The 113,398-nt window shown below is 33.6% G+C and overlaps 9 protein-coding genes across 10 annotated transcripts; 4 read left to right on the top strand and 5 right to left on the bottom strand.

Moving 5' to 3' along the window:
- The first annotated feature begins 21,661 nt into the window (after positions 1 to 21,661).
- Positions 21,662 to 24,844, top strand: LOC133286018 (protein ALTERED PHOSPHATE STARVATION RESPONSE 1). Its single transcript, XM_061483351.1, has 4 exons — positions 21,662 to 22,595; positions 22,743 to 22,918; positions 23,158 to 23,381; positions 24,052 to 24,844. The coding sequence occupies exons 1-4, from the start codon at positions 21,662 to 21,664 to the stop codon at positions 24,842 to 24,844; spliced, it is 2,127 nt and encodes a 708-aa protein (XP_061339335.1).
- Positions 24,845 to 34,224: 9,380 nt separating this feature from the next.
- Positions 34,225 to 40,516, bottom strand: LOC133286038 (two-on-two hemoglobin-3-like). The gene is made up of 4 exons (XM_061483378.1): positions 40,369 to 40,516; positions 40,087 to 40,217; positions 39,299 to 39,443; positions 34,225 to 34,485 (listed from the first exon to the last, which is right to left on the bottom strand). The coding sequence occupies exons 1-4, from the start codon at positions 40,503 to 40,505 to the stop codon at positions 34,389 to 34,391; spliced, it is 510 nt and encodes a 169-aa protein (XP_061339362.1). The 5' UTR covers positions 40,506 to 40,516; the 3' UTR covers positions 34,225 to 34,388.
- Positions 40,517 to 52,118: 11,602 nt separating this feature from the next.
- Positions 52,119 to 53,261, bottom strand: LOC133286017 (glycine-rich protein 5-like). The gene is made up of 3 exons (XM_061483350.1): positions 52,955 to 53,261; positions 52,757 to 52,900; positions 52,119 to 52,354 (listed from the first exon to the last, which is right to left on the bottom strand). The coding sequence occupies exons 1-3, from the start codon at positions 53,259 to 53,261 to the stop codon at positions 52,119 to 52,121; spliced, it is 687 nt and encodes a 228-aa protein (XP_061339334.1).
- An 11,255-nt stretch (positions 53,262 to 64,516) lies between these two features.
- Positions 64,517 to 68,645, top strand: LOC133286046 (serine/threonine-protein kinase AFC3). 2 transcript variants are annotated; one of them, XM_061483385.1, is made up of 12 exons: positions 64,517 to 64,765; positions 64,874 to 65,000; positions 65,526 to 65,552; positions 65,640 to 65,793; positions 65,893 to 65,941; positions 66,335 to 66,449; positions 66,619 to 66,710; positions 66,808 to 66,955; positions 67,573 to 67,637; positions 67,728 to 67,825; positions 68,027 to 68,132; positions 68,223 to 68,645. In XM_061483385.1, the coding sequence occupies exons 1-12, from the start codon at positions 64,673 to 64,675 to the stop codon at positions 68,358 to 68,360; spliced, it is 1,212 nt and encodes a 403-aa protein (XP_061339369.1). In that variant the 5' UTR covers positions 64,517 to 64,672; the 3' UTR covers positions 68,361 to 68,645. The 2 variants fall into 2 exon arrangements, with proteins under 2 accessions (XP_061339369.1, XP_061339370.1); XM_061483386.1 differs by lacking the exons at positions 66,619 to 66,710; positions 66,808 to 66,955.
- Positions 68,646 to 70,712: 2,067 nt separating this feature from the next.
- Positions 70,713 to 72,779, bottom strand: LOC133286036 (putative pentatricopeptide repeat-containing protein At3g15130). The gene is given in 3 exon segments (XM_061483375.1): positions 70,713 to 70,817; positions 70,819 to 71,124; positions 71,127 to 72,779. Coding segments are annotated over 3 exon segments (2,064 nt in total).
- Positions 72,780 to 72,781: 2 nt separating this feature from the next.
- Positions 72,782 to 74,404, top strand: LOC133286016 (pentatricopeptide repeat-containing protein At2g20540). Its single transcript, XM_061483349.1, has one exon. The coding sequence runs from the start codon at positions 72,782 to 72,784 to the stop codon at positions 74,402 to 74,404; it is 1,623 nt and encodes a 540-aa protein (XP_061339333.1).
- Positions 74,405 to 74,553: 149 nt separating this feature from the next.
- On the bottom strand, positions 74,554 to 77,459 carry LOC133286035 (tRNA (guanine-N(7)-)-methyltransferase). Its single transcript, XM_061483374.1, has 2 exons — positions 77,345 to 77,459; positions 74,554 to 75,581 (listed from the first exon to the last, which is right to left on the bottom strand). The coding sequence occupies exon 2, from the start codon at positions 75,564 to 75,566 to the stop codon at positions 74,799 to 74,801; it is 768 nt and encodes a 255-aa protein (XP_061339358.1). The 5' UTR covers positions 75,567 to 75,581; positions 77,345 to 77,459; the 3' UTR covers positions 74,554 to 74,798.
- Positions 77,460 to 92,519: 15,060 nt separating this feature from the next.
- On the top strand, positions 92,520 to 94,750 carry LOC133286040 (protein CUP-SHAPED COTYLEDON 1-like). Its single transcript, XM_061483380.1, has 3 exons — positions 92,520 to 92,736; positions 93,401 to 93,672; positions 94,181 to 94,750. Exons 1-3 carry the CDS (start codon positions 92,565 to 92,567, stop codon positions 94,748 to 94,750), a joined length of 1,014 nt encoding a protein of 337 aa, XP_061339364.1. The 5' UTR covers positions 92,520 to 92,564.
- Positions 94,751 to 99,962: 5,212 nt separating this feature from the next.
- LOC133286000 (uncharacterized) lies at positions 99,963 to 111,521 on the bottom strand. The gene is made up of 15 exons (XM_061483332.1): positions 111,262 to 111,521; positions 110,634 to 110,761; positions 110,300 to 110,371; positions 110,111 to 110,224; positions 106,894 to 106,962; positions 106,741 to 106,797; positions 105,086 to 105,139; positions 104,947 to 105,009; positions 104,731 to 104,793; positions 104,300 to 104,464; positions 104,070 to 104,225; positions 101,799 to 101,879; positions 101,637 to 101,698; positions 101,374 to 101,504; positions 99,963 to 100,312 (listed from the first exon to the last, which is right to left on the bottom strand). The coding sequence occupies exons 1-14, from the start codon at positions 111,422 to 111,424 to the stop codon at positions 101,423 to 101,425; spliced, it is 1,329 nt and encodes a 442-aa protein (XP_061339316.1). The 5' UTR covers positions 111,425 to 111,521; the 3' UTR covers positions 99,963 to 100,312; positions 101,374 to 101,422.
- Between the last annotated feature and the right edge of the window lie 1,877 nt (positions 111,522 to 113,398).

The following is a 113,398-nucleotide window of genomic DNA, read 5'->3' as shown; positions in this document are numbered from 1 at the left end:
AGATTCGATGTACTCCATCTACTTTGCATGTTGCTTGTTGAGCTTCTACTTGCCTTTTAGGTGCTTTAGTGTCTCCTGATCGGTGTGAATAATGAACTCCTTGGCAATGTTAACAATGGGGCATTAGTTAAGTCTTTGAAGGCCCGAACTTGTGCCCCCTACCTGATTCCCATGCTTTTATTTATAATCACTGGCACTGGCGTGGCGATGCAATTATGAAGTCTTTGATGAACCGTTTATGGAAATTGGCTAAGCTGTGAAAGCTATGCACCTCTCTTAACATTCGTATTGCATTCACAATTTTTGCATCCGCCTATACGTCATTCGCACCGATAACAAAGCCTAGAAACACAGGCTAATATATTCTTTTAGGTCTTGGCTATAAATGAGAATATCATTGAAATAAAATATCACAAACCTACTAATGATAGCACGTGACCCATGATTCATTGATTGAATAAAGATGCTCGGTGCATTTATAAGATGTAATGATATAGCCTCGCATACAACCCTTGTTTGGTCTTAAAATTTGTTTTTCATTCATCACTCCATCATAATCTAATGGTAAAGTGATTGGTCTGAACAACGAACTCCTTGGCAATGTTAGCAATGGGGCATTATTTAAGTCATTGAATGCCCGTTTTGACGCCCCCTCCGGCAATGGCATGTGGATGCTATTGTGAAGTCTTTGATGAACCATATGTGGAAATTGGGCAAGTTATGAAAGCTATGCACCTTTCCAACATTCGTAGGTGTTGGCCATTCTCGAATTGTATTCACCGTTTCTTTGCATCCACCTATATGTTATGGGGATTAGTGTTTATTCTTTTGAAAGGCATAGAATTGTGTCATTTTAGTCAAAATTATTTTGTTTTATAATGAAAGAATCAGTTATATAATAGAAATTATGGTGGGAGAAAATGAGAGATTTTTTAATTTAAATATTAAATAAAAAATAGGTTATATTTATCTTATGTTGCATAAGATAAACAAGCTTTTCACACACACAGTGGATGTGGACTACTTTTTTTTATCTCCTTTTACATATGGATCCCACTTATAATTTTATTTCTATAACATGAGATCACCATTTTCCTGCGACGTAAGATAAATATAACTCATAAAAAATAGCAGTTTTATCTAAAATGATTGTTATTTAAAAGGATAAATATTTTTTCCTATGTTATTTGCACTAATTATAAAGTCTAGAAACACATTCTAATTTATTTTTAGGTCTTGGCTATAAATGAGAATATAATTAGAATTAGGGGTGTTCGTGGTCTGGATTGGATCGGTTTTGCAAGCAAAAATCATTCGATCTAATTCATTTGGTTTGATCATGTAATCATCCATTCAGTTTTGATTTTTTTTAAATCTGATTCGATCCAATCCAATTTTTTTCGGTTAGGATTGGATCGGTTTTCGGTGTTTTGAAAATCCTAAAATTTGTTTCACGATTATTGTGCAAATAACATCTTTTGTGTATATTGGCTTTGTAATTTTTTTTAAATACAAAAGCATCAGATAATATAGTTTTTTTTGGACATATGAGATATGGAGCTTTACATAGATGAAATTTTGTTGATGAGATGTGACTAGGTTTTTTCTTGAGTTTAGTTGATGAGTTAATAGGTCTTGGGTTTAGAAATTTTTGGGCTATGATTGAGGAAAGACCCAAGTAGGTAGAGGAAAATTAATATATTGGATCGATTTTCATCTACCAATTCAAAAATCGATCCAATCCAATTAAAATATGTGATTTTTATTCGATTTTTGATTTATTCGGTTATCGATTTTTTGGTTCGGTCATCGCGGTTTGGATTGGTTGATGAACACTCCTAATTGGAATAAATTGTCACAAACTTACCAATGAAAGCACGCAACCCATGATTCGTTAAGTGAATAAAGATGCTCGGTACATTTGGAAGATCTAATGACATAACCTCTCATGCAACCTTTGTTTGGTCTTAAAAATTATTTTTCATTCATCATCCTCCATCATCCTAATCCAATGGTAACATGATCAGTGTGAATAACGAACTCCTTGGCAATGTTAACAAATAAGTATTAATCTCTACTTGAATCCCATGTTTTTATTCATAACCTCCATTGATGGCATGGCGATGCTAATATGAAGTCTTTGATGAACCATACATGAAAATTGTCCAAGCAGTGAAATCTACACACTTTTCCAACGTATGTGGGTGTTAGCCATTCTCAAATTGCATTCACCTCTGCACTAATAACAAAGTATAGAAACATAAGCTAATCTATTCTTTTAGGTCTTGGCTATAAATGAGAATATCATTGAAATAAAATGTCAAAAACCTACTAATGATAGCATGTTACCCATGATTCATAATTAATAAACATGCTCGATGCATTTATAAGACGAAATGATATAGCCTCGCATACAACTCTTGTTTGGTCTTAAATTTTGTTTTCCATTCATCACTCTCCATCCTAATCTAATGGTAAAGTGATCGATCTTAACAATGAACTCCTTCACAATGTTAGCTATAAGGCATTAGTTAAGTCATTGAATTCTCGTTCTTATGCCCCTTCCAACAAAGGCACGACGATGCTATTGTGAAGTTTTGATGAGCCGTTTGTGGAAATTGGGCAAGTTGTGAAAGTTACGCACCTCTTCAGCATTCCTAGGTGTTGGCCATTCCTGAATTATATTCACCTTTTTTTTTTGCATCCACCTATATGTTATAGGTATTAGTGTTAATCTTTTTAAAGGACATATAATTGTGTCATTTTAGTCAAAATTATTTTGTTTTATGGTGAGAGAATCAGTTATACAATAGAAATCGTAGTGGGAGAAAGTCATAGGTTTTTTTAATTAAATATTAAATAAAAAAGAGTAGTTTTAACTAAAATGACTACCATTTAAAAGGACAAACATTTTTTCCTATGTTATTTGCACTAATAATAAAGTCTAGAAACACATGCTAATCTATTCTTTATGTCTTGGCTATAAATAAGAATATCATTGATATAAATTACCACAAAGCTACCAATGAAAGCACGCAACCCTTGATTCGTTAAGTGAATAAAGATGCTCGGTGCATTAGTAAGATCTAATGATATAGTCTCTCATATAACCCTTGGTTGGTCTTAAAAGTTATTTTCCATTCATCATCCTAATCCAATGTAAGGTGATCAGTGTGAATAACGAACTTCTTGGTATTGTTAACAATAAGGCATTAGTTAAGTCATTGAATGCCTGTCCTTGTGCCCCTACTTGAATCCTATGTTTTTATTATAACCTCCGTAAATGGCATGACGATGCTACTGTGAAGTCTTTGACGAATCATACGTGGAATTTGTCCAAGCAATGAAATCTACACATTTCTCCAACATACGTAGGTGTTAAAAATTGCATTCACATATATGTCATCCACATTAATAACAAAGCCTAGAAACACAGGCTAATATATTTTTTTAGGTCTTGGCTATAAACAAGAATATCATTGAAATAAAATATCACAAACCTACTAATGATAGCACGCGACCCATGATTTATTGATTGAATAAAAAAATGCTCAATGCATTTATAAGACGTAATGATATAGCCTCGCATACAACCCTTGTTTGGTCTTAAAATTTGTTTTCCATTCTTCACTCTCCATCATAATCTAATGGTAAAGTGATTCGTGTGAACAACAAACTCCTTGGCAATGTTAGCAATAGGACATTAGTTAAGTCATTGAATGCCCGTTCTTACGCCCCCTCCGGCAATGGCATGTGGATGTTATTGTGAAGTCTTTGATGAACCATCTGTGGAAATTGGGCAAGTTGTGAAAGCTACCCTCTTCGTTCCCGAATTGCATCCGTCTATATGTTATAAGATTAGTGTTTGTCATTTTAAAAAACATAAAATTGTGTCATTTTAGTCAAAATTGATTTGTTTTTTTGGTGAGAGAATCAGTCATACAATAGAAATCACGGTAGGAGAAAGTGAGAGGGTTTTTTAATTTAAATATTAAATAAAAAAGAATAGTTTTAACTAAAATGTCTATCATTAATAAGAACAAACATTTTTTCCTATGTTATTTGCACTAATAATAAGGTCTAGAAACACATGCTAATATATTCATTTATGTCGTGGCTATAAATAAGAATATCATTGATATAAATTACCACAAACCTACCAATGAAAGCACGCAACTCATGATTTGTTAAGTGAATAAAGATGCTCGTTGCATTAGTAAGATATAATGATATAGCCTTTCATATAACCCTTGTTTGGTCTTAGAAATTATTTTCCTTTCATTACCCTCCATCATCCTAATCCAATGGACGAGATCGGTGTGAATACAGGCAAAGGAAATGGGCACTTACACTATAACTATAGATAGACAACTAGAACAATTTCAAGACTTGGCAATGATACCACAGGAAATGGTAGGATAGAAGTTTATAGAGCAAAGCAAGTAGGGGCTGGGTGGATTACCTTTGGGAGCTAAGTCGAAGATCTTGGTGGTCTTGTGAGATAAACTGCAAGCTAAAGAGCGTGGAGGTTCGAGTCCTCTTCAAGGCATAATATTGAGATCTCTTATTGAATTGGAATAAGTTCGGCAGCGGATCACGAAATCCTTCTTGGTAATGTTAACAATAAGGCATTAGTTAAGTCATTGAATGCCCGTTCTTGCCCCCTAATTGAGTCCCATATTTTTATTTATAATCTTCGTAAATAGCATGATGATGCTAATGTGAAGTCTTTGACGAACCATACATGGAAATTGTCCAAGCGATGAAATCTACACACTTCTCCAACATACGTAAGTGTTAGCCATTCTCAAATTGCATTCACCTCTTCACTAATAACAAATTCTAGAAACATAAGCTAATCTATTCTTTTAGGTCTTGGCTATAAATGAGAATATCTTTGAAATAAAATGATGCACTTATAGTTGGCCCATTGTACATGGCATAACCATTAATTCAAGAAACTCATAGTCAACTAGAATTGAGGTGTAATAAGTATAGCCCAATTATTGAAAGAGGCAATGATTTAAAATATAACAAATTACAATCGAATTCAAGTCCCAGAAAAACAGCATATGTGATTGTGATTTGTTTGGGAAGAAGAGGAAAGAACCACATTTGACGTGATTTAAAATCAAAGATTTGGAATGTATTTTGAATTTTTTATTTGTAATTATTTATTTATTTTTAAAAGTTAATTACTGTTATATTTATTGTAGGAAGTTTTATTATTTTTAGGATTTTGATTTTTAAATTTTGAAACAATTTGTAATTAGTCTATAAAAAGGTGCTTATGAACCTTATTCTGGGAGTTGAATATTATTATTTTGTTAATTGAAATTGAGAACCATAGGGTTACTCTTTTGTGAAAATCTCAACTTTCTGTTTAGCCATTTTTCTATGCGCTTTTGGCATCATTTGGTATCAGAGCACTAGGTTGCCTTCAACCAATGGCTGAATAGAATCATAGAGGTCATCGATGGCGGAGTTGTGAAGATAAGAGACGTAGGTTCGTTCATAAAGAAGACAGACAACCGTATCAGATAGACCCGCATGACATAGATAATAACGAGCTCGGAAGGCGGATCCAGGAGTTGAAGCAACAACTTGAGCAAGTGTTAGACAAGAAAATCCAAGTTTTGGAGAGACTATGTATGCGGGCACAGAGAAAGAGAATTCAATATTTGGAACGACAACTCGTGCTGGTATGCATGGAAATTCAAATTTTGAAGCGAACTCTTGTAGAGGTGTAGAGCATGGAAATCCAATATTTGGAACGACGACTTGCGTGGACAAAGTTGGGCATTCAATCCGAAGAAGGAATGAAATTAGATGACGCATCTGATGACGAAGAAGAGGACGTCAATCCCTTGGGGATTCTAAACCAGGGACAGAATTGGTAAGCATGACCTGAAAATCAGTCCACTTTTCAAGATATCGAGATACAAATCAGCATTCCTGACTTTGAAGTCTATGAATATTATCCAGTTTGTGATGATGATCCGATCTATGATAATAATCCAATTTATGATGATTATCCGATTGTTGATAATTATCCCATTTATGATGATTATCCATCTTATGATGAAAATTCAGTTTATGATGATAATCTAGTCTGTAATAAATCTGATGGTGAATCAGATTATGAAGATCTAATAGAGGAAGATTTATCATTTGAATTTTTGTCTAAAGAAATTGAGATCGGTGGGGATAAACAAGATTCGAGGACGAATCTTTTCTCAGCAGGGGAGAATGATGCACTTATAGTTGGCCCATGTACATGGCTCAACCATTGATTCAAGAAACTCATAGTCAACTAGAGTTGTGACCCTATAAGTATGGCCCAATTGTTGAAAGAGACAGTGATTTGAAATATAACAAATTACAGTTGAATTCAAGTTCCAATAAAGCAGCAGATGTGATTGTGATTTGTTTGGGAAGAAAAGGAAAGCAACACATTTGGCGTGATTTAGATCTAAGATTTGGGATGTGTTTTGAATGATTTAATTATAATTATTTATTTATTTTAAAAGCTAATTACTGTTATATTTATTTTAGGAAGTTTTATTATTTTTAAGTTTTTTGAATTTTGAATTTTGGATCAATTTGTAATTAGTCTATAAAAGGGCGCTTATGACCCTTTTTGTTATGGCTAAACAGAAAGTTGAGTTTTTCATAAAAGAGTAACCCTCATGTTCTCAATTTCTAATTATCAAATAACAAAATTCAACTCCTAGAATAAGGGTCATAAGCGCCATTTTATAGACTAATTACAAATTGATCCAAAATTTAAAAATGCTAAAAATAATAAAACTTCCTAAAATAAATATAACAGTAATTAACTTTTAAAAATAAATAAATAATTATAATTAAATCTTTCAAAACACATCCCAAATCTTAGATCTCAAATCATGCCAAATGTGTGGCTTTCCTTTTCTTCCAAAACAAATCACAATCACTTCTGCTGCTTTATTGGAACTTGGATTCAATTGTAATTTGTTATATTTCAAATCATTGCCTCTTTCAACAATTGGGCCATATTTATTGGGCCACAACTCTAGTTGACTATGAGTTTCTTGAATCAATGGTTGAGCCATTACAATGGGCCAACTATAAGTGCATCATAAAATATCAAAAACCAACAAATAATAACATGCTACCCATGATTCATTGATTGAATAAAGATGCTTGGTGCATTTATAAAACATAATGATATAGCCTCACATACAACCCTTTGTTTGGTCTAAAAATTTGTTTTCCATTCATCACTCTCCATCATAATCTAATGGTAAGGTGATTGGTCTGAACAACGAACTCCTTGGCAATTTTAGCAATGAGGCATTAGTTAAGTCATTGAATGCCCGTTCTTATGCCCCCTCCGGCAATGGCATAGCGATGCGATTGTGAAATCTTTGATGAATCGTTTCTGGAAATTGGGCAAGTTGTGAAACCTCTGCACTTCTCCAACATTTGTAGGTGTTGGCCATTCTCGAATTGCTTTCACTTTTTTTGTGCATCTGCCTATATATTATAAGGATTAGTGTTTGTCCTTTTAAAGGTCATAGAATTATGTTATTTTAGTCAAAACTACTATGTTTTATGGTGAGAGAATCAGTTATACAATAGAAACCATGGTGGGAGACAGTGAGTTTTTTAATTTAAATATTAAATAAAAAAGTAGTTTTAATTAAAATGACTGTCATTTAAAAGAATAAATATTTTTTTCCTATGTTATTTGCACTAATAATAAAGTATAGAAACACATGTTAATCTATTCTTTTATGTCTTGGCTATAAATAAGAATATCATTGATATAAATTACCACAAACTTACCAATGAAAGCATGCAACCTATGATTCATTAAGTGAATAAAGATGCTCGGCACACTTGTAAGACCAAATTATTTAGCCTTTGTACAACCTTTGTTTGGTCTTAAGAATTGTTTTCCATTGATCACCTTCTATAATCATAATCTAATGGTGATATGATTGGTGTAAATAACGAAATCCTTGGCGATGTTAACAATGGGGTATTAATTAAGTCATTGAATGCCTGTTCTTGCGCCCCTTACTTTAATCCCTTGTTTTCATTTATAACCACTAATATTAGCTTGGTGATGCTATTGTGAAGTCTTTAACGAATCGTCTATGGAAATTGGACAAGTTTTGAAAGCTACACGCTTCTCCAACATTCGTAGATGTGGCCATTCTCGAATTGCATTCATTTATTTTTTTGCGTACACCTATATGTTATGGAGCTCTTAAGCAAATTCTGGTTAAGGTTGTTAGGAGAAAAATAATAATCTTAATATAGAAGTGTTGGGTCCATGGCCCATGTTGGACCCGACCCAAATCAATGGATGCCCTAATCTATTGTTTATAAGAGATGTTTAGATGCTGAGCTCTAAGAAAAGGGAGAGAGAAGAAGAAAAGAAAAGAAAAATGCACAGGAGAAAAATGCAAGTCAGAGACGAAGTTTCTCTAAGGAAGAAACCTAGCACTATCGCTGAAGAAGAAGACTATCCTGTAGAGTAGGATTCCCTATGCCCTTTACAGATAGAAACTCTTGTGTGAGGCACTTGTTAGTAGATCTATCATTTAGAGGGTGAAGTTCTCTGGTTATTGAGCCAGAGATAATCTTTTGTAATCCCATTATTCACAGTGGATGTTTTCTGAATTTGGTCCCTTGATTTTTACTCTTTACATCGAAGAGGTTTTTCACGTTAAATTTCTTGGTATTCTCTTCCTCATTACCTTTATTTTTGATTTGATTTATTGTTGCTTTTTACTATCACTTCTGCAGGCCGACCTGAATAAGGCCAAGCTAATTGAATCCGAGGTTGGGCTAAGAATTATCGGGCCCCGAGACAAAAGAGTGGTGTCGGAGCTCTTAGATCAAAGGCTCTGAGAGGTCAGAGATAGAGGGTGTCATAGCGTATGATGATGACATGTTCAAACTCACCGCAGAGAACTACTCATATTGGAAACCCATGGTGGATGATCATCTTTATTGCAAGGATTTAAATAAAGAGTGAGATCTCCTTAATCGGAAGGCGGTTGCTATAATTCGCAAGTACATTGACAAGCGCTTGTTCGAGCACGTGTCGACCTACACAAACGCTCACGAGCTGTGGACAAAGGTAGAATCCTTAATCTAAAAAAAGATGCCACGCAACAAAGCATACTTGATGCTCCAACTTGTGAACCTGGACTAAAAGGACAGACAAAACATGATTGAGCACCTGAATACATACAAGGGGATCGTTAATCAGCTGATAAAGATTAACATGAAGATTGATGATGAGTTGCAAGCTCTCTTGCTGCTCAGCTCGTTACTTGAGAGCTGGGATACTTTGGTGGTGACGCTCAACAACTCGGCCCTAGAAGGAAAGATGTCAATGGACTCGGTTGCAGACATCCTGCTGAGTAAAGAGGCTAGGAGGAAAGAACGAGGTATAACCCAACAGAATGAAGCAAATGTTGAAAATAGTGGAAGAACGACATGTCGAGGTCGAAGTGAAAGTTGAGGTCTTGACAAGTCTAGAGGTCGGTCAAAACCAAGGTCAGATACTTTCACATGCTTCTACTGTGGAAAACTAGGTCACTGGAAGTCAGAATGTCGGACTCTCAAGAAAGATCAGAGGATGAGAAATGTCAAGCAAGATGCGATAGATCCGAAGAAAAAACAAGAGTAGAGCACCACAGCTGTAGCAGAGACAAGGTCGAGGTCGATGTCTTCCAGATTAGTGAAGACAACTACTTGAATGTAGCTTATGACAACTGTTCATGGATTGTGGACTCAGGAGCATCCTTTCATGTCACACCCCACAAGGAGTTCTTCTTACCATGTCAAGATGATGACTTTGGTATCATGAAGATGGGTAATCAAGTTACCAGCAAGATAGTAGGAGTTTTAGAAGTCACGATGATGACCCACATGGGTTTTTGATTAGTCTGAAAGGATGTCAAACATGTTCCTGACATACTCAATCTCGTCTCGGTAGGATAGCTCGATGAAGCCGGGTTGGTAAACTACTTTGGTGGAGGAAGATGGAAACTCGCCAAGGTAGCTTGGTGGTAGCCCGAGGTAAAAAAGAAGGACCTCTCTGTGTTATACAAGGGAATGTTGGCAAGGACCGATGCGTTGCAAGATGAATTAAGTTTGGAGCTCTAGCACAGTCGACTCAGACACACGAGTGAGAAGGGTATGCAAATCCTTGCTAAGAAGGAATTGTTACCAAGCTTGAGAGGTCAACTCCTGGAGACAGGCACACACTGTCTAGCCGGCAAGCAATGCTGAGTTTCATTCATGAGGCTGAACCAACCTTGAAGAAGGAGGTATGCTCTTGATCTTGTTCATACTGACGTGTGTTCTATGTCAGAGAAATCTCTAGGTAGTACGCACTCGTTCATTGATGATCACACTAGAAGAGGGTGGATGTTCTTGCTGAACACGAAAGATCAGGTACTCCAAGCATTCAAGGAGTTTCATGCAAGGGTTGAAAAAGAGACCGACATAAAGCTGAAGGTCGTTCAAGTTGACAACGGTGGAGAATATCGAGGACCATTTGTGATGTATTGTAGGGTGACAGTTATAAAGCTGGATAAGACACCTCCAAAGACACCTAAGCTGAGTGGTGTAGCTGAAAGAATGACCCGGGCCATTGAAAAATGAGTCTGAAGTATGTTGTACATGTCTAGCTTCCCAAGACATTTTGGGAAGAAGCATCAAGACTGCAGTTGACCTAATCAACTTATCACCCTCAAGTCCTTTGGAAGTTCCTAAAGAAGTCTGGACGAGCAGAAAAGCAGAGTAAGAGCATCTGAAGGTATTCAGATGTTGGTCATTTGTGCACATTACAAAGGATGAACAAACAAAGCTGGATGTCAAGACCAAGGAGTGTGTTTATCTCGGCTCACCAAAGGACGAGTTTGGATATCGTCTTTATGACCTCGTCAATAGGAAGGTGTGAGAAGTCGAGATGTAATGTTCTTGGAAAGTCAGACTACTGAGGACATATAGAAGCCTAAGGTCCGAAATGTTGTTCATCATGAAGACCATGTCTCCCTTATCCGAGCTGAAGCAGGGGAAGAATCAAATCAGCATAACACTAAGGAGGGCGAATAACAGGAAGAGCCACCAACTGAAAGTAAGACAGAATCAAAACATATGGAAGTTCGAGATGAAATACAAGAACCGAGTTCTAAGGAGCAACCACAAACTCGGTAATCCGTCCGAGTTAGACGTTTTTCCCCAGATATCCTGTAGACGAGTACACAGTCGTACAACAGAAGGAGAGCCTCAGAATTATGAAGAGGCAGTGACCAGAGTTGAAAAGGAAGCGTAGGAGAAAACCATGCAATACGAGGTGAAATCCTTGTATGAGAATCACACTTTTGACCTAGTCGAGTTACCAAAGGGTAGACGAGCTTTGAAGAACAAATGGGTATACAAACTCAAGCTGGAGGCTAACAACCTGGAGTCGAGGTATAAAGCCCGGATTGTGGTGAAAGGGATGCCTAGATTTGAGGAGATATTCTCACCAGGGGTGAAAATGATGTCAATCTGAATTGTTCTAAGCATAGCAGCCACTCAAGACTTGGAGGTCGAATAGCTGGATGTGAAGACAACTTTTCTTCATGAAGACTTGGAAGAAGAGATATACATGGAGCAACCTGAAGTTTTTGAAGTTTCAGGTAAAGAACATCTGACATGCTGACTTAATAAGAGCTTGTACGGCCTAAAGCAAGCACCCCAATAGTGGTACAGAAAATTTGAGTCCTTCATGACTTAACACGACTTTGAGAAGACTCTAGCAGATCATTATGTTTTTATCAAGAGGTATGAGTCGAGGTATAAAGCCCGGATTGTGGTGAAAGGGATGCCTAGATTTGAGGAGATATTCTCACCAGGGGTGAAAATGATGTCAATCTGAATTGTTCTAAGCATAGCAGCCACTCAAGACTTGGAGGTCGAATAGCTGGATGTGAAGACAACTTTTCTTCATGAAGACTTGGAAGAAGAGATATACATGGAGCAACCTGAAGTTTTTGAAGTTTCAGGTAAAGAACATCTGACATGCTGACTTAATAAGAGCTTGTACGGCCTAAAGCAAGCACCCCAATAGTGGTACAGAAAATTTGAGTCCTTCATGACTTAACACGACTTTGAGAAGACTCTAGCAGATCATTATGTTTTTATCAAGAGGTATGATGCCGACTTGATCATTCTCTTGCTTTACATATATGACATGCTAATAGTGGAAAAAGACACGAGGAAGATTAATGTCCTCAAGAAAGCCTTGAGCAAGTCGTTCGCTATGAAAGATCTCTTCCCAGTAAGACAGATACTCGGGATGAAGATTGTCCGGGATCGCTCAAAGAAGCTGTTGTTGCTATCTCAAGAGAAGTACATAGAGAAATCTTGAAGAGGTTCAATATGGACCAATCCAAGACGGTCAATACTCCTCTGGTTGGACATTTCAAGTTAACTCAGAAGCAGGGTCCAACCGGTGATGAAGAAAGAGACGAGATGTCAAGGGTCCCATATCATTTAGTTGTAGGCAGTCTTATATATGCTATGATATGCATAAAGCCCGACCTTGTTTATGCAATCAGGGTTGTAAGCCGATTTCTGTCGAACCTGGGCAAGGAACATTAAGAAATTTTATTTGAGGTGAAAGTTAAAAAAGTAGTAGCTTTATCCCATGAAGAAATGCACACATGAGGGTGAAATACAAAAAACTTCTTGCTTTCATTTTGAAAAAATGTAACTTTTATGTTCCTCATGTGAGGATCTACTTATTATAAACATGTAAGGGTTTAAGATTTTTACCTTTATAAACATTTGAAAGAACCAAAGCATATAATGCCTCTAACAATGATCTATATTATTGACCTTCAACGGTGTGTGAGAACTCCTTCTCCGTGATCCTTTCTTCCTTGGTAGTTTATTAGGCGCAAACAATGATGGAGACTATCAAGTGTTTGGTTTAATTTTCACAAGACTATGAGTTTGTCTTAAGATTAAGTGAGGTATATCAATGCAGGAAACAAGGTGGTGATTTGAGCGGCTAAGGCTTGCACAAGGAGCATGGAGGTGATGCATGAATTGTGTGTTTTAAAATTAGGATTAGCTCCTAATTTAAAAGCTTCTTAGTGCCTTAATCTAAAAGGATAATGCTCCAAGTTGCTTTATAAAGCTTTATCCAATCTTATTGGATAATGCCTTGTTTTTACTATTAGATAAATAAGAAGATAATTCTTATTTCCATCTAATCTTAATAAATAATTAGAATTATCTATTCAATTAACCTCTTAACTTGAATTTAAACATAAGTTTAAATTCATCCTTATCATAGCTCTTAATTTAAATTTTGAATTCAAAATTAAGAATGTGGCAAAACATAAATTTGACCAAGTCATCTCCTTGATTTTCTAGGACTCGTGGCCCAAGACCCTATTTGGCATTATGGCGCATTGGCGCCCATTGGTGGAAAGACCAATTTCACCACTAATGGCCTAAACGGGGCGCATGCATATGGGCTTAGAATTTCACTCCTACCCAATTCATTCCTAATCTCATTTAAGCCTGATAGCTTATTTTTGGCCCAAACATGCTGTAACACTGCATCAAGATCAATATCGGTGTGTTGACCCATTAGTTCCAATTAGTTACTAACAAATAAATATGGACTAATTACACTCTACAACCTAATTTATCCAATGGCACATAAGACACTAACAATGCTTTGCAGTTCCAGAACTATTTGGGTTGATCAAGTAATCTACCTTTTGTAATTTGTATATCGTGCTGACATCATCTCTCATATCATTGTTCACATTTAGTTGATAACAATGATAGAATATCATCACTTTTGTGTGACTAAATGAAGCTTTTTCACAAAACTACGAGTCTTGTTCTATAAACTCTAAGACGGTTTCATGACTCCCCATGATTCTTTACTGTGCACAGTTTCTCGAGCTTAAGCTTTACCGGTCTTATGAACAATTAATCCCTTGTAGGGAATTATGAGTCTTGTCGGCATATTTATCTATAATCATATATTCGAGTCATATCCAAGAGTACATTATTCTCCCCATTTTTAGGCGGATAGAGTCATACAATCAAAGTATAACCCTAAGACATAGTATTTGATGACATTCTCAAGTCTGTGACGATCCACATTACCAAATGATGATATATATTACAAACCTAATGATACTTAGATGTTCTGTAATAGATTCACGCAAGGCATCTTCATGTCTGCATTCTATAAGGTCCCCTACCTTGATATCCATATAAGTAAATGACGTCATGCTAATCTTATTGAGGTCACCAATGCCCTGTGTTGGTGATTCAAGATTAGGAACAAGCTTCAGATGATATACATGTAATGCACTTGAGTCCTTATGATGATAATGCTATTATAGATCCTCAAGTTAACGCTCATTCTATCCCTAGGGCTTTATCTTTAAACGTATATTAACCATAAATATAAGACGAGACAAAATATGATAAAGTATGCTCAAAATAAATTGACATGAAATACTAAATAGTAAAAGATGTACATCTGACTAAATAAACTGATGCCGAAAGTGCATAGAAAAAGGTGGTTAAACAAAAAGTTAGGATTTCATAAAAAAATAATCATCTGATTCGTAATTTCTAATTAACAAATAACAAAATTCAACTCCTAGAATAAAGGTCTTAATGACCCTTTTATACACCAATTACAAATTGATCCAAAATTCAAAATCCTAAAAATAAGAAAACTTCCTAAACTAAATATTACAATAATTAACTTCTAAAAATAAATAAATAATTGTAATTAAATTATTCAAAACACGTCCCAAATCTTAGATCTCAAATTATGTCAAATGTGTTGCTTTCTTTTTTCTGCCAAATAGATCACAATCATATATGTTGCTTCATTTGGACTTGGATTTGATCGTAATTTGTTATATTTTAAATTATTGTCTCTTTCAACAATTAGGTCATACTTATAGGACCACAATTCTGGTTGACTACGAGCTTCTTGAATTAATGGTTGGGCCATATGTAGTGGGTCAACTGTAAGTGTATCATTATTCTCTACTAGAAAAAGATTCGTCCTCGAATCTTCTTCATCTTCATTGATATCAATATCTTTAGGTAAAAACTCAATAGAGAATTCTTTCTCTATTAGATTTTCATCATCAGATTCTCCATCAGATTTGGATTATCATTATAATATGGATAATCTTCATAAATGGGATCATCATCATAAACTGTGTTATGATCATAGACATCAAAGTTAAGAATGTTGATTTGCATATCGATATCTTAAAAAATTAACTAATGCCGTGCTTCCAAGTCTATCCTTGGTTTAGAATTCTCAAGGGATTAACGTCCTACTCTTCGTCATCAGATGCGTCCTCTAATTCCATTCCTTCTTTGAATTGAATGCTCAAGTTTATCCATGTAAGTCGCCGCTCCAAATGTTGGATTTTCTCCACAAGAGTTCGCTTCAAAATTTGGATTTTCATGCATACCCACACGAGTCATCTTCCCAAATCTTGAATTTTCTCTTTCTCTGCGCCCGCACAAGTAGTCGTTCTAAAACATGGATTTTCTTGTCCAAGGCCTGCTCAAGTTGTCGCTTCAAATTCTGGATTTGCCTTCCGAGCTCTTCATTTTTCATTTCACGCGGGTTTATTTGACGCGATTGTCTGTCTTGTTTAGGAACGAATCCACGTCCTTTGCCTTCACGACTTCGCCATCGGCAACCTTTACAATTTTGTTCAGCCATTGGTAGAAGGCAACCTAATGCTCTGATACCAAATGATACTGAAAGCACATAGAAAAATATAGCTAAACAGAATGTTATATTTCATAAAAGAGTAACCCTCCGGTTCTCAGTTTATAATTAACAAATAACAAAAATCAACTATTAGAATAAGACTCTTAAGCATCCTTTTATAAACTAATTACAAATTGATCCAAAATTCAAAATCTAAAATGTTAAAAATAAGAAAACTTCCTAAAGTAAATATAATAGTAATTAACTTCTAAAAATAAATAAATAATTATAATTAAATTATTTAAAACACGTCCCAAATCTTAGATCTCAAATTATGACAAATGTGTTGCTTTCCTTTTTCTACAAAATAAATCACAATCATATCTATTGTTTTATTTGGACTTGGATTTAATCGTAATTTGTTATATTTTAAATTACTGTTTCTTTCAACAATTGAGTCATACTTATAAGGCCACAATTCTGGTTGACTATGAGTTTCTTGAATCAATGGTTGAACTATGTGTAATGAGTCAACTGTAAGTGCATTACGAATTATCTTTAGGACACCTACATACTACCACGAGGTTCAAATTTTTAGAATATATTCAATGTATTATGAACATGTTTAATTTTGTAACACTTGTATTACTGTTTTACATAGACCTTTGACCCAAATTAGTGTGTTAATTATGGACTTGGAAGGAAAAAAGCCTTAGGAGGGATTAGTACAAAAAAAAAACATAGGAAGTAAGTAATTGAAAAGGAAATCCTTGGGGATTTTTGAACCTTTCCCTTAAAAAAATACAAGGAAAGAACTAACTCTTTCAATTTTGTGTCTAAATCTAATTAACGAAACGAATGATATGAAGTCTAAATCAACGATTTAGATGTAATTAGTATGGGTTTGTTTTTTCTGCAGTTACTGCAGATAAGTTATCTACAGTAAGCCCAATATGACGTCGTTTTGGAGCGGAAATCATGATGTTTTTGTAATTTTAATTTATTTCAGGGTTATAATAGTCTTTATATTTATAATTTTTTAAGATTTCAATACCAAAACGACGTCGTTTTGGAAATAAATGCAAATAACTTATCTGCAGTAACTGCAGAAACATTTTTCTCAATTAATTTATAAATATACTTTATCTCATTAATTTGAACTATGGTTATTGCTTGTGCGGAATGTCCCTCCTTTCCAATGATTTGAACCATGCTAGAATACTAGCATTTTATAAATCAATAATGTTATTATTATAACATTTTTATCTTAAATTAGTTGGGCTTGGAGGTCTATGTATCCAATTTCTTTCTTGATCCAATCCTGTTAAAAAAAAAAAAAAATGGTGGAAAAAAAAATTAAGAGTACAGAATAAAAATAGATAAGAAAAAATAAATAGAAAAACAAGAGAAGAAATTAAAAATGGAAGGATAGGGTCTATGTCTATCTGGATCTAGTTTTGGAAATCCTGCCAATTATTTCTAGTTCGTTCAATTTTTGAATTTTGAGGAGAACTAGTGTTTTAATCAAAACCTTGCTCCATGGTAGGTTTCTAACAGATTTTGAAACTTTCCAATCTTTTCGTCGCAGGGACTGGGGGTAACTTTGTTCATTGATGCAGAGACACGAGTCCTTCAATTTTGTGGTTCAGCAGTTGTATATAGTGTTTCCTTGGGGTTCGAAGACAGGAATGAACGTATGTACCGTACTTACTGCAACTCCCAAGCAAGATGTTGAACATTTTTTCGCCAAATACAAGTTATGCTGTTGTTAATATACTAATACAGTGTCTGATCTTCATGAGGAAATGGGCGAAGTTCCCTTATATTCTAAATTTGCCTCACTTTCTCATCTCTCCATATTTTCCATTAGTAAATCTTTTTTTTTAATAAATTATTCTGACTTAAATTAGTTTTTAAAAGAAATACTTTATTAATTATTTTATAAGTGGAAGTTTTATATAACCTGTGGGAACGTAAATTTTTTGACTCACTTAATAGGGGATTTATAAACACACTTTAGCTATAATAGGGTGACAAACTGGGTCATGAACCTAAATTAATTGGGGTTAGTGGTTCATGAACCCAAATAAAAGTAATAAAAGATGAGAAAAATATTTCTGTTTTTGTTATATAATTTTTTTCCGTTTTGTTCACAATAAAAGTGAATGGTTCTTACAAATGTTTTATCTATCTTCTTATTATAGTGAAATTCATTTATTTTTACGTGAGTATGGTGGAAAAAAATTTAATGGATTAAGAAATTAAAAATATTAAACTCATAAAAGTTTGAGGGAAAAAGATATAAATAAATGAAATTTAAAAAAAAAAGATAGATAAGGAAAAATAGAGATTTTAATGTTTCTATAAGTTATCTATATTCTCTTCTAAAAATAATGTTGTTTTGAGTATAGCGGAAAAAAATTTAATGGACTAAAAACAAAAATATTAAACTCATAAAAGTTTGAGGGAAAAAATGGGGAAAATTAAACAAATAAATAAAAAGATATAAATAAATGAAATTTAAAAAAAAAGATAGATAAGGAAAAATAGAACAGAAAATAATTAAATAAATAATTAAATAAACATAGGGAAAAGGGACTGAACATGTATCGCAATAATGAAAAGACTTTAATGTTTCTACCGTAAATGTAGATAAGTTATTTATATTCTTTCTAAAAAATGATATTATTTTGGGTTGAAAATTTTTAAAAATTATAATTGAACTACTATTATAATTTTGAAATAAATTATAATTACAAAAATACTTTGATTTCTGCTCCAAAACGATATCGTTTTGGGTTCAATGTAGATAACTTATCTACATTGACTATAGAACACATAAAAAAATGTCAATAAATTTCCTTTAACTCAAACTAAAACACACCATCTATCGATACATCAACTTTAGTATTATCATTTTTATTACTCTCATTTTATACTTATATATATAAGGATAAGTTATTCTATCTAGGATTAGCGAAACGGACCAACCCGGCCCGACCTGGCCCAAGCCAACAAAACAAGTCGGGTTATGGTTGATTCGAAAAAAAAATGAGCCAGAAAACCCAACCCAACCCGATCCGAGTTGGGTTAGGGTTAACTCAAAAATATGGCTCGTAGGTTGGCTTGAAAAAATAGCTCGCGAGTTGGCTCGAAAATTACTCGCGAGTTAGCTTGTTTTCAGCCTATTTAAATGACCCTGTAGTATTAATGCATTAGTCACGTGGCTTCCATCAGCTTAAACAAGGGGCTACGAAATGAGAAATATAAACAAAATATTTTAGTTTCGAATTTTTTTACAAAATTACATCAACGTCAAGAAACAATCAGAACCATTTGCTACCAAGTGGGTAAGATATTTGAACCAAAGAGAATATAAAAATGGCAGGGATGTGAGAAGATTATGGACTTATGTTTAGAGAAGGAAGAAAAATGATGACAACAGGTGTAGATTTTTTTCATTTTTGTATATTATATTTTGTATTTTTTTATATAAAAAAAAACTAAATCCTCGAGCTGGCTTGTTTGACCCGTAGGTTGGCTCGTTTTTTCACGAACTGGCTCGGATCGGGTTGGCAGCTCATTTTTAACAGATTACGAGGCAACCGATTGCAGTGTTTGAATTTTGTTTGGAATTTGGGCGTAATATTCATTATTCATCGTGGATCTCACTAATGGATTTGCTGGTGCTTTTGAAGGTTAAAAAACAAGGAGAAGCCCAAAGAAGCAAGAAAATCAAGTTAAAATTCATAATGACGTTGCTGCAGACTGCAGTGTTTATTTGATGTATTGGGATGATTTGTTTTTAAGTTAATTCAACCTAATTATTTTTTTGACAAGTTGGCTTATCCTAATATTTTGATAAATTTTATGAAACTAATTTAGAGTGCAGAGCGAGCATATCAGCAATAAAAATATTCAAATCCTTTTGAAAATGACATGTATGAATCAAATCGAACTTTCCTTTTCAGTTGCTCCCGCTACCAATTTGGTTGTATTGGGATGATTTTAGATAAGTTAAAAAAGTTAAAGATAAAAACCTACCGCTTCGGTGAAGACGATAAAGTCCAACTCATTATTCTTATATTTAGGAGGTGAAAACTTGTGTTGAACTCTAAAACTTGAAGGTGACTATAGGAAATACCGCCTGAGACCAGCAAGCAAGCGCTAGATAATGACAACAGAAACATATTTTTTGATTTTTAGTTTTAGGCAATTTTGTACTTGGAGGATTAAAGATCTATAAGCAACAACCCTAGTTTTCATCTTTCTTTTTCTTATTCGCTTTTTATTTGTTAATTTGTTATGTATGGGACGAAGAACTAGTTTTGTCTCTGCCTCTTTAATTATTATTTTTTTGTTTCTTTGTTATGCATTTTATTGGATGGATCTGCTTAATTTATAAATAAAATATTTTTTCTAAAAAAATATTTTGGTTTATTAAAGTCGTTAAAATCTTTTTCTACCACAACCCAAGCATAATAATGTAATTTTGAATTAAACTACTTTTAGGATTTAAAAAGATTTTTTAAAATATTCTAAGACAACTATTTTAAATGATATGTATGATTACTTTAATTTAACAATGTATTTAATATTTCTTATATTATATGAATAATTTTATCTCCTATAAAAACATATAAAACTCATTTTTTTTTCTATTTTTTCTTTACATGATTTCATATAGGTCTCACATAATTTTATATGTATATAAAAGATAATTTTATTTATTATAACATGAAAAACATCAAATCCTTTAAGAAAATGTATAATTATGTGATATCATGTAAGGAAAAATATTTCTGCAGTTAATGCAGATAAATTATCTGCATTTATTTCCAAAACGACGTCGTTTTGGTATTGAAATCTTAAAAAATTATAAGTACAAAAATTATTATAATCCTAAAATAAATTCAAATTACAAAAACACCATGATTTCCGCCCCAAAACGACGTCGTATTGGGCTTACTGCAGATAACTTATCTGCAGAAAAAGCGAACCCTATCATGTATTACATTTCTTCGAAAATAGTTTACTACATTTTTTAAAAAATTATGTGATGATTGGTTATAAGGTACCAATTTAACAGTGTTTGTCCTTCATATTTTTCGGCTTTTTTCCCAATGATATTATTGCTCTGTTGAATCGGGATCCCATAGATGCAGTACAGCACATATAGATGCGAATTATATAACCCAGCACTATTCTTTTTACTATAAAGGGAACAATAATGCAAGTTATATAGTTTTATGCATACACCCTTTTTTATATATATTCGCACTATACTTATTTTACCGTATATTTAAATTTTAATATTCTACCATCTACCTTAAAGCAAGAAATGTGAAAATAATAATAAGTATTTTTTTAAAAGGAAAATAACGTAATAATAATAAAATATACTTTTTAATAAGTAAACCTATTGTTTTATTTTATTTTATTTTATTTTAATAATAAGGAATTTTTGTTGTTGAAAAAACATATGACCGTTATTTTAAAATTGTGTTGATAGGGACACATTGGGAGCGAGAACGATTGCATTTCTCACTCTCAGCAGCGAGTAGACGAATCTGTGTACTCTCACTCTGCTCCGTGAGACTCTGTGCACTCTGTACTCTGACATTCATCACTCTCTGTGTCCTCTGTGCTGTACTACCTTGTCACCATTCTTCTTCTTTTTCTCTCTCTACACTTAATATTATCTTTCATTTCGATTCGACGCCGTTTTGCTTCCAAACTCACATTTTTGTTTTTTGTTTTAATTTTTTTGGGTTTGCAAACTCACATCTTCTTCATGACTCATGAGTGATACACTCATAATAATACTCATTCCCTTTTTGCCTTAAACGAAGAAGAAGTTCTGAAAAACTTACAGTTACGGAAATGGGTTGCGCACAATCGAAAATAGACAACGAGGAATCGGTGGCTCGATGCAAGGACCGCAAGAACTTGATGAAGGAAGCGGTGGTTGCTCGCAACGCCTTCGCCGCCGGCCATTCCGGCTACGCCATGGCTCTTAAGAACACCGGTTCCGCCCTCAGTGACTACGGCCACGGCGAAACCCACCACGACCTCGAACTCCACCCGCCACCTCTCGACACATCTTCCAACCCGCCGCCTCCACCTCCTCCGCCCATGGATGACAGCCTCCCGCCGCCGCCGCCGCTTCCGAATTTCTCCCCCAGTCCCAGTCCGCTCAAGCGCGCCGTCACCATGCCCACCGTCGCCATGCAGCACCAGAAGCCCGGAACGGTCGCCATTGCCGAAGAGGAAGAAGAAGAAGAAGAAGGTCTGAAGACAGATGAAGGGAAGACGCTGAAGAAGGGTGCCGGAGAAGTCGGATCGAGAGGTGCGGCGCCTTCTCCGCCGCGAACGCCGGAGATGAAGTCGGTGCCGCCTATGCCGGAATCGAAAGGCATGGCTTGGGATTATTTCTTCATGGTGGAGAACATGCCAGGACCTTCTTTGAGTGAGGAAGATGAGATTGAGGGTGGGAATGAGAATGAGGAAGGTGAAGGTGATAATGTTGACGGTGATGGAGGTCATGATGAGGTGGAGGAGCCTAAAACACCTGAGAAGGTTATGGAAAATGTGCAAGAGCTAGATGAGATAACGGAGGCAAAGCATATTGAACATTCAAAGACAGCACCTGCTGAGTTTAGAAGAGCAATTAAGGTTGTTCCGAGTGTTACTCTGATGCAGATTCTCACTTTCCTTGATGATCATTTTTTGAAGGCTTCAGAGAGTGCACAAGAAGTTACCAAGATGCTTGAGGCCACTAGGTTGCATTATCATTCCAATTTCGCTGATAATCGGGGTAATTTATTCCTTGTGTTGTGTTGTGTGTGTGTGTGTGTGTGTGTGTGTATCATTTTAGTTGATATTGTAGCTGCACTTGAAGTTTAAACTCTTTAGTTGCTTGTTGGACATGAATGGTTGAGCTAATTTGCAGTGACATGAGCAGGTCACATTGATCATTCTGCTAGGGTTATGCGCGTGATAACGTGGAATAGGTCCTTCAGAGGTGTGTCCAATGGGGATGGGGCAAAAGATGATTTTGATTCTGAAGAATATGAAACCCATGCCACTGTTTTGGACAAGTTGTTAGCGTGGGAAAAGAAACTTTATGAAGAGGTGAAGGTGGGTGTCATCTTCCATTTTTGACATTTTTACATTCATTGATCGCGTTAGCTTTGTCTTGATCTTCCATTGAACTTTATTTGTTTATTTTTTGTTCAAGAATGTTTCTGTTCATGTCTTGTTGATGCATGCTTCTCTGAATCACTTTAATTGTTTAAAGCTGATTATTTATGCTATTAACTTGTAGCTCTTAATAAATGGCTTCAGCTTATCAATTAAACTTCACTCCTTGTCAACAGCAAGGTGAGCTTATGAAGTTTGAATATCAGAGAAAAGTTGCAATTCTGAACAAACAGAAGAAGCGTGGTGCCAGTGCTGAATCATTAGAAAAAACTAAAGCAGCCGTAAGTCATTTACATACAAGATATATTGTCGATATGCAGTCGATGGATTCAACAGTTTCAGAAGTGAACCATATTCGTGATGACCAGTTGTATCCTAAACTTGTTGCTCTTGTTAATGAGTAAGTATTGCCAATAAGAAATTAAAGAGATATAATGGTATTGCTATTGCCTCATTTGATTGTTCCATATTATTTGATATCTTAGTGGTGGTGCGTAAATAGCTATGCTTCAATGAAGTTTCGTGGAAGAAACCCGTATGGATGTTAGGTGCTATTAAGGTTGTGAGTTGATTGGAAAGTGGATCATTGTAAACTTTTTTTCATGGTCTACAGCATCCTGAAATCTTAGAGCAAAATTGAATCCAGCGTCCTAGTAATTAATGTTTCAAAATATTCACTAGAATAACAGGATATTCTGATCTAAAAAAGCATTTTATTCTGCAGTTTAGTTCTTGGAATTGCAATTTATATGTGTCGTTTAAGTTCTGAGCCTGGACACCAAAGTGCACTTTGACATTATTTTAGAAAAAGATCAATTAATTATTATAAGAATCATATTACTTTACATATGTATGTACTTTCCTAGTTTTCAATTTGCTCTGATACTGACTAGATACAAAATGTTGAATGTATGCTGTTTGATTGTTATATCTTGCTGCTGCCATATCAACAGTGTCTAGATTTTCATTCTATAAAAGGGGTGTAACTTGTAAGGGAGAGAACATTAGTTTAAAAGAGCTGTTTGCATCATGAATGTATCTGAATATGAGCCTGCTTGATTTCTCTTCAGGATGGCCAGTATGTGGGAAAATATGAGCATACATCATGACAGCCAGCTGAAAATCGTTACGGACCTCAAATCTCTTGATATTTCTCAAGCTCCTAAGGAAACAACCAAGCATCATTATGAACGCACTGTGCAACTTTGGAATGTTGTCCAAGAATGGCATTCACAATTTGAGAAGCTTGTGACTCAACAGAAACAGTACATCAAAGCTCTTAATAGCTGGCTAAAGTTAAATCTCATACCTATTGAAAGCAGCCTAAAAGAGAAAATCTCATCCCCACCAAAAGCCCAGAATCCACCAATCCAAACACTTCTCCATGGTTGGCATGATTATGTTGACAAGCTTCCTGATGAGCTTGCAAAATCTGCTATTTCCTCGTTTGCTGCTGTGATAAAGACGATCATACTTCAGCAAGAGGAAGAAATGAAGTTAAAGGAGAAATGTGAGGAAACAGGAAAGGAATACTTGAGGAAAAAACAAGCATTTGAGGAATGGTACCAGAAGCATTTACTACGGAGGGGCCCTGATGAAGCAGATCATGAAAGAGGAGAGGAAGTAAATACAAACAATCCTGTCGCTGAGAAGCAGTTTGTTGTTGAGAGCTTGAAGAAGAGACTGGACGAGGAACGCGAATCTCACGAAAAACTTTGCATTCAGGTGCGAGAGAAGTCACTGCAGAGTCTCAGAACTCGCCTGCCTGAGCTCTTCCGTACATTAACAGACTATGCTCATGCCTGTGCTGATGCTTATGAAAAACTGAAGTCTATCACACAGTCCAGAGGTGGTGCGGCATGACAACGTAAAAGCTTTTGTTCTCTTTTGAGAGTTTATGTATTAAAAACCTAAGTTCTGCTGTCATCCTCACACAAGAAGTTATAGGTATTCTAACTTGACATGCAGTTTTATCAATCTTGTGTGAAAATTTTGCCAAAGCTTTTGAGTTTTAACCATCCTTGATGATGGAAGCATATTGCTCAAGTGTGTTGTATCATGTAACTCAAGATAGTTGCGCGGTGAAATATTGATTTAGTGGCACCGCAAGTATATTCAAGTCATGTAGTTCAAAATACAAAATATTATCATCTTTCCCATAGTCGTATCCCATGACTCATTATGCTACTGATGTTTATCTGAAATTCTGGATTTCAAAGTGCATAATAGTCAGATAAGTCTGCACATTACCCTTGACTTGTGAAAATAAAGATGGAAACGGAATCTCAACTTCAGGGGCCGTATTTGGTTTTGCAATGTATATAGTGGTTGAATATCTCAAAATCCCCAATGACCTACCTTCAGCAAATATCTGAAATTTAATAAAAGGAAAATATTTGACATGACATCATTTGGAATTACATGGTAGAATTAGAAAACGTGGTGAATGATAAAAATTCTACAAACGTAAGCTTTGTGTAATTAGCAGTTTAGCACTACTCTTGATAAAATTAATATTGTTAAGCTTCCATTTCAAAGGATCCGAGTGAGAACAGAGGGAGAAAGAGGTAGGCAGCTAGCAAACAACGACTCTTTCACCGGTTTTACTCTGACCCTTCAAACTTTTTTTTTTGTTTGTTTGTGTGTGCACCCAATTGTTGTTTCATCACTTTCATGGGTCCCTTCTAGAATTCAAAGTGTCTAATAAATTTTAGGCGCCTGCTTGCTGACATGGTGCAGGCTTAATTTCATCCCCTACATATTATATTGGGAATAAGATTAAGGGCACTTGACTTCAAAAACTGGGTAGTTAGGCATTGGTAAAGCCTCTTAAGAAAGGGCCAAAAGGGTATTGAACACTCCACATCTTCTGGTCCCCAATAATATACAGAAACTGCATTACTTCGGCATGTGCTTGATGCCCATATAAAGATCCCCCACCTTGCTTTAAAGGCTTTAGGTGTGAAGGAAAACTTGGTACTCTTAGCATATGGATATCAGGAAGTACTGGTTCAGTTCAAGAAGTCCAACAACACAAAACATCCGGTTAGGTCGGAGTTACACAAAACCCCACTATCAGAGCTATTCGCCGCACAGCTATGATGGCACAAAATCAGTGTGGCAGATGCTTTGGAGAAAAATGAAAAGAGAAAAGAAGAAAATCTTCAATTCTCCTACTACAGTGGAGGGTGTGTATGATCCAGAAACTTACTTAATGAACTTTGATCATGGAAAGGGATGGATGGAGCCAGACAACCTTCCTCGTTCCTTCTCTGCTCGGTTTGCTGACCCATCTAAGATTTTACCACCAAAACATTTATTAGGTTGATGGTCAGAAATGTAAAAAAAAAACATGTCTTTTTCTCTTCTTGATTTCAGAGTCCATTTTATAATTTTGTTACACATGACTAAATGCTCCTCTCCCTCTCCCCTTGTGTTTCACTTGAGGTGTTTGTTTTTTATGCTGTTTTGGATAAAAATTTGAATCAACTCATGATGTGTGCCACTTATGACATCTAACTAATAGACAAATGATATGTATACATAGAGCATTAAACGTCCATTTATCACTTGAATGATTATCTTTACTAGTTTCAAAGTTCAAACAGTGGATCCAATGGCACTGATACCCTTATTTCCTTTCATTTTGAACTATAAAAATAGAATTGGATTATGGATCCTCTGTCTTTTTGTTTATCACAACTTGTGACATTGTGTTTTTGAGTTTTGATCATAACTTTAGGTTTCTATGTTTGTTATTTCTGGCAATTCAATAATGTTTTTGCTGTTGCAAGTTGACCTCATTATGGTAGTGAAAGGGAAACCACAGCACACCATAATTAAAAAAATGAATAAAGCTTGAATTGAATGTTTCAAAATATTGTAGCTTACTTTAGCCGTAAGTAAATGAAGATGCTGACGGAACTCAAGAGGCTCTTACTTTAATATATTCGCTAGAGGAACTGGAACACGCGGATAAACATGAAAGAATCTTACAGTACTAGTGCCTGATTATTTTTTTGGTTTTTAACTATAATGTTCTCTATACGCAGTGTCATAGTGCTGCTGACATGTGGCAAATCGAATTCCGGTGTCTCCAATTCGAGCGCTTGGTATATAACTATGTTAAAATATTTGGCACGAAAATTTTTGGCCCCTTATAATATTTTCCGACTTGAATTCCGAATAATCTAACACCTGTTGATGGATGATTTATATAAAAATAAATAAATTAGAGTAATGTTATTTTCTTAGAAGAGATAGAGAGATAGAGTGAAGTCATGTCAATATGTTTTGTTTATGTCTCATCAGTTGGTGCAATAACTGATGTTAATTTCATAATATCTGACGTTTCCGGGCAAAAAAGAAAATATGTTCTATTTCTTTTGGTACTCGCTCCTTAATAAGTTGATTAGTCCAAAAGGAGTTGTGTATGACCATACAGAGTTGAGCTCAGCCCAAGTAATGATTGAAGGATAATTGCAATAGAATCCATTGTTTTACTATGTGGGACGGTATCTACAGGATGATGATTGGAGAAATTTGTTTATCTGGAACAAATGAAGGGGGTACATGTGACTGCAAGGCATATAAGTATTTTAGTGATGAATTTAAATAAATTGGAAAGAGATGATCATTAGTGCTTCTCTTTTATAGTAATGGTATGATCTGTTTATCTCATCTTAGTATAATGGCATGCTTTCTTGTTGGTGAATTGTAAAGACTTTGTCAATCTATTTTATCTATGGGATGTCTTTGGTAAGCTACAATATATAGATTTGATTGGAATCTCGTGCAAGTTGCTTAACAATTAACTATTAAAGAGAGATAAACTGTAAAATTTAGTTAACATTATGATCTATCGATATTAGAGATGATTAAGTAAGATAGGCATTAAAAAATAAATAAATAGAATATCCTATCATTTATATATATTTATATGGAGTTCATTTTTCCTACGTCAATGAAGATAACTTATTTATATTGAGTCCAAAACGACGTCGTTTTGAGGTCAAAATCAAAATATTTTTAGGATTTATTTTTTCTGCAGTTAATGCAGATAAGTTATCTGCAGTGAAGCCAAAACGACGTCGTTTTGGGACGAAAATTAAAGTGTTTTTGTAATTTTAATTTATTTCAGAGTTATAATAGTCTTTATAATTAAATTTTTTAATATTTCAACATCAAAACGACGTTATTTTGGGAGTAAACGCAGATAACTTATCTGTAGTAACTGCCTAAACATTTTTCTGTATAATTTCTTTCAGAGTTATAATAGTCTTTTTTATTATTTTTTTAATTTTTCAACCCAAAATAACATCATTTTGGGAGCGAATGTAGATAACTCGGTAGAAACGTTAAAGCCATTTAATATTATAAATTGATTATATTTTATTTTAAAACTCAATAGGTTAATGACATGGATGATACGGTTCAATCTCTTTTTCTACTTTTTTTTTTATTTCTCATTTTTAAAATTAAAATTTAATTTTTTAAATTAATTATATGTCTTCCTAATAATTAATAATTAATTAATGAGTGTAATTTACGAAAATAATAACCGTTAATTAGTAGAAATCAATGGTTACAATTTGTAAGAGGTTGTAAAGAAAAATATGTTGTAAAGAAAAATATGTTGTAAGTATAACCTTCCTCATAATAAATTAAACTACTTTTAAAAAACATATTCTGATTTAATATACAAAAATATGAGGAAGGTTATACTTACAACCTATTTTCGTATACAACCTCTTACAATTATATTTCAATCGTTGATTGGCAAAAATCAACGGTTAAGATATGGTTGTAAACGAAAATAGATTATAGGTATAACCTTCCTCATTTATTATTATACTCTCCCTTAAAGCACATACATATGGTTCTTGAGTTTTTTATTTTAAATTTAAAAAAAAAATACATTTTTTATAATTTTAAATAATTTTAATTTATATTTTAAAAAATTTACTTGAATTTAAACGTATTCGAATAACTGACTCAGAATATTTGGTAGATTTGATTGAATTCTTGACAACAAAGCCTTCCCCCAACTAGGGTTGGCAAAACGGGCCAACCCGGCTCGACCCGGCCCAACCCGAAAAAATCGGGTCGGGTTAGGGTTGACCCGAAAAGAGAAACGAATCAGAAAATCTAACCCAGCCTGACCCGAGTCAGGTTAGGGTTGGTTCGCGGGTTGACTCGATAATTAGCTCGCGGGTTAGCTCGAAATAATGCCAACGGGTTGGCTCGCGGGTTGGTTAGCTCGAAATATTGTCAATGGGTTGGCTTGCGGGTTGGCTCAAAAAAATTGGTTGCTGTGGAGCTAATCTTATTTGTTCTTCGACACTGTACAATATTATTAACACTGCCAATAAATGAAGAGATCCCAACATTGCAATAGACAAACACATTACAAAATACAAATTGTTCTATGAGTTCCATGGCCAATACGGTACAAATTATACGTATGATAACAAGATCTCCGATAAGGTGAATGAATTCAAGAAATGATCAATTATGATCACTGCATAGTGAATAAACTAGCTTCCTTCCCAGTAGTTTAATTGATTGAAATTACAAAAAAGAAAAAGGTACCAATAAAACAACTACCGAAACAAAAAAAGAAAAGTGTAAACAAAAAGGTTTAGAAAAACTCTTCGATTGAACAAGGGTTCTTTATAGTTTAGAAAATAATTTAGAAAACAAAAAGGTAAACTAAATAAAAAGCAAAGTGAGAAGACCTTATTGTGAACAAGGGTTCTTCGATTGCAAATGGTACTTCTTGGGTTCGACCGTTCGAGGGTTGTCCGAGGAAATGGTGATGGTCGGCTGGTCGCAGCTTTTGCCAAGACTCTTCTTCCCCAAACTTATCTTCCCTTCTCTGTACTAACCCCAACTTATTCAACACTATGCGCCACTTTTGTAACTTCTTGAAACACCATTGGCAACACCAGAAGCAACCTTGGAAGAGAAGTGAATGAGCGACTGAGACGAAATGAAAAAATTTGACAAAAAAATTCGGCTGAGATGAAATGAGCGACTGAGATGCGTAGTGAGATGAAATGATAAAGGGGGCTGAGATGAAATGAGCAACTGAGATGCGTATGGAAATTTTGTAGTTTTGATATTTTTTTTAATTAAAAAAAAAATACCCAACCCGCGAACTAGCCCGTTTGACCCGCGGGTTAGCTCGTTTTGGTCCGGGTTGTATCGAGTCGGGTTGAATCGGGTTGGCAGCTCATTTAGGCCAACTCAACCCGATTCATTTACGACGGGTTGCGAGCCAACCCGACGGGTTGACTCGTTTTTGCCAACCCTACCCCCAACGTTGATAACAACAATTAGAAAAAATTACTTTATGCTAATATTATGTCATGAGCTATAATCATTGTTGTTAAAAAATAGTGTAAAAACGTAAAAACGCTTTTACGTTTTTACTAAGGTGATACATCTTAAAATTCAGTAAAAACTCTTCTTAGTAAAAATTGGTAAAAATTATGTGTAAAAATGGTAGAAACAAAGTTTTTACATTTTTACTTAAACCAAAAAATCAAATCAGATCAACTTTTAACTCATGATTGGTTTTATTTTTATATTTTTAATAAAATAAAATAAATAAATCCTATTTTCATTTTCCCAAATCAAATGTACAGTATCTTCTTCTAGCTATTTGAAAAAAAAAAAAAAAAGTCCTCACGCAAGGCCGCTGTGTTTCCATTTAAGAGTTGTTAAACTTTATTCTTTTGATATTGTGAAACTTGGTTATAGGCGTTGTTAAACTCTTTTTGTGTTTTTAGACTTATGTTTTATATAGTTATGTAACTTATATTTTTTAAATATGAAGTTATTCATTAAATTTTGAGTAGTGACTTATGTGATATTTTTTTTACATGCATATATATATAATTTTGTATCTTGATATTAAGTAGTAAAAACTTTACGTTTCATGTCATTTCTACGATTTACGTTTCATGTCATTTCTACGATTTACGTTTCTACCATTCCCTTCTGTTTATACGTAGAAACTCAATTTTGACAACATTAGTTATAATTAATAATAGAAATTGTGTTTATTTATTTATTTTCAAAATAAAGAGTGATTAGAGAATTTAAAATTACTCTTAAAAAAATATGAAAGTTCTGACAATAAAACGGTTGCAAGTTCTTGTGAGCTAGAATGGCAATTTCCAGTTTATGGCTTTATGCCTTTACAGGTTGTATAGTACTATCATGGAGAGAGAGAGAGAGAAGTATTTTTATATTTTTATATTATTTAATGGAAAAGAAAAAATCTTTATTTATTTAATTTAATCAAGAAAAAGCATAAAAATATATATAAATATTCAGTAAATTAATCAAGAAAAAGCATAAAAATATATATAAATATAACTGATTATTTTATATATATATATATATATATATATATATATATATATATATAGTCATTTAACTTAAGTTATTTTTTATGTTTTATTTAATAAATTATTTTACGTAAAAGGGATAAAGTAGGAAAAAAATAATGAAGCCCAAAAATATATTATTTTTGTTTCCTTTTTTTTCTTTTTATGCAATAAAAGTGGAATATTAAAAATATGAAATCTGTGAACAAAAAAAATTGTCTAGCTCTCTTCCTCTCTTCACATCACACAAGGAATTTATGTTAATTTTTTCTCTCTTTTCTTTCCAATTAAATTAAGACTTTTAAAGTCAGTAAATTGCATCTTCGGATTCCGTGCCATGTTGTCACATGTTGTTAAAGCTAAACATTAGCCGAAAGGTTTAAAACTTTGGTACTGCGCGTGAACTAGATCATCATATTCAATAAACGTTATAATTAGCAAGCTAAAAGCACTTATAGCTGGTTGTGGTTCTTGAATGCAAACTTAAAAAGTGTATTCAGACAGAACAAAGTTTAAACGCTTTTTATTTCCAAACAAAAATTGAAACGCTTTAACTTGAATTGGACAGCATTTTGACGAGCAAAACTTGCGTGCGGCGTACCTACATGGTACTCCTTTTTTCCAATTTTGAAAAGTTGTTTTTTTTCATATTACTCCTTTCTTGCATTTCTATTTTCATATATGTCCAAAAAAAATTCTTCTTTTGGGCAACATGTATCGTATGCACATAATTTTTTTTCCCATGTTGACAGCAGAAGTTACAAATAGAAGAACAAAGTGTGATGCACAACTTCATCCAAACAAATAAGCCTTAAACAGGACTCTTTTCTCGAACCTTCTTCAATTGCATTAAAACCTGGCTCCTAGATATTAATATGTCAGAGTTTCAATTATTTTTTTGTTGTTCGTGAATTCCAATTTTTTTTGGCAGCCAAAGAGTGATGCACAACTTCATCCAAAATTCCAGCAACACCCTCAAATTTTATTTACGATGATCTTTTTATAAATTTGTTTATAAAATACACTATTATTTTCTTATGATTTGTTTTCTTTGAAAAAGAATTATTCATTTGTATTTCTCGGTTTTCCTATATATTCAATTATTCATTATGTATTTTATGTCTTTTTTTTTTTTGTTTTAAATCAAATTCTCCGGTGGTTAGATTTGTTCATTCCATTCCCTCCTCCCCCCACCCACACACACATATTTGTAATATTGGAGGGCTCAAGAAGCCAAAAAAAATTGATCTAACCCCAAAAATTATACTATAAGATTCTGCAAATCACTAATAACCTGATCTAACAGAATATTCATAATATAAACATTCCAACTTGGGATAAAATCACCAGGAGGATCATTATAAGTCCGGAAGCTCTGAGGGGAAGCATAAAGACCGAATTTGGCAAGCATATCAACAAATAAATTGTTCTCGTGGGCACGAAATTTCAAGTGCACAAAGTGAAGCTTATGAATGACAAATCTTATGCGGCTAATAAGGATGAGAAACCATCAATTTTCACATCCTCAGATTGGCAAAGTAAAGCATCATTCGAGTCACAGCAAAGCGCCAGATGGGAGCACTTCAGCCTTGCAGCAAGGAGGAGCCCATGTAAACAACCCCATAATTCAACTTCTAAAGCAGAACATTCTCCTTGTGGCCCATGAATAGTTGTTATGATTTTTCTAATGTTGTTTATATTCTCTTTGTAAATTGACTTGTAACGAGTGGTGATGAGGTTAATATAGTACAAACAAACTGGACGTAGCTTACATTGAGTAAATCATGGTAAATCACCATGTCAATTTTATCTCTTTCTCTTTTCATTTGCAATTTGAATGCCGTAAATTGTCGGTTTCCAACATAATTATAAATATATTTTAATTTTTTTTATAATTTTTGTTGCAACAGCTAGGGAAAATCCAATTAGAAGAGAGTATCATTCACACATCAAATGATACTAAATAACAAACCCACAATAAAAAGCTCTGACACCATATCTTAACTCAAAACCTCAAAATATTAAGTTTATGGGTCATTTCACTTATATGTGCTATGTTTAACCCATTCCTTTGAGACTTTTTATCACTCACTTGAATTCTCAATAGTTTTCATATGTTCCAGAAAATTTGAAATTTTAAACAAAGATATGCCTAATCTTACCACAAATTTATTTTGAATATAGATATGTATGTGTACAGATTGGCAGCCTAACCCAATAACAGGGTTCAAACCCTTAGTATTCACATATATTATTACTCAGAGCACCTCCCCTCATCTTACAGCCAGTAAGGGTCTTAACCCTTTTCAGCGACGTTTATGATTTGTTGATTAAATTGAGCTCTTCCCCTCACCACCAATAAATAAGACAACTATGATGAGTTATATCAGGATGGTTGTTCCTTAATGAAAATTATGATTTGTTAGAAGCCGAATGCGAGTGTTCTAAATCTGCACCAAGTCACCAACAATTCCATTAGCAGAGGCAATACAAGGCCGGGCCCCACTCTATCCGGGCTTTGTCGGAGCTTTTTCATTGTGTAAATCAAGGTAATTTAAGTTGATGGAGCAGCCCATATAATGTGTTCAACAAGAACACAAAACTGAAGCAGCCCATATGGTTTTTTATTACCATTATGGAAGAGCATGTATCGTTGTCTATAGTTATACTAGAGTTATCGGTTTAATTATAGGGAGTTATTAATCTCATGTTGCTTGATGTGAGATAAATGTGTGGAGTCCATAATTTAAAACAAAAGAAAAAAAGAAAGGAAAAAGTTGACACAAAATTCGATGAAGGTATGATATAAGATAGCTATCTTTAACGACATGAGAAAAATATTTCCCTTAATTATAAATATGTATGTGCTTGTGTTGTAGGAGTTTATGTCTAGGATGCGTTAAAATACAAACAACAACAGGAGCATCAAGAGTTATTGATAGATTTGACAAAGTATAAACATTGAAAAACATACATCTCATTTTTCTCTCTGTCTTACAAAGAGAAAAATGCTAAAAGTTTTTACATGGGTGATTTCCGGCTGCATCCTTGCATGGCATGTTTTGATTCTTTAGTTCAACTCCAGCCACAAGAAAATATGCAGTGTGCCTGAAAAAGTAAGGTTGTTATGAACGTTTATATTCAGTAATCGTTTTCCATGAATTGATACTTCCGGGGAGAAAATAAAATAAGAGATATGTTATATTTATAAAAATTTTATTTACAAATTCTTATTTTCAAGAATACTGTTGTAAATAATATTGATTTAGTTATTATTTAGTTTTTATTTAGTCATTTATTGTTGTATTGGGCCAAGCCCTTTGTTGTATTGAGCCAAGCCCATTAGGTTAAAAGTAGGTCAAATATTCTCTATAAATAGAGAACCCTTTGTACAGATTATTTACAATCCTATAATATATTAGAATACCCTTTTCAAGTTGGTATCAGAGCTCTCGATCTGAGGGCTTTGCTTCCGCACATATTATCTTCTTTTTTAACAAAACCCTAATTTCTTTGCCTCTTGCCGCCATTAGCCGCCATCGGAAAATTTTTCCGGGGACCTTTTGGACCAAGGGGACCATTGTTGACCTTATTTTTCCTCCGATCTATCATTCTACGCAGTGTTGCTCCGCCACAAACGACCGAAACACCTCCGACCGCCTCCAATCAGATCTGTCTTCACCGTTTGGACCACTTTCCGGCGACTTTTCAATCGCGACCACCCACAGACAGGTGCGCGCTCACCGGACGACCACACCAGAAAAATCTCAGCCGGCGAAGCCCATCCACGCGCTCTCACGCGCCGCCCCTTTCCCGGCGAGTGAATCCCACGCGCAGCTCCTTTCTCCGGCGCGTGGAGGCGCGTGCGGCTGTGTTTTTGGACCGGACCACCACCATTCTTCTCGTCTTCTTGTCTTCTGTCTGGATCTGTAATTATTTTTCTGATCAGAGATCATTTGATATTCTGTTTGGTTGATTTTATCGCTGGTTGTTAACTTTTTTTTGTTAAAGAATGGCCGAGCATGATAGTTCTTCGATCTTATCTGGTAAGAGCACATGTTCTATATCTCTTCTTGCTTCTTGCACTGATTTTAAAACCTCATGGATTTTGGATTCTGGTGCAACTGATCATATAGCTTGTCGTACTGAGTTGTTTTGTTCTTATCATCCTACTATTGGTAGTCATACTATATCCGTAGCTGATGGATCCCATAAATCAGTTATTGGTTCTGGTAACATTCAAATTCAACCTTCCTTGTTTCTTAAAAATGTTCTTTATGTTCCTCAGCTTTCTACTAATCTTATCTCCACTCAAAAACTTACAACTGATTTGAATTGTTCTATCACATTTTTTCCTTCTCATTGTCTTATTCAGGATCTTACCACGAAGAAGACAATTGGAGTTGCTAATGAACAGGATGGGTTGTATCATCTCCTTCCAGACCATGCTAGCAAAAATCAGTTATTAATGACACGTCATCCTTCTACTGCAGAGTCTATGATTTGGCTCCATCACAAGCGTCTCGGGCATCCACCATTTAGTCTTTTGAAGTCTATGTTCCCCTCTCTGTTTCTCAATAAGTCGGTTGAGACCTTTCATTGTGATGTTTGTGAATTTGCAAAACACCATCGAGTGTCATTTCCTTCTAGCACTATTAAAAGCAGGGAACCTTTTTCTCTTATCCATTCTGATGTTTGGGGGCCTTCTAAAGTGCACAGTGTTTCAGGTGCTAGGTGGTTTGTTTCTTTTATTGACGATTGTACTCGGATAACATGGATATACTTGATGAAAGACAAGTCTGAAGTACCAGAGATATTTATTCGGTTTCATCACATGGTTGAGACTCAGTTTGGTAAGGGTATTAAAAGACTCAGATCTGATAATGGTACTGAGTACGTCAATCAACGCATGTCACAATTCATTTCAGACAGAGGTATGATTCATGAGCTCACATGTGTTGATACCCCTCAACAAAACGGGGTTGCTGAAAGGAAAAATCGTCACCTTCTTGAAGTTGCTAGAGCATTACTTTTTCAGACATCTGTTCCTAGTTCTTATTGGGGAGAAGCAGTATTAGCTGCAACTTTTTTGATCAACCGTTTACCTTCACGGGTCCTTAACAATATCCGTCCTATTCATTCCATGACTTCCTTCTTTCCTTCTGTTCCCATATTGCAGAGCCTTCCACCAAGAGTGTTTGGATGTGTTGCCTTTGTCCATGTTCATAAACAAAATCGGAGTAAGTTGGATCCTAGGGCTCTTAAGTGTGTCTTCCTTGGTTATAACCCTTATAAAAAAGGGTACAAGTGTTATCATCCACCAAGTCGGAAATTTTTTGTTTCTATGGATGTCACCTTTCAAGAATCTGAATCTTATTTCCTGGGTCCTCATCGTCAGGGGGAGAATAGTTCTTCAGAAGACTCGTCCCCTTCCTTCTTTGAGTCTGGATCAATCTTCTCTCTTCCTAGTGTGTCTGCTCCTGGTGTGTCAGAACCTTCAAATACACCTGAGATACAACCCATACTGTCTCACCAGCAACCTCAATCGTCTGAACCACTGGTAAGTCCTGAATCTCCTATTTCTTCTGAGTCTCCTGAATCTCCTGTTTCTGATTCTAATATTATTTCCTCTCATGATTTGTCTATCTCTTCTGATATCTCTAATGACTTACCCATTGCTTCTACTTCTGATGACTTACTTATTGCTCTTAGAAAAGGAAAAAGATCTTGTCACAAGAAAACTTGTTCTTCCTGTCCCTCTTGTACTCAATACCCTATCTCCCACTTTGTTTCCTCTGCTAATCTTTCTGTGCAGCACAAAAGCTTTGTTTCAGCACTAGATTCTATTGCAATCCCAAAATCAGTACATGAAGCCTTGAAAGATAGGAATTGGGCTCAAGCCATGCAAGAGGAGATGAATGCTTTGGAGAAAAATAAAACATGGGAGGTTATTGATAGACCCAACGGAAAGAAAGCAGTAGGGTGCAGATGGGTTTATGCCCTGAAATATAATTCTGATGGCACTCTTGAGAGATATAAGGCTCGATTAGTGGCCAAAGGTTACACTCAAACCTATAGCATTGATTATGAAGAAACCTTTGCTCCAGTTGCAAAGATGAATACAGTGAGAATCTTGTTATCCCTTGCTGCCCATTACAATTGGGATATAAATCAATTTGATGTGAAAAATGCTTTCCTCAATGGTGAGTTAGAAGAAGAAGTCTACGTGGAAATCCCGCCTGGTTTTGATTCTGTGAAGGGGGAAAATAAAGTTTGTAGATTAAAAAAGGCCTTGTATGGATTGAAGCAGTCACCTCGTGCTTGGTTTGGAAGATTTACTAAGGTTATGATGACCTTAGGATACAGACAGAGCCAAGGAGATCACACTCTTTTCTTCAAGCACTCCCAAAATGGGAAGCTTACTGTGCTCCTTGTATATGTTGATGATATTATTATCACAGGTGATGATTTTGTGGAGAGACAGATTCTGCAAACACGACTTGCCTCTGAGTTTGAAATCAAAGACCTTGGGAAACTGAGATATTTCCTAGGGATAGAAGTAGCTCATTCAAGCAAAGGAATTTTTATCAGCCAGAGGAAATATGTTCTTGATCTTCTCAAAGAAGCAGGAAAGCTCGGGTGTAAACCCTCTAATACTCCTATTGAGCAGAATCACAAGATGGGCTATGAAGAAGAGAGTCCTCTAGTTGATAAAGGACAATATCAACGGCTAGTTGGGAAATTGATATATCTGGCCCATACTAGACCAGACCTAGCTTATGTTGTTAGTGTTGTCAGTCAGTTTATGCACGATCCAAAAGAAAAACACATGCAGGCAGTAGAGAGAATTCTTCAGTATCTTAAAGGTACTCCTGGTAAAGGATTGTTATTCCGACGTGATGGCAATCTATCTTTAGAAGTCTACACAGATGCTGATTATGCTGGATCCGTGACTGACCGTCGTTCTACCACTGGTTATTGCATGTTTCTTTGTGGTAACTTGGTGACATGGAGAAGTAAGAAACAAGATGTGGTTGCCAGATCAAGTGCAAAAGCTGAATTTCGAGGTATGGCTCAAGGCATTAGTGAGTTACTGTGGCTGAAAATTGTTCTTGATGATCTCAAAATAAAATGTGAGGGACCTATGAAGCTGCTATGTGATAATAAGTCCGCTATTTGTATAGCTCATAATCCAGTTCAACATGATCGGACTAAACATATTGAGGTTGACCGCCATTTCATCAAAGAGAAACTTGATAGCGGGTTGATTACCACTCCATACATTCCCACTGGGCGTCAATTGGCTGATCTATTAACAAAGGGGCTTCCTTCAGACAAATTTCAAGAACTTACTAGCAAGCTGGGAATGATAAATATCTATTCCTCAGCTTGAGGGGGAGTGTTGTAAATAATATTGATTTAGTTATTATTTAGTTTTTATTTAGTCATTTATTGTTGTATTGGGCCAAGCCCTTTGTTGTATTGAGCCAAGCCCATTAGGTTAAAAGTAGGTCAAATATTCTCTATAAATAGAGAACCCTTTGTACAGATTATTTACAATCCTATAATATATTAGAATACCCTTTTCAAGTAATACATTTCTAGCCGAATCTATTTTTGAAAATACATAATTAAGTTTATAAATGAAAAAGGAAAAAATATTTCTGCAGTTATTGCAAATAGGTTATCTACATTTATTTCCAAAACAGCGTCGTTTTAATATTGAAAATTTAAAAATTATAAATATAAAAACTATTATAACCTTGAAGTAAATTAAAATTATAAAAACACCATGATTTTCGTCCCAAAACAACGTCATATTGAATTTACTGTAGATAATTTATCAATAACTGCAAAAAAAAAAAAAAAAAAAGCAAACCCATGAAAAAAATTTAAATATAACATTTCTCATAAAATAAACCTGAAAAAGTTCATCAGTTTGGTCTTTGAGTCATCATCTATATCCGAAGTACTGTCCAAGGCTTGTTGCATGTGATGTATCCACCTCTCTGCAGCTTGATGTGTGACAGGAAATGGTCGATGTCGAGCAATTAGAGCAGGATGCCCTGCCACGTAGAGAGATTATAAAGTTTTAAACTTGCAAGTTGCTTGCTTATTAGAAGCCAGTTCTCCTTTTCCTATATTTTCAATTTTAATCGTTTATTTTCTTTATATTTAACTGTTTTAATTTATTAAATATTTTAGCTATGATCAAAATTGTAAGAATAATTTTCCTGTACATCAGTCTTTACCCAAATTTCGTGATCCTTTTTGTCTTTTTTGTATAGATCTAATTTTAATTTCCTTCAATCTATTTCCTTTTAAAAAATAAAAAGAGTAAAGCATATGCCAATTATGTCATTAAATGAAGGACAGACAGAGGAGACTCGATCACTTGATAGAGCTGGTAGGTGCAAAATAGCTTTATAACTAATATAATACGGAAAAGGATCGTTGCCCTCAATATCAATGGTTTATAAGAATTTGTAAATAAAAAAGTTTCTAAATATAACCTACCACCGTGATACCTATTAGTATAGGTAGTTGCCCTCAATATCAATTGTTTTCAAATGGTAAAATAGAATGAAGTTAATTACCCTTCACCATTTGGATTAATTGTTAAGTGATGTGGAACGTTAACACCCACCCATGACCCACCATTGAAGCAAAGAGAGCAATGAATTCAAATATTAGAGTTAGGAAGTTCACCTCTTCTCTGAGAATAGAGAGGAGGACCTCCCATTCTTTGAACGAAGAACTCGTACTGGTTTTGAATTGCGTTTTCTTTCTCAGAATTAGCAAATATTGAACGAAACCACTCTTCCTCATCATCATACACCCTGGACCACAACCCCAGAAACCAAAATACTCAACTCAAATTATTAGGAATCAAGAAAACAAAAGTTAGTACGTTTAGTATCTAAGATACAGGGCGTACACTAATAAAGGCAAAAAGGTAACACTTTTGATGATAAACAAATTGAATAGGACCTGTTATAGAAATTGGTAGAGAGGTTAACGAAGGTTTGAAGGCCGAGCTTGTGAAACAAATTGTTGTCGTCTATGGCGAAAGCATGGGCCGTTTGAACTCCACTCCATTCAGAAGCCTTCTCTTGCAGACTCTGCATCTCTCTTTTTCTCTCCCTTAATTAAAGGTATCGTGTAGAGCGAGCACTCACATATATATATATATATAAAATGCTCGTGGGGTTTGCGTGGATTGCACGGTGTTGGTGGAAATGATGGAGTAACTGTAGACAACATCATGTCCACAACATCATTCTTTGACTCTCTCACTAGAGACAGTAAGAAAAACGGGGGGCGCCTCTTGTTACTTGTTACGCTATGATAGGTTATTTAATTTATAATAAAATAAAATATACTAGTGTCAATTGCAATGAAATAAAATAATTATATGTTTATTTAAGGATTGGTTGTTTATCATTTTAAATGACATAAGTTATGTCATTTTAGGAGAGAGATAGACACAGAAAAACGGAAATCACGGAAGAGAGCAAGTGGATGGTTTTTTTAATTTAAAATTCAAATTTTCTGTGTCTGTATCTCTCTTAAAATAACATAACTTTCTGTCATTTAAAATGGCAAAAACTTTTCCCTTTATTTAAATACTTTACGATAAAAGAGAATAAAATTAACTGTTTATTTTATTCTTTGATTGAAGATTATTAAATAATAAAAGATCAATAAGTAATAGACTAATTATATCTTATTTTAGATCATATTTTTAAATTAAAAAATAAAATATTAAATAAAATTTATTTCGTATCAATCTACTTTGAAATTTTACATAAATTAAATAATAATAAAAATAATAATAAATATTATTTATATTTATTCCGCTGCTCACTAATATTTTGGGCTTCGTTGGAAATTTTTTTCCTTTAGATAAATTTGTACATTTGTTCTTCCTCTAAATACAGACAAATAAGATATATGAAGTATGGGAAAAAAATTATATTTGTGCCTATTTACAAAAAACATAGGAGATATTCAGAATAGTTCTAACTATAGAGATATTAAACTTATGAGTCATACTATGAAGTTGTGAGAAATATCACTTGCGGAAGGAGACCAAGGTCTTCATAAATCAATTTGGATTTATCGTATGATGGTCAATTACAAGTGTGAAAGCTTGTAATAGAATCTCAAGTTATTTTCCTATCAGAATAGGTGTACACCAAGGCTTTGCTACGAGTCTTTGTCTCTTTGCTCTAGTTATGGATAAACTGACACAAGATATTGAGGAATTGACATGGTGTATACTTTTTGTATATGATATTATGCTTATTAATGAGACCAAAACAAATGTTAACAAAAAACTAGAATTGTGGAGAAGCACGTTGGAGTATAAAGATTTTACGCTAAGCTTAAGCAAGACTCAATATATGAAGTATGAGTTTGCTCAGGCAAGAGATGAAATTCAAGACTCCGTGTATTCGAGATCGATTTTGCAAAATGGTGAAGATATTAATAATGATGTAAATCATAGAATCAAAGCACGATGGATGAAATAACATAGTGCATCAGGATTTTTGTGCTACCGCAAGATTTCTCTTAGGCTAAAAGGATTTTTTTTTTTATAAAACTACAATAAGGCATACAATGTATATGGAGCTAAATGTTGGCTAACTCACAGGCAACATTAGCATAAAATATGAGTAACTGAAATGAAGATGTTAAAGTGGATGTGTGATCATATAAGGATGGATAAGATAAGAAATAAAGGTATTCGGTGGTTCAAAAGATGAGAGAGCATAGATTGAAGTGGTTTGAGCATATAATGCGAAGACCCCTAGATACTCCCCTAAAAACAAAAATGTGTTATCAATAACTCTACATAAAGAGAGGAAGAGGTCGGCCGAAACTTTCTTGGAGGAAGGTAGTAAAGTGAGACTTAATTGAGTGTGATATAGATTAACGGTCATTGTGTCTTACAATGAATTGGAGAAAAATTATTAGCATTGTGGATGACTAGACCCGTTTTTCTTCCTATCTTTTATATGGTCATTTTTTTTAGCTTTTCCCCCTATATCTCTCCCTTTACTTATTTCTTTACCTCTTTTTTTCTTCTTTTTTTTCACTTCTTATCTCTTTATTTTCTTCTATTATTAATTTATTTATTTTCTTTCTTTTCTTTATTTTTATCTCTCTATTTCTTTTTCTTTTTTTGGCAATAATCTCTCTATTTCTTTAATTTGTTTTTTCTCTGTATTTTTTTTTTACTTTCTTATTTTTTTTTATATCTTTATTTTCATTTCATTTTCTTGTCTTTTTCTTTTGAAATGTTTATTGTTATGTTTCATTTGTATTGTTATTCATATTTCTTTTAAGTTTTTTTATTTTTTTTTTTTACTTTTCATTTTAGTTTATCTGTCATCAACCTCAACTGGTTTGGTTTAGGATAAAGATAACATTTATATTAGTGTTCTTCCTCTAAAGTCTAAATTCTACAAATAGAAGGATTTTTGTTTGGGTAACTAAATAGAAGTATTTTTTTTACTTATGCGCCTATCCGCATGCTCAAATCATTTGATGAATTTGACTTAAAAAAGTTGTGAAGTTATATTTTTTGAATAAAAAATCAGTAATTTCATAATTTATTATATATATATATATATCATAATATCTGAAATTAATTTTTTAATCAATAATTAATTATATATATTTATTTATTTTGATAAGTAGGATAATTTTATATTTTTTAAAAGTATATATTCCTCACTTTTAAAAGTTGTCAAATTCATTAATTATATACACGATACTCGCAATGATTGTTCCATTGAGGATGCAGTCCACCTTTTTTCAAAAGTAGAAAAAAATTAAAATAATAAGGATAAAAGTGTCATAAAAAATTTCATATTTAGAAAAATGGAACACTGAATGGAGGTGCACCCGGTCCATATTAACTTTTCTCGCCTATGAGATGGCGTAGCAAAGTTTTTTTTTTTTTGAAAGCAGCTGACAAAATTGACGAAGAGGTTAGCTGCTGCCGCATGCGGCAGTGGTTATGGCGAGAGAGGGCCGTAGACGATTGGAAAGGAAACTTATGATCACATGGTTCCGTCAAGTCCGTCCCAATCATGTCAAAAAAATAAATGTAAATGGATTTATTCTTTTTCATGTTATTACACATAAAAATATGGAAAATTATATTCTCTTTTTTTCTCTTCTATGCATACGGACTTCGCATGTTTTTATGTATGGGTGTTCGCGGTCTGAATTGGATCGGTTTTGGAAGCAAAAATATCTGATCCAATTCCTTCGGTTTGAGCATGTAATCATCCATTCGGTTTGATTTTTTTTTCAAATATGATCCGATCCAATCCAATTTTTTTCGATTTGGATTGAATCGATTTTTCGGTTTTTTTAAAATCCTAAAATTTATTTGATGATATTGTGCAATTAACATCTTTTGTATATATTGGCTTTGTAATTATTTTTTTGAAATACAAAAGAATCATTAAACGATATTATAGTTTTTTTTTGGGCAATGAGATATGAAGCTCTACTCACATGAAATTTTGTTGATGAGATGTGACTAGGTTTTTTTCTTGGATTTAGTTGATAGGATAATGGGTCTTGAGTTTAGAAATTTTTGGGCTATGATTGAAAAAATGCCCAAGTAAGTAGAGGAGAATTAAGAGATTTGATCGGTTTGGATTGGATCGATTTTTATCAACTCATGCGAAAATCGATCCAATCCAATTAAAATATGCGTTTTTTTTCAGTTTTCGATTTTTTCGTTTTTCGATTTATTCAATTATCAGTTTTTCTGTTCGGTCACCGCAGTTTGAATCGGTTGAAGAACACTCTTATTTTTATGTATGTATAAAAGATAAAATTTATATAAAAATATTAAATCTAATATAAATTACCCTAATTGGTCATTGTAGCGTTTCCATTTCATAACATACAGTTGAGGTCAAGGTTGGCAATTGGCATGGACATTAGGCCTTGAATGTTTGTATGGAGCGAATTAAGATTGTAAAAATTTATGGACTAAACCATAACAAAATATGTTTTTTTTTATTAACAAAATATATTTTTATCTCCTACAATATCATAAACATTAAATTCAATATATCTTAATCGCCTCGGCAATTGTAGCGTTTCCATTTAATAACATACAGTTGAGGTCAAGGTTGGCAATTGGCAAGGACATTAGGCCTTGAATGTTTGTATGGAGCAAATTAAGATTGTAAAAATTTTGTGGACTAGATCACAATAAAACATATTTTTATCTATTACACAAACATTAAATTCAATATAAATTACCCTAATCAGCAATTGTAGCGTTTCCATTCAATAACATACAGTTGAGGTCAAGGTTGGCAATTGGCAAGGACATTAGGCCTTGAATGTTTGTATGGAGCGAATTAAGATTGTCATAATTTATGGACTAAAAAACACAACAAAACATGTTTGGTTATCTCTTTTTTATTCCACGAAAATATTTTCTATATTGTATGTTTTATAATAAAAAAATAAGAATACGTTTTAGTTGAATTGAAATATTTCTATTATAGCATTTAATAATTTTTTACTAGATAATTTTATTCTCAAAATCTATCATCAGATTAAAGATTCTTATTATTTAAGTCATATTTATATAATATTATATTAATATAAAATCTTTTAACACGTCATCAATATATGCATCATATTGGATGTAATATATTCTCTTGAAATATATAAAGTAAGAATGATTTGATTATATTTTTATAAAATAGTAAAACAATTACAAATTAACAATTCGATTGATAAATATTTTTATATAAAATTATGAAATGACACAAAATAATAAATTTTACATCGATTTATAAATCGAATCTTGTTATGAAATGAAGAGGGAGAGATATATGAAAGATATGTTACAAGACAAAGCCAGAGAAAAAGAAGATAAAATAAACAAAGAAGTAGGGTAAAATTTATCATTCAACAACCATTTCCAATACAAGCAATTTCAATATATAAGATTACAACCATGAATGAGGGAGTAATGCTCCATTAGTGTGGTGGTTACGAAATCATGAATGGGGGATAATTGTTGCACCATTAGTGCCATCGATTATATAATTCAAAATTCAAGTCATCCATATTTTACAACACCCTCTTTTGATTACTATACATTTTGATATGCCTCATTAAAATCTTGCTAATAAAAACTCAATGGGATAAAAAAATTTACGAAAGAAAAAGAGTACAATATTCATAGTTAACACACCTTGTATATGTTAATATAGACTACCTCATTAAAAATCTTTACAAGAAAAATCTAGTTGGATAAAAACTTGGTAAAAGAAGCCCCCCAATTAAGTTGTAAAGCTACTCCTTGAGCTATGGAAGTGGAGCAACAATTACAATTTTCCATTATAGTTATCTTGTAATCTTCTATCATAATAAATTGAAGTGATGTTCATTCAATAGGATTAATAGTTTCCATTTACAATAAATCCCCTTGGACATCATTGCGCTAAGCTCATGACTCATTAAAACCTTGCTAGAAAATCCAATGGAAAAATACTAGCTAAGTAAAAAGAGTACATGACATACACTATCAAAAGTAAAACATTGCACAAATTGCCTCATTAAAAACTTTTGCCCAAGAAAAACCCTTTGGGAAAAAAATTTTGGCAAAGGGAAAAAGAATATAGTGATTAACCTTCAAGGCTCTATCATTTGGGGATGGTCATAATTAATTTTCTCCCCCTAATGAAAGTAATTTATTAAGTTTATGTATACTTAATTTATATTATAATTTCTCAAATTTGGAAGTAGGAAAGGGATTTAATGAATATTTTTATTAGAGTAAACTTTATGGATATTAATTACACCTCTATCTCGGAGCACATGTGTGTAAAAGAATTTTTGTGTAAAATGTAGTCTTGTCACTCTTAATATATCCATCATTCATTTGTGTGATGTAAGATGCATTATCCTCAAAGGGGAAGGTGAGGATATTATCAATTGTGGATAAATCACATGAAACATTAAAACACATTATTGAGATATAGTGCAACGGTCTCACAGTGATCTAAGAAAGTAGCAACTAAGCTTTGCTTTTATAGCCTTCCATTATATTGCAGTACTTCCACAACGAGATACATATCTAATTTGTGATTAGTAGACATATAGTGAATATCAAAATATTCTGCCAAACGTAAAATCTCCATACATGGATAGATCCTTGAAGATAACCAAAATATGATTAACATCATTCCGATGTCATAAGGGACAACATTTGTCTAGCTAGAACTTTTACTGCAAATGCATTATCAGGCTTGTTGCAATTTGCAAAATATAATAGTGCTCGTATGACGCTTAAGATTATGAGCTTTAGTCCCTAATCCTTTCTCGTTAGCTTTTTTAGGTCTAAATGGATCTTTATTCACTTCTAGTGATCAGACCATAATTGAGGAACTTATACAGTTATATCACTGAAATAAAATAACCTTTTCAGAAGTTGCTCGATTTGCAGACTGAGACAATAATATGCCTGAGACCAAACAATGATCTTTATAGCTTAATGCTAAACATGTTGCGTTTTTTTATTTTTTCCTATATAGTATAGAGGGAATCCTTCAGGGATTTTCATATAAATTTCATCGTCAAGTGACGGTACAGTCACTACATCCATTAAATGCATCTCATGATGCATCTTAATCACCAACAAATCAAGTAATGGAACGTAATATAATCTACAACGGGGAGAAAAGAAACATCATAATTGATTTGGGGTCTCTGCGAAAACCTTTATTCTTCCTTAATTGCTTCCTTCCATTCATTATAGTTTGAATGCTTTTGGCATTCTTGAATGATTTGGGGTTCTAGATCCAAATTATCTCTTGAGACAACAAGAGCTACTGAGAAGGCAAATGAGTTTTCAACGACAACTATAATTTTATCATATTTTTCTCCCGTATCTACATAGTTTATTGCACATGTCAACATCAATCAAATCTTGATCGTATCTCGTGACATCCAGATTTGGTCGTTCCGCACTCACGAGATTATTGTAATTAGCAGATGCATTTATTTCACCGGGTTCGATTTCTTCAGGATTAACCTCTCCGGGAGGTACGATGAATGTCTTATTTTTCTTTTTTTGCGAATTTATGTCTTTAGCCCCTACAAATCATTCACGCTTCTGACATTGACTTGACACAAACATATTTTATCCCATTGAAGTCTCCACCATATATAGTGCATTATCTGTAGTAATATGAGACTTAGTCTCTCACTTGTGATCAGTAAATACATATGGCATTTGACTTGCTAAAGTTTGCAAGTGAATGATATTTTGAACTTCAAGTTCAATTATACTTGTATGTGAAGAAAGATAATTCATTTGGTTTTTTCTTCAAAATAATTTTTCGAGATTCAATAAGCTTTTGGCTTGCTCCCCTTAATGACGGGAAATGTTCTTCACTAAATATATGATATATAGATCATACAGTAATCAAGTTTCCCATTAGAGGCTCTAAATACTTGATTCTATATGGAGTCTCAAAAGCTCATGTAAATGCCCAACCATCTTTAAGGCCACATTTTAGGATGTTATGGAGGTGGTATAAGGACATATATAAGACAACCAAAAAAGATACGCATATGGGAAACATATGGTTCACATCTACGTACAAGTTGGTGGGATATGCTTAAAACCATATGGGCTAGTGACCTTCAGGTTCATAGTCATTTTTAGAAGTAATGACATGTACTAAATCATTACTTTATATCTCCCCTTTATATTTTTAAAGTTTAATGATGTCTCATAATTTTCCAATACCATGACCATAATTTTTATCAAGTCTAAAATTATAGTTTGAAACATTCACTTCAGAGAATAGAGTTTAACTTATTGGTCAAACTTTATAAGTCTTTTTTTCTTAATATGACTACTTCTGGAGCATATTCGAGAGACCAAAAATATAAATAATGTTTTCTCTCAATATTTTATTTCAAATTATTTCACAGATCTATTGGTTCTTTTCAATCATGGTCTAAGTTATAGTTCTTCAGGAACTATACCACAATTATTCATAAAGAAAATGAGCAAGAAAATAATTATTTTTTGTACAATCCTTATGTGGTGCATAAAATATAACTTCTTCAAAAGTTAACAAAATTGTTAAACTTGAGACAAAAATATACTAGCCAATAAAATAATAAAAAATATTTATACTTGAAACAACATGAAGAAAAAACCATAAAGTAATTAAGCAATTAATTAAATTAATATAAAACAAAATAATTAGAAACATTAATCTAAATATGTATTTGCTACTTCAAGAGCAATGACCAACACTTGTCGTTTTCGTGGAGTGACATTTATCAACTAAGATATTATTTGACAATATATTAACCAATGTTTCAAAATATTAATGCCACTTCAGGAGTAATAATCAATAAAAATATTATGTGACTTAGCAGGAGCGGTTATGACAATAAAAGTAATTTTCATGGGTGAGATTCACCACGCATATCCTTTTTTTATTTATTTAGCCACCTATGTTTGGTTTCTTTTCTTTTCATGAATTGACCTAAGGTTGGATTTTCTACCATCCGTTCAAGATTTATATTATTGCATGTGCTCATAGCCCTCAAAATGGATAAAGTCTTTTATAGAGTTTGTATTTGCTTCAACATTGCTTTTAAAATAGCAGGTTTAAAAAATAATATTTTGACAGTGGTTCATTGATTTGCTTTTGGACAAATGAGTTTAAAATTATAATTATTTTCACTCACTTCGAGGATGTAAAATTTTGGTTTTTCAATATATTTCCATAACATAATGAAAATTCCTGAAATTCTTAAATTAATAATAAAGAATACCAATCGTTCACTATTACTTAAAGAACAGGACAAATACCCAATAAGAATTTAGAAATATGAGCAAGATTATATATGTTGTCATACCCACTATCATTTCATCACTCCTACTTTAGGAACAAGATGATATACGTTATCAAATACCCTATAGTACTTCATGTGCATAAACAAAAATTAAAAAATGAATTGGTAGAAGAAGAATTAGAAATCGATAAAACAACACAAAAATAAATACCTACCTTGTAGACAAAATATACTTCCGTGGAAACCTCTTAACCATAGATGGTAGATGCATTAGTGGCAAAGTGTTGTTTCTTTTCTTTTTTTTCTCTCAAGAAGTTTTTCAAAAAGTAACTCAAGAGTTTTTCTTTTTTAGGTAGAAAGTTACGGTTTTGAACACTATATTGTTGCAGATTTTCATATAGAGTTATTAGTGCTGATAACATATTATGAAATGAAGGAGAAGAGACGAAGGAAAGGTGTGTTACAAGACAAATTAAGTTAGAGATAAAGAAGAGAAAAGAAGCAAAGGAGTAGGGTAATATTTTTCATTTAGCAACCATTTCCAATACAAGTAATGTCAATATATAGGATTACAACCATGAATCTGAGAATAATGCTCCATTAGTATGATGATTATGGAATCATGAATGAGGGATAATTGCACTTTTAGTTCCAACTTTTACATAATTCAAATCATCCATATTTTATAACAAATCTCTTTATTTTAATATTTCAAGAATGTTGTGACATGTGCCCTGTACTTACATGGTATTTAATAGAATATTAACTGCAGGCAGTGAACGTAGGTGATTATTGAGCACACATTGTAACCAAGGAGAAATTTTTGAATTTCAACCGATGTTAATACTTTTAACAGCTGATGTTTAATTTATAATTAGTAGTTATTAAGTTTTAAATTTAATTCGATAATCAGTACAATTATACAATTCACATATTATAATTTAGGGATTAATGTTTTTCATGTTGTAGAAGATAAAATTATCTCCTACACACATAAAAGTGTGTGGAACTCATGTGGGGCCATATAAAGGAAAAAGAGAGGGAAAAAAAAGGTCTCACACACTTTTATATATACACTTTTATATATAAGTAAGAGATAAAATTATCTCATATAATATGAGAAACACTAATCCCTATATTTTAATTATGTTGAGTATAAAAAACAAATTTTTGTACCTAATTAAGGTCTTCAAGATTAACCAAGTTTTTTTTGATTAACCAAGATTAACCAATAAAACAAGTAGTGGATTCAAATTACTTAACCTAGCAGAAGTCAGAAACAATTCGACCAGCAGCTTTCAATCCCTTTGATATATAGGTGATATAGTCGTATATCATTAAGAGCTATCAACAAATCATGCTGACAGCAAGAGACAGCTCAGTCTCACATCTTTATTGGGGCTTCAATAATTCAAACAATTGTCTGATGCTTGAGTGGCACCACCAAAGTCCTCTTCTCATTTATTTTCACTTTGAATTTTTCTAATAACTTATTAAAGTACGAATACATTCAAAAGGATAATGTCATATGGCAACTCAGTTTTACAGTTAAAATTATATCATTTATATTTAATAGAAAACTATTTTATAATTAGTTGAATAAACTGAATCAACTAATTAAATTATAATCACATAGAAAATAAGAAAAATGTACACATAGTTTTGGTTAAAGCATAAAATTATGGGTTTTCGTTTTATCCTTTAACATAACACAACAAAATTTCCTACACTCACAACATTTTGTGGGGCCCACACTTTTTAAAACAAAAAAATAAATAAAAAATTAAGGCACGCAAAACGAATCTCTAGCTATAACATTACACAATTACTTTTCCTACAACATAACTCTTATAAAACCCTAAAATTATATACAACCAGTAGTCTCCCATTAGTGTCTGCTAGCCACCATGTTGCCCCACAAAATATGAGTTTGAAAACTATTACATTTCATACAAAATGTGAATTGACCATTGGTTATAGACAAAGATTAACACACAAGGAATTTTACCCTAACAAAAGTCACATCTGCGACTTCAGCTTATAGCATTTTGGCTAATTTTGCTATCCGATTTCGATGGCATCGCATTTCTGAAAGTTCACTCTATATATATATATATATATATGTATGATGATGATGCCCCTTCGATTCACCACAGATTCCAACTAAGGTCAATCCAGTTGTCCAATTAATCAAAATACATACTATACAAGTCAACAAACCATATTATGCCTTGGTATATATAACTGAGTAAAGGTCTCTTTTTATTTCTTCACCCTTTTTATTGATGTTAATTTGGTCTTGCAACATAAATGCGCGGTATATTAATTAGCAGTTGGTATGCAATAAATGAGAGAGCATAATTATAGAACCCTCATATACTGTCGCTCATAAGCCATGCATGATGCATTAAATTTTGGTAATGTCATGTGAGCAAGCTTGCACTTATTAGGTGTAACTAATGCACATCCAAACATGCAGTTAGTTGGCTTGTTGAACCAGAGTACTCTGTTTAATTCTGTTTAATACTTCTAAAACTAGAATAACTCGATCGATCATGTTTAATTCTGTTTATATCCACAGAAGTTTCTAGATCATATCACATTTGGAAATGTAAATTGTCTGAAAGAAAAACAGAAGAGCAAGCTACTGATTCTTAAAAAATTAGTAGTATACGAAGACATCGATTCACATTTATAAAACTTTGTTTCTCATGCATAATACTAACACAAACACCTATAAAACATAACATCTGATACAAGAGAAGCAACCTTTATGGTTAAGTAAAAACCATAGGCGCAGACAGTTTGTCAACATAATTATAGAAAGTAAAACAATTTGAATGACTCTTAATTAATATCCACATTGCCTACTGGCCGCCACCAGCTCCACCACCAAATCCAGCACCAGCGCCAACACCAAAGCCGCCACCTCCACCAAATCCACCCCCTCCACCTCCGCCTACTCCACCACCAACGCCTCCCCCTTTTCCAAACCCACCGCCAGCTCCAAACCCTCCTCCAGCACCTGCACCACCTCCAACCCCGCCGCCGCCGCCAAACCCTCCTCCTCCGCCTGCACCACCGCCTCCACCAAGTCCACCCCCTCCACCTGCTCCACCGCCAATTCCACCCCCTGCTCCTGCACCACCACCAAGTCCACCGCCACCTCCTGCACCACCACCTAATCCTCCGCCACCTCCTGCCCCTCCGCCAATGCCACCACCAACACCATGACCTAGGCCACCACCAGCTCCTGCACCACCACCAAGTCCACCTCCCCCGCCTAGACCACCACCACCACCTGCACCCCCGCCAATGCCACCACCAACACCATGTCCCAATCCTCCTCCATGACCTAGACCACCACCCGCTCCTGCACCACCACCAAGTCCACCTCCACCTCCTAAACCACCACCACCACCTGCACCCCCGCCAATACCACCACCAGCTCCCCCGCCCCCACCGATTCCACCCCCAACACCATGACCTAAGCCTCCTCCATGACCAAGTCCGCCACCTGCACCGCCCCCAAGACCTCCACCAGCACCTCCACCTAAGCCACCGCCACCTCCCAGTCCACCACCTGCACCGCCTCCCAAACCTCCACCAGCTCCTCCACCTAAGCCACCGCCACCACCCAATCCACCACCTGCACCGCCTCCCAAACCTCCACCAGCACCTCCTCCTAACCCACCCCCACCACCACCACCAAGGCCACCTCCTCCTCCTAAACCTCCCCCAGCACCTCCACCAAAGCCACCACCTAGACCACCTCCTCCTCCCAAACCTCCACCACCACCAAAGCCACCCCCACCGCCAATCCCACCACCTCCAAACCTTCCATGCCTAAACCCTCTCTTGAACCCTAATCCACCCCCTAACAAGTGCGGTGGATGAATCAAATGCTTGTCATCCTCAACTTTGCTAACATCAGCCACTACCAAGGAACCAGTGGCAAGTAGAATGCAGAACGCAAACACAACCACAATGCCATTCAAAAGAACTTTCATCGTAAGATCAGATAAAGAGACGAAAGAAGAAGAAGAAAGTTCAGTGAGCTTGTAACTGAATGCGTATTGGTGCAAAGAAGGAGTGAGAGTGAGGTAATATATACTGAAAGAGCAGTAGGAAGTTTCGCTCAAATCACTCAACTGTCACCCTTGAGGGAGTAAATGAGGCTCAGCTGTCATTGGCTGAGTGATTTAATTCTTCAACTGTCCTCCTCTCCTACACACGCACACTGAAATGAAGTCACTGTTTCGTTATTACATAACAGAGTTTTGACCACTGGGGCTGGGGTGCTGCTTTTTATTCTCCTTATTTCTTGGTATTGATCTTCATACCTTATCAGCATTATCTAATATTCTTGTCGACAATCGTTCATAAAAGGTGTGCGTGCGGATCTTAAAAATTGTGTTAGATTGTTCATTCCCCATATTAATCTTATTATGCATTGGGGTTTAGTGAGCCTCTGTGATCTTTATTAATGGCTTGCTCTGATACGCATTAATGTTTCAACCAAACAGCGTCCTCTCAATATTGGAAACCTCTGTACGCAACTCTCTCTCTCTCTCTCTAAGGACAGATACAACGCGTCCATAATAACAAGCAGAAAGAGGGGGTAGATTTGCATTATGATAGTTAACGAGGTTTTGATTTACGTGTTTAAATTCTCTTATAATTTTTTAGTTAGAAACTACTTATAAGTTAAAGTTAAAAAAAAACTTAAAAAAAAAAAGTTAAAAGCTGTTTAGAAATTACATAAAAATTTAGCTTAAAAATTACTAAAAAGCACATATTTCAAAAAAATTATTTCTCTCTATCTTTATCACTCTTCATTAAAAAAACACACAATTCAAGAAAAATAGATAAGAACTAGAAAAAACTCTTATTTTCAGTGCCTGTTTGGATCCTCTTTTTTTTAAGCTACAAGCTACTTATAAGCATAAGCTAGGCCAAACAGGTTTTGGGAAAAGCTCTTATAACAAAAAGCTCTTTTTTTTATAATGAAGAAAAAAGCTGAAAATTAAAAGCTCCTAGGAGGAGCTTTTTTTTAAGCTCTTATCTGTTTTTCTTGAATTGTGTGCTTTTTTTTTAAAATAAAGAGTGATAAAGATAGAAAGAGATAATTTTCTTGAAATATGTGTTTTTAAGTAATTTTTAAGTTAAAACTTTTATGTAATTTCCAAACAGCTTTTAGCTTATTTTTTTAAGCTCTTTTTTTTAGCTTTAGCTTATAAGTAGCTTCTAGCTTAAAAATAAGAGGATCCAAACAGGCTCTCATTATAAAAAAAGAACTTTTCGTTATAAGAGTTTTTTCCAAAACCTGTTTGACCTAGCTTATGCTGATAAGTAGCTTAAAAAAGAGAGGAATCAAACAGACACGTACATATCCGAATAAGCAATATAGTAAATTTAACTCCAAATGCTTTCATTGTTACTTTGTAAATTTAACTAAGAAAAGGCGTTCCATATACTAATTTTTCGATTGAGTATGAGTAGTGCTTAGATGTAATGATTTGTTCACAGTGTTTTTTCCATTTTCTTAACTTATCAACTCGTTGATTACTTGGTTACTAATTTAGGACAACCTCACCCCAAGGTAGGAGAGTCCAAACTCATGTTTCTAATGTAAGATTCCAAGTCTCCTACCTTATATTGAATTGTAACATCCCATCACAATTTGCAGCCTCGTGCCCACACGACTACACGAGTTGGTTTGCGCTAATTTTTTACTAGTCCTGGCGAACACTTCAAAGTCAACGTCACCAACCGCATCATTCAATTGCAACAGGGAGATATAGTGAAATACTCTAATATCAATTGATACGAACCTTGGAAGTCAACGTCACCTCCCATTTTGCCTACCTTTGCCTACCCCTCTCATTGTCGTTCGATTACGATCTAATTCAACGGTCTGTATTTGCGAAATAAAATAAACATTTTTTCCCTTTCTTTCTTCTCACTTTCTCCCAGACCCTTTCTCTCGTCCTCTAGGTCATACCTATTTTTTTTCCTTCATCCATGGTGTCTACCGCCGATATTTTAATTGTCATATTAGGTGACAATTAGATTTCCCTTAAAATAGAGAGCAAAATAAAAGTGAATGATGCACAAAAGCATTTTTAATTATTTTCTCATGGAAGAAACGAAGCTTTAGGTTTTTGTTATTCACCGCAGGCTACACGTTTGCTGGTTCCCGTAACATCATCCAATTCTAAACATGCACACAATAATAAAACCAAGAAAAACTAAAGGTGAAATATTGTTTAATGGTAGAACTAAATTCATGTTGCATACTCGCACGCCTTGAGCGCGAAAACAAAGCTCTTGCATTCCATTTCAACGTGCTCTCTAAGCATTCGAACAAAATTGGGCTTTACAATAGCCTCTGATCATGGTGTTCCACATGTAAGTATTGGGTTCCTCGATTTGGTCAAAAAGAATTTGGGCATATCGAATGTCTCTGGTATAGCGCAGAGGAGAGGAAGAGAGAAAAGGTGTGAGAGGAAATGAAGAGAAAGAAAGGGGGAAATGGTTTATTTTATTTCGCAAATATAAATCGTTGGGTTAGATCGTAATCGAACGATAATGAAAGGGGTAGGCAAATTGGGAGTAGGCAGAATAACTTATCCCTAATGTGATGTCATCTTTTTTTATACATAATGTGATATAATCTAATAGAAAAGACAAAACCTTAATTCTTATTTATATTAAATAGGAAATTAAATTTATAAATAGATTTTGAAATATAATAAAATATATAAATTAATATTATGATATAACCTAAATGCATTAAACTATTTGTAAATTATTATATATAAGATATTGAGTGAGGTTATACTTACAACAATTTTTTCCTTACAACCACTTACCACCACTTTTATTACCATCCTATCAAAATTAAATCAATGACTCTCATTTTGATTTTAGAGTTATTGATTTGATTTTGATCGAACGGTAATAAAAATGGTTGTAAGAAAAAAATAGTTATAAATATAACATCTTCCTAAGATATTTTATAGATGTTCTAACATATTAATAACATTTTCAAAAGAATTTAATGTCTCTCATGTTGTAGGAGATAAAATTATCTCATACACACACATAAAAATATGTAAGACCTATATTTTTTTTTCTCTCTTTTCTAGACACAACCTCACATAGGCCCCACACTTTAATAAATATATGAAATGATTTTATGTCCTACGTTATGAAAAATATCAAACCCTTCTCATAAAAAAGTTTAACTAAAACCTTTTGGGAGGAACACCAATATCATCCAATACGTATTCTCGAAAGATATTCTAATCGGTCAATCGGTGAGATTTTTTCCTATTTTAATAATGTATAATTTTGGATTTGAGTAAATTTTTTAATTTTATTGTAATTGATAATTTTATCGTTATTATTTTAATTAATAATTTATAGGAAAATAAAAGTAATGATTCTTTTGTTGAGTAGATAAGATCAACGATTTTTTCTTTCAATGGTGTATAATATTGGATTTGAGCAAACTTTAATTTTTATTGTTGAAATTGACAATTTTATCTATTGTTTTAATAAGATATTAAACAAATGTACTCTAAGAAATTCATATTAATAAAATTATTAATACGAATTCAATTTTATTATCATTTTAATTTTTTCTAAACATGAAAATTATTTATTTATAAATCAGTTCATATCCCATTTTTTGTAATAAGTATCAAACATGAGAACGATATTTTGAATCAAATCAAGTTAAACAATTTTCATTTCAATGATTACAAACAAAATGAGGGAAATTCCTGAGATTTCTTTTCTTTTCTTCCTTTCTTTATTTTTTCTTTTTCAAGTTAAAAGTATCTCCCATAAAAATTACTAAATATTGCAGCACAGTAACATATTAGAAAATCGTACTACCATATGTAATTATAAAATATACCTAAATTCCATGGATCCCAAATATTTTTTCGAACTGCCATGTCGTTGAGTAATCTAGCTACTACGAACGAACATGTGGCGCACTTTCAGTGGCTTGAAAAGCCTGACTGGACCAAAGTCACTACATGGTGTAGCGACTTTGGTATGAATGTGACATGTCGGCACTGATTTAGCCAGAGTCGCTACAACATTTAGCGAATTAGGCTTCCTTGCACCAAAGTCGCTAAGCAAGCGACTTTCGCCCACTAATCTGCTCCTCCCAGCCATGGCAAGCCTATAGGGGGCAGGTGCATCTAGAAATTGCCAAGAAATGGGCCAAAGTTGCTATAATTGGTAGCTACTTTGGTCTTCTGGTAGTAATACAAATCTGCTTGCATACATACCAAAATATTTTAGTGTTGTCGGTGTTATATTCATTTGAGATCAAAAAGTTTTTCATATCTGGTATTATCTTCATTTATCAGTGGTAGCTACTTTGGTCCTCTGGTTGTAATATAAAGCCACTTGAATACAAACCAAAATATTTCAGTGTTCTTGGCGTTATTTTCATTTGTGATCATAAAGTTTTCCATCTCCGATATTTATCTTCATTTGTTAGTGGTAGCTACTTTGGTCCTTTGGTTTGTAATATAAAGCCACTTGCTTACATACAAAAATATTTTAATGTTCTCGGTGTTATTTTCATTTGTGATTAGAAAGTTTTCTATCTCCAGTATTTTCTTCATTTGTCAATGGTTACATACTGAAATTTCAACTTATTTTGTATTATTTCCTTTTTCCTCTGGTTTCATATTATAATTTTTTGTTTCTCCCATGTTATTTTTCTTTCTACATCCTAAATTTTTTAGTTCTCTCATATTACTTTCCTTTCTTGTTTGGGTACATATTTAATTTTTTCTCCGTGTTATTTTCCTGGCTCTATTATTTTTCTCTTAAATATTTGTTTGAATTTTTTCAAAATGAGTGACGAAAATAATTCAATAATAGCTATTATATATTATAATGGGAGGAGATATTTTAGACCTACGGGTCAAGTATTTTAAGGAGACACAAAAATGTTTAGTATGAACTGTCGATGTAGTTTTCATGATCTGAAAAAGATAATATACAAGAAGTTAAGATTACAATGGGGCCAATCTATGTCTCGGTTGACAATGACATGCGCCTCCCGTAACGAGAGTTGGGTTGCTGTGGAGATTGTTCAGGATGAAGATGTCACACTAGTAGTAGATGCATTTCAAAATGATCGAGACTTGACATTTATTGAACTGTATATGGAAGTAGACTTTGGTTGACAGTCTAGCAGTCAACATTCCCTCCCTTCCATTAACTCCATCGACATTAAAAGAGAACCGTTTGTGAATCCTGAAAATAGGTATGTGTCACCCCCACCACCACCACTGCCACCAATGCCATTTGAAATGCTTCCAACCCAAGATAAATATGTTACGACGTGACGTACAGACAGCTCCAACGAAGAAATGGATGAAGGTTTAATTCCAAATAGTGACTCATCCAACATTGACGCCTAGGGCGATTTTGATTCATGTCCGTCTATCGAAGTGTGTCATCCGATTCCTTCGCCAGGCATTATTGGAATGCACGATCCGCCAGTAGCAAGTTAGTTATTATCCTTAAGAATGACATTCTTTAGCATTTATTGTTTGTTACACATGGTGATTCATTGCTAAATGTGTGAGTGTGTGTGTGCGTATGCAAAAGATGAGAGTGTTCCATTTTGGTATGGAATAAATCATTATACGCATATTAATTGGGCACACTCGGATTAGGAGTTGCTTGCAATAGAGGGAGCGCAAGTACCTAACTGGCAGATGAGTCAATAGCTATATAAGGACCAAGTGTTGTAGAATAAGCACAATGTGCAAATGGCAATAAAGCAATTTTGTATGGCGGAGTAACATACAGTCATTGTGTCAAAAAGTGATACTAAAAGATTAATCATGGTATGTGAAAATCACGACGACAGTTGTCCATGGAGGATGAGGGCACACGTAAAAAAGGAAAGCACTGGATGGGTTATCGACAAATAAGTTAACGAACATAATTGTGTTAACCTAACTCTTTCTCAAGATTACAAGCAGTTGGACTCTAATTTCATTTGTTCGATTATCCTAGGTATGTAAAATATTCGAAATTTTTTGTGTAGATTTTTTGAAAGTGTCTAACACGTAATTGTTTGACGACATGCAGAAATGATTAGAGAGGAACCGAATATTAAAATTGCTCTAATTCAAGAAAGGATAACAACAAATCATGGGTTTCATATATCATACAGGAAGGCGTGGAAGGCAAAACAAAAGGCAATTGTCAAAATATACGGGGATTGGGATAGTCTTACGCATTTCTACCAAAATGGTTGGATTACATGTTGCTATTTTCGCAAGTGATTGTTTATAACTTGTATTTTGAACGACCTTTTTATCGATAATCGACTGGATCCATCTCGAAAGGTGTTCCATAGGGTGTTTTGGACTTTCAAACAGTGTGCCGACGCCTCCAATTATTGCAAACCGGTTATTGAAATATATGTTACCCACTTATATGGGAAATATCGGGGACCCTATTAATTGCTACAACTATAGATGACAATAATTACGTTCTACCAATCACTTTCATGGTGGTTTTCGGAGAGAATTTTGATAACTGGTCATGGTTTTTAGCATTGATATAGATGCATATGATAGAAAAATAATGCATCTGTCTTATTTCTGATCGACATGCGGCCATATTGTCTGCAATCAATAATGCAACGCTAGGCTGAAACCACTGAAGCATACCATGTCTACTTTATTCGACATCTTGCCAGCAATTTCAACCACAACTTCAAGAATGCGATGTTGAAGAAGCAACTGAAGAAGTTAGGCATAATTATAGACTTATTCATCTCTTGGTTGACCACATGTGCGAAATATATCATCGAAATATGACTTTCTTGTTGTATGCAAGTTATACACCTCCCCGATTGAATTTTGATGCCGGATTATAAAAAATTAAAGAAGCTAGTCCTCAAATAGTCGCATGGATATATCACATACCAAAGGAGAAATGAAGCATCACATACGATGCAAAGGGCATAGGTTTAGTCACATGAACACTAACTTGTCAAAGTATGTTAATAAGGTCCACAAGGGTGCTAGAAACCTTCCCGTCACGTCTTGGTGCGGCTCACATATGCTCGATTGGCCCAATATTTTTTGGAGCATGTCCAAGAGGCCCGTGAAGAGATGGACGGGGGTAACCGATTCACCAAAGTACTTTGGCAAGCATATGTTACAAATCAACAAAAAGTCGCAACACATTTGAGCTCAAAAAGGCGCGATTTGAGGTGCGAGAATTGTACAACCAACGTACTTATTAGGGCAGTAAAAAGTGGTCAGTTTCATTAACTGATAAGACATGTCAATGTGGTGAATTCATTACTTTTAGGTACCCATGCAGTCATGTGATAACAGCTTGCATAGCCACAAACCATGACCCATTTCAATACATTAATCCTTCTTACAGTGTCGCGTATCAACGTCGGGTATACTCACGGCAATGGTACCTGATTGGCAATGAGGATTTCATACCACAAAGTAAGGGATCAAGTGTCATCCCAGATGTATTGATGAGACATCATAAAGCTCGGCGTAAATGTACCTGTATACAGAATGGAATGGATATCCAAGAAGGGACCATTACTCGCATGCAATGCAGTTATTGTATAGTAGTTAGCACAATAGATGTAACTATCCTTCACGCCAGCCTATGGATCGTTGAGCATTATTGTTTATGGCAATGTTAATTTTAAATTCCTTCAATTACAAAATCTTGATGTCAATGTTTGTATGTATGTTAATGAAAAGTATTGTCCTTCATGCCACCTCACATAGTGACTAATATGTTAATCATCTTGCTTTAATGATTAAAATAAACAACATAAACAGAATAAATAGTAGAACACAGTCCATAGTACATAACCAGACATCACACCATGGTATCAAAATGAAATAAATAAAGATAACAATCCATAGTACATCACCAGACATCACACCATGGTATCAAAATGAAATAAATAAAGATAACAATCCATAGTACATCACCAAACATAAACCATGGTATCAAAAAGAAATAAATAAAGATAACAGTCCATAGTACGTCACTAGCCATGCATCCATGATATCAAACATACATAAATAAAGAAAATAGTCAATGGGGTCCATGATCACCCTGGCAGAGTCTCGTGTCATGCTCATATAGTGAGAGGAGGCATCGATATCTGGCCCCTATAATAGGGTTCCTTTGTATGCCCGCATCATCGTCCACATATTGTGCAACATCGGGCAAAACCACATCATTAATGTCTCGGTCTCAACAAAGTCCGCATAGTCGTTGATTTTCTCGCAACAAAAAACTAGGTTCAACCAACCTTCTTTCAACTCTCAATTTATAGATGGCTCAATTCCTATATATTGGTTAATCACCTGGGGTGAATTTTGCTGACTACTACGACCGAAGACAACTTCACCATCCGTGGGCAAAACCCAAGATATGGTGTATGGCCTCCAAGGTGATTGTCATCTCACCCCATGGCATGTGAAATGTCTGTGTCTCAGGCCGCCAACGTTGTCGATCTGAAATAATAAGATAGCTAATGATATCGAATTATTACAATTAAACCCTATGAACTTTAACAACCAATAAGTGTACATTCACCTCGTGGTTGTGCAACCGCGCAGCCTCAAAGAAGCAACCTGTCTCATATACGACACGATCTATTCATGTATATTTTAGGGATCATATGTGCTTGCATGTCTAACATTCCATTTACGACGCTCCACGCCGTTCCACACATATGTGGATATATGTTTCTCCTACAAAGTCAGAAGAGAGTGGTCAACAAGTCCCGGGGTAATCTAGGAACGAGGAGATCCCAGAGAACCAGGATGTGTGGGGTCATTACCCTCACGAGGCGGTGAACCAGTCGGAGACTCCATCAATCTATTAAAAAAATAATTAAAAATTAATAATGCTATTTATAAGCATTATTTTACATGAAAAACAAATATGTCAACTATCTTAAATTAGAATTAAATAAAATATATACAGCAATAATATTCAATAAAATATTAATATTCCATTTATAATTTTAATTTAAAATATAAAATTAAATATTAAGTATCCTATAATTTACCTAAACTAATTCATACAAGGAAAATAATACATATCAACTAACATATGGTTTAATCCCTATACTAAGAGAAAAAAATAAATATTAAAATATCATTTATCCTACTATTTCAAGTCCCGTAATAAATTAGAATTAAATAAAATATATACAACAATAACATTCAATGAAATATTAAAATTCCATTTATAATTTTAATTTAAAATATAAAATTATAATATTAAGTATCCTATAATTTAGTTAAACTAATTCATATAAGAAAAATAATACATATCAACTTTAATTTCGTACTTCTTTTTGACATTGTTTGTCAAAAATAAATAAATAATACATATCAACTAACCCATGGTTTAATCTTATACTAAGAGAAAAAATAAAAATTGAAATATTATTTATCCTACTATTTCAAGTATCGAAATAAATCAGAATTAAATAAAACATATACAATAATAATATTCAATAAAATATTCAAATTTCATAACATTTTAATTTAAAAGATAAAATTATAATATTCCATTTCCTATAATTTACCAAACACAAGATGTGCGTGAAAGGTATTTGGCCAATAAAAACTTTTAGCATCACTATCACTGTCTACCGGAGCTTGTTTGGTGTGACGTATAAGACAAGATAGTATAAGTTTACACTATACGTTATAACATTGTCAGTTGTTTGGTGTGACTATCGTATAGTATAAGTTTATACAACAGAATCCTTTGATACATCAAAGTGATGTATAACTTAATCCGGCCTAAGGGGGAGAGATAAGGTCTGATAAGAAGTTAGTGTATTAACATCGTTGACCAGTGCAATTCTAAAAAATTAATATTGAAAATATTGAATATTTTTATTTTTATAATTTTTATGTTTTGGATACATTGATCAATAATTTTTTATAAAAATTAATATCATATGACATTTTTTGAAGAATTATATAAATTTTTTATTAAAGGATATTTTTATTAAAAATATTTATTTTTGTCCTATATAGCATTATACAGTGCATTACCAAATACTATATGATATTATCATATACAATATATTATTTTATACAATACCGTGCCAAACACTGGATAGTATTAAAATTTAATCAAGTCTTATACTCTCAGAACTTATAATATTAGACCTTATCTTATACTATACACCAAATATGCTCCTGGGAAAAGTGCTTATTAAGTTAAAAATTCGTACCCAAATTTGTTACTGCTCAATTTTATAAAAACTTGTAAGGAGCTAATCGGACTGCAAGTAGCAATAATCGAATGAATTAATGTTTAGTAATATACGAATCACACATTTTATCAAACACAAGATATGCATGAATCGTATTCGGCCAAGGCTAATTCAAATCCAGCTTTCAACAACATAATTGGCCAAAGCTAAAGCATAACAAGCTCCAACAAGATATGCATTTGGATTATAATTAACACATCTCTAACTACACCTTCATGACCGAATAAAATTAAGGAAGGAGTTGTGATGGAGGAAGGACCAAAACAGCCTGAGTACTTGAGTTAGGGAAGACACCTAAGTCGCTTGCTTATGGAGTGAAGTTGGTGCCCAGAAACCTAAGTCGCTAAATGTTGTAGCGACTCTGGTTAAATCAGTGCCCACATGTCATATTCATACCAAAGTCGTTACACTTTGATCCAATCAGGTTTTATAGGCTTTTTAAATCACTGAAAATGTGCCAGTGTTCGTTTGTAGTCGCTTCATTACTCAACGACTTCAGCATTATGACAGTTTGAAAAAATATGTGGGATATGTGATATTCAGGTATATTTTATGATAAAAGATGACATTACGGTCAATGTCCCTGAAAATACACTGACAAACATTGTCGTGTGACCTTGGCACCGGCCAAAGCGCAAAATACGTAATTAAAATAAATAAATCAATGTATTTTTTTAAAGACATAAAATTATGTCATTTTAAAGACATAAAATTGTGTTATTTTTAAATAAGAGAAAAAAGTACACAATAAAAATTATGGGAAAAAAATTGGAGTTTTTTTAATTTAAAATTTAAATAAAAAATCCTAATTTTAACTAAAACACATGCTTTGTTACGAGGTCAAACATTTTCTCCTAAAAATGAAAGTATAAAATAAACTGAACCCTAACGCATGTTTGCTTAACATTCGCACCTCAACGAAAATCCTGTCTCCCTGCGATCGCAATATTCACCTTCGCCACGATAATCTTCTGCGGTTCTCTTCACCATTATAGAGCTGCGATTTCAGAGTTCAATACTAAGAGATTTAACGTTCTTGTTTTTACCTAGAAAATTGTCCTCGCAGATTTGTCAATGGTATCTGTCGAAACAAAAGATATGGAACGGAAGCGGAATAGGAAACGGCCTCGTCTCGCGTGGGATGTACCTCCTCCACCACTGCCAGAGGTTACTTCAATTTCTTAATTATTTTTAGGGTTTCTTTCTTTGCTCTATTTTTTCTTATTATAGCCTTACACGGTTGTGCTGTGCGTGCTTCATAACCATTTATTATAGGCGCAAAGGGCTCTGGTGGTGGCTGGTGAAGAAGGAATCGAAAAAAGGCATGCCTCGCCTCCAAAAAGGGATGACGATCGCGAAGGACATTATGTCTTCAATCTTGGCGAAAATCTCACACCTAGATGTAACTTCATTGATTTTTGCTTCTAATTTATTGTTTGTTTCGATGGCTTTGGAAAATTAAACAATTTATATGCGATTGTTTTTCTTGTTTTTAATGCATGCTTCGAACAAGCCATCACCGGTTTCTGTTACTCTTTTTTGCATGCTGTGTTACTGCAATTTTTAATTGTTGCTTTGTTAATGTCTTCTATATACACTCACACATGCAAACATATTGCTTGTAAAAGTCCCTTTCTTTTTTAGCGCTCTATATTAATCTGTTGAAGGTCTCTTTTTTTATTGGTTGTGTTTACTAGTTATTAAGTTTTGCTTACCATCAAACTTTTTGGTTATGTCGTTCGGTTTCTCTTTAGTTCTTGTATTTCAGCATTTGGTCATACTTGATACCATTCACTCACTTCTAATACGATGTTTAATCTGTGATATTCTGTTATCACTCATCCAAGTTGCATTGTTTTTTTTGTTTTTTCCTTTTCTCTTTATCTTTTTAAAGCAGTGGTTTTAATATTTTTCGTACTTTTAACAGATAAAATCCTCAGCAAGATGGGTGAAGGTTAGCGGTCAAGTGCCCTCTGAATACGAGATTTTAATTTTTTTTGTGACTCTGCTTGTGTCATTCAGCATATTGCTAGTGCTGTAGGCACATTTGGTCGAGTTTTGGAATGTTGGGACCGCCAAACCAGAGAATACGTGGCTATCAAAGTAATTAGAAGCATACGGAAATATCGTGATGCAGCGATGCTTGAGGTTGATGTGCTTCAAAATCTAGCACAGAATGATAGAGGAAGCTCAGGGTACAGATCTTACAGAGTAAAATGGCTGCTAGAATTTGGTCATTGCTTATTATATTAAGGGATGACTAACATTCACTGTATCACAATTATTCTTTGCAGCTGTGTGCAGATCCGAAATTGGTTTGATTACCGAAATCACATATGCATTGTAAGTAAGCTTATAATATTTCTTTCAACAAAATGTTTTCCTTGATTTACTATATCCAAGAAGTTTCTTTTGAGAAAATTTGATAGAGTTCAAGATGTATTTACTATTTTTTTGGGGGGGTTTAATTTTTGTATTATGAAATTGGATGTAATGATTGGATTTTGAATAATTTTTCATTTCGTATTTTCTCCGTTGATGCCTTTATGTTGTTTTGCTCTGCTTCTTTCTGTTCAGGAAGGATAGGTGATTAATCCCCATTCATGTTGCTAGTGAATAGAGTTGTTAAGTTTAGCTATAGTGAATTGCTTTTATATTTGTCCATGTGGGCTTTATTCATAGATATGGGAACTAAGCGGAAACATTCCTTTCAATGCATTTTAATGGTGTTGTCAGGTCTTTGAGAAGCTTGGACCAAGCTTATTTGATTTTCTAAAGAGAAATAAATACTGCCCATTCCCTGTGGATCTTGTTCGGGAATTTGGACGACAGCTTTTGGAATCTGTAGCATGTCTGTGGATTTTTCTTGGCCTTCAGTTTATCTCATGTTTTATTCTTATATCTCCTTACCATATCCAACCACCTCCTTTTCATTGGCGTGCTTTGTTTGTCCAGGGATACATTGTGTCTTGGTTGTGTCTACTTACTTTAACTTGCTTCTTGTGCTTTATCATATTCAGATATGCATGAACTACGCTTAATCCACACTGATCTGAAGCCAGAAAATATACTTCTTGTTTCTTCTGAATATGTAAAGCTCCCTAGCTGTAAGGTATTTAGCATTTTTGGATGCAAACATAATGACGGTTTTGGATTTGGGTGTAGACTCAATTATAATATATTTAAATAAAATGATTGGATTGGTACAGAGGGTTTCCTCAGATGAAACGCAATTCAGGTGCTTGCCCAAGTCTAGTGCTATTAAGCTGATTGATTTTGGTAGTACTGCATTTGATAATCACAACCATAGCTCCATTGTTTCTACAAGGCATTACAGAGCCCCTGAGATTATCCTAGGTAACTAAATATGGTTTTGGCTGGTGAGAATGTGTTTTACTTGTTTGTCTATTGCCCTGTCTGAGTGCAAGTGTGTAACATAGAAGACATGTGGTGCTCGGGGAAGAAAATTCTGGATGATGATAAGGAGAAGTGTTTTTACCCATTGAAAATGTTATCAACAGCTTACATCACAGCATCTCTGGTTAAATTGTCCAGGATCACTTCCCGTTTGATTTTAGCTTTGTACTGGAATCTGTAATGACTAATGAATGCCATTTTTCTTATTTAGATCGTATTTGTTCCATGATGATTACATTGTTATTTATTTTCTTCTCTTTTATCATTTATTACCTATTCTTTAAGGATTGATGTTTATATGAGGCTAGAAGATAAAAAATAATAGAATTTCCAATTCTGTGTCATGTTGATGTAATGGTGCCATTTAGGACTCGTTATCTGGGTTATTTACTTGATTGAGGCTTTTTTTGACTAAAATGAAATTAACGATGGGTTATTTACTTGATTGAGGCTTTTTTTGATTAAAATGAAATTAACGAGACTTCTGGGTCTAGCATATAATGTGCACTTATTCTTGTTAAATGTATTCTAACCTGCATCTGAATTTATAAATGTAGGTCTAGGGTGGTCATACCCATGCGATTTGTGGAGTGTTGGATGTATTCTCGTCGAACTATGCTCGGTTGGTGTTTCCATCTATCAAGATATATTAGGGCATGGTTTGAATCTGGAACAGCTGGTCTTAGTGTTCTAAATGTGGAACTTTTGTCAGGGTGGAGCATTGTTTCAGACTCATGAAAATTTGGAGCACCTAGCAATGATGGAGAGAGTTCTTGGACCTCTTCCCGAGCACATGGTTCGAAGGTCCAAGTAAGTAACGAATTTATTGAGTGTGCTCTAATTTTTCCCATCCAATATGCTAACTGGTTTGAGTTACATCCAGAGTGACAGTCTTCCAAGTAATGAATAATTATCTGGGAATAGCTTAAAGGCCAAAGCCGATTAATAATAGTTGAGTATGCTAAGTTTATGTAGTAACATCTTTTTTATCCGTTTACTTGACATATGTAGCCGAGGAGCAGAAAAATATTTCAGGAATGGATCGCGACTAAATTGGCCCGAGGGAGCTGTTTCAAGGGAGAGCATTCATGCAGTGAAGAAGCTTGCTCAACTTAAGGTTTGTTGTGTTTCCTCTTTCCCATAAAAAAATTTCCCTATTCTTTTTTTAATTTTTTTTTGTAATGACCAATTATTATGCTTTATGCAGGATATTGTATCACGTCATGTGGATTCGTCTAGGTCCTCTTTTACTGATTTGTTACATGGCTTATTGACGTATGATACGACTAAACGTCTAACGGCTCGTCAAGCCCTTGATCATCCCTTCTTTAGAAATCCAACTTAAGAAGCCAAATGCTTTTTGTTTTAGAATGATGACTCCCAACTTAAAAATTGTCAGCTGCAGAGGGTCCATCTTAGTTTAAATGTATCTATTATTTATTCATTTTTGTGCTTCAGTCGCGTTAAAATTAGGGTGTGTTTGGTACAAGAGAAATTTTTTAGTATCCAGGAATCACGATTACTGAGAATACATTAGAAATTGAGTTTACTTGGAATGTTACGAAAAATGTGTTTGGTTCGTTAAAATATTACTGGGAATATTGGGTAAAGATTACTGATCTCATGTTTGGTTTAGAACGAAATATGACTTGGAATATGAGGTTATTTTACAAAAATAACTTCATACTATTTTTACTTTTGTAATTGATAGATTGGGTCTATTTTTTGATGTGTGTTGGGGTATTTTTGTCTTAAAAATTGTTGTGTTTTTTCTTTACTTGGAATTCTGAATTATTATATTATTTTTGGTAATCTGAATAGTGATTTTTCTCTGTAAATCAAATTACCGGTAAACTTTGGATATCTGGGAATTGGTTTTTATTATTTTTATCAAACATGGTCTTTGACGTTTACCAAAGAAGGTTTACCAGTAGTTTTTTTTGATACTTTTGTACCAAACACACCTTTATACTTTATCACTTTTCGGTCTTTGCTTTCATTTTGCTCACTCTTTAAAATTCCAGGATTCAACCTCACCTGCGTTATCTTTAAACCCACCGCTGTTTGCGTTTGAACGGGCTGTATGAGAACTAAATTAAATTGAACATAGTTTATTACTGCATAGGAATTATGGTGTGCTCGGGAAGGTTACAAATAGAAAACAACTCGTGAAACTCCAACTTGGAAGGGGGTTGCATTTTTACGAAGTTATTTATTTTCATTTATTTAAATCCGTGATCAGAGCAGTTTTATTATTACTTGGGGTTCGCCCCCTTCGAAATGTGATAAATGTTAAAAACTATATTTACCGAGGACCGGGTTTGTGGTAAGTTCATTTTAAGTATTTTGCTTATTGTTTTATTTTGAAAATGGAAAGTCTGACCTAATTTTTTTTATTTTTTGTGAAAAAAAGAGAGAATACTGTCGTGCTTAAGCTGAGGATCTTACATAGATAACATGCATATTGTTTACTCACCTGATATCTACTTACTCTTTCTTATGGATGTTTTAGGAGCTTCTTTGTCTTACCAGAGTGTATGGTTTGTTTGAAATCAGTTTTAAAAAATAATTTTTTGATTTTCAGAAAAAAAATAAATCCTTTTGGTAACGTTTGTTTTGTGAAAAATATTAATTTTTTTTTAAATTAAATTTAGAGAACATGTTTGTATTGTTTTTGTTTTTAACTTTCTAAACAAAAAAAGTATAGAAAATATTTGTTTCCATAACTATTTTACAAAACAGTTTTAAGACAAAAAAAATCAGAACATAATGAAACCAACCCCTCTTTGATTGTTGTTTTTAAAAACAGTTTTTTAGTTTTCAGAACAAAAAAACTCGTTTGGTAAGGTTTGTTTCGTAAAAAATGTTTTGAAAACTATAACTGTTTTTTTGTTTTTAGAATCAAATTTAGAGAACATGTCTGAGTTCTTTTTGTTTTTTGTTTTGGTTTTTAACTTTCAAAAATTAAAAAATATAGAAAACAACTGTTTCCATAACTATTTTATAAATCAGTTTTAAGAACAAAAAAATTAGAACACAATCAAATAGACCCTAAATTTTTTTGTTTTTGTTTTGGCCCTTCAGTGTACTAACAAAAATATGCATCTTAATACGAAGTAACATGCAAGTATATTTAATTTATAATTTTCATAATCATATATTATAGTGATATAAGTCATCGTATGATAATAAGTTGAGTGAAAGCAAGAAATGATCTATTTTCTTTAAATTTTTTCTTGACTTACTTTGATGTTTTAAAGACATACATAATTATTTTTAATTATAATTAATATTATCAGTTTCACCTTTTAATATCTAATTCAATTTCATTTTAAGAATCAATTTAATGAAGAAAATGTGGAAGTGAATAACCAATTGACATATTTATAAATGAGAGATTGATGTGGTATAATGTATTTCAGGACTAAAATAAACATTCACTCTTGTTTCTATTTATTTAATTAATTACAGCAGAGTGTAAATTTTCGTTACTATTTGTTCTATCAGCTTAATTGTAATCTGTCAAAATGATAGTAATTTTCATCTTCAGTAAAATTTCCTATCTCCGCTCTGATTATATCATAAAATAAGTGCAAGAAATGTCATTTGGTTATAATCTATGACACTAGACATTGATTCAAGAAATGATACTATGATAGTATGCCACCCATCAAGAGAGGGTGTTAATTATTCGGCTTCACCAGTAATCTCCACACGAACACAAGCCGTTCTCAAATCTGTGAAACCTATTTGCATCTCTCACCATAAATACAATCTTCAAAACCTGTGATAAACCCTTTTAATGAATGTGTATGGCAATCACCACAAACCCTCAAGTTCTTGAAAATCCGAATCATCTTTTCTCCTTTTAGCCCACCACCAGCCAAAACCAACCCAATAGCTAATTTCTCGCTATGAACCCTCAAACTGTCCACATTTGACTCTTCCTCAACATCATACAAAGCAAAATTTACGTTATGAACATAGCCTATTTCTTCTTTCATCCTCTTCTCCATTTCTTTCAACACTTCGTGAACTTTCTCTATAAGTGGATGTGTTCCATCTCCATTGTAGAAAATGTGGATTTCCTTGTCTATCTCTAATTCTGTGCCCAACTACGTCCTGCCTCTTTCTTCAATCCCTTTCTCTTCATAGCATCTCTTATTTTTTCACTCTCTTTCCAATATCCTGCATCAGCATATATGTTTGACATCATGACATGGTAGACTGGATTATTACCATCCAAACTCAAAAGTATCTCTCCCACTTGTTTCCCCATCTCAACATCTCCATGCATTCTACAAACACTTAGCAATGTCTGCCATATACCAACGTTTGGCTTCAGGGGCATTTTCACAATGAGATCTTTTGCTTCCTTTAAGCGTCCAGCTCTTCCAAGGAGATCAACCATGCAAGCATAATGCTCTACTTGTGGTTTTCTCTGCTGATTGTTACAGAAACTAGAGAAGTATTGTTGACCTTCTTTGATGAGTCCAGAATGGCTGCAAGCTGAGAGCACTGCTAAGTAAGTTACACTGTCAGGTTCGATTCCATCCACTTGCATTTCAGTGAAAAGTTCAACTGCTTTATTCCCAATACCATGTTTTCCATAACCAGTGATCATAACTGTCCAGGAAACCACATTTCTTGCCGGCATTTCTCTGAAAAGTGCATCTGCTTGATCTGTTAACCCGCATTTCATGTACATATCTAGAACTGAGTTTGCCACAGATATTTCTAAACCATACGGGACTTTGATGGTATAAGCATGCATTTGCATCCCCTGCTCCACAAGGGCAAAATCAGCAAATACACCTATGAGACTCGATAGTACAAACCCGTCCACTTTATGTCTGCTCTCTCTCAATTGCTGAAACAAGTCCATGGCTTCTGGCAAATTGTCTTCTTGTGCATACCCAAGAATTAGTGTGCTCCAAGATATCACATTCTTCTGTTCAATTTGACTGAACACCATCCTAGCTTCAGCTATGCGCCTGCTTTTGACATATAGATCAACCAGAGCAGCTGCAACTGCTGATTGAGCCAAATAAGGAAATCCTTGTCTGATTAATGCAGCATGGATTTGCGTTCCTTCTCTTATTGCACCAAGACAACTACATGCCTTTAACGTGCTTGAGTATGTGTATTCATCAGGAACTTCCCCCTTCTCTTGCATTTTTCGAAAGAGATTTAAAGCCTCTTCACCATTTTTTCCGTGGGTGTATCCAGCAATCATTGCATTCCAACTTATAAGATTTCTTAATGGCAGAGTGTTAAATACTCGGGCAGCCTCACTAACCCTACCACACTTACAGTACATGTCAATTATAGAATTTCCCACAGCAGGTACCCAATCAAAATTAGATTTTGCACAAACCCCATGAATTTGAGTTCCATTCTCAGGGATGCCCAAAACCCCTGATGCTTTTAGACTCGTAGAAAGTGTGAACTCATTCGGCCTAACAGCTGAACGACCCATTTTAGAGAATAAAAGCAACGAGCTTTTGGCATCACCATTTTGTAAATGGCCACATATAAGAGCTGTCCAAGAGACTACATTTCTTTGGGGCATTCGATCAAACACCGAACAAGCAAGGTTCACATTGCCACACTTAGCGTACATAACAATGAGATCATTGTTTAAAGCCAAAACATGCCCAAATCCTAGTTTCTCCACAACCCCATGTACTTGCTTTCCCTGATCAAGCAAACGATGCTTCGAGCACTTGTTCAGGATCTCAGTGAATAGGTAACGCTCATTCATCGATGCAAACGAGAACTACCCAACTTGCTGTTAGAGAATTCGAAAACCGCTTCGTCACCGCCTTGAGAAACTGCGTGAAAATAGCGGAACTGAGGAAGATTCATGCCCACATTGTCAAGCTCTCACTGTCACAGAGCAACTTCTTGGCCACAAAAATGGTGGATTTATGCGACAACTTGGGCGACGTAGATTACGCGACCTTGCTCTTCGAACAACTAGTTGAGCCAAACGTGTTCTCCTACAACGCAATCATCAGAACCTACACACACAATCACCAGCATTCCCTAGCAATCACTCTTTTCAACCAAATGCTGAGACATCCAACGAAATCAGCTTTGCCTGACAAATTTACATTCCCGTTCGTGATAAAGTCGTGTGCGAGGCTTCAGTGCCATCGTCTTGGCCAGCAAGTTCATGCGCAAGTTTGCAAATTTGGGCCCAAATCACATTCTATAACAGAGAACGCGCTGATTGATATGTACGCGAAATTTGATGATTTGACCAATGCATACCAAGTGTTTGATCAAATGACTGAACGAGACGCAGTTTCTTGGAATAGCCTAATCTTTGGGCACGCGAGATTGGGGCAGTTGAAGAGTGCAAGGTCGCTGTTTGACGAAATGCCTTGTAGGACAATCGTGTCTTGGACAAGTATGATAACCGGGTACGCTAGAACAGGGTGCTATGTTGATGCATTGGACATTTTCCGCAAGATGCAAATGGTGGGTATTGAACCTGATGTGATTAGTATTATATCTGTTCTGCCGTGTTGTGCACAGCTTGGAGCTCTTGAGGTTGGGAAATGGATTCACATGTACTCGGATAAAAATGGTTTTTTGCAGCAGACTGGTATATGTAATGCACTAGTTGAAATGTATGCAAAGTGTGGTTGCATTGATGAAGCTTGGAGCTTGTTTGAGAAGTTGATTGAGAAGGATGTGGTTTCTTGGAGTACCATGATTGGAGGACTAGCTAATCATGGACAAGGTTATGCTGCAATTCAACTCTTTCAAGACATGCAGAAGACACTAGTCATTCCTAATGGGATAACTTTTCTTGCTATTTTGTCAGCTTGTGTTCATGCAGGCTTATGGAATGAGGGATTGAGATATTTTGATGTTATGAGGTTGGATTATCATATAGTGCCAGAAATTGAGCACTATGGTTGCCTAGTTGATCTTCTGGGACGCTCGGGATGCGTTGATCAGGCTCTGGACACAATATTGAAGATGCCAATAAAGCCAGATTCAAGGATATGGAACTCTTTGTTAAGCTCTTGCAGGATTCATCGCAATCTTGAGATTGCTATTATTGCAATGGAACAGATTTCAGAGCTTGAGCCAGAGGAATCTGGGAACTATGTTTTGCTTGCTAACATATATGCGGAACTTGGCAAGTGGGAAGGTGTATCAAATATTAGGAAACTAATAAGAAGCAAGAGGATAAAGAAAACGCCGGGGTGTAGCTTGATTGAGGTCAACGATGTGGTTGAAGAATTTGTATCAGGTGACGATTCAAAGACCTTTTCACAAGATGTCTTTTGGATCCTACAAGGACTGGCTTTACACCAAACTAGAGCCAATGATTTCATGGAATTTGAAGAAGATGCGGGTCAAGTTTTATAGTAAAATTATCTAGTTTGACGCTTGTTTTTTAGTTTAGCGAGTTTGCATGATTAAATCTAATTGCCTTGACCATAGAATTTCGCTACGCGTTCACTTCAGAAGGGATGAATCATATTGAAGGCAAATATTTACGAACCAAAACTGTTACTAGTGACGACAAATCGAACTGGTTGAATCGGGAACTACACTCTCCATGATACATTTTGCTTTCAATATCGAAATGGTTTAGTTCAACACGAAAATAAGCACATATAAAGGAAATAAAAGATGGCAAAGACCATATAATCTTTGTAAAGCTTACTGTCCACCAAAAAAGTAGCGAGATCAATCCAATGCCTAGCAAATAGCAACCATGTATTGTGATTTGCACCACATTATATTAAGCAGACGAAGTCTAGGATGTTTGATCAGATGGCACAATGCGTCTGTATACAGCCTGGAAAGTTTGTCCCCCATTTCTAGCAACCTTTTGGCCTTCTTCAGTTGCAGAACATAATAGCTTCACAACTGGATCGGCTTCAAGTTCTATATCAGTCAAGGCTTCGAACATAGGGTGATTCTCCATACAAGACTTCATCCAGTCCCCAAGTTCTTCTACGTCTGTTATTGTGTATATAATTCCACCAACCTCAAGAACATAAGCATACTCATCTAGCAAGAATGGACTAATAACCCGACGGCGATGATTCTTCTCTTTAAAATGAGGATCAGGAAACAAGAAAAACATCTTTGATAGTTGTCCTTTCTCAAAGTAATTGGGGATGTACTTCATGGAGTTAGTCCGCACCACGGAAACATTTTGGTATTGACCTGGATTTGCAACCCTTAAAGATGAAATCCGTTCCTTGACATATTCACTCACTTTATCTCTAAGTTCCATTCCAATCATCAGTGTTTCTGGGAACAGAGTGGAAAGACTGATAAGCAGACCTCCAAAACCACAGCCAATATCAGCAAACTGGATCTTTCTGGAAGTATCTGCTTGACCAGACGGTGGAAAGAACTGAGGGTAATGGAGGGAATAGTCAACGTGACAGGGGGATATTGGCACAGGGAAGTGAGAGTCACTCAGTGGATTGCTGTGTGCTCGTGCTCGATAGAAGCGCTTTCGAGGCAATCCAGTTGACTTGCTGATAGTTGGATTTACCACAGTCTCTGGCATGTCTATTTATTCAAACTGCAGTATAGTAAAAGCCAGAATTTTCAGAATCAAGACGATATACACTGATAGTAGATAAAGAAACATATTGTCTATTATAATACCGAAGTACATAATACAGGCGAAAAACTTTGAGCAAATAACAAGGTTCCATCACTTTTCAAGTTATTGATTTTCAATCAGGCATCTTAGTTTACACTTCGCACATCAACAGAAAAATGAAGAATACGCTAAGATCAGACCTTAATATGAAGCAGGTCGAAGATTAAAATTTAGAAACGAGTTTCATCTAACCTACTAAACTGAGATACCTGTACATATTAAAGTACACCACAAAATTTATGGTCAGTTTTCGTTGTCTTCATATTCAATCCGTTATTTTAAATATTATCAGCGAGGTTTCTTGGAACAGAAAAACAAAGTAAATAAATATAGGAGGACTCAATATAAAAGAGCAAATTAAATAAGAAATGCAGGTTCAACCACAACTGGAATGATTTGGTAAACACATTACAAACTAAACTCGGTCTTGTCTTATTAGCAACCAAGAAAGCAAGATTAGGGGGAAAAAAATGCATATTTCTAAATGAATGAATGATCATCAAGTTAAGATGAAACAAAGGCCATGGATCCCTTCGTGCTGCAACTTATAAAGTACTAAAATTTATTTAGCAGGTAGCATAAATTGAAATCGTATCAGCCAAGGAATATCCCCATTATTACGAGTAGATTGTCTGCGTATGCATATTTCAAAGCATACATACATGCGTCGACAGATTCGTTAATTTCTAATTGAAGTATAAATCGAAAAATCTGAATAGCTTAGCCATAGTCTTCCAAAAACAATATTGTCTTCCAAAAAGAATGCAGTAAGATATAAACTTGCTTTAAGGAGGCTTGAATAGTCATAGTCAAGACCCAAAATTCACAATGATTAGTTGTAGATAGTTAAACATAACTAATTCTATGACTCAAGAATACCTCAACAACACAAATTACAAAGAAACCAACTCGGTTCCAATGCTTTTCTTATTATGTTATAATTATTGATAAAAAATTGGACGACTATTTCAATAAACTTTGAAGAATCGAAATGTATTTCGGTATTTCCTACCTATGGAGTAGCACAGGTACATAGAAAATCATATAAAGAGCGTGATTAGAAGATACGAGAAAAGATTGAGAACTAGAGAAGGTTGTGAAAATGATGAAAAGGACAAGAAAAAACACTTTTTTTTTTTGTCACAAAATGTTTGGATAAAATAAAGAGCGTTTGAAAAGAATTAAAAAATAAATTATATCCAGGAGTTGTTCATTGTAACTTTTGTTTTTGTTTTAGGCCTTTGGGCCCTTTCCATAGCCAAAAAAAAAAAAAAAACTACAAAATTACAATGTAATATTGCTCGATAAAAAGTATATAAATTTATCAAATAATAAATAAAGGACCCAAGTAAAATGCTATGTATTTGATGTAAATAATTAAAAACTGACTGACAGTAATTTGAAGATAAAGGTAATTGAACCTTGTTATGTTTGTGGTGTAGGAATTACGGCGAGCACCTGGTGTGCATATTAACATGCATGACATTCCACACAAATGACATAGTGAGCATCATACAATACTTGACACGAAAAACAAAACTCAATTTTACTCAATAGCGAAGTCAAGGGACGAGGAACAAGAACCGTAACCAATTTGCTACAGAGAATAACTGATCGCAATCACAAAAAAACATTAAAATCAAAAAAACAAAAAGGACATTTGGGATTGATTAGGTTACCTAACAAAAAAATTTGGAGTCACTTTGCTGATATTGAATGCAGTCACTTTGCTGAGCTTCCTGCGATATCGGTTTTTGCAGTAACGAAACGAAGAGGGTGAAATGGAAACACAATGAAGCAGAGTGGGGAGAGAGGGAACAATGTGTTTGGGCTCGCATGTTATTGGATCTTCATCCTCACCTGCCCAAAATGTGGGCCTGTTATATTTGGTATTGGCCCTATGTTTTTTTGTTGTACTTAGTATAGTTGGAAAAAAAAACAGGAAAAAGCATTTAAGAGAAGGAGAGATTATACATACTATTGAAAATTTTTATAACTTTTACTATTAAATTAATTATTGTTGATTTCTGCCAATTTAGTTATAATTTATTTGGAATTAAAAATTAATTAATAAGCGTACCCAATCAATTATAACTGTTAGATTGACATAAATCAACGGTGATTAGTTCAGTAGTAAGAGTTGTAAAATTTTTCAGTAGTAATTGTACCGTCCCCTTTAAAATATTTAATCATCACAAAATACCGCCCACCAAAAACCAAAAAGTGGATGCCACAAAGAAATATAATAGCTCATTTTCCCTTTCGTCAGCTTGCTTGATAAACGAGTTCTTTGATACTGATTTAGATGCTTGACTTTCCTTGAATATTCAAAATGTATCTATTTTGTGCTTTGATGCCTCCTGGTCGTTGGTTTTTGCTGTTACTGTTTGGTTAGCTTGGCAGTGGAGAAGCGGGAATAGTCGCCATGTTAGCTACTAGCTACTATTCGGTAGAGCCCTTACTCCATTCCCTAATAGGAATGGCGGGCTCGTGTTCTCTTATTAATTGCTATGCATTCATAATCAAGAAGTAGGGTTAGCTACCCTATCGCTCCCTCTCCTCACCGTATGACGGTGCAGTCCGTAGAGAATCTGATTCGTGAGTATACACAAGCCTGGATAACTTCTAAAGGGACAAAGCTGACCAAAAATTATATTTCTGTTTCTATTAGATGGTTACCTCCGGACACAGGTTGGGTGAAATTAAACACGGATGGTGTAGCCAGGAGTGATGGCAGGGGTGCTGCTTGTGGAGGAATTATAAGAGATAAAAATGGTTATTTGATAGATGAGTTTGCTTACTATATTGGCCATTGTTCAGCTTTTGTTGCAGAATTATAGGGCGTCCTCAAGGGTCTTGAATTTGCTTAGGCTAGAGGTTGGAGACGCTGCATCCTAGAAAGTGATTCAAGCTCAGTTATCACTTTGCTCTCCAGCAGTGGAAGAGCAGCTTGAGAGTCTCGCTTAGTGACTCGAATTCGAGTATGGTTACAAAAGAATTGGGAAGTTCACCTGGCTCATGTTTTTAGAGAAGGAAATAGTTGTGTAGGTTGACTTTCTAAATATCCTTTACACTATCCTGTTGTGAATAATTTTTGTGTTTTTTCAAATCCTCCCCCTGGTAATTGGCCTTTGTATTGGGTTGATTTGTCTTTGTCTTGTAATTTCAGAACGATTTTATTGAATTGATCTCTTTGGGGTGTTGTTGTTAACCCCCTTAGATTACCCAAAAAATAAAAAATTCTCATGTGCATTCTTTTTTTTATTTTATAAACTACATGTATCTTTTATGAGAGACAATTTTATTCAGGGAGGGTCTAGGATTAAGGCTTAAAATCTCTTCCAAAGATGATATTGGAGAGGATCAAATACATGCTCTCATCCCATCTACTCAGTTCTTTTGCGCCAATTGAACTACCACCATTTGGTGCATACTTTTCTTCCTTTTCTTTTAGTTCGTAATAATATCATAAATGGATAGAAGCCAATGTAATGGTTGGATTGTTAAGCTAACATCTATTTATTTATTTATCTTGAGGGGAAATAGAGAAAGAAGATGGCCTCAAAGAGAGAAAACATATATGATATGAGGAGAGAAGTTTGGATAGAAAGAGACATGACTATTTCTTCTTTTTTTAATAGGTTTCATATCTTATAAAAAAAATTGGAGAAGTGAATTTATAATTTTATTCTAAAATCAATTTAGTCTTTATAGTTAAAAACTTTAACTAATTATAATCTAAAAAAACTTAATTATCTAACTCTACCAAAAAAAAAAAAAACTGTCCTTTTCTAATCCATTAAATGTAGAATATTATGATTTTTCTTTTTAATCCATCATTGTACGAGTAAGGTTGATTAAAGAATAAGTCAACAAAGCATACCAAAAAAAAAAAAAAAAGAATAAGTCACAATAAAAATAATGTTATTAAGGGATTGGAATTACGGATAGTAAACCCAAGAACCAATATTGTTGCAGCAAAATATTATGTGGCGCTCAAACTTATTGTAGATAAGCTAAAACCTTCAATTGTATCATTAATCGAATTTCCAATCTAGGAATGCTCGTCGTGTTCATCCTAATTTTCGTAGAGGCGCGGTGTTTGGCATTATGAATGTTTTAAGATTTATAACAAAGAGAAGTAATAATTTTTTGGTTTCACAGTTTGATGATTAACTTGTAAATGTACGTAATTGTGTTATTTTTTTATTTTATATATTTAATAAGTTTTTTTTTAAAAAAATATTAATTATACGTATTCTTAAAAATAATTTACTTAAATTAGACATGAAAATAAAATTTTATTAAATAAAAATATATTATTCCTAGCTGAGTAAAGTAGTTATTAAATGTTTATAAAAAAAAAAGTAGTTATTAAATAAGTTTCGATAACTTGTCTATCAATCTTATATTTAAGAATGACATTTTCAAAAATATAGTTGATAATTAAACATTTTCATGTACAAGGGTATGTATGGCAAACAAATTGTACGTTCTCCGTATGCAATTGCAAGTTTTCGTAAGATTTATGTCCTTCATCGATGCATCACTCACTCTCGCTATGTTCTCTAAAACCAGTGCCCAAAACGTGTCATTCAGATCACTCTACGAGATGCGTAACAGCGTGAGTACAAAGTCTAAGTACATGGGGAAGGGGTTTGTAATCTTTTTCCAACCTAACACACTGATCATAATTTTGATAATTTGTACAAGAAAAGGCACACCAGCAGATTAAATACAACAAAATTATATATACTGAATTGGTTGGCTTCATTGAATGGGAAGTTCGTTTGATTTACTTAAAAAGTAAGAGACGCTGTAGTATAAAAAATTAATTTTATTTAATTTGTAAATAATGTAAGTATCAGATAATTTTTTTGCAAAAATATATATATAATTTAAATTATTGTATAAATGAAATTAGTTATAAAATTTTATCCACTGCAACAAAAAGACCAATAACCTTTGTCACTTTATTATTTCAGTTTTAAAGAAAATAATGCACAACATAAAAGATATTATAATAAATGAGGAAACTATTTCTCCTGTCACTCACTCGAGAATAAAGATATATCTCCAAAACTATGTTAATTTGGAAATTGAGAGAATTTATGAAGGATATCTTAAGAAGTTTATTTTTTTTTTATATATAAATTTTATCAAAACACCGTTCATTAATTTACTCAACTTTCAAACTAACGTTAATTTTGAAGTTGGTAGAGATAACTTTAACGATAAACCCATAATAAATCTTGTATTGTTTTATTATTATTTGTTTAAATAATTTTATTTATATTATTTCTTTTTATGTATCAAATCGCAAAATATTATCCACACGATATATCTATACAAAAAAAATAAGGAAACGTGTAGATCACACCAATAGGTTAAAATAATGGGAAAAATATTTCTACTTTTATATGACACAACTTGTGTTATTTCACTCTCACAAAAAGATAGAACCCACATTTTTATTTTTTTTATCTACTTTTTCTCCCATGATTTATCTTTTTCTCTCACTTCAAATGACACAATTTTATATCCTTTAAAATGACACATATTTTTTACAAAACAATAGAGAGTTAATATAGCGCAGTTCTCTTAAAGTTTCGCCGTTTCTTTTATGCATGGGAATATGTTTCTGTCCAAACAACCACCCTTTTGAATATATTGTGTCCTCTTTGGAAACAAATATTTATGTTGCGCCAATATCGTTATTTCACTTTTCTTTCATCTTGTAACTATTAATTACAACAACTTAATTAAATTATGCATTTCTGATAAAAGTTAGCTTAATCACTATGTTAATTATGAAATGACCTATTGGTAAGTTGCACCTCTTGTTTTTTGTTTTTTATTTTGAAGTGCTTAACAAGTAAGATAACATGCATAGCCTGTCACACATTTAGAGTTAGGGCTCTTCTTTACGTCTTCGCTTCCTCCATTTTCGTGACATATGCACGTCAATTACTTCACCATTAACATTGACAAAGTCGTTGCAAGATATATAAACTAAATTAAAACGATCTTGATGGAGAAAAATAATACGAGATATATCTATTGTTTCCATTACGTACGTAATTAAAGTATGATATTTAATTGAGTAAGTAAACAGTGAAAAAGATGGATAGAATTCTGCTAAAATTAATTTGTCACAGTTCAAGGTAGAAAGTTGAATAAATCAAAATGACGGCTAGTACTAATTTATTTAATTAAGACTTAATAATAAAAATTCTAACTTACTTTAGCAGAAATTCTGACAAAAAAATTCTGATTTCATAATATTTTTCTTATTAAATTTTGTTTTTGAACAAATGGATAAGAAAACTTAAATTTTTTATTAGCTAAATTACACTTTTATCCTTTAAGAAATCAATGCTTAAATTATATTGTCTTACCTTTTTTAGATATTAATGTATATTATATTTTAATTCATTTTAATATAAATAAATCTCTTACCGATCATTTTTCTCTCTTGTGACTATCAGCATTATGCTGTTGGGCTACTTTTGAACCACCATTGTTGATGTTGGGAGTTGAAAAGAGGAAAATAAAGATTTTATGTAAAATCTCAAAGTTAATAATAGGCGGCGATTTTCAAAATTTCATTTAATTATCCAAAGTTCCAAAATTGATAATAGGAATATTGTTTAAAAGGGCAGGATCAACTTACACCAATAATAAATCTTATATCAAATTTTAACAATTAATTTTTGTATATATTTAACAATTGTGATTTAGTGGATTACATTTAATTATTAATAAATTATGCACAAAAATTAATATATAAGACTTATTATTATCATACCAGTGTAAGTTGATGTTATCCATATTTAAAATAGCTTTAGAAAACACTTACAAAATGAGAAAAAAATGCCCATAACTCCATAAGAAACTCATACAGTCATACTATTAGAAAATGCTAAAATTAAAAAATCATCCATAATTGTCTCGGGCCATTAAAATATTTACTTATATTAAAATAGACTAAAATATATCTTTCAAGGGAAAAATGGTATATTTTTTTGGATAAACCATAAGTATCTTTAACGGAAGGTAATTCTGTTCGGGGTGGTTCCAATATACTTTTTTAAAATAAATAAAAAATTAATAATTTAGAATTTTTTAGGAATTTAGAGCGTAATTTATGCTTCTCCTCTTTTTCTTTTTTTTTTGAAAAACAATTGTTGTTAGAGAGCAATATGATTCATTGAATATGGTAACCCAATTCATAGCAGGGGGTGGGGCTGGCCATTGCCTCCGAATCTCAAAACAATGCCTTTTTTTTTAATCTGTTAAAACATTTTAATAGTTTTTATATAATATTATATGCTTGACACCTTAAAAATAAAACTTAACATTAATATTGTCCTATTACAAATTGACAGAGTAGGCAAAACAAAGTCTGGATATATATATGCATGCTTCTGCGTGAGAAGATTCTAACATGATCATATCAAAAGGCCGTAAACCACCTTGTGTTATTCGAGAAATTAACTTACAAAAAGTAATACGAATTAACTCAAATTGAATTAGTAACTTAAATTGAATTAGTAACTTTATAATAAAATCTTCTAAAACCGACATGATGTAGGGCATATGGACAAAAAGTACAAGACAACGCTCAATGTTACATATGGGATCAGATTGTTTGATAGTGCTGGCATAAAACCATGATAGCTAGCATTTTCATTAGAGTAGAGTACACTTGAAGCTGAAAGATTTTGACATGCTTGTCTTTATTTACCTAAGCACATAAGTATCAAAAAATAAAATAAAAATGTATGTACATTAGCTTAAAGTGAAGAACAAGTAGGCTACACCCAGTCTATCCGTTATCGTTCTTGTCTACCTCTACTTCTAGAATCTTGATAATCTGATATAAATCAACAACAACTACTCCTGTCATGATTAATCAATGTTGACGACAACAATAAAATAATTAGAAATGGCTAGCACATTCATGGGAAGCGCGATTGTAGCCATGTAAACAGTAGTTTATTCACTTACAAGAAATAATTTATTTAGTTTTTTGTTTTACTTTCAGATCTTAAACCTTGGTCAGCTTCAGCAATGTGAATTATATATAATAATGATATACCAATATGTCTCACTAAGTGAGAATCGAAGCAAATTAGGAATTCTTAACAATCTTGCAAAAACCCACCCCAAAAACTGAAATATTAAAAGTTGAATTTCATGTTTAAAAAAAAAAAAAAACTCCCCATTCTTAATTTCGACGATGTGGATCAAAATTTATTAATCTTTTTTTGAATAAACTCATTCAATAATAGTATCTTTGAAGATCATGTTATCAATTTATTATATGACACTTTCAAGTGGCAAGAATTTGTTCTCCTTAATTAGATATTTCGAGTTCAAACTTCTGAGATTTAAAATCTAGATCATCATGCATGTGGCAATATAGTCTATACTAACAAAGAATGAATAATGATGATTATCAAACAAATTATATTGTTATAGTACTAAACCTTCTTTTGCTCCCAAAATAAATCTGTTATACTATGTCACTCTTGAAAAATCCTCACGATCAGTTTATCTTGGACATTAGCTGCTTTTATGTTTGATTAGACCTGTGAATCTGTCATACATAAAGATTAGCAAGGTGGCCTATCCAGAACAGATAGAGAACAAAGTGATTAAGACACTTCAAAAATTTGCTTAGTTGAAGACTTGGAGTGTATGATAAAGAGTAAGTACTCTTGAGGAAATGTGAATTTGATCATTGTATCACAACTATACAAAATCCAGCATTTATGTGCGTATATATGAATTTATCGGTAGTAGAAAGGCCACTTCAGATAATTTTATGGGAGAGGATTACAGAGGACAACATGCTTTAGGAATATGTCTCTCAACATCCCCAATAAAAAAAAAAAGTCAAAATCATTTTAGATGTGGAATTGTCGCTGCCTCCTGCGTGTAACTAACCCTAAAAGTGTTTACATTTATATAGATTATATTTTTTTCTTTCTCAACATAAAGACTTTAAGGGAGAGCGGAGATTGTTCCATTTCAAAGTAAACACATGTTACAAGCTTCTGTAAAAAAGTTATATATAGTATTATATAAGTATATTATTTGAAGCTATAAGAATTTTGCCTAAAACATATTTTTTTTTGTATTAAAAAAAAACATATTTTTTTTTGGTACAACAACTAAACACACATTTTTATCATATGACTAGTTTTTATAGAAACAGTAGTCTTGCACCATCCGTCTAAGCCGGGATGTTCTCGTCATAGTCTCTATTTCTTAAATCTTGGTACTCTTCTTTCAAGGCTACTTAATGCGCAAGCAAGTTGGGGTGTTAAATTGAAAGAATAATGGAACAAATTATCAAATGGAGTCATTAGCTAATTATAAAGTGTGTATGCACGTAATCTCTTAACGGAGATCAGCAACTTAAAAGTTTTGTTTGTGTGCAGAAGCAGAACTGCATTTTGTTCTGCTTCAGCAGACTGGACTGACATGCAATGACAGATAAGTAAGCCTCTTCTAGAGTGTCTGTGTGTCTCTCTCTCTCTCTATATAGGGTAAAATCATTTTTATAGCTGTTTTAGCTACAACAATGACAGATGTATAGTTATGATTCTTCACATTTAATGTTTTCACGTATATATATAACAAGTATTTGACTGCTGCACCTACATTATAGAAATATAAATCCATATATATATATACGAGGTAGGATCATTTGACACCAGTGTCAAATTTAAAATTTGACATCTCATTTGAAAGTCCTTAGATAAAAAAAGATCAATGATGTCACATGCTTACAAATCAGATTCGTTGATATTTTTTGATCTAAGAACTATCAAATAAGATGTCAAATTTAAAATTTGACACTAATATCAGTATCAAATGATCCTGCTGATCGTATTATAATAGTTTCATTCAAATATTCAATATCCATTCCCCGTAACCCCGATGCCACCCCAACCAGAAATTTGTACTTACGTTACAAATTTTCTCAACATAAACTGATCTTGTGATCTAATCATCATGAATTCTGACAATGTGCACTTAATTGTACAATTTTTAAATGGACTAAAAAACACTGTTATTTTTACCCATATCTGTAATTGGGCAGCACAGTGTTAGTTCTATCTAAGGGGTATATATTCAAACTTATTACACGTAGATAGTTTTCCTTTGGTCAATTCCAATCCTTTCAATTTTATGAATTCAACCAAATCAATATTTTTAACATAAATTTTTTTTCACGCTATCATTAAATTATGTTATTAATATCACTAAAAGAGTTTGATCGTAAATAAGATAAATACTAGTAGTAAAACTTTGATGTGGCAACACATGAATCAAAATTAAACTCATTAGTTAAATCCCCACATTCGCCTGTCACCCACAAATTCCAATTATTTTCTGAATTTGCAGCTTCAATGAAAAGATTAGTTGATCTTTTCAGAACAGGTAAACATGATGGAGACAGTTCAATTAGATTATTTGAAGTGAATGATAAGTAAGCAGCGGATTGTGATGGATGGATATTAGAACATTTGTCTAAGCACTGAAGCACAGTTATTGCTCGATAATTCAATGCTAAAGCCATGAATCTTTCCAATATCATAACTACCTACCTTTGAAAAAGTATCGACAAAATCAAAGGACTGCAAATAATTCACTATCCTCCGATCCCGACAATTTAAACTACGTATGAAACACGTAATGCAGCTTTCACATTCGAAGACAAGATTAGTTATAACTCACAAAACCTTAGCCTTGTTTAATGAAATCTCTCTGCTTGGCCTTTGTATCACACGTATATGTACAAAACCCTGCAGAACTGAAGTGTGTCTGTCTGACTGAGCACTTAATAAATGACAAATTCACAAGAGGCCAATTAACTAGATTTAGATGTTAAAAGAAAGAAAACTCTGAGCCCTTCATGAGCATCAGCAAGTTAATCCTAATTAATGGAATCTGCTAGTTTTGGTGCTATTAATATCAAGAAGCTCATCATTCTGATATGATTAAGGGAGAAAAGGCCCTGCCATTAAAGGACTACTTGGAGGGCAACCTGTGCATATATAGCTAAGGTGAGTAACAAATTCAATCCAAAAACTTAAACGGTTAATTAAGTGACGTCGAATTTTATATTAAATTTCTTTAGCATATACTCTCACACAAAGTTCATTGGACTTGAAAGTGAATAATACTCATGATCACTCGGTTACAAGTTTATGATATTATGTAAAGAATCAATTTTACTAAAAAAACTTAATTTTGTAATTCAGGTAAAAATTGTTATCAATTTAATTAAAAAACTTAAGTTCGTAATTCAGGTAGAAATTGTTAAAACTTTATAGTAGGATTTACATAAAAAAAGGAAAACCTGAAATAAGTTTGCAATGAGAAAACAATTAAGGTACATGACACAAAAGAGGCCTAGAAAATTTTGAAGTTCCACCTATGTACAAGATATATAATAGGATAGTTTTAATTCAAATTATTTTGCTAAACCGAATTAAAACCAAAATAAATATAGAATTAATATAATATTGACAATTTGAAATTTGACATCAGAATGTAAGAAATTAAATTGGAGGGAGAAATTCACGGCTAATAGTATATACACACATGTAGTTATGCCACTCAATAGTTTCCCCCTCCGGACCCCAGATCATTATCAGCATATCCTTCAATAATGGGCTCTGAACTCACCTTTCTTCTAATAATGGTGATGTATGTAATTTAATTAAGTATAATTTCTCAAGGCTTTCAGTTGATCACTTGTTGGCTGCTACGAAGCCAGATTATTGTTTCATGGATGATGTCACAAAGAAGATTGATCCATTCAGGTTTGTCAATGAAGATTGAAAAACAATATATATGGGCCCCTTCTATTTAATGATTACGGATATTTGGGATTTGAATTAAACTTAAAGAAAATACAAACTAGTTATAATTACGGGAAAAATATTTCTGCAGTTACTGCAGAAAAGTTATCTGCATTTATTTTTAAAACGATGTCGTTTTGCTATTGAAATATTAAAAAATTATAGATATAAAAACAATTATAATCCTGAAATAAATTAAAATTACAAAAATACCATGATTTCCGCCCAAAATGACGTGTATTGACTTACTGCAGATAACTTATCTGCAGTAACTGCAGAAAAAGCGAACCCTATAATTACACAGCATATACACTGCACAACTATAATTTGCACCGACATCAACACAAGATATAATACGATATGACATTTTAATATGTTAGTTTTAGAAAATATTAAATTTTGATACGTTAGGACATGTTTTGATATTAAATACTATTTTTAATTTATGTAATGTATATTGTATTTAATATTCAATAAATTAACAAAAAAATGAAACTAAACTTATAATATCCATCAATTGTACAAAGAAACATAAGATGTAAATATGTATAAAAAAAAAAACATAAGATGTAAATATTTACTATTATATTTTCAAATTGAAAATCTCTTATACACTTCAGCAAGATTAATTCGGTATTCATTTTTAATTTCTATTATATCAGTTTGATAAAATATCAATTAATTTTTTTATGATATGTAATAAAATTTCAAATATTATAGATGTTAAAGCGTGTCAAAGTGCCAAAAAGTGTCGAAGTGTCACAGAATATCAGACATGACACTTTAAATTTTTTGAAGTGTCGGTGCAAGATAGTTACATTATACATAATCCTATTTGTCTTCATAGAAACAAATCGTTTTGGAAAATATCTTTAGCAATCCGTAATATCAAACCATTTAGTGCATTTATTCTACACACTCTTTTATGATTAATACCATCCGAGTCCCAATTTTTGTTTTTTACTATTGCAGCCAAACAAAGACGATTCAAAGCACCCTGCAGTTGAGGGCGAGGCTGAAATATTATAGACATTACTAATTTAACAATAAGATACAGGTACAGCAGCAGTGAAAAAAAGTGCATTAGTCATTCACTTGGCTCTTCAGTATTCCGCCGTAAAATACCTACCAAGACCCACAGGCTCATTCTATTCTATGACATGTATTTTACCCACAAGTCTATCCCAACTCTACATTTCCAAATTGGTTGCAACTTCCTCAAATCAAATTTGTCAAACAAATCAATTGCACGTACCTTAAGAACGAAGGAAAAAAACTTTACGGACGGTTAACAGTCAAAACACGGATCTTTATGACACCTGGTAAGTTCATATACGTACGAGCTTTGGCCTTAGAAGAACGAAGGAAAAGAAATCAATGCCATTAGATAGCTTTACTTAAAGATTTTCGCATATAATATACAATAAAAATCAGGATATGGACCTAGCTAGGCTACATTTCGGGTCATCCATTTTATTTATTATTTATTATTATTGTTTACTTTGTCACGAGTCGACCCTGCATTTCCAAGTCTTTGAGTTCATTAAAAGATTTGATGTTTTTCATACCGTAGGAAATATGTGAAATCCATGTGAAGTTATATTAAGAGAAAAGAGAAATAAAAAATATGAGTCTTATACACTTTTATATGTATATAAAAGATAAAATTATCTCATAGAGAAATATTAATTCCTTCGTTTAATTGTATAAAAGAAGAGTACAGCTCAAGTTCAAGCATGTTTCACAGTTTAATAAGGACAAAAGCCCGCATGCATATATGGTGCGTACCCCTAACTAGAGTTAAAGAATACCCTCATTCCTTGTTTGATCATGAAATTCCACTCTCTCTCGCGCTCGCCCCCACACAGTGACAAGAGGAAACAATTTAAAAGGATAAATTAATTCTATATTTAAGGGCTAGATTATAATTTTGCTTAAATAACAAAAATAACAAAAGTGGGTTTGTCTCGGCATTATGGGGGAGATGGAGACCTTAGTCAACTCCTACAACGGGACAAGATATGCGCTAGAGATATATATCTTGCTTTAATTTGTAACCTAATGTTTGCAAATAAATACATAAGGATAAAAGAATTTGAAAATATTATGAAATATAGCATAGTGTGTTTTACATAGAGTACAGACAGGAACTACATAGTATATTACAAATGCCAAAAATTTCCCCTGGACGCTGGCGACTATGTTGCCTATCAGGTTGCCATGCTTTTCGCTTCCGCTTTCTCTCTATCTTTCAACACAAGCAAATTCCATGACTAAGGTCATGTTTTCCTGCCACAACAATACCAAAACAACATCGATTTGTGGTTTAAAAAAAAGGGCAATGCTTTTCTCATGCTATTGGAGAGGAGGAAATCTCCTACACACTCAAATTCATGATGAGACCCACACATAAAAAATAAAGAAAACAAAAAAAATTATTGTACGCAAAACGAACTCTCACTAACATGAGAAGAGAGCTCTCCTACAACATAAGAATTCTTTTTCCCTTAAAAAATACATGTAAAAGCATTTTGAGAATTTCATATTACAATAGACAAGCAAAATATTAAAAAGCTCCATGCATGTATTTTTCCCCTAAACCCCATTTCGATGTTATTTTGGACTACACGATATAATCCTAATAAATAATACCGAAACATGAAAAACACTAAACCCTTCGTTATATATATAGAGTTTTATAAGAGTTATGTTGTAGGAAAAGTGATTGTGTAATGTTATAGAGATTCGTTTTGCGTGCCGAAATTTTCTTTTTTCCTTTTTTCTTTAAAAAGTGTGGGCCCCACAAAATGTTGTATGTGTAGGAAAGTTTGTTGTGTCATGTTAAATGACAAATGCAAACCCCATATATAGATAGGGTTTGTTTCTTCTGATGTTACTTTAGATAACTTTATGTAATGTTCATCAAAACGACGTCGTTTTGGGACAGAATTCATGGTATTTTTGTAATTTTAATTTATTTTAGGGTTATAATAGCTTTTATCACTCTAATTTTTTAATTTTTCAACCCCAAAACGACGTCGTTTGGATGAACATTAGATAAAGTTATCTAAAGTAACATCGGAAACTTTTTTCCCATATATATATATACACTTTGTTGGAAGTAATGAGTTTGAGAGAAAAAAATTTAGAAGTGCTTGAAGTATTACACCAAGAGACATTAAGTTTGGAATGCTCAACAATATTACCTCCCGCTTAAGAAACTCTAGAGATAATGCAAGCTATTGCGCTCCAATCCATATGGACCCAAATAATCATGCTTTCACCTATTGAGTTTGTATGTGAACATAATATTGAATTATATTATTAATATATCCAACACACTTTTTACCAAGTAAATTAATATGTGTTCATGTTCTTTATCAACTTCTTATACTCATCACATTAAGCAGTTAGCACTTAACAATATGAACTTTATATTGTGAGTATTTGCAGATCATTAATTGAGTTCGTCAATTGCATATATATGTACTTGTGTGTGCATGTAAAATATTTAACTCTGGTTTTTAGTTACTGAAATGTATAGTTGATCATGGTAATGATGTAGATACCCAAGCAATTATTTAATGTGGAAATCATAGCCAATAAGAAAGGAGGAAAAAAAGAAGAAGGAAGAATTCAAGGACAGGGATTTGTGGAAATTGGTCAGGGAGAAGAGGAACGGTCTTCCTTGAAATAATCCATTTTTATAATTCAGTGGTTGGCGCCCTAGGGAGCCCCATCTTCATGTGTTCTTTGTTCTTTCCTCATATATTCCTATTCCTCGTGCATTTTGACTTTTTGGTTGCCCTCACTTCTACACAACGGGGTCCACAATATATATATATTACGTGGCTGATCCTCATTTGTTATTTTATAAATCATATTACGTAGAAAAAAGGGCCCACTACATCACGTGTGCATGATTGACTCCCTTGAATGTTACTTCTTGTGTTGGCTCTGAAATCCATACGAGTTCTATGTTATATGCGCCTACCAAGAAAATAATAAATGCAAAAAAATATGACTATATATGTGACTGATTTATTAAGGGAAGAGTAAATAATCACCGTTCAATAACTTTACACATTTATTATCTTTCTTTATCTTTTTTAGGTATTTCTCTTTAAGCAGTTGTTTTTCTTAGGTTAGATAAGATAAAACAGTTTTTCTACACAAATAAATCTTATGTGGAATTTATTTTAATTTTTTTTCCTATTCTCTCTCCTCTCTCTCTTTCTTTTGTGAGTGTAGGAACATTGTTCTTATCTTATGCAAAACAAGAAAAATAAATCCCTTCTCTTTGTATCATCATCTTTGTACAGCAGTCAGCAAAGAATATTATTCATTTATTACCAAACATAAAATGGTAATAATATTGCTGATGACATATATATATATATATATATATATATATATATATATATAGTGGCGAGGTCAAGATCGTCATTCTAATTCAAGTTGCTAGCTATCTTTCTTGGTAAGTACAGCTTGCTCTGGTCTATGCAACTTGAAGGTGAAGACCCACATTTGGTGGAAGCTTCAGAAACACACTCTTCGTTTTTCTTCGTTACCTTTGTACTTAAATTCCCTAACTTGTCATGCATGGTGTGATTAGTAGTAATTAGAAAGCTCCCTCCCTACCTTTAATATATCTTTTTTATCCGTTCATATTTTGCAGTATCCCTCAAGTCAGTGTTTCGTTTCAAAGTGAATGATATAACTCATATAAAGCATCAAAACCTAAATTGAAAGAAGAGTTTTGTCTCTTGTCTCTCCATGCAAGTAAGCAACTGCTTAACTAATTTGTATCTTTACGTACAGATCATAATTGTCAAGGAATTTTCTTCCTCTATTAGAAGAAGAAAGTCTTTTGTAATTAGAAAAAGAAGAGAGATGAAATATTGAACTTTCTTCAACGTTTTGTATAGCTTTTATCTAAGAAGTCTATCATGTCACTTTTTGTGTGCTACAGAAGGAAAAGGAAGCAATTACCAAGGAGGGAACAACGGATATAGAGATGGAAGGAACTCGTGGAAAGGAGGAAACCTTACCACCGGGTTTTCGATTTCATCCTACAGATGAAGAACTCATCACTTGCTATCTCATAAATAAGATATCGGATTCTAGTTTTACAGGCAAAGCAATAACTGATGTAGATCTCAACAAATGTGAGCCATGGGAGCTGCCAGGTACATATAGTTTTTATCTAAGACCTTCTCTTCTGTTTTAATTAAGATCGGTTCGTTTATGCATGCGTACTTTATGGTTGCAAATATTGTTCATTAATTTGATTTTGCGATTTTCTTTACTCATACATAGTCATATTTAACATTTAGAATTAGGTCCATCACATTATATATGTTATTTGTCTAGTATATCATTTATATGTTTTTAATTTCTTATTTTCATCATGTTTACTTTAGATAATTTTCACTTCAAAAGCATTTTGTTGAAGGAAACAAAAATTTCTTTTTATTTTCAACGCCCGTTAGCGTTTGATAAACTTAAAACAAGCATGGTGTTAGTCTTTAGATACATGCTATTTTTAAGATATAGTCAGCAACTATCTAGGGTTTCTTCATAATATATATACACACACGGTTATATTATCCTTTATTTTGGGGGGGCAATTGATTGTTGATGCAATTATTCCAATTAATTCCATTATATTGTATATATACAACACACTAATATAATAAGGTAGACCTTTGTCTTTTTTATGATATGGATAAGATTTACGCGCTATATATAATTTGATGCATCCTTCATTATTTTCTAACAAAATACAGCAAAAGTATCTCACCCAATACATTATTGATGTTTGTTTTTTTCCAATAATTTTTTATGAAATAGGGAAGGCGAAGATGGGAGAAAAAGAATGGTACTTCTTCAGTCTCAGAGATCGTAAATACCCCACTGGTGTGAGAACTAATCGAGCAACGAACACCGGGTACTGGAAGACCACAGGGAAAGACAAGGAGATCCTCAATAGTGTTACATCGGAGTTGGTAGGTATGAAAAAGACTTTGGTTTTCTACAAAGGAAGAGCTCCAAGAGGAGAGAAAAGTAACTGGGTCATGCATGAATACCGCATTCACTCAAAATCCAGCTTCAGAACTAGCAAGGTATATAGACATATACGTCAATATATATAATAAAATCCCTTTTAGCTTCTTCAACTAATTATAATTAACCTAGGAACAATTAATATCCTCATAATATGTAGCCAAAAAATAAATAAAAACATAAGAATTGGGTAACCATTTTAAATGGAGTTATAAATTCTTACTCAACATTAAAAAAAAAAAAAAAAAAAAACTAACTAATATAACACCATCCACTAGGGTTAGCCCAGTGGTGTGGTGTGTGTGTTAGGTGTGTGTAGTATAATGTGTGTAGTGTTTGATTTCCATTGTTAGAGAATATATAAATCATTAAAAAGACCCTCACCCAACACCTTAAGATTTTAGGTTGAATTGGTTCTTAACATGTCTGATATCATGTTAAGAACCAATTCAATCCAAAACCTTAAGGTGTTGGGTAATGACTTTTTTTACGATTTATCTATTCTCTAACACCCATTGTAATCCAAAAAAAAAAAAACTAATATAACAACCATTGTGATATATACAGCAGGATGAATGGGTGGTTTGCAGGGTATTCCAGAAGAGTGCTGGAGCAAAAAAGTACCCTTCTTCCAACCATACAAGAGCAGTGAATCCTTATAGCTTGGAAATAGGTCCTAATATTGTGCCACCTCCAATGATGCAATTAGGAGATCATGCTGCTCATTTCCTTTATGGAAGGAATTACATGAGCAATGCAGAGGTAGCCGAAGTTGCTAGGGTTTTGAGAGGAGGTGGATCCACCAGTAATGTCAACCTACCAATGCTATCCCACTTGAACTACCCTGCATCTGCAGCAGGAGGAGGATTCACCATTTCAGGGCTTAATTTGAATCTTGGAGGAGGAGGAGGAGGAGCAACATCACAACCCATTTTGCGGCCAATGCAACCTTTGTCACATCATGCTCAGACAATGGCTCATGTACATGATGTCAGTTCCAACATGATGACAGCTAGTTCTCTTGGTGCAGAGAATGTAGGTTATGTTACAGAAATGAGCAATGCAAATCCTCATGGTAATAGGTATATGGGCATGGACCATTGCATGGATCTAGATAATTACTGGCCTTCCTACTAAATTAGGAGGACCTTCATACTTAGTATATTAGACTTAATCTAGTACTATAACTTTAGTTGGATAAGCTACCATAAAAGTTCTTCTTTTTCTTGTGTTTTCTTAGTTTGATGCGGGTAAATAACCTGCAGTATCCAAGTTATCTTGAGCCCTTTGCACCTATTGTTTGTCGATTGCGTACTATCTTTTCTTGATTGAGAATCACGATATATCATGGTCATGATTGCATTTTCCTTGTCCCTGATTATTTGCATGTTATTGCGTTTCATTGTTTTCTTTCTTAATGCTAATTGGGACTTGCTAACGTTGATTAGATTAAAAGAGATTTGATTAATTATTTGTGTGTTCTTTGTACTATTTTCACACCATTTTATTTTTTGTTGAGAATTGGTTGAATAACGATACGATATATACAGTAGACCCACAAGCGATGAAAATGCAAAATAATGTAAAAAAAAAAAAAAAAAGTTGCTCTTTCAGTTAGAATAAGCTCACCCATTGTTTTCTGATATCGTTTTTTTATTTTTGGTGGATTGATATCGTTTTAAGATGGTAAGAGACTGTCTAAACATATATATTTATAAAAACATCGAAATTATTATCATTTTAATAAATATATATATTTTAAAGGGAAAGGCATGAAAAAATATAGGCATAATATCCTATTCCTATTTTAAAATAAATTATTGTCAATTTAAAATTAAAAATTATTTTATGAATATGTATAATATCGGTAAGTTATATATATTTTAATCATGACATTTTAAATTGATAAATAAATTATAGGTAAGTGAAGAATTAGTGCAACTCTTTAATATTATTAATAAAAGTTTATCATATTAAATATTTATTATATATTCAAAAATAAAAAATGTATATAACATGAATAATTCACACATATTGTAGAGATCTATTATTCTACGTAATTAGCTAGACTTGTGTTTAGTGATTGTACACGAGCAACTATAGCCCCGAGTATTGAGTACTGGATACCATCGAATAAGTAGGGAATGAATTGTTAAAATATCATATATGTGATGTGAAATTTTTGTATATATATTTTTCTTCGTTAATGATATAATTAACCCTCTCTATTTAATACGTGTAAAGAGAAAATTAAATACAAAAATTTCAAATAATTAGATCATGTAAAATTTTACCCTGAGAAGATTCATTCCCATTTTTCCATCTATTGTTTTACACACGAAAACTAATGAAATAGTGGTGAAAAGCTGTCACTTAAAGAACTTAATTTCAAGACCATTTTTAAGAAATAAACACTGACCGACATCAATTACACTGTAGCCAGTGCGATGCGCGCAGCTGGTTCAACGGTTCAAAAATCAGGTTTTAAATTGCTGATGTAATATGTTTGATTGGATTGGCCAATTAACCAATTTACACTTAAACTAGCTCCAGGGACAGTGACCAAAATGTCACGCTTTAGCAAAAAAATTACTAGAATACCATGCGAACAATAAAATTTTCCAAACTGACACGCGTCATAATTCGCTACACAGTGTAGCGAATTATGTATGCAAGTAATTCGCTACGTGGCAGAATGCACAGAACCAAAAAGTGTCATGTGTCATAATGTTAAAATTCGCTACATAGGATAGCGAATTTCAACAATTTTGACACATGACAATTTTTGGTTCTGACGTGACATATTTCGCTACACAGTATAGCGAATTATGCCGCGTGGCAGTTTGGAAAATTTTACTGTTCACGTAGTATTCTGATAATTTTTTTGTCAAAACGTGACAAAATGATCACTCTCCCACCAACTAGTCCCTATTTCAGGACTACTAAATTATTTGGTTGCTTGTACCCTCTGGCTTGCTGGTGAAATTTTTATCATCTTTAAGGATGCTCGCTCCTCTTGGTCTGGGTGCTTTGTTGGCCCATGACTCTTGGGGCCTTGCCCCTCCATTGCACTATAAAAAATAAAAAATAAGAAGATTATTTTGTTGCTCTTAAACCGCCACCAATTCTTATGGTGGAACTCTTTTATTAGATAATATAAAATCTGACTTGTTACTCATACAATTTTTTTTTTTAAATTCTATCATGATCGTAATTATTCTTTTGGGGAAAGTCAGATTTTCTAATATCCCTACAATTTAAATAAGGAAAAAGGTCGGGGCGAGGGATTAGTCTCATGGCTGTGAGAATATCAGAATGTAATCCAAAAAAAAAATTAAGAAAAAAGGTGTGGTGTAAATCTAGAGAAAAAGATTTGTCCTTTAGAAAGATATTACTTTTAAATTTTAATACTATGTATTATAAGTAGTATGTAGTTATAATATGAAAAAAAAAAAAAAAATCTCTTCTCAGTCATTTCAACTGACATGTAAAGTGTAAAAAAGTAAATTTTTATATTATAACTATGTACTACTCATAATATATAGTATTAAAAATTAAAAGAATATAATTAAGTCCTTTTAAACTACACACAGTAAACCCATAAACTCAAACCCCTACTCTTTGGCAGTTTATTCATATGGGATTTATATGGCTAGTTGAGCCAACCCTCGGATTGTTACTCATACAAAATTGTTGCTTTAAGATATTTTTACTTTCCGCGGAAGTTATAAGGGAAAAAATAACGTACTCATGGACAAATTTTGTTTGTTTTTTGTTTTTAGAAACTTTAGTTTTAGCGTCGTGGACATAGCTCGTTCTAGAGACATTCTTGGTAATAGGCAGTATTATGCAGCAATTAAATGACCTTCCGGGCGATATTAGGAACAGGCAGCCATAAGTCGAAAAGGTTCTAAGGTACACATGGCCCACCAAGGTGTCATAGATTCTGTCAATACGGTAACAATCACATGGAGAAGGAGAACCCTATCTATGCTCAATCCGAAATTTTTTAATATGTTCCAAGATTATTGTGATTCTTTCATTCAAAATTTGATAAGTATATTAAATTTTTTCTTTCTTTTTTCTCTCTCTTCAATCTTTTCTCTCTTTCTCTCACCTCAGTCTCATTCAATTTATTTTGCTCGCAAACCCCAGTAACTTCACTCGCTCAATCCAAGTCTTGTGCATAGTGTAAATAGTTGAGACGTAGGACCACAGTACCAACCTACTGGCATAATATATTTAATAAAATAGAAAACCTTATAAAAAGTCTATTTAGAACCCATATAATTTTATAGTAGTCATATATTATATTATTTATTTTAATTATATATTAAATAAATATTTAAAAATTATAATTAATAAAATAATATTATTTTATTTATTTTTTCTAATTCCTGATAGGTATTGAAAATTTGATAAGCTTAAATAGATGAGAGATTTAGGCCAATCTTTATTTTTTTTTAACATAGATCAGACCACACCTATAATCCTATATTTTAGTTTACATTAGGTTAACTCAAAATATTTTACATATATTTAATTTATTTATACCAAAACTGACCCAAACTATTTACACTCAGTGAAAAAAAAATTACTCATGTTCTAGTACTGAATCAGTAATGACCTTTGAAGTTTCTTTCCAAACTGTCTAATATTGAAAGATGAACATTAAAAGGTAAGTTTCATGAGGTGACGTGCACGAGCGGGTTTGCCCAAACCAGTCTTTCAACGCGCCTGCTAAGCAACTAACCTCATGGTAGAATTGAAGAAAGGAGAGGTGAATGGATAATCTAGAGTAAATATCTTTTTGAGTCTCCAACAAAAAATACAGTTCCCATTTTAATTCTTTACAAAAATAAATTAGTCAGTTAGTCTCTAATAAATTTAAAGTGGATCCATATTATTCTTTTTGAGGGACTAATATGGTTCCTTTTTGAATTTGGGAGGGACTACAATTTCAACTAAATAGGTCCACTTTGAATTTGTTAGGAACTAACTGACTAGTTTATTTTTGTAAGAGACTAAAATGAAGACCGTGTTTTTTGTTAAGGACCAAAAAGAATATTTACTCCGTAATCTAATTATCAAAGGAAAGCGCATCAACATGTTCAGCTGACCATAGCCAATATTTCTATGTTCGCCCACACAAAATGGTTGCTTATCTTTTCCCCCCTAGATATCAGCAAACAAATTAGGACCACCAAAATAAATAAATAAAGTTGTAAGTTGTTGGTCAAATAAAATATATTACAGTTTGATCACCAAAATATATATATATAGAGAGAGAGAAAATACTTTCTTATGTTGATGGAGAAAGTATTTCTCATGTCACTCATACATCGATATGTGTGCATTGTTTTTTTATTTTTATTTTTATTTTTATTTCTTAATGGTGGAACCTACCTTAAACATGTGTGTGTAGGAAAATTTCTTTTCTCATGTGAAAGGAGAAAAACAAAGCCCATATATATATTACAGTTTACCGAAGGGTAGCTCAAGAAAGGTTCTCTTTTCTTTATTTTTTTGGTAACAAAAAGTTTAAAAAAAGTTAGACACCAATATTCCACGGACCCAGAGTTTTTTCCTTTTTTTTTTTGATAAATATTACCAACCAATTTTCAATCTTCTTCAGAGACCGATTTAGTATGAGACATTCAGTAAAATGGTAAAATCAATAAGATTGAAGGATGAACTTTAAAAGATAAGAGAGATAAGTCATTTACTCAAATTTTGTGAAATCATTCTGCAGTTAAATGAGGAAACATGTAAAAAAACAAAGATAGATGTGCACTTATTTTCTGTTTATATATTATTCCAAAAGAATTCGCTCAAGGAAAAAAAATTTGAAAAATGAAAACAGAGGATACAACATACAGTTATTTTATTTAAATTAACCCAACCTAATTTTTGAACTGAACCATACTACTGATCTTCATTTTTTCCTCACTAAAATCAAATTGAATCATATAATTAAGAAACGAAACTAAACCAGCGGTTTATCGTTTTTCTAAAGGGAAATACTACTCTCATTTTACATGAGATAGTTATCTCATGTTGTCTCACATCAAAAATATCACCCACTTTTTTTCTTTTTTCTTTTTTATCTTTTAATGATGGGTCCCACATGATTTCTCTCTGTGCTCTCTCATGTAAAATGAGAGTAGCATTCCTCATTTCTAAAACATCGGAAAATCAGTAAAGACATCCCTCACGTAACAATAAGTCACCAAATTAGTTTTGCTATATTATGGATAAACATATACGAACAGAACTATAACGCGATTTTCAAAGCATAGTTCAAGAAACCCAAACAGAACAGAAAAACGTGAAACAATTATTTCCCTCGAAGAATAACCCATGAATTGATTTCTTTTAATAATATAACTTGTAGTTCCACAGACACCAGCAATGGGCAGAACTAGCTCTGATTCTAATAAACATACATGAAGTGGAAACATTTTTACTATGTCAAGAATTTAAAAGGGAAAAAAAAAACCACATAAAAGAGGGAGTCCGAGGTCTAATAACAAATATAACACAGCCATAATACATGAATACCTAAACATATGGTGCCCCCAACCCTACAGTGAAACATCCTTAAGTAACCTCACCCAAAAAAGAGAAGCAAAATATACAAACCCCACAGGAAGGGAAAGATATAGCTTCCAATATACCCATGCGAACAGGAAAAACCATCTGCAAAACACAAACAGTGTGTTTTCAGCATTATATTGAACTATAATTAGCGAACAAAGAGACGTACAAAGCTCAACTGCATAATAAAACAGTAAACCTGTTAACTACATAAGCTCTATTGCAGCATTATTTTGGAAACTGTTTGATACTGGGATTGAACCACCACTTTAACCTACCCTCCCTCTCGCCACAATAGGTCTTAGAACTCCTTTGTAACCCCAAAATAAAAATAAAAATAAAAAACTAATATCCTAAGGAAGGCAGTCTTCTCTTCTACAATGATGTATCCACTAATGTGAAACAAAAAAAACGATAGTCATACATAAATTGGTTTTACTCTTCCAAATGTAATCACATAAATTGACAAAAACCTAGGTATATTCACTACAATAAATTACGCATGCTATGGCACTTAATGTTCTACCCTTATCTTCAAGAACAATAGTATTATACGCCAGCGACTTTTTAAAACTTCACAAAATATAACAGAACAAAATTGGGGAGGAAAAGGTGATACTCATGTTCTTAATGTTAAGAGCCAGGAGAAATATAAACCCCTGCAGACCATAGGGCCGCAATGGGGTGGTATACTCGACTACCGTTAAGATTGCAAGGGGCACCAGGTTTTCGGCTTAAAAGAAGCTTCTTTCCAAACTCATTATTTAGTGAATTACAGGTCCAATTTTTGTTTTCCTCTGAGAAACATGTTTCATTCAAAAATGGGGTTTGTTGCATTTAAGAACAAACAAGGCATTTTGAGGATGTTCAGCTCAACACCAAATTTTTTTTCTCCTTTAGCTCTCTCTCTCTCTCTACATGGTGTAAATGATGTAAATCAAATTTTTCTCACTGAAACGAAAACCAAGGAGTTTATTATATTAACATTTAAAAAGTAAATCCTACCAGAGAAGCACAATAAGTGACACGAGGTTATACTTTAAAGATATCAAATCATGCTTTGCATCATGTATGCCACATATAATAATATAAGATGAAACCAAGCTTCAGTCTTCATATCCATAATAATAAAGGCATCCTGATTCAATAATAGAACAGCATACCTAAATTTCTCTCCCAAAAGACACAAAACAGGAACCAACTTCAAGTTATCTACTTGTCTGGATGCCCCCGTTTAGCTTTTCGACGAGCATGGTGGGTGTTTCCATTTCGAACAGGTTTATTCACCTTTTTGCTGCAGCGGACAATAAAAATGTCTGTAACTAGAAGTTCTATTTAAAAAAAATATAAAAATCTAAATATCCAAGACGACATACAGATTAACAAAAAGAAAATCAGCATATGGATTAAGACATTTAAGACTAACCAGAAAACGGCAGAAAAAGTTCTAGCCAGTAAAATAATAGGTAAGGCCAAAATGGCAGACGCCTGTAAAAGTGAAAATGGACAAAATATTTGTCAAATCACCTAATCACTATGTCAATTTCAGTGATAATAGTCAGGATATAGAAAATCATTTGATGCATACCACAAACCATTCAAACTCTTTAATAGCAAGAGGCCTAGTGAGCTCGTGCTTTCTCAGTGTCTCCTGGACAGTAGCTTGGACCTTGACGACAAAAGAAAATTCAACACTCAAAACAAATTTATTTCCTTCTAATATCAATACCATGCCCTAACTTTCAGCATTTCTTGATTAAACAATAACGAAAATATTTGATAAAAGTCTCTTTAATAGTGTAGCATCAAAGGAAAAAGTGATTCCCGAACCTGGAACTAACATGAATTTCAGTGAATCAGCAGTCCCAAAAATAAAATCCTAGTTTCACATATAACAATATGATAAACAAAGTGGAACTTAAGACGCACTTTTATTAAAATATCTAGGAGATATCGTATAATTTCTTAAAATAAGTTTAGAGTATCTTACATGATCTCTTTGCATTGGTTTCAATATATCTTTATATTTCATGATTTGTATTCTAGTGTTATTTAGTCTCTATTAACTCCTATACTTACAAGGGCGAGTCTTGAGGCAGCAATAAGGTTACTCCTTGAGACTGCCAGGTCATGGGTTTGAGTCTAAGTAACAGCTTCTCTGTAAAAAATGCAATGGTAAAACTGCGCATACAATTAACCCTTACCCCTACCCTGGCAAGTTGGGGAGCCTTATGCATCGGGATTTGCCTTTTATCTCCTTTACTTCCTCCCCTCCATACTTAAATCCCTATAATTCCAACATGGTGTCATAGCAGTAAGTACCATTCTCCACAAACTGTTCGTCACTAATCCGCTACCGAGTTCCCTCTAAAGTTAGAAACTCTACTTCATTTTCATGACTATCAGTTAACTTTTCTGGTGTCGTGTGTCCTTCTAGCAGTCTCACAAATCTTCTCCAGCCAATGCCGCCGCCAGTCGTTGTTCTCTATTTGACGGGTCGTCTTTCCAACAACTTCTCTCACTTGTCCCCAACTGCCCAATATTGTGTGATCCTATCTATCTCCCAGGTCTCCTCAAGCCATTGTCTCTATCACCTGCTGTCGTTGAAAAATTTTCCAACAAACTTTCCGGCATGATCCGAAAATCTTGAGCAACCATCCCCGGCAGCCCATAGTGAGCCACCATCTGACGTGCCGACACACGCCAACTCTATCCTTTGTGACGATTTGCTTCTTCCACTGCCGCACATGGTGACGCATGCAGCTCTGTTTCTAGCCGCGCACTGTCGATCTAGTTCCATCATCTAGCCCTATCGCCGACACACGCCAACTCTATCCTTTGTGACGCTTTGCTTCTTCCACTGCTCACGTCTCTATCCTACATTATTCATTGCACTGTTTGTGGTGGTCATTCACTAGTGTTTTGCTGCTTGGTGTTTGTTCCTTGCCACCTTACATTGGTTTGCAACTACTGATTTGTCCCAATTGCATAATGGCCCCATCGATCCTTGTCCCGGATGCAACTTAGCCTCGCCGGATTATGCCCAAATGCAGTCTGGCAATGTCCACATTGTAGTCTAGCCTCGTCGCTCTTTGTCCCAAATATAGCATTGACAGACGTAGCATTGCCCCGTTTGTCTATATCCCAAATATGCAATCTGACTCGATCTTTCTCCCAAATTATATTGTTTGGTTTTTCGTTTTTAAAGGGTTCATTTGTAACAAGCTTAAAGCTCAAGGAGGAATGTTAGAATATCTAGAAGATACCGTATAATATCTTAAAATAAGTTTAGAGTATCTTAGATGACCTCTTGGGATTAGTTTCCATATTTCCTTATATTTCATGATTTGTTTCATTATTTTAGGAGTCTATTATTAGTAGTTTAGTATTTTGTAGTATAGATATCTATTATCGCCTTTTCTTCCTTCCCTCTATACCTATATTCCTATAATTTCAATAATTTTTAACCAATTCTACCTTCACCAACATCAAATTATGGTCTCCAAACTCCAAAGTAAGAAGTTCTACCATGTAGCAGTCAATAAAACAGCATATCATGAGCAGAAGCCCAGAATGCTCCCCAAAATGAATAAATACATAAATATGGTGTGCAACAATATCAACTTGGCTTTGACTATATTTCTTTTTTCTTTGGACTAATTGTAGTGATGGCCAGCTTTAACTTTCAAAAGACAGACTGAAAACCAAAGTTTATATTTCAATTATCTGATATACAGATACAGTATGCAATAGGCAATACATGTAAAGTTTGATACAAGTATTGATTTCAGCAAAAAATAATGGCAATACAAAAGGATTTGCAGAATTTTTCCATAGCTTTACAAAAGAAGCATGAAACCTGGCCATGATATGTAGTGGCTGATTCCAAGAACTTCCCATAAGCATGAACAGCCTTCTTTGTGTAGGGCTTCAAAACCACTTGTACTTTATCAACATGTGGTTTAGCTGCAATAGCAACCTGATCAATGTATGGCTTGCTAAATTTTCTAGCTTCCTGCCAACCATAGACAATACTTTAAGAAACACATCAGCAGGGCAAACACACCATAAGGATGACGTAGCATATACCTGATAATAAGGATCTACAAATTCTTTGGCCTTGCTTAAGTGGGGAGCAATTGCATTCTTGGATGCCTCGTAAACTTCAACAGTCTTCGTAGACAATAATTGCATGTGAGGTTCAGCATTTGTTTTCACCGTAGACCACTGTTCTTTCACAGCTGGGATCAATTTCTTCGAGTGAAAACCAAGAAAGAGTGAGAAAGAATGTAATTTAATTTGCCTGGGTATTTAACAAACCAAGAGATTCTTACAAACAAGGAAACCCACAAATGGATACCAAATTATCAGGATTAGGCTAAATCAAACATTACGTAGTAAATCCATATAGGGCATGGCACTTTAAAATTGCATGCCTTTAGGTCATCATTCCCACATCAAAAGAAGCATCTCCAAATATAACAGATCAAAAATCCGAAAGATATAAATGGAGGGCTTACAGTTTTAATTGTTTCCACATGAGGTTCAGCCCACTTCCCCGCTTGTGCCGTTTTCTCTACGGCCTACAAGAATAAATAGGAAAGACATTAAAAGAAAAGTAGGACTTGTTGTAGAGATGAAGAAAAATATTAAACCTGGGATCTATAAATAATTAAAATGTTAGAAAAATAACAGATCAAAAAGACTGATAGCCAAAATAAAAACCTAAATAGTACCTTCTGAGTAATCCCTTCCCAAGCAGGTTTCCCATGTTTATTCCAATGAGTCTCAACAAAAGACTACCAAATAAAATTATCAGAACTTGTGAAGAAAGCTATTCTAACAAACATCACTAGGGATACAATATAAACTCACCTTACTACGACTATAGTGTACATCAAGCCAACATGGAAGCCAAGCAGAATGAGCCTGATCATTAACAACAGAATGATCAATTAAATACACAAGATTATAATTGTTCATATAATCACAATTTCATAAGAGAATGAAATAATTTTAGAAATCTTTCATTAGTATTGTAGCTATAGGTAGCTGCTGCTTACAAATACCGTGTTTCAGATTAGGTTTAATCAGTAAGTAGTAACCACTTGATCGATTAGAAATAGTTTTACCAATCATTCCTTTCTGGTAATTTTCCTCACAATATAACCACTTGATCAAGAGCCCAAACATATGATTCTCATTATCTCCATACATTAGTAATCAATCATTAAATTTTCAAGTTGATATTATACTCCCTTCTCAATAACCACCACAAAAATCACCTAAACTCTTCAGGCTCTTAAATACCGCACTTAATCCTTCATCACTTTCTAATCCCATATTCCTAATATTAAATACTTCGTACAAGTTAAATTTCCCCCAAAATAAATCCAGAAATTACTACAACAGACAAGAATGGTTCAAGCAGTAAGTAGTCATCTGTCATCTATGTCACTGCCATGGTTGTTAAAATCTCATTTCAAAACCTAAAATTCTACAACTTTACAATTTGAAAACTAAAAAACTTGTTAGGTGAAACATAAAAAATAAATCTGGTAAAATCATTCCAGAATGTATTTCAAAACATTAAATTGCAAAAACCCAATTTCACTAACGATTTTACATTTCCACATTTACAGGAACTTGGGCTGCGTTTTTCTAAGTTATGAATCTTAAACTGGATTTGAAAAGGCCCAAACTGGTTTGGCAATTCTTTAAAGCAACATCAAAATCTGTGATACAAGTTCAAGTCTTCTTACAATCTCTCACCCTTGCTGTCAATGTGTCTGACTCTGAAATTTTAAGGTTGTGTTGAGTTCCAAGCTAGTTTGAGTTTGAGGGTCTCACATTAATTTGAGCTTTGTTTGGTCCCTTGCTAGCATTTGCTGTGTTTTGGATTAAAATTTTGGGATGTCAAGTGGTACTGGTATTAGTAGTTCTCTCCAATCTACCCAAAATCAAAAGATCAAATGGAGTATGAGTTATTATAGCTTTCAGTTACTATATTATGAAATATGAACTTATGGACTCTTTGTTAATTAAGTACTTAAATTAAGTTGGAATTATATATATTTTTAAAAATAATATTTCATATAGTATGTATCATGTACACTTTTACATTTTGCTGTCACTTGACCCTCCAGTGTTTTTTTGGTGAAAGAAAACTCATTTTTGCGAACCTTGACCACTGCCACCATGTTTATCACAGACTGGGCCTAAAAGCACCACACTAAGGACTGAGTGATGCCATCCGATAAGTAATGATTTATTTTCTTGCAATTTTTGTCATGATGTTGACATTTCCAAAAACAACCGACATTAGAGCTACCTAGGTGAACTATTCACACTCATGCAAGGTTTCCAGCATCTATCTATATGAACAAAAATATGACAGGAGTTTCAGATTGAAGGCACACAGCTGGTAATTAAGCTGGACTACTTTGGATTTGGAGGATTTCAACTGGCCATCAAAATTTACATACATGTAAGAAATACAACATGGTTTAGGTAGTCAACTTAATTATTACCTCCGTCAGCTCTCTTGCTTTGGAAGTCGCCTCAAACTTCGCCTTCATCATTTCTTCCTAAACAAGAACATTAAGCGAAAAACATGAGACTTCCATCAAAATCATCACCAAGCATCCTACACAACAGACAAGAAAATCTATGCACTCACATACCTCAGCAACTTTAAGAGCACGTTCAGTTTTACGAATTTTTTTCTTCTGTTCCTCATTTATCTTTTGAATCTGTGGAGAATGCACTACTCAAGTCACCATATCATCCTCAAAGAGATTATGTTTTTAAAATCAGAAATTTAAATTGGCATTAGTAAAGGACTCCAGGTAACTACTTTTGAAAAATAAACAATAACATCTTGATTTTAATTTTAATTTTGTAAGTAATTGGGCTCAATAGCAGTAATGATATATTTTCATTGATCTATAATGAAAGTAGGATCATCCTAAAGACAACAGAAATAGATATTGTACCTACCAACGAAACAATAACAGCTAATGATAATGCTGTAGTAATATGCAATACAGAAGAAGAGGGTGGCATGTAAAGCCATTTCTAACCCGAAAACATGCACCAGTCATAAAAAGAATAGTAAATTCAAGATATGCACCAATAAAAAACTCCAAGGTGCTACTGAGTTATGAAGTATTCTAAGCATAGTTGTCAGCAGCAGTTAGCGGCCGGTAGCGGCCGACCCCGAAAATGGTATAGCGGTGTAGCGGGTAGCGGTATTGCCGCTACGGTGAAGTATTAATTCCACATATATTATACTAACAGTCAAGAAACAAGGCAATACCGCTTTTTGTATTAATTCTCAAACATAAGAAGTCACACAAAATCAAACACATAATTCTACAATCAATGTCAAATACAAGGAACACAAAGGAAGGATCCAAAACTAAACACAAATGAACAATAAAATTGTCAAATAGTCAAGTACAAGAAGTGAACTAATGAAGAAAATCATCATCATCTCCGGATTCTCCATCAAATTCCAACATGGGAATGGTGTAGCGGTGCAGCGGGTAGCGATATTGCCGCTACGGCCAATGTCGCGTAGCGTCGCGATTTGTAGCGGCCGACCGCCACTACCCGCTACGGTAGCTGTTTAGCGGCGCTACGGGACGCTATTGACAACCTAGATTCTAAGACCTACAGAAGAATGCAACAAAAGCAAATCCATGGAAGAAATCTTTATTTTTATATGCCACCAATGTATGTCCATAATTCACCTAAAATGTGGTTGCAATAGCCATTGTTAGAGAAATATAAAAACCATTAATGCAATCTCACCCAATAGCTTAAAAACATTTGGGTTGAATTGGTTCTTTATATGGTATAAGAGCCAACATGACTAAGTGGTCATGAGTTCAATTCTCACCACCCCTATTCTATTAATAAAAATAATTAAATATTATGGAGTATCATAGCATAGGTAGGCTGAGCCTGATGCATCATCCACTCTTCAAGCCCAATGGGCTCTCGTGTGAATGGACGTATTAAAGAAATATAAAAACCATTAATGTAGCTTCATCCAATAGCTTAAACATTTAGGTTGAATTGGTTCTTTGCAGCCATAAACTCACACAAACCATAATACCATATTACAATGCAGCAAGGACATAAACCCAAGAATGACCAGACCAACTAGAGTGGACCTCCACTCAGTGTTTTAAAACTCCGACCAGTCATCGACTCGGTCGAGGTACTGAGTTACCAGGTCATTGGTTCAACCGGATTTACTGTTCACATATTAAAAAAATATAAATATATTACTTATACTACAAATTCACATAAGAAAATTATCGATGAGCTTCAAAAAATAAATTGGTTCTCAATGATAGCAAATATTATATACTTCTAGGCTTCTAGCTCTAGACCATATCCTAACATTGGATTAAAATTGCAATGTAAGCTAAATGCACCTTTTGTGCCTTGACATCACACAGATAAATTAAATTATGATAACAAAAGGTAGCATAAATATACACTAAGGAGAAAGTGTCCAACGTTGAAAAGAGACCATCGGTGTTTATCTCCACTTAACTTCGTGTAATCATTATAAGATGCAACTAAATTACACAAAAGAACTGCATTAATCCAAAATATCTTCTTATTTTCACCTTACTTTTTAATCATATTTACCACAAAATATGAGCATGATTTAGTTCAAGAGTTCTCAACAACCCAAAAAAAAAAGATTTACCAAAAAAAGGTCAACCGAGTCACCAAGTCGCCGAGTCTCGACCGGATCAACTGGTCCAAACCGAACTGACTGCAGAACCGGTCCAAATAGACGCTCGGATTGGGGAGCCCACCGGGCCACCGAGAAGAGCAATAATACAGAATGCACAATAATACAGAATACACCGGGCCACCAAATAGACTGCAGAACTGGTTTTTAAAACACTGCCACCACTACAACCTAGAAGAGCAACTATATAGAACAACTGTAGTTTTACTCATGTCTCATGATTCTTTACATAATCCATAATACTATGCTACAGAATGCACAATAAACTTCTGAATCACTAGATTCGATGATTCATTAAGACCATCAGCATGCCATCATGCCCTGTCATAGCCCGAATTAGTCATCATCAACTCGGCAATAATACCAATAGTTTATTACTATCACTAAACCATGTGGTGCCACCTATGTAAAAAACCCTTTTTTCCCGTCTTACAAGGTTTCCCAACACCGTTAGCATGTGAGACTAATCCTTGCTCGGGATACTAAGGCTGCCCCTCCATACAAGAGATCTCCCACAGGCTCAAATCCTAGTTTTGCATAAGTCCCTCAATTATCGAACTCAAGCTTGTTCCCCACTTGAGTCCTACTCTAAGTGAAAAACCCTAGCTACTTCAATGACGTTTTTAAGGAATAAATTTAACATATATGAAGTGGTAGTTCGAGTAGATAAGTAAAGGTGGACAGGACTACACATACAAAAAGTTAGTAACGAAGGATCTTTTGAGCATGGTGAATATTTCAGCAGATACCACCAAGAAAGGAGGGGAAAAGAGAGTAAGATGTTGAAAGCAAATAATAAATATTGAAAAAAAAAAGAGAAAGAAAGAAGAGGAAATGCCCTTCCATCATGAACATTGAACATGCCAAGATGCAGAGAGTATTCTTATAACAGAACAATTTTATCACTAGGCATGCCATTTTACAAAAATAAGTGAAATTAAAAGGAAAATATAAGTCGGCACAAGTATTTTTGAAAAAGAACAAATACACATAAAATTAATATTTTTGCAACAATGACTGTATGTATATATGTATGTGCGCATGTAAGTACTACTTCCAAAGACAACATACTTGGGATGTAATTAAAGCAGGATTTAAACAATCTAGCCAAATGTAAAACTTACATCCTCTAATTTTAAGTTCAAGTCTTGAATCTTTTTCTCTAACTCGGCTGTCCGTGTTTCCCAGTTCACTTTCTCTTTGTTTTGTGTTTCTAGTTCCCTTTTAAGCTTGTCCACCTGCATAAAGAACTTCAGAGTATGCACGAAAGAATTTTTATTATTTACATGATACATCCACTATTCATACATAACCTGATTTTGTAGTTCACCAGCATGTGCATGAGCCTTTACAACCTGCTCCTCGGCATCCAAAGACCCTTTTTTCTGAGAAGGAAAAATTATTTTCAAAGGTTATTAAAAATACAATCTAAAAGAAATAACAAATGACACTGAGTACATGATTCCAACTCTCTTAAATTTTCAGAAAGCTCCAAGAACAATAAAAGTATAGAAATGACATTTACTATCCTTAATCAAATTATATGAAGAAAAACAACAACCAATATTTCCTATGGAAAAAAAAAATGAAAACCAATAACATAATGAGGAAATTTTGTCAAACAGGTCTAGTCCCGTGTCACCTCACCTGGAGAGAAGCAACCTCATTCTGCAAGGACTGAACGGTACTCAATCTCTCTTGAATGATTTTTTCCTTTTCTGCTATTAATTCGTCCTTCTTCTTCACTTCTTGGGACTTTTCACTGATTTGAGATTCTTCAAAACAAAATTAAGCACGGCATGTATTAGACTTAAAAAGAAATCATCAAAAACCACCACAAGTCCAGATAAAAAGTAAATAAATAAACCAAAAAAGGAAATAAGAAAAAGAAGAAAAAAATGTGACTTGTATGAGTACATCGGTCCCTCCAATTACAAATGATTAGCCAATATGCGAAAAGGTGACTTGTATGGAGATCAATCAACAAATATCCACGTCTGACTCTGTCGCCGACAACATAACTAAACTCCACGAAATGATTTTTAAACACAACATTTTCCTCAGTAATTACAACTAATTGCAAATGCAAACACGACAAATACAACAACTCATAATTACAGCACGGTATTAAATAAAAAAAATATCAATCGTAAACTTGGTCATTTTACGTAACTGAACAGTGTAACTACTAAAATTAAAATCTAAGGAATCGAAAGGAAACAAACAAAATAACAAATAATAAGGACTTTGTTTTGCATAGAATAGGAAAACAAACCAAGAATTTGGATCTTAGAGTTGAGTTGATCTAATTGGATCTTGATAGCGGAGGAATCAGGTTGTTGAGCGTGTGCTTCGATGGAAACATCGGCTTCGGCACCAACGAGGGAGAAAATTAGGGTTACAAAAAGCGCAAAGACGAAAAGCTTCGGAGGCGCCATCGCAACGCAGATTTGCTTTGCCGCCAACAAAGCTTCGGAGAAAGAAAAGACGTTCGTTCTCCCCTATTCTCATATTTATAATACCATCGTCGTGTAAGCGAAGGGTACAAGGAAGGAAGATCTTTTTCTTTTCTTTTTTCCTTATCTTATTAATTTTTAAAATTGATCAATGACATTATGGATTTGCTTTAAAATCAGTGACTTTTTTCAAATGGAAAAAATGTTTATCGTTTTAAATAACACAACTTATATCATTTTACTCTTATAAAGAGGTGTGACTCACACTTTTATTTTATTTTTTGTCCATTCTCTCTTTCTCTTTATCTATCTCTTTCTTTCACTTAAAATGACATAATTTATATTCTTTAAAATGACACAAACTTTATCATTTTTTTAATCACCTATACTTATATACTTTATAAAAATTAAAAAATCATAGAAGTATATGTTATAAAAAATATATTCTTTTGCACAAAGATATAGATGATTCTAAAATAAATCAAGGGAGCGTTAGGTACATGAGAAAAAAAATTTAATCGGGAATCTCAATTTTCAAAAATATGAATTTTATACACAATTTATGATAATATTCACAAATTTAAAATTTAGAAAAATTCAATTTCCGAGATTCTGGAAGAATTCCGACCAAATGCCCCCAAGTGTATTTCGGCTTTTCCTAAAAGAAATACAATTAAAAAATAGAAACAGAACGTGGCAGTTTTATGTGCGTGCTAAAGAGAATCTAATCTAAAAATAAAGTGTGATCTAAACATGTGGCAAGCGAGGGCCAATCAATGCTAATCAATTATTAATAATCGAAAAAATGAAGGATTACTAATAAAAGAAAATAATCTCAATAATATTGATGGAAGAAAGTTAAATGGCTTTTGATGTTTGTCCTTTAGACGATATGGAATGAAAATTATTGGAGAGAAACTGAGTGATTTTTTTATTTAAATTTAAAAAAATATTATTTTGTGTCTATTTTTTTCTAAAAATAACATAATTTCATATTATTTAAAATAACAAATAATTTTTTCTAATTAAATACTATTAAATCTTTTTCAAATAGTTAAAACAATTTATATTTATCTTTATAAAATAGAAAATATTATATGTTTTAATAAAATAAACACTTTTTTGTACCTATTTGAAGAAAAGAAAAGAGTGAAAATGAGAGATGTGGTTGAGTAGCTGTGTTGGGGGTAGGTGACTGATGACCATGGGTGCCACCGAGGAAGATTTGTAATAAATTGACAGCGACCAGAAAAAGTAGTTGAGGATTTGAAATTATGATATGAAAAAGGGAAAAAAAAAATAAACAAAAATGCTTTGAAAAAAAAAATAACCAGGTTGCCAATGTTCATGTTAGTGGATTAATTTATTGAATTTTATTAATCTCATGTTAAAGGAGATAAGATATTTTATATTATAGAGATAAATTTGTGAGTTTCATCACCTAAAAAAAAAGATGGTACAATTATTGAATGATGTGTAGGAAAAAAATTTATCACATATAACGCAAGAGTAGTTTTTCCTAATTGAGGTCAATTAACGTTGTTGATTAATGTTTATTTATTAAACAGAAGACATTTCGCGGCAGAAATGGTAGGTGTCATCGTGTAAGTGTAAAGAAAGAAAAAGTGAAAACGGAAAATTCAATGGGTGTTCGTGTGAGCTTCTTCGTATTTATTCTATAATTAATCACGAATGATGAGTTAACAAATGTCTAAAACAAATCAACTGAAAAATAAATAGATTGACAGCGTCCTTTAAGGGGAAAATTCATATAGGGAATTGAGAAAAATACTGTCCAAAACAATGTTCATAGAAAAATACACCACAAAACGTGAAAACGAAAAAAAAGAAAACTTTCTTGAGTAGATTAAAAATCAATCAATAATGAATATATTATTTTATATTAATTATTTTATAAGGTGAATTACATTATTTTTTCTGAGATTTCTTAATTAT

The sequence above is a fragment of the Gastrolobium bilobum genome, unplaced genomic scaffold, assembly GCF_033153095.1.
Source record: "Gastrolobium bilobum isolate Gb01-03AN ecotype WA unplaced genomic scaffold, APGP_CSIRO_Gbil_v1 utg1863, whole genome shotgun sequence".
NCBI lineage: Eukaryota > Viridiplantae > Streptophyta > Magnoliopsida > Fabales > Fabaceae > Gastrolobium > Gastrolobium bilobum.
This window is presented reverse-complemented; position numbering and strand designations above follow the sequence as displayed.

Excerpts from the sequence above, each read along its gene's own strand:
- LOC133286018 (XM_061483351.1), top strand. The coding sequence starts at position 21,662 with ATGGGTTGCGCACAATCGAAAATAGACAACGAGGAATCGGTGGCTCGA. Across the intron at positions 22,596-22,742 it reads CAATTTCGCTGATAATCGGG|GTCACATTGATCATTCTGCT; the intron begins GTAATTTATTCC and ends TGACATGAGCAG. Across the intron at positions 22,919-23,157 it reads AACTTTATGAAGAGGTGAAG|CAAGGTGAGCTTATGAAGTT; the intron begins GTGGGTGTCATC and ends CCTTGTCAACAG.
- LOC133286038 (XM_061483378.1), bottom strand. The coding sequence starts at position 40,505 with ATGCAGAGTCTGCAAGAGAAGGCTTCTGAATGGAGTGGAGTTCAAACG. Across the intron at positions 40,218-40,368 it reads TCTACCAATTTCTATAACAG|GGTGTATGATGATGAGGAAG; the intron begins GTCCTATTCAAT and ends GTTGTGGTCCAG. Across the intron at positions 34,486-39,298 it reads AAACTGATGAACTTTTTCAG|GCACACTGCATATTTTCTTG; the intron begins GTTTATTTTATG and ends TTACTTTTTCAG.
- LOC133286017 (XM_061483350.1), bottom strand. The coding sequence starts at position 53,261 with ATGAAAGTTCTTTTGAATGGCATTGTGGTTGTGTTTGCGTTCTGCATT. Across the intron at positions 52,901-52,954 it reads AGGAGGTGGCCTTGGTGGTG|GTGGTGGATTGGGTGGTGGC; the intron begins GTGGTGGGGGTG and ends GAGGCGGTGCAG. Across the intron at positions 52,355-52,756 it reads CGGTGCAGGTGGCGGACTTG|GGGGTGGACTTGGTGGAGGC; the intron begins GTCATGGAGGAG and ends GAGCAGGTGGAG.
- LOC133286046 (XM_061483385.1), top strand. The coding sequence starts at position 64,673 with ATGGTATCTGTCGAAACAAAAGATATGGAACGGAAGCGGAATAGGAAA. Across the intron at positions 67,826-68,026 it reads CACATGGTTCGAAGGTCCAA|CCGAGGAGCAGAAAAATATT; the intron begins GTAAGTAACGAA and ends TGACATATGTAG. Across the intron at positions 68,133-68,222 it reads AGAAGCTTGCTCAACTTAAG|GATATTGTATCACGTCATGT; the intron begins GTTTGTTGTGTT and ends TGCTTTATGCAG.
- LOC133286016 (XM_061483349.1), top strand. The coding sequence starts at position 72,782 with ATGCAAACGAGAACTACCCAACTTGCTGTTAGAGAATTCGAAAACCGC.
- LOC133286035 (XM_061483374.1), bottom strand. The coding sequence starts at position 75,566 with ATGCCAGAGACTGTGGTAAATCCAACTATCAGCAAGTCAACTGGATTG.
- LOC133286040 (XM_061483380.1), top strand. The coding sequence starts at position 92,565 with ATGGAAGGAACTCGTGGAAAGGAGGAAACCTTACCACCGGGTTTTCGA. Across the intron at positions 92,737-93,400 it reads TGAGCCATGGGAGCTGCCAG|GGAAGGCGAAGATGGGAGAA; the intron begins GTACATATAGTT and ends TTTATGAAATAG. Across the intron at positions 93,673-94,180 it reads CCAGCTTCAGAACTAGCAAG|CAGGATGAATGGGTGGTTTG; the intron begins GTATATAGACAT and ends TGATATATACAG.
- LOC133286000 (XM_061483332.1), bottom strand. The coding sequence starts at position 111,424 with ATGGCGCCTCCGAAGCTTTTCGTCTTTGCGCTTTTTGTAACCCTAATT. Across the intron at positions 110,225-110,299 it reads CTGGTGAACTACAAAATCAG|GTGGACAAGCTTAAAAGGGA; the intron begins GTTATGTATGAA and ends TTCTTTATGCAG. Across the intron at positions 101,880-104,069 it reads CCACTACATATCATGGCCAG|GTCCAAGCTACTGTCCAGGA; the intron begins GTTTCATGCTTC and ends TTTGTCGTCAAG.